At 43.3% G+C, this 144,179-nt stretch overlaps 2 protein-coding genes across 3 annotated transcripts; both read right to left on the bottom strand.

The window, feature by feature from the left end:
- Window positions 1–22,160: 22,160 nt before the first annotated feature.
- On the bottom strand, window positions 22,161–23,273 carry PRLHR (prolactin releasing hormone receptor). Its single transcript, XM_060098604.1, has one exon. It carries the CDS (start codon window positions 23,271–23,273, stop codon window positions 22,161–22,163), a length of 1,113 nt encoding a protein of 370 aa, XP_059954587.1.
- Window positions 23,274–77,468: 54,195 nt separating this feature from the next.
- On the bottom strand, window positions 77,469–143,912 carry CACUL1 (CDK2 associated cullin domain 1). Of its 2 annotated transcripts, XM_060099043.1 has the most exons (9): window positions 143,274–143,911; window positions 121,943–122,069; window positions 120,953–121,055; window positions 98,171–98,266; window positions 95,610–95,712; window positions 93,372–93,461; window positions 89,395–89,533; window positions 82,373–82,416; window positions 81,826–81,953 (listed from the first exon to the last, which is right to left on the bottom strand). In XM_060099043.1, exons 1-9 carry the CDS (start codon window positions 143,632–143,634, stop codon window positions 81,913–81,915), a joined length of 1,104 nt encoding a protein of 367 aa, XP_059955026.1. In that variant the 5' UTR covers window positions 143,635–143,911; the 3' UTR covers window positions 81,826–81,912. The 2 variants fall into 2 exon arrangements, with proteins under 2 accessions (XP_059955018.1, XP_059955026.1); XM_060099035.1 differs by lacking the exon at window positions 89,395–89,533 and having other exon boundaries at window positions 77,469–81,953; window positions 143,274–143,912.
- Window positions 143,913–144,179: the final 267 nt, after the last annotated feature.

The following is a 144,179-nucleotide window of genomic DNA, read 5'->3' as shown; positions in this document are numbered from 1 at the left end:
CTTCTGTCATTCCTCCAGAGCAGCAGGTAGGACACAGAGGAGGAGGGTGCAACACCACTGATGTCTGACTTCAAAACCACCTTCTTGGCACTGCAAAACCACCAGTGGTGAAGACTCCTCACTTCCACTGCAGGGGGCGTGGGTTTGATACCTGGTCAGGGAATTAAGATCCCACACGCCAGGAGGTGCAGCCAAAAAATTAAAAAATTAAATAACAGGGCTTCCCTGGCGGCGCAGTGGTTGAGAGTCCGCCTGCCGATGCAGGGGACACGGGTTCGTGCCCCGGTCCGGGAAGATCCCGCATGCCGCGGAGCAGCTGGGCCCGTGAGCCATGGCCACTGAGCCTGCGCGTCCGGAGCCTGTGCTCCGCAACGGGAGAGGCCGCAACAGAGAGAGGCCCGCGTACCACAAAAAAAATAAAATAAAAAATTAAATAACACCACCACCACCTTCTTAATGACTCTGCCCTCTGGTCTCTCCGTGAAAGTAGACTGGGGTGCAGAGGGGAGGGAGTCTTCATGGGGGGCACTCCAGATCCAGATCACGTCAATCCACTCAGCTGACAGATATTTACTGAGCCTGGGACGTGGGTTCCGAATCAAAGGTTGAGCAGCCGATCCTAACAGACTTTCCCAAACTTGCACGATGACAGACATCAGGGGCCCAAGATACACAGACAGGTTCTGGGCCCAATCCCAGGCCCCCTGAGCCCTTCCCTAGGGGAGAGGCCTGGGAATCTGCACTTTTAACCGGCATTCCAGAGACGTTCTCTCCGGGTTAATTGGAGAAATGGGGGCGCAGCTGTTTCCTGTTTCCTGTGCAGGTGGGGTGGGGCTGGCCTCGTTAAGAGGGTGGTTTTGCTAATCCCTCATCACCAGATGCTGCTCTCCTAGCAGTGAAAAGTACAAGGAGTGGGCCTAGCAGGGACCCCCAGAGCCTCGGGCCTGAGACACGGCTGAGGCTGCTTCTCATCCCAGTCATTCCCAGAGTGCCACACGGTCCCCCTGAAAGCTCCTTTGGGTGGTTTCTCCAACTTAATGAGGCCAAACCAGAACCCTTGGTTTTCACACTGGACCAGCTGTTCCCCCGTCTTACCCGTCTCCCTCAATGGTGCCATTGTCTGCCAGGTGTCCAGACCCAAACTCTGGGAACCTCGTTGCATCCTCTCCTTCCCTCTTCATCCCCAACATCCAGCCCATCCACAAGTCCTGGCAGCGCTCCCACAAAGCACATCCCGAGTTTGCCGCCTCTCCATCAACTCTGCTCACACCCAGACCAAGCCTTCCTCAGCAGCGCCTGGGCCTGGGCCTGGGCAAGAGACCCCGTTCCTCCAGTTCCTCCTCCTCCCTCTGGGGCCTCTCATGTCACCGCCCACAGTGATCCTTTCTAAAAGGAAATCAGATCAAGCCCGTCCCTGCTTAAAACTCTTCATGGTGACCCACTGCAAATAAAAGAAAATCCTAATCCCTTCCTAGACTATTCTTTCCACGAGGGGAAGGAACATGTTCATGCAGTTCACTGCTCTGCCCTCCAGACCTGAACAGTGTCTCCACTGGCTCATCAATAGTCGTTTCCATAATTAATTGTCTTTTACAATGACCCAGGCTGTTTCCTGTTGAGCTTTACACAGGCGAAATAGCTGGCAAGTGTGACGGTCAGACAGTGCAACACCCAAGTGGGAGGGGCAGAGGGTGACTTGGAGGGAGAAGCCAGAGAAGGTCAGGGCCAGGGCTTCTTCGTTTGATTGGGTCTCTCCCAGCAGAGGGAAAATGAGGTGCTGGCAGGGTTTATATGGTTACTGTCAAGTGTGGACCCCTTGTACCTAGACCCCTGCCCCTTTAGTAGGGCAGCTTGTCAATAAGAGGCAAGGTCACAGCCTTGATGGCAAAGCAACCCCCCAGTGCTCTGGGTCCCTTTGTGGGCTTTCCAGGGCCCTTAGAGAGCCCAGCTGTTCTGGGTCTATCGGCTCTCCCCACCTATGTGTGTACAGAAGATGCTACACCAAAAATGACCTCATTTCTGAGAACACAGATGAGGGTGGATGGCATCCTATGTTAAGCTGTGAGTTCTCAGACTTCAGGCTTTGCAGAGACATAGATATAGAGTGACCTTTTTTCACTGATTGAGGGGTGGATGGCAAAGGGAAGTATTGATCCTAAAGTCCTGGATAGGAAGGCAAATTATAGGCCAGCAGTGCTGGAAGAAATGTCTGTATCGAGAAAATTGACAATATGCCAGAGACTGTTAGCCCTAGGAATGTCCGTAAGAAAAAATAGAGCAGATAATGGGGAATCTGGAAGGAACAGTTAAGTGCTCATTCATCAGCGTTTATGGTGTGTCTCCTCTGGGCTGGCTTTCCGGGTGCCTAGGAAGAAATGCCCCTGCTCTGGAGGCCCCATAGGACACTTCTCAGAGGCTAAAACAGAGTCCACCAAGTTGTGTTGTATTATCTGGGCTGGGGGCTCCTCATGGTGGGGACTGTCATTTCTGTGTGCTAGCACAGAATCCAGCAGTGGGCAGTGGAGGTGGGGTGCCTGAAGCTTTTCCCTGGAGAAAAGTTCATCCTAGGAAAATACAACACTTTGTCACAAGATGGCACTCAAGGCTCACACAGTTTTGGACACAGTTCTGTTTGTTTTGTTTTTTTGTTTTGCTTATGTTTTGTTTTTGAGCAGCGCAAGCACTCTTAAAGATCATCTACATCTCACCAGAGTTTTGGGGGTTTGTTCATTTTTCAGTATATTGAGGAGAATCTGGTTTTCCTTAACAGCTTTCCAGCTCTCCCCCATCAAATTCTAATTTTTCTTCAAACCCAGAATCTTGTAAACAAGCCGTAAGATGGTCTTCTGGGTTGTCTGGGCACCAGGCTGAGTTGACTTTGTAGATGGCTGTGAAATGTGTGGGAGGTTTGACTTGTTGATATCTGGAAAGCAAGCCTCTATGCTGAGCCAGCTTGGGCCGGGCTAGATACTGTTGCCTTGCTGGCCTTGAGCCAATAGGTCTGATCCAAGTACATTCCGTGACTTTCATAGGAATTATTGGGTCAAGAAATTCCTTTACAGGGGGACTCGCTGGTGATAAGGCTGCAAGCCTGAGCTTCTCGAGAGCTGCCAGTGTATGAAGATAACAGAGAGAAAGGGAGCACTGACAGCTGAAGAGAGAGGGACAGGAGCCTGGGGACCCATCTGAGCCCCTGGACCCCTCGTGCCTGAAGGCAGCTCTGGAGTTTCCAGCTGCAACAGCCAACGTCAACCAATAAATTCCTTTTCCACTTAAAGCCAGTTTGAGTTGGGTTTCTCCCTCTCGATACTGAAAGAATTCTTGCTAATACATTTGGAGAAAGGTCCTGGTCAACTGTTGTGGTTTAATCAACCAAAAGCAGGGGTAAGGTTAGGTCTCTGGGGTCAGCTGTTTGCCTTTGAACCAGGGGGTTCAGGCAGCAGCTTCAGGAAGCCCAGACACAGCCTCAGAGCTGCCCAGCACCTGGAATGCAGACGCAGTGCCGGGCACTGGACATCTCTGTGCCTGAGGAGGCTGGGGGAGTAAAATAGCCTCTGAGTGCTAGCTCTGTGCAATCATGATGATAGAACGAGCATTTCAGATGAAAACGGGATCTTGAAGAGACATCCGCACCCCAGTGTTCAGAGCAGCATTATTCATAATAGCCAAAACATGGAAAACAATCTAAGTGCTCATCAATGGATGACTGGATAAAGAAAATGAAGATATATATGAATATCATTCAGCCATGAGAAAGAGGAATATCCTGCCATTTGCCATGACACGGGTGGACCATGAGGGCATTACGCTAAGTGCACAGAGAAAGACAGATACTATATGATACCACTTATATGTGGAAGCTAAAGAACACCAAACTCACAGAAACAGAGGCTAGAATGTTGGTTACCAAAATGGAAAGGTATAGGTCAAACGGTATAAATTGCCAGTTGTGAGATGAATAAGTTCTGGGGATCTACTGGGCAGCATGGTGACTCTAGTTAATAATTCTGTATTATATGCTTGAAAGTTGGTAAGAGGTTAGATCTTAAATATTCTCACTACAAAAAAAGAAATGATAGTTATGTGACATCATGGAGGTATGCGCTAAGCTACTGTGGTAATCGTTTTGCAATATAAAAGTGTATCAAATCGGGCTTCCCTGGTGGGGTAGTGGTTGAGAGTCCGACTGCCGATGCACGGGACATGGGTTCGTGCCCTGGTCCGGGGGGATCCCACGTGCCACGGAGCGGTTGAGCCCGTGAACCATGGCCGCTGGGCCTGCGCGTCCGGATCCTGTGCTCCGCAACAGGAGAGGCCACGGCAGTGAGAGGCCCACGTACCAAAAAAAAAAAAAAAATTGTATCAAATCAACACATTATACACCTTAAACATATACAATGTTATATATCAATTATATCTCAATAAAGCGGGGGGGTACCATGTAACCTTTCATGAGTATTGCGTGTCAGACCCTATTCTGAGTGTGCCTTACATGTGTTATTTCATTTAGTCCTCTCAGCACTTCTATGCAGTGAGTTGTCATCCCACCAACAGTGAGGAAACTGGATATTAAAGAAACTCAGACTTGGCCAAGGTCACTTGCTGGTAAGAAGGGCTGGATTTGAATCTAGGCCATTGAGGTAAGGAGCCCAAGGGAAACTCCTTCTCAGAGCTGGGACCCAGGGCCCAAGCTGGAAATGTGACAGACTAGCTACTGAGTCATCTGACCCACCGCCTCAGGATCTCACGAACCCCCAGCCAGGACAGAGCTGGTCCTGAGCATGGGGGCGATGCTGAACCTGCAGGTGTGGACCAGCGGTTCTCCTGTGGGGACAGAAGTCATTGGCACAACTAGCTGAGCTTTGCAGTAAGACCCGTGCCCAAATCCTGGATCTGTCACTTGGCAGTGGGGCACTGAACCTCCCCGAGCATCAGTTTCCTTGTTCGTAAAATGGGACTAACAAAAATATCCACTTTACTAGATTATTGTGAGGATTCCAAGAGATCATGCAAGTAAAGACACACAGTGCTGTGCCCAGTGCCCAGTGGCCAGTCATTAAAAGCTCATCATCAGAGTTATTATATGTGAGATGGGGAGGAAGTGATTGGGAGACTTAAAAAAAAAATCTGAGAGGCTCTGGAACTTTGAAAATGAGATACAGCGGTGGAAAAGGTGACAATTCTATAAATCAGTGGTTCTTTGCCTGGGTAGCCCACTAAAATCAGTTAGGGGACGGACTTCCCTGGGGGCACAGTGGTTAAGAATCCACCTGCCAATTCAGGGGACACAGGTTCGGTCCCTGGTCCATGAAGATCCCACATGCCTCGGAGCAGCTAAGCCCGTGCGCCACAACTACTGAACCTGCGCTCTAGAGCCCGTGAGCCACAACTACTGAAGCCCGCGTGCCTAGAGCCCATGCTCCGCCACAAGAGAAGCCACCGCAATGAGAAGCCTGTGCACCGCCTCGAAGAGTAGCCCCTACTCACCACAACTAGAGGAAGCCTGCGTGCAGCAACAAAGACCCAACGCAGCCAAAAATAAATAAATTTATTTTTAAAAAATCACTTGGGGGAGATTTTTTTTAAATCCCATGCCTGGACCACACCCCTACACCAATTACATGAGAATCCTCGGGGATGCAGCCCAAATATTGGTCTTTTTTCAAAGCGCCCCAGGTGACTACTGTCCATCCAGAATAGAGAGCCGCTGCTGCAGGGCATGAGAGTTTCATCTGGCAGAGATTGGTGAGGCCCTCGCCAGCTTTCTTCACGCAATAGGAATGGGTGGCCTCTCCAACAGTAAAATCAAAGCTCAGGGTCCCACTCTGATAGATGAAATTTACACAAGCTTTGGACAAGTCTGTTCTCCACCCTGGGGTTGCAATTAGCAGTTCCTCCCAGCTTCAGTGACATGGTGACAGATGGATGAAATGAATACACTGGGAGATTAAACAACGAGGCAATGTTATGCCAAGAAAATTAACTTGTCCAGCCCCGTTCCTTAGCAACTGCACTCTTATTTCAGGTTTCCTCCCAAAGCCTCTGGTTGTTCACACCACTCCCTTTCATCAAAATGTGAGGCACAGTTATTTATAACTTTAATGAAAGAGCGAGAAAGGCGAGGAATGAGGCAAAAGAAGCTTCCAACCACCCCTCAAATTGCATCGGGCCTGCCCTAGACAAATAGGATCAAATTGGCAACTTGTAAACAGGGGTACTGATTTCATTTTCCTGCAGACGTAGCATTTGGTACCCTTTCAAGTCTTCACAAAGCAGTCCTGCCTTTTATGAAAACACAGGCATTTGCCAATCCAATCTGGGGTTGCCTGGATAGTCATCATGTGGGAGTCATGCCCTGGATGCCAGAGCACAGACCACAGTGTCCTCAGAAGAAAATCCCTTTTGTGCAGCAGGAACAGGTGCAGAGCGGGTAATTGGCTGGTTGTCAGGAGGGGGTGCAGGCCCTCTTCTTTCTAAACTGCCCAGTTGAATTGCCAAAGACCGATCCTCTTCTCAGACGAAGTCTCTCCTGGGTGACCAGCAAGACCGGGGTTTGCTGAGCTTTTCCACTTGACTGATGCAGAGTCCATGGGTCTGGGTAGAAGGAATCTCTGAGATCCAGTGCCTGGCCCAGAAACTTGGCTTCCTGTGATCTCCTAATAGGATCCAGCTGTGCTCTTGGCTGCCCTGGCTTCATCATCTTATTTATTGACCACTGTGGGCTTCTGGTCTTAAATGACTTTTTTTTTAAGTGTCTGCCAGAAATCTCTGCCTATAGGGTTTGCTGTTATTGCTCTGTTTTATCCTTAAAGCTGAGGTTGTTAACCAGGGTCAAGAATTCAGTGGATCTGTGAAGTGGGATCAGAAGATTTAACATTTGTACCATCAGAGTCATGGAAAGCAAAGACAGAGATTGAGGCCAAAAAGCAGTAGAAGATATGCTGGCTAAAAACTTCCAAAATTTGGAAAGACATAAACCTACAGATTCAAGCTGCTGATAAAAACAGGACAAACCTAAAGAAATCCATGCCAAGACACATCATAATTAAACTTCAGAAAACTAGAAACAACACAAAATCCTGAAAACAGCCACCAGAAGAAAATGACACCTAAGTACAGGGCAAAAACAATTAGAATGACAGTGGATTTCTCATCAGAAACTGTGGAGGCTGGATCAAAATGGAACCATATTTTTCAGGTGATGAAAAAATAACTTAAAACCCAAAATCCTCTACATAGAAAAAATAGTCTTCAGGAATGAAGGAGAAATTAATGAAGATATTCTCACATAAAAGAAAACTAAGGGAATTTTTTGCCAGCACACCTACCCTAAAACAATGGCTAAAGGAATTTCTCTAAGCAGAAAAGAAACAATAAAAGTATTCTTGGAACATTAGGAAGATCAAAACTGGTAAGAAAAAATAGAAAACTCTTGACTTTTCTGAATTATGTTTGACAGTTGAAGCAAAAATTATAACACTGACTGATATGGTTCTAAATGTATGAAAAGAAAATACTTAAGACAATTATATTATAAATGGGAGAGGGTAAAAGGACATAAAGGAAGTAAGTTTTCTTTTTTTTTTTTTTTTTTGCAGTACACGGGCCTCTCACTGCTGTGGCCTCTCCCGTTGCGGAGCACAGGCTCCGGATGCGCAGGCTCAGCGGCCATGGCTCACAGGCCCAGCCACTCCACAGCATGTGGGATCTTCCCAGACCGGGGCACGAACCCGTGTCCCCTGCATCGGCAGGCGGACTCTCAACCACTGTGCCACCAGGGAAGCCCAGGAAGTAAGTTTTCTATACTTTACTCAGACTGGTAAATTCCTGACATCAGTAGACTGTGAAAAGTTATATACATATAATGTATTGAATAATACCTAGAGCAATCACTAAAGAAGCTATACAGGGACTTCCCTGGTAGTCCAGTGGTTAGGACTCCACTCCCCTAATGCAAGGGGCCCAGGTTCAATCCCTGGTCAGGGAACTAGATACTGCCTGCTGCAACTAAGAGAGCCCGAATGCCACAACTAAAGGTTCCATGTGCCACAATGAAGACCCAGCACAGCCAAATAAATAAATAAATAAATAATTTTTTAAAATAAAGAAGCTATACAAAAAGCTACACTCAAAAAACACTATAGAGAAATCAAGTATAATCCTTAAAAAAAAATTCAAGTAACCCACAGGAAAGCAGAAAAAATTTTAAAATGAAAAATAGACCAAACAGAAAAAAATAAAATGACAGATGTAAGCCCTAACACATCACTAATTACATTATATGTAAATAATCTAATACTCAAATTAAAAGACGGAAATTGAGAGAATAGATTAAAGACATGACCCAACTATATGCTATGTAAACAAATCTTGCTTCAAATATAACAGTATAGGCAGATTGAAAGTAAAAGGATGGAAGAGATATATCATACAAACATCAATCAAAGGAGAGCTGGACGGCTATATTAATATCAGATAACATCATAAAGATGTCAATCCTCTGCTTCCTCTCATGCATATTAACTGTGTAGAGGCATGGGGGTCATAAGTTATTTAGAACAAATTTGAATATATCTTCTTTTGTCTTCCAGGGAGGTGGGGAGATGAGGCGAGAAAGTAAATCTCATTTCTGCTTCTTTCCTTTCACTTACAGTGAAGAAGTGTGGAGGGAGAAAAGAAATTCTAAAATTTCAGTGTTTCTCCTGATCCTCCTCTGATACTAGTGCAGGGACCTGAAGGTGAGCACAGTCCCTTCACTTAGAGCACACAAAGTAGGCTGAGCCCTGCGATGTGTCTCTCAGATCTGCCTTCAGAGAAAAGGGATGCATTCCCCAGCTGCTGGGAGTGCTGCCAGGAGACAGCCCTCAGCCAGCAGTCCCCTTCAAGCACTGCTTCTGCTGGAAAGAAAACTGCCTCCCCCAAGGTCCTGCACCCTCTAGGGACAGCTGCAGCCAATGACTTATTGGTGCCAAGGTATAATGGCCCAGCCTCTTGCCCCAACTCAAGACAACTCTGAAGAACCGTCCCAGCTTCAGAGTAACCTGTAGGATCAGCTGTGGCCTCTACTGACAGTGATCGCAAAGCAACTCCTCCCTTTGCCCATCATGCTTCCTCACTTTCCTTCCACAGGTATTGATCCCAAGAGCACTTTCTAATAAATACCCTGCGTCATAATCTCCAACCTGCTTCCTGGTAACCCAGTTTGGAACCACTGGTGCCAGGGATGATCCAAGAAAGCAGATACTGGCATGGAATCTCTCAGCTGTCATGAAGACCCCATCACAGGTGGTAGGTGAAGCTCAGATAGCTCTGGGCACAAGGTGGCAGGGCAACTGTTAAAACTTTCACTGGTAGTGAACTGGAATGGTAAACCAGCTGGAAGGATTACACTAGATGGTGCAATGTATAAGATATTCAAGAAGTACGGAGGAAATAGTGTCTATGAAGACAGTGGAAGGCAGTTGGCTGTCACCATTTAAAATTATAACAAAGGCCGAGAGTGATTAATTGGCAATTTAAAGCTATATGTAGAATCCAGAGGGTCTTCTTTGTAGCATGTGAAAAGGCTCTTGACCTTTACTAAAGAAGAGAGAAACCTGAGGACCAAACCCAGGACTTAATCGTAAGATTAACCAAGCTCTTAACCTAAGCATGTTTACTAGGTCAAGGTCAAGGCCCTGTTGGGAAAGAATGGGGTCCTGATACATGGTACAGATATATCTGAACTAATGCACCCAAAATCTTTTTTTTTTTTTTTTTTTTTTTTTTTTTGCGGTACACAGGCCTCTCACTGTTGTGGCCTCTCCCGCTGCGGAGCACAGGCTCCGGACGCGCAGGCTCAGCGGCCATGGCTCACGGGCCCAGCCGCTCTGTGGCATGTGGGATCTTCCCAGACCGGGGCACGAACCCGTGTCCCCTGCATCGGCAGGCGGACTCTCAACCACTGCGCCACCAGGGAAGCCCTGCACCCAAAATCTTGATCTCAAGGTTGAGAACAGTAATCTCAATCAAAAGTCTTGATTTCATGTTCAGTTTCTAGACCCAGAATCCATTGACTAAAGCAAAACCTGGTTCCTGGGAAGGATTCAACAACACCAGGGCAAGTGTACATGGTAGTGATTATCTCAGTCTTTCCCTAAAGGACCCTACAGCCATTTACTCAGACAACTGTACACTGAGGGAAAAGAAATACCCAAAAAATTCAAGATTCTTGGGCACAGGATCTAAGTTCACACTGATACCTGGTGACCCAAAGCTTCATCATGCTTTGCTGGGGTCATTTGGGAGCCAGGTAATCAATGAAGTCTTGGCTGGATTTGACTCACGATAGCCCACCAGGTCCATGGATTCACCTAGTGTTCATTTTTGTGGTCCCCAAATAATTAGAATAAACTCACTTGATAGTTAGTATAACCACTACATTGGTCCAATGGTCTGTGGGGTAAAGCTATCAGAATGGGGAAGGCCATTTGAAAAACTCTGAAACAGCCCCCATCAGCCAAAATAATAAATCAAAAGCAATATCTTATTCCAGAAGGAATGACACATATTCGTGCCACCCTTAAGGGCCTGAAGGACGCAGAGGTGGTGAGTATTCATTATCTCCATTTTATTCACCAATCTTGGCCCTATAAAATCTAGGTGGATCCTGGAATGACATTGGAATACTGTAAAATCAGCCAAGTAGTGGTTTAAATTACAGCTGCTGTACTGGATATGGTATCTTTGCTAGAAAAGATTAATATGGTTTATAGCCTTCGATCAGTCAAATACATTCTTTTCCTTTCCTTTCAGAACAAAAAATCAGAAACAGTTTGCATTTAATATACATTTTAAAGTCTTGTCTCAGGACTATGTTAACTTTCCTGCTTTCCAACATAATATAGTCCAAAAATGTTGACTAGATGAACATCCAACAAAACATCATACTGGCTCACTATCAACGACTTTATGCCAAATGGATCTAATGAGCTAATTGGACCAAATGAGCAAGATAAAACTGATACATTTTGATTAGTGCCAAGCAGGGCCAGAGGACCCAAGCTTTATGAGCAAGTAGCCAGGCCCCCCATGTCATCCACCACAGCTACATCAGCACTTTTCCTTCAGCTCACACCTATGGTCATTTGTTCATCAATGGGTCAGTTCAGTATGTTTGCAGAAGTCAAAAATAGATGGTGATTGCATTATAGCCCCTCTTAGTAATGGTCTTGAAAGACAATACTGAGGTATGAATAGAGCTTCAGGCAGTATACCTGACCATCCACTTTGGGTGGAAAGAGAAGTTGCCCCTGGTTAGAATATATGTGGACTCACAGGTGGTGTTAAATGGCCTGATTGGATGCAGGAACCACCAGCCCCTTCAGGGATTGCCTCAAAAGAGCCAATTCATTCAAGGTCATGCCTCCTTCCCATGGCAGCCCACATCCAATGACTGACTGACACAGGGTAGGGTTCCATGCTTCCTGTCTCCAAGACCAGACATCCCAGATATTCCCATATGGTTGGCTAAGGCCTCCACTGAGACTGCCTTGCAGCTCAACTTCTCCTTCTGACCAATTACCTCCTTCCCTTCCTTTCCCTTCCCTTTCCTCCCACAGGTTGTTGATCCTCAATGCACTCCTTAATAAACAGACTGCATGCTAATCTCTGTATCAGAGTGTGTTTCTCAGGGAACTTAACCTGTGACACTATCTTTGAATATGTTAAGATGAGCTCCAAGGTAAGTAGGAATTGGGGAGTGTTATGGACTGAATTGTGTCTCCCTCCCAAATTCATATGTTAAGCCCTAACCTCCAATGTGACTGTATTCAGAGATAGGGCCTTAAGAGATAATTAAATGTGGTCATAAGTGTGCAATCCTAATCCAATATGACTGGTGTCCTTAAAAGAACAGGAAGAGACACCAAGGATGTGCACACACAGAGAAAAGGTCATGTGAGGACAAGTAAGAAGGCAGCCATCTGCAAGCCAAGGAGATAGGCGTCAAGAGAAATCAAATCTGCTGATACCTTGATCTTGGACTTCCAACGTGTAGAACTGTGAGAAATAAATTACAGTTGTTTAAGCCACCCAGTCTATGGTATTTTGTTATGGCAGCCTGAGCTGACTAATACACAGCCCTAGCAAACTAATACAGACAGCTAAAGGACTAAGTGGAGGAGATTCCTCAGAAGAGAGAAATAATGAGATGTGAGGGTAATCTTGATGGAAAGGAGCTGACCAATAGTTTGGAGACTGGAGCCCAAGGGGGAAAAATGAGACCAATAGGAAACTTTCATTTGGGGGGTTGCTGAGGGATTTTGTGATGTTTTAAGTACTTTATAGTATTAGGGTATAAGTCCTCCTTAGGTGAGAGGCTTGAGGGTAAATCAATAAAAAGGTGCTGAGGTCCACATAGGGCTGACCCTAAACAGAGAGAAGAATACATCCACAGGAGATAAGGCTCAAGGAAAACTAGGAGTTCACTTGGGGTAGGAATTCAGAACCATATACACCAAGTGGTCATTAGAACACATGCCCTAGGAATTCTCAGAAATCTTGGAGAGCCCACTGGCCAGAATGTGGGATAGACGTCCATGTCAATTTTATTTAAATCCAAAGGAGGCTGACTTATGTTAGAATTGGGATATGTCGACTCTAGTTTGGGGGCCTGTACCCCTTCCTCTATGGTTTTATCATGGTTTTCATGATTGTCCTCTTATCCAAGGACAATTGTAAGTTCCCAAAGACAGAGACCATGTTTCATCTCACACCACCCAGAGAACCTAGCCAGTGTCAAAAAAAAAAATAATAAGCAGGTGAGTGTGTGAATGAATGAGTGAATAAAACATCTGATAGGGGCAAGACACTCTTCTCTTTGTAGTAAGATTATTCTAGGGACATTTGTGTTTGGGACTCCACTCCCCCTTTCTGAGGGCACTCTCACTTTCTTTAGCTCTTTCTCCATGGTTCCAGACTGATAGGACTACACTCAGGTTCCTTGCCCTCTCTGACCAGGGAACAAAACCAAGTCCATCAGATGTCCTCTCCTTATAATTTTAAGCTTGAGCTGAGGGACACAGAGATTGAAAGTAGCATTCAGACTACTGGTCCCCAACCAGACTATTGCTTCTAAGAACTTCTTGTTGTAGTTCTTGGGCAAGTTAAACTCCCTTTTGGTACCTAAGTTTCTTCATATTAAACACTGTCTTAGTCCATTCATTTTTCTATAACAAAATATCATAGGTGGCATATAAACTTGTTTCTCACAGTTCTGGAGGCTGGGAAGTCCAAGATCAAGGGGCTGGAATATTTGGTGAGCCAACATCATGATTCATAGATGGTCATCTTCTCACATGGCAGAAGGGGAAAGAGATCTCTCTGGGACCTCTTTTATAAGGGCACTAATCCCATTCATGAGGGCTCCACCATCATTACCTAATTATCCCCTAAAGGTCCCATCTCCAAATACCATCACAATGGGGATTACATTTCCACGTATGAATTGGGGAGAGGGACATAAATATTTAGTCTATGTTAAACACATGCACAAATACCCACCTTTCAAAGGTTATTGTAAAGATAATAATTAATAGTAAACACTTCACAGAACACTTGCATAGTGGGAACTCAACATATGTGAGTCCTTCTATGCCCTTACCTTTCTCTGCACCTACCAGAATCCTACAGTCAGTGCAGGGCTCCAAGATGCCCCAAATAGTGCCACGGGATATAAAACAACATCTTTGCCTTAAATAAGCTTTACCTGGAACTGATCCCAACTGATCTGCTGTTATTGTAAAGGCTGGGTGAGTGAGTGTGTGTTTTCAATAAATTCTTTAGAAAAAAACCCATCAATCAGTGGATATTAGGACTTCCCTGGTGGTGCAGTGGATAACACTCCGTGCTCCCAGTGCAGGGGACATGGTTTCAATCCCTGGTCAGGGAACTAGATCCCACATGCATGCTGCAACTAAGACCTGGTGCAATCAAATAAATAAATTTTTTTTTACGTCAGTGGATATTAGATATTCAGTTGCTCTATTCCCATTGCTACTTTATTCTTAATGTGTCTGAAATAAGCCTGATTCTGCATAAACTCAGTGACATGCTTATAGAGCTTAAGAAATCACTAATATTTTTCCATTTCTTCTTCATACTTCTTTGTATTGTTTGTTTTAACAATAAGATTTTTGTATTATTTATAAAATCAGAAAAAATCTTTTTTAACAGAATTGGAAAAAAATCACTGAAGTATATCCCTTCTGTGCCACCAACACAGGCTGTGTGGCCTGGGGAAAGCCCCACACCCTCTCTGGACTTCAGTTACCTTAACTGTTAAATGCAGGGATGAGCCCAGATGCTCCCTCGGGGTCCTTCTCATGGTTTTGGACTCTACATGTGTTTCAGAGTCTCTCGCCCACTGGAATAGGGTATTTACTTTTGCAGCACTACCAGCCAGTGGGTAACCCTCAATCTTTTCCAAGTCACAGCTGGCACAGCTGTAGCCAGAGTTCTGTAATGTGGGCAGTTCTTGGACTGTCCCAGAGAGGTTGCAATCAAATCCAGAGACAAGCCTTGTTCCCGTGATGTGTAAGGAACACATGTGCCCCCTTTAGGGTCTATTTCATCTGCTGTGGGTATCAGGCACTTGGCCTGTTCACTGAGTCTGGTTTGTTGTTGCCAAGAGAGCATAGCAAGTTACTGTTCTCTGAGCAGGTGTGCTGACTGGGGGAAAGAGTGATGAGTATGCTTTGTGAGTATTAAATGCACTCAAAACAAAATCACCCTTAATGAATGGATTCATTAAGACACAGGTTTGAACTGCCTTGACAATAAGCATGAGAAATGAACAAATACTTCCTTGCCACGACATTTCCTCTCTTAATCCAGGAAGGCTGTTTTCTATTCAGGCTTCAGCTAGAGTTCCAGAGTGTCATTACCTCTTGATTAGCCTAATGAGCACCTGAGTAGTAATGGCCTGACAAATTGCTCTTGTACTTTTGTATTTAGTAGGGCACTTATTCAAGAAGCCAAAGCATCCTCCAACCTTGCATCCAAGTGGTAAATCACCAGTATCAAAAGAACAAAAATATGGGCAATAAATGTTTGCAGGCAGGTGGGAAGGATGGAAGGGAGGGAGGGAGAGAAGAAGGGAGGGAGGGAGAGAAGAAGGGAGGGAGGGAGAGAAGAAGGGAGGGAGGGAAGGAGGGAGGAAGGAAGAAAGGAAGGGAGGGAGGGAGGGAGGAAGGAAGGAAGGAAAGAAGGGAATTCCATCCCATGATAAAATTTCAGACCTCACTTGGTCAGCATCCAAAGAGGGCATGAGCTTGCTTGGAAGACCCACTGTGGGTTTGGGCTTTGTCTCAAAGCCAGCCTCTGCACAACAAGAGAACAGTTATCTGAGTGCCAAAGAATACTGCAAACTTGGAGCAACATGGATGGACCTAGAGATTGTCATACTGAGTGAAGTAAGTCAGACAGAGAAAGACAAATATCATATGATATCGCTTATATGTGGAATCTTAAAAAATGGTGCAAATGAACTCATTTATAAAGCAGAAACAGAGTCACAGATGTAGAAAACAAATTTATGGTTACTGGGGGCAAGTGGGAGAGGGATAAACTGGGAGATTGGGATTGACATATACACACTATTATACATAAAATAGATAACTAAAAAGGACCTACTGTTTAGCACAGGAAACTCTACTCAATACTCTAATGGCCTATATGGGAAAAGAATCTAAAGAAAGAGTGGATATATGCATAACTGATTCACTTTGCTGTATACCTGAAACTAACACAACATTGTAAGCCAACTACTATACTCCAATAGAAATTGAAAAAAAGAGAATATGGCAAACACAGCGCTAATGGGGGCAGAGAGAAAGCATGTTCAGGACAACCTATCACCCTGTCGGGAAACACCTGCTTCTTGAGAGCGAGCACAGTTTAGTGAGGAAGGAATCTGGGCTTTGGAGCCGTCTGCCTGAGTTTGAGTCTCAGCTTTGTGACTGACTGACATGCCGTGTGATCTTGGACAAGCGACCTAGCGTCTCTGTGACTTACTTTCCTGCCCTATAAAATGCGGTGTAGGTAGATTGCAAATGGCCATGAACACTCTGTAGCTCCTTCCATCAGGAGGTGGGGATTTTCCTGGTTCCTGTCTCATGGTGTTACTATCCAGCTATAAAATTCTAGGCTACCTGGCACGAAGCAAACTTTCCATAAAATGTAGCAATCGTTATTATCATCATACTGTTATTTGTCATTATCATGTCACTTGTGTGGTGCAGGACAATGTGACAGGAAGGGGCTTTGGTACCAGACAGACATGGATTCAATCCCAGTGCCACACACCGACTTTGGGTAAATGACTTCTCTGAGCTTTAGTTTCTTCACCTGTAAAACTGGGACAAGCAATGCCAGCCTTGAAGGGCTGTGGTGAGCTTGGCACAGAGTGGGAATCTCATGGAAGGACACGACTGCCACCACGCCTGCTGCTTGGCATACCCAGGGCGGTAGGACCTGAGCGCCCGCCGTGGGCACCTCCCCAGGCCCACCTGGAGCTCCGTGGGACCTGGAGAGAACACGGGTGCACTGAGGCCCCTGCGGGGCTGCCTTCACCCTGATAGAGTCCTCATTTCTTGCTAGAAGTTGGACGGAGAAAATAATCAAAGGAGACAGTACCTTACACATTCAAGGCAACTGAGAAGCATCCTCCCTGACATCGGCCGATTGACTACGAATTTCAGTTCAACAACAGAGGGATGTGTTTCCTAGCAAGACTTTTTCTTTTTAACATGTCTACTAGAGCAACACTTTTCTTTAATTGATTCCCAAACACCATTTTTTAAATATATGGTTCCACACCAAGAGACCCTAATACAGTAGGTCTCAAGAAGGGACCGGGCCCCTGCGTTTTCTAAGAGCTGTGCAGTGATTGAGAAGTGCTGTGGCTGGTTGAAGGCAGAGGCAAAGGGAGGGGTGATCCTCCACCAGGCCTTCTAAACCGTAAGGGCAGCGTGGCGTGGCGGGTGAGGGCTTAACTTGGAACCAGGGGATCTGGATCTGAATCCCAGGTCCCCACTGCTCGCCTTGGGACCAGGTAAGTCACTTCCCTTGCCGCCTTCACAAATGAGGATAACACCTGCCCTACTCACCTCCAGGTGCTGTGGTGCAGGTCAGATAAAATCATTCTCGGGCTTCCCTGGTGGCACAGTGGTTAAGAATCTTCCTGCCAGTGCAGAGGACATGAGTTCGAGCCCTGGTCCAGGAAGATCCCACATGCCACGGAGCAACTAAACCCATGTGCCACAACTACTGAGCCCGCGAGCCACAACTACTGAAGCCCGCACGCCTAGAGCCCATGCTCCACAACAAGAGAAGCAACTGCAATGAGAAGCCCGTGCACCACAACAAAGAGTAGCCCCCGCTCGCCGCAACTAGAGAAAGCCTGCGCACAGCAAAGAAGACCCGACAGCCAAAAATGAAAAATAAATAAAAATTAAAAAATATATATATATATATATAAAGAGGAGACTGTCCTTTGCTTTTTCTGGCTCAGGTTTCCTCGCTATAGCCCCAAACATAAAAATGAAACACATTTGACCTTTCGTTGTTAGGGCCCTCTTGAAAGCTCGGCATGAGATTTATCATGTCAGGGGCCCTGCAGAGATTCTGTGCAAACTCCTGTTATCCACCTCTGCCTGGCGCTTGTCTGTGAAACATTAATTGTATGAGCTCCAAGACCCCACAGTGGGCAGGAAATTCAACAAGCAGCTGCCCTTGCCACATTTGTTGCAGCCTGCCCTCCGCAAGGGGATTAGCCAGGGTGTCTCCCCAACATGATTCACCAGAAAATAGATGCTTGAATTCCACCACCTCCCCTTCACTGGGGTGGAGGGAGCTTCAGATCAGAGGTATTTATAGATGATAAGGAAAAATAGAACTAAAAAAAGGCAGAATAGAAACACAGTGGGAAATGAAGAGGAACTGACTTGGAAAACAGAGAAGAACATTCAAAACCTGTTAGAAGTGTACACGTTCAATTTTCAAAATAAGGCTTTCTACTTCCAAAGACTGACTGGGAATGTAGTCTTTTAACAAATCAAGATTGCAACTTTCATCTATCCAAATAAATATTTTACATTTTCAACATCTGTATACTGTCTTCTCTCACTTTGCAAAAAAAAATCCCTGGAAAGGTATGCATAAATCCATTTTTAAGTCTTAGTTTAGATGTACCAGAATATTCTGTTTATGATGCTATCATGAGGGTTTTGGAATGTAGATGATTAAATTTTGTTTATAGACCCACGTGTTGAATGCTTTTAAATTTCTCAAGTCATAGGTGGAAGTGGGTGATTAAATGCTAACATTTAAATAATGATTCAGATTTATGATGATATAGAAATTAAGCATGAAATTCTCTACTCTCCCTCTGATGGACCATCAGATTTAGACACCTGCAGTCTTGGAGAACATAGAGCTTGGTGCCATGTACAGAACTGCTATCACTACTTAGGTTGGGGCCAGGGGGTCACAGGCCCCAAATGAACAGTTCATTCTTGGAATTAGCTGGAATTTACAAATTTAGATTGAGTAGCATATTTTCCTTGGCATGATTTATCCTTGCTTTGATCCTGGCCATCCTGAGGTTGTGTGGTTACACTGTGTGTGTAGCTGGCTTAGTTTATTAATCCCACGGCTGGAGACTGTTCTACTGATTTAATGTTTATTGAGAACCCACAATGTGTGAAACACAGTACAAGCCCCAGCCTGAAGAGCTTCACACAGTGAAGTCAGCCACAGATACATCTTATGCACATAACAAAGACATCAGTGCCTGAAGGGAAATCAATCAGGGACTTACCTTGGGGAATAAAGGTGCTCCTAACCTCTCATCTGGGGGGGATGGACCCTGGTTCACTCCCAGATCCGGCCACACTCTTGCCTGGGTCCCCTTGATGTCAGCTCCGTGCCTTACTTATATTTGCCAGACTACTAGGTGTTCAGGAAGGCAAGCCACAGGACAGAGGTGGTGAACTAGCCTACCTGAGAAAATAAACCTGGAACTTAGCACCCCCAGTAGAAGAGCAGACTGAAAATCCACAAGAACAAAAATTCAGAAAGGTTACATCAATTGGAATAGTTACCTTAGCATCTCTCACAGTTGCTATTTCCAGGTAACTGTAGCCAACACATATTGAAACAGCCCCCTGCCGATTTAGTGAAATCAATCTACTGGTTGACTGCCAAAAGTAAGACTTGGTGATAACACTCGCAAAGAGGAGTACAGAACCTCTCATCAACCTCAGAACGGGCGAGTGCCAAGTACCAGGCTGGCTCCATTCCCAGCTTTACAACTCCTTGCAGGAAAAGGGCTGGATACTTGGTATTAACTAAAATGAACTATATTAAATTAAAAGTTCTACCTCAACCCTCCTTGGATTTCTCTAGGACTCACTTCTGAGAGATTTGTTTGATCAGTTTGCTTTGTAGTCAGACAAGTCCCAAATAGATTTCAGATAGGGTAAGAATTAATTAATTGCTGTTCAGTTGCCAATTTGCATAATTTGTAAAGATGTTTATAAACACAATTCTCCAGCCTCTTTAGGCTCTCCATAAAGTCCACATAAATGTTTAAAAAAAATTTTTTTAACTTAAGTTGTAGGCATGATAGAAACTGGTGGGAGCTTTTCTAGTAATTAATGGGAACGCTTTCCTCTCACAGTTGACTTAACTCAAACTATCAGGGGACATTTCAATTTTTTTAACATGCCAGCAACCAGGATTTAGAATAATTCATGGTGTATAACTTTATAACGCAATTGACCTAAAACTGAATGACAATATTTTTTTAAAAAAACTGATTGGACTCATACAGAGCCTTACACATAGATCTGTAAGGAAACTGTTGAATGGATATCTATATATTCTGATTATAGGATTTACCTCTATGTGCTCCACCAGGTATTGTCTAAAGGCTAATAGAGTATTCCTAAAGCTTCATTCAGATGTTTCTGAGGTTCATTAGAAAGAGAATAACTCTTAAGGCATTTAACCTTGGATGCATGTTAAAATCACCTGAAGTGCTTTGAAAAATGCTGATGCCCAGTCCCCATCTCAAATCAATTGGACTCTCTGGGGATAGGACCTAGGCACTGATGTTTTTTGAAAGCTCCCCAGGTAATTCTAGGAGCAGCCAGGGCTGAGAACCAGTGACTTAAACCCTCCAGTGAAGAGACCACAATTAATCAGATTCCTCCCCCAACTATTTCCACCCTTTCCCCCAATCCCTCCCGTCTCCACACATACCCATCCATGAGAATGATCTGAGGAAACAGGAAATGTCTAGCCTTGAGTCTCCCAAACAGTAGAGCTGCTGGAAGCACAGGAACCAGTCCCTGGGATGCTGGGAGATGAGCTCATTTGGGGTGGGGGAGTGACATCATGCTGTGCGTGGATCACATTATTAGAGCACAGGCTCTTTGTTCTCTAAATCCACAGATGAAGCTGAAAGTTAGTTTTAGCACCATTGCCAGAGGTAATGGCCTCTCCCAAGTTCACCTGCCTTTTCCTTTCTCCAGCCTTTTCCTGCCCTTCCCCATGCTGTGAAAAATCTAGTCATATAAGTACTAAAGACTCACATTGCTAACTAGCCCAACGATGAATGGAGCCACTCTTCCATTGTGGTTACTGACATCAGAGTAATAGGGTATAATCCTTGTCATCCCCAAATCACCCTCTCTTTCCCTTCCTTTCAGGGCACACTTTAATGCGTGAATGAGCTCATTGAGAGTAAGAGAAGGGGAGAGGTGGGAAAACACTGGTTCTGCTGTTTAGTGCTGCAGTAGTACTGGAATCTTCCAGTTGGTAACTGAATGGCTGCAGACACCAGTCCGTGGCCTATATGCCACAAGGGCTAATCTGACAGCTGCACATCATGTATCATTTGCCAAGACTCCTGCCTTCACTGCCACTGTCATTATTCCAACATCAATGTGGAAACCCTTGTCCCAGGGCTCTTCTCATTTAAAGAGCTCTTGGGATGTTAAGGTAAGGATGAGCAGCCTGGTGTCATGGCCCAAAGGTCTTCACCTCTTCCCTTCACCCTGAAAGGAATTACGTGTTTGACCTGTGCATCCTGTAGGTGGCAGTTTATTTTTCTGTTCTGGATTTAAATAAGCTTCTCCCAGTCCTTATACTGTGAGTTGATCGTGTTCCAAGTGTGTCACCACAGAGCAGGTGCTGAGCAGTCAGGTGACAGCTGTTGATCTGTTGCGAGACCATGAAAGAGCTTGCTGTGGCAACAGCTTACACTGAGTATCCAGAAAACCAAATATTTGAGTGCCTACCTTGTGGCCAACACTGGGTGTGTATATACAAACATACACGCAGATAGGATGTCTGTCCTATGCAGTTATATATCCCCTTAAACGATTTGAACCTTTTCCTCTTTATCCCTATATCTTCATCGACTAATTCAGCTCATCATTTTCAAACAGAAATTGGGGGATAAGGAGGAGGGAAAACAGGAGCAAAACCTCTTGAAAGGTGGTTTGTAAGTGTTTTTGTACTATAAATTCAAGTGGATTTAAAATGAAAACCCCTTTGGCATATAAAGGTCTTATTCAGGAAATGCTGAAATCCTAGGTGTAGATTTGTAGTACATATTTCCCTGGAATCCCAGAAATCAATGGGTTCAAATTGACTAAGCAATTGTATCTCGGCTGAGCCCCTTTTAAAAGGCAACCTGAAAAGCTTTACCAACCCCAACAAAGCCATTTTAAACCCCTGCTCATTGTTCCTTCATCTCCCCATTGAGCAAGAGAAGAGGAAGCAAAGGAAGACAGCTACGGTTCTGAAGTACTGTTCTGAACCAGGAGAAAGTGCTTTGTTTGGCCTTCAGGGGCAAACGGAGGAAATAAATCCTCTTTTCCTCTCCCCGGCCTCCTCCAAGCAAAGCACACGACTCTCAACAAAGCCCACTTAGCATTTTACAAAGACACAGGACAAGGAAAGACAGCTGGACAAGAAGGCTGGGCTGGAAGCTTTGCCCCTTATTGGCTTAGTATTAGCTTAGCTCTGGAATAAGCTCTCCAGTCCGGCCTCGGGTGGGCATCCTCGGAGACAAGCGGACATGGAGTTCCCCAAGGCCTGGCGCAGCGGCATCAGATGACCACGCTGACTGTCACGCTCTGGCCGTGCGGCGCGATCTTGCGGGGCCACGTGAGCAACAGCTTGCGGAGCTCGTCACGGAAGCTGTCGTGCAGCCAGGCGTAGATGAAGGGGTTGTAGCAGGCCGAGCTCATGGCGAGCCAGTGGCAGAGCAGCTGCACTAACCCGAAGGCATAGGGGTCTATGGCGCGCGGGTCGAGATCCCGCAGCAGATTGAAGACGTGCAGGGGCAGCCAGCAGACGGCGAACACCACCACCACCACCACCAGCAGGCAGAAGGTGCGGCGGCGGCGCGCGCGATCCCAGTCCGCTTGGCTCGGGGTCACGCAGCCCGGCACCACGCGGTTGCGGAGCTTCACCGACACCCGGACATAAGACAAGAGGATGACCAGCAGGGGGAGCAGGTAGGTGACCAGCAGCAGCCCCCAAGCGTAGAGCTGGCGTTGGCGCTCCTGGGACCCCCAGAACTCCTCGCAGAGGCGCACGCCGTGTGGCTTGAGCTCGACGTGGTAGGTGTGCACGGCGGCCGGCAGCGCCAGCACCGCGGACAGCGCCCAGATGGCCAGCACCGCGTAGGCGCTGAGGCGCAGCGAGATGCGCCGGCGCAGCGGGTGCACCAGCACGACGTAGCGGTCCACCGCGATGGTGGCGAGCGTGAACACAGACACATAGACGGTGACGGGCTGCAGGAAGAAGACCAGGTGGCACAGGCCGCCGCCGAACACCCAGCCGCGTGGCTCGAAAGCGTAGGCCAGCGTGAGCGGCACGCAGGCGGTGCACATGAGCACGTCCGACAAGGCCAGGTTACCGATGAGGAAGTTGGTCACGTTGTGCAGCCGACGCACCCGTGCGATCACCAGCACCAGCAGGCAGTTGCCTACCAGCCCCACGACCACCACGATGCTGTAGAGCAGCACAATCAGCCCCTTCAGCTGATGCACCAGCTGCAGGCTTTGGAATGGCGTGATGGCCTGAGCACCCGGACCAGCCGCCGACCCATTGCCCACCAAGGCTTCTGAGCTCTGGTTGGTCGCAGTTGAAGCCGCCGGCAGCAGCCCAGAAAAGAAGTCAGGGGCCCCGGGACCCTGAGTCGGCAGTGAGGCCATGGCCACCTGTCCAAAGAGAATCAAAGCCCGTCACTTCCCATTCTCTCTCCGCCCCCTCCTACACCAACTGCGCCCCTCAACATACACACACACACTTCAGGGACCCAAATATTCCTCGGGAATGACTGGCCACAATAAATAACAACAAAATTTAAAGTGCCGTCACCCCTACCTCTGTAAAATTAAATCTATGAGTTAGATGTGCACAGGTTATTTAAATGCCTTCTACTCTATCTAGAGCCCTCACCGTCCCCACAGGCCAGATCCAGGAGCACAGTCCTACCTGGTGACTGGGGCTTGGCGGATGGAAAAGCGCTCCGGGGAACGAGGGGGAGAATTCTGGCGGTGCCTAGAGGTCCTCCACCCAAGACGGCCGTGCACCCTTCTCCGCTTCTCCGCTTCTCCGCGGAGCTGAAGAGATTCAAGCGTTCCCAGTGGGCTCGCGGCAACTCCCCTCCGCCCCGCCCCCAACTCCATCGCGCCCTTGTACGGAAAAAAGGGGCGGAGCACGCACCTCCCGACTCGGTGCTTAGAGAACTAGAGAGGTGGATAGTGGGGGGAGAATAGAAACAGAAGAGGAAGGAGCGGCCGGAAACCTGGGCCGGAGGGGCGAGGGAGAACCTCTGCTGCGGGAGCTTGCTGCGCCCTGGGAGAGTCCCGCTCTGGAGGAGAGCGCAGTGGACTAGGCAGAGGAGGGGCGTGAAGCCCCGGGCTCTCGGCAGGACCTGGTGCTCTTTGAACAAGGAAGGCGCAGGGGAGGAGGCGGGTGGGAGTTGAGATCCACGACGGGATGTAGGGGAAAGATGAGGGACTCGCCCTCAAGCGCTGGATCCTGCGTGGAGTCCTGGCTTGCGCTAACGGAGTCGCATAGGGGGTTCTGTCAGGGATCTAAATCTTCGAGCTTGGAGCTCGCCTCAGGCCTTCGGGCGCTCGCGCTCCGCGGGACCCACTGAGCCCTCCCTCCGCCGAGGCTGGCGACGCGATTCGAGAGTCGCGGGGCCGACCAAGCCCAAGAAAGCGTTCAGCACCACGGACAGCTCCCACGGCCCGGGCTGCGCCGCGCGCGAGTGCCTGCCAGCGGACGATGAGGGAGTGCAGCCCCTCTCTGTGTCCCGTACATTTGGAGAAGGAACCTGGTCCCTGGCCGGGTTCAAAGAGCTGCCTCGCCGCCTGCATCCTGGGCCGGAGCTGCAGACTTCAAGAGCTGGAGGGCGGAGTGGAGGAAGATGGGCCGGGGTCTCTGGGGGTCGGAGGGTGGTGACTTGTGCTCCTGCTACGGGTCACCGCACAATAGTGCCAAGGACGGCGCTGTCTTTTACCTCCCTGGGTCAGAAACTGCAGCCTTCGTGCCATTGACCTTAGACAGGCTCACTGCAGTACCTGCTCGCCACTCCTCCGCTACTCCCTTTTTCTCTCCCTCTTTCTCGGCTACCAAACTCTAATCCGTATCTGCCTGACAATACCAGTAAGGAATGTCAGTTCTGAGACCCTACCCTCTTTTTCCTTAAATAAGCACTCTTAGGCCGCCTCACCACACATACACACACACACATACACACACACACATATACACACACGCGCGTGCATGCACGCACGCACATACACACATATATATGCAGGATTTCTACCAGGATAACAAACATTTGAGAAACTTAAAAGTTACATACAATCTTTAGTAGTATTAAGTCATCATTGAAATGTAAATTTAACCCGAACCAAGTTGGGGAAGGTAGGAAGGAGACTTTGTAGCCTCCCTCCTTTGAAGCTCTCTCCTCCCTTCACATTTTCTTTCCTTTTCCCAGAGGATGGAGCTTCACTGTCCCCTCTCTCATAAGCCCTTGTACTTTGTCTTCTGGCTGCGGATATTCCAGTTAGGCTGGAAAGAAGTAAAATGATTCTACTCTCCAAATTTAAGTGATTCACTCATACAGGGAGAAAAGTCAACATTGGAACAAAAGCAATCCAATTTTATGCAACTGTATTTATTCTAAACCCACGTGTTCTGGGTTATAATCACTTTAGCTAAAGCAAGTATGATTTTTTTTTAAAAACCTCAAAATAAAATACAATCTGTGCCTGCCTAATCCCTTACCCAGTGATTTTTCTCATCATGTTCACCAACAGGGTTATATATACCCAAGAGGAGAGGCACTCTTTTGCTTCAAAATATCTTTAACAGTGGCGCAGTGGTTAAGAATCCGCCTGCCAATGCAGGGGACACGGGTTCTTGCCCTGGGCCAGGAAGATCCCACATGCCGCGGAGCAACTAAGCCGATACGCCACAACTACTGAGCCTGTGCTCTCGAGCCCCTGAGCCACAACTACTGAGACAACTACCGAGCCAGCGAGCTGCAACTACTGAAGCCCACGCGCCTAGAGCCCGTGCTCTGCAACAAGAGAAGCCACTGCAATGAGAAGCCCACGCACAATGAAGAGTAGCCCCCACTTGCCGCAACTAGAGAAAGACCACATGCAGCAACGAAGACCCAATGTAGCCAAAAATAAAATAAATTTTTTTTTAAAAAAAGGATTCTTTTAAAAAAAATACCTTTAACAGAGGAAATTGTGGTAACATAGTTGAAAAGGATTCAGGATGCAGTTAGGCCTATAACTAGACCCATCACTCTAGTCAATATCATTGATTATATAATACTAAAAATAGTAACATGACAAACTTATCAACAACTAGAGGCCATGTAAATGTCAGTACTTGAAAGTTCAATATTGGGGTACCCTCCAGAGAAGAAAGTTGATCCTTTGCCAAGCTCCTGATAAAATCCGGTAAGGGTTTCAATGTTGTGAGCTTTTGCAAGATGGAAAGAAAGTGAACATCTCAGAATGGAATAGCCCATTTTAGATCTCTATTCTCTCTGGTCCTCACTGGAGTTAAGGCTAATGTCCCTCTCAGCTAGGACATCACAATTAAACCATACTAATGTTCAGACTTTCCTTTACTAACAGTGCTCCAGAAACCTGAGAGATCATGAATAAACAAAAAACTTTTAGGACAAATGAAGGAAAGATAGTACCTCACATGGTAAATAGCAAACTACGGGATTGTCTTACCTCCTCTACCCCCAAAGTCTTCAATAGCCCATCAAAGACCAGAGCCTTTAGCAGGGCATTTCCAATCACATGCCCCCCTATTCTGATCCTCCCTCTTTTTTTTGGTCTGTCTTCCCACCTCTGTCTCAATCCCTATGTTCAGGCCACACTAGACTGTTGGACACAGACATGTCTTCACCATCCAACATCTCTCTTGGGGCTTATCCCCTTTCTCTAGAGTACTGGTTGCTTCATCCCCACGCAACTTACATTCTTCACATTCTACGGGGCCCAACTCAAAGATTACCCTGTCTTAAAAGCCTTTTCCTTTTCATGATATTTCTGTCCTTTATTACATTCTACCTTTGAAATTCTGAAAGTGTTTCCTCCAGAGCCTCCACCAACCATGATGTAAACTCTTTACAGGCAAGGGCCAACGTCTTGAAGCATTTTTGTACCTACAACATGCCTGAACCCAGCAGATACCAAATAAATGTCCGTTTTGATTGAATGGATAAAAATAGCCCCCATTTACTGAGGGCATTTTACAGGCCAGGCACTGTGCTAAGTATTTCACACACATCATCCCATTTGATCCCCTCAAAACTATTGTGTTGTTTTTGGCTGTGCCACGGGGCTTGTGGGATCTTAGCTCCCCAACCAGGGATCGAACCCATGCCCTTGGCAGTGAAAGCGTGGAATCCTAACCACTGGACTGCCAGGAAATTCCCCTCTAAACTATTATTATGTTTATTTTACAAATGAGGAAAGTGGTACTTCAAGGCTAAGTAACTAACCATAATGGCACAACTAATAAGAAGTGGGGCTGGAATCTCAACTTAGATTTGCCTGATTCTGGAAGCAAACACTCCACTACTGTACTTTACTGCCTCTGAATCCATGACAGATGCAGTGAAAAATACAAGTAGGTTCTGATGGGGTTGAATAAATAAAGGGAACCCCTCCCCCACTGTGGTTTATTACAGGAAGCTCTAACAAATTTGGTTACAACTCTACCTTTATTATGTTTAAGCTAAACAGATCTTTAGGAACTTCCCTGGTGGTGCAGTGATTAAGAATCCGCCTGCCAATCCAAGAGACATGGGTTCGAGCCCTGGTCTGGGAAGAGCCCACATGCAGGGGACATGGGTTTGAGCCCTGGTCCAGGAAGATCCCACATGCCGGCAGAGCAACTAAGCCCGTGCACACAACTACTGAGCCTGCACTCTAGAGCCCGTGAGCCACAACTACTGAGCCCACGAGCCACAACTACTGAAGCCTACATGCCTAGAGCCCCTGCTCCGCAACAAGAGAAGCCACTGCAAAGAGAAGTCCGTGCACTGCAACATAGAGCAGCCCCCGCTTGCCGTAACTAGAGAAAGCCCGCATGCAGCAACAAAGACCCAACGCAGCCAAAAATATAAATAAATAAATAAATAATTAAAAATAAATAAATAAACAGATCTTTATGCCTCACCCAAATGTCCCTTGCTTATATCCCATGTAGGAGACAAAACCTTGGGCTGTATGAACTTCAGGAGATGGTATTATGCTTTATGATGACAATAGGCCACAGGACGTAGAGAACAGAAGACGGAGACAACAGAGGTGAAGACTGCAGTTAGGAGTCGGAGAAAACTGCTTAAGCGCTCTGAAGATTTTATGACAGCTAAGTGCGTGCTGACACATGGCAATTAGCCCAAACTCATGAGAAACCACTAGAGGTCATATTTTTAATACTAGGGAGGAGAGAGCAGTTTCTGAAACTTAAGTCCAGACACTAACAGAATAGATGCTCCCCGAGACATGAGTTTTGTCTTCTAAGCCTGCCCTGTGTGTGTTGCAAGAGCCAGGCACCCCCTGGCTTCTCAGACTGAGCCAACTCAGTGTGGCAGGCTGGCCACCTACGGGAGAGGAGAGCCCGTGACAGGCAGTGTGAGAACAGACACGGCATCACATACGAACACAAAGAAAACCAGATATGCTTCCATTAGACGACTTTGGGAAAATGCTTTTTTTCATCTCATACTCCAGACATACTAATTATTGCTTCCAGCTCTGTCGCACACACACTACTCGTTTTTTAACTCTTCAGTTCAGCTTTGCCCAAACACAGAGTGGAGGCTTCAGTGCTGTTATTCTGACCTGAAATCATCTTTCTTTGGTTGGACTTTTCCTCTCACCCCATCAAAAATCAAAAGGGAGGGAATTCCCTGGTGGTCCAGTGTTTAAGACTCCACCCTTCCACTGCAGTGGGGGGGCAGGTTCAATCCCTGGTTGGGGAACTAAGATCCCACATGCCACGCTCTGCTGCCAAAAAAAAAAAAACAACAACTCAGAAGGGAGCCCCAAATGGCCTTGTGTTCTCTAACCCAGAGTCATCTCTGAAGTAGCATGCAGGGCATACATCTTGCATCTGTCTCATTTTAATCTGGGCCCCATTGTGGGTCCCCACTCTTGGGCCTGGATACCTAGGCAACCTCTGGGCTTTCTCTACTCAACCTTGTGTGAAAACTCTTGACCATGCTCTTAGCTCTGGAAGGGTGAGAAGGCACAGAAACTTGCTAGACAGAAAACATACTGTTAGATGAGCTCACACACACACGTGCAGTTCAGAGGATGGGGTAAGGCAGCCCTTTATTTTTCTCACTTGTCACCTATCAGGCCATACTTATTTCGCGCAGACTTTGGACAGGCCCCAGGGAATCACTAGAGGCCAGTGGTGATCCTTCCTGGCAAGCTCTCAGAGTAGAACATCTACAGGTGAAATACACTCTCCTTTTACAATGTAGATTCCTGCTAATTACATAATTTTGTAACCAGACTAACAAAGTCTTGTCTTTTCTCTACCTTCACCAATCCAGAAGTTAGGCTATCTCCCCAGGAAAGGAGTGGGTAACCCCCCAGAGTAACATGAGGAGTTGGGGCATGGTAGGAAACTTCCCTGCCACATGAGAAAAGGGAATGATAAAACCTGCTAATTCAACAGCTATTTGTGATTCATCTATATGTGACAAGTCCTGGACAAGATGCATTGAGTGAAAGATGAGTATGACACACTCCCTGCCCTCAAAGAGCTCACAGTCTGGGGCAGAATTTTCTAGAAACAGAGTCAGCTAGCAGAAGGAACTATGAAAATAATCTCAGGATGCTGCTACCCTAAAAAACCCAATGTTAAAACTGAAAAGCCCTGTGGCTTTAGTAAATTAGCAATCTCTGGGAGTCTTGATTTCCAATTCTTTTCAGACTTACATATTTCATTAGAGCTGTTTCTCTCATTTCTTTTTCCTTTTTTTTTCCATAATGGTTTATACATGAATTACCCACTCAGCTAGAAATAAAGAAATAATACACTGAGTTAGCAGGGTATTAAGAATAAAGAGGTGGGGCTTCCCTGGTGGTGCAGTGGTTGAGAGTCTGCCTGCCGGTGCAGGGGACACGGGTTCGTGCCCCGGTCCGGGAAGATCCCACATGCCGTGGAGCGGCTGGGCCCGTGAGCCATGGCTGCTGAGCCTGCGCATCCGGAGCCTGTGCTCCGCAACGGGAAAGGCCACAGCAGTGAGAGGCCCACGTACCGAAAAAAAAAAAAAAAAAAAAAAAAGAATAAAGAGGTGCACACAAGCACTCCATATTGATGGGCGCATTTGCATCAATCCTGGCTGGTCTATTCCTACACCCATCTCTGGACAAGTTTCTTCAGTATCCAAACACTTAATGAAATAAACACAAAAGATGTTTTCAAACACAAAGCTCCCCACCTCCAACACACATTGAAAAGGTGATCAATATGTTAAAATAAAATAATGTTAAAATAAAACATAAAAGTATTCTCTAAGCCAATCTTCTGTCATAGCAAACCAAATGTTAACCTGCTTGCTCTTGGCTGGAGTGCGGCAGGTGCCCTCAACCCTTCCTGTTCTCTTTTAACCTCTTCTAGGCCCAGAATGTGAAGCCTTCCAGTTCCCTCAAGGAAGATCTGCCTGATGTGGTCTCCCTCTGCCTGGTCTTTTACCTGCTCCCAGAAGTTCTACTAAAGCCCCGCACCTAGAGCCTGGAAAGAAAGGAGGACCTTCAGTCTTTGGTTCTAAACTGAATATGCACAACATGACTAGAGAAAAGGAGACTTTTCAAAGGACTCTAGGTTTTGTTGGGTTTTTTTTGCGGTACGCAGGCCTCTCACTGTTGTGGCCTCTCGCGTTGCGGAACACAGGCTCCAGACGCGCAGGCTCCGCGGCCATGGCTCACGGGCCCAGCCGCTCCGCGGTTTGTGGAATCTTCCCGGACCGGGGCACGAACCCGCGTCCCCTGCATCGGCAGGCGGACTCTCTACCACTGCGCCACCAGGGAAGCCCAGGACTCTAGGTCTTAAAGAACGTCACCACTGATAAACCCGGTGCATCAGTCAGAGCTCTTCCTTGCCAACAACAGAACCCACTCTGGCTGGTTTAAGTAGAAGAGAATGGCAGCTCAGCCCTGTAACTGCCGAGAGGACTGGGGCATCAGCCTCAAGACCCAGCTTCCAGAACCTTCCTTGATGAAGAACTCTCCACCCCACGTGCAAAGTTGCCACCACTGCTGTCACCTCCACCAATGCCATTTTGCATCAGGAACTCCATCTTGCAGCCATCACTGCTCCCCAAAGCCAGGCACCTCTGCAGCCACTGTGTCCAACAAAATGGGGCCCCCATTTCCTTCGGTGTCCTCAGGTCCCGCATTGCTTTTTTCTTTTTTTAATATTTATTTATTTATTTGGCTGCTCCGGGTCTTCGTTGCAGCACGTGGGATCCTCGTTTCAGGATGCGGGATCTTTTAGTTGAGGCATGCGGGCTCCAGTTCCCCGACCAGGTATTGCTTCCCCTGCATTGCGAGCGCAGAGTCTTAGCCACTGGCCCATGAGGGAGGTCCAGGTCCCTCATTTCTAAATGAAAGTTTCACTCCGGTGTATCTGAGGGGCAGAGCCTGGATCCCATATCTGAGTTCTAATTGCAAAATATGCTGGGAATTTGGGTTCTGACTTCCACTTTGATGGAAGACGATGAGGAATTTCCCCAAACAAGAGCAGATGACAACCAGCCATGAGTTATAACAAATGTTCACTCTACCCTATTATCAGTCTTCAACATCAATTTTAAAGACCAAAACCTGGGGCTTCCCTGGTGGCACAGTGGTTGAGAGTCCGCCCACCGATGCAGGGGACGCCGGTTCGTGCCCCGGTCCGGGAAGATCCCACATGCCGCGGAGCGGCTGGGCCCGTGAGCCATGGCCGCTGAGCCTGCGCGTCCGGAGCCTGTGCCCCGCAACGGGAGAGGCCACAACAGTGAGAGGCCCGTGTACCGCAAAAAAAAAAAAAAAAAGACCAAAAGCTATGAGGAGACCCATACGCTCTCTTAATTTGCTACCCTGCTTCTCCATCATTTTGAATGAAAATGTCAGATAAGGACATGAGAGAATTAAGGATGTAAAAGTATTATGTATATTTTAGAGCATATTAATTTAGTTTACCCTAATATATGTAATAACTGTGCCCCACTTTATGAGAAAAACTCCCCCCAAAAAACAGCTTCCAAAGATATAAGAAATAGAACAACACCTTATACCAGGGTTTCTCACCCTCGGCACTAGTGACATTTTGGACAGGATAAATCCTGTGTCGTGGGAGGTTGTCCTTTACATTATGAGATGCTTAGCAGCATCCCAGGCCTCTTCCCTCTAGATGCCAGTTGTACACACACCTAGTTGCAACAGCCAAAACTGCTTCTAGCATTACCAAATATCCCCCGTGGTGGGGATAGGAGACAAAATCACCCCTGGTTGCGAAGCAGTGCCCTACCCCAATACAGCACTTTTAAAATTCCCAAAGTACTCTGCTTGGGAGTGCTACCAGCCTTCACAGTTGGCTCTCTTCAGACAGCAAGACCCCCGAGTTGTGTTTCAAAAACACTGAATTTTCTCAGATTGTCCTCTCACTGCTTCTTAAAACAGCAACAGGGCAAATGGAGAAAGATGATGTTTAAGACAAAAAGAAATCCGTACGATAAGCACACGTTGATTGCCAACAGGAGGACAGAAATGGTCACAAAGTCCAAATAAGGAAGAGCATACAGCTCGTGGGCTTGTGTAACGGCGCTGCCACTACAAAGCATGAGTTGTCCTATTCCCAGAAGAATCCCAGTTTTGGAAAATATAAGAAATTCATAATAATGCCCATCTCTGAAGAACGTTGAGAAGATCCAATACGTGTGAACAAACTGGCACACAGCTGGCTCACAGTAATGGGGGCTCCTTTGGGGGAACCCTCTGTCCTGCCTTATGTCACCACCTCTTGTCAAGAGGTTTCTGGCGTGCAATTCCAACTCTTTCACTTGCATGTTACTCTGGAAGATAGTCTTTGTAATGAGAAGAATTAGCTAGTTTTTAGGCTAAAGGCTTTCCTTCATTTCATCCTTGTTTACCAGGCATACAAAGCCCAGGCTGAGATATTGCAAGAAGAATCAGAGACCCCAAGAAAAGGACAACATTGTCTAGAATTGTGCAGTCTAGTAAGAGAGAAGTCTACAAAAATCACTATGCTGTATGATCATGATAAATGCTACTACCACGACCTGCTGTGAAAGGGGGACATGAATGCTCACTGGGAAATTTACTAATTGCTTCAGTAAATTAGAACTGTGTTTACCCTTATAGATCATATTTATTTTAACGCACAAGAGTCTTCAAAGTGTTCACAATATTTGTTACTCAACCATATCAACATTGTACAGCTTAAACCTGTCCCCTTTCTTACATTTATGTCAAACATACACAACAACTTAGGGCCCATGATGAATGTTAAGTGTTCAGGTGGCAGGAAATGAACAAGAAGTGAGTGTTCACTGTGTCTTTCTAATTATCAAGATGTTCTTCAGGCTGAAGCTTTGTGTCAGGAATCCATCCCCCTCCTTTCCCCAGCCACCGCTCAGCATCACTTCTTCCCAGGGGAGGTGCTCCCAGTAACCCCTGCATCCCTAGCAGGCCCTGGTGTGGAGCACCTGGGTGAGGGTGCTGCATGGCACAGCTCCTTCCTCCTCCCTTTGGTCGTGTACGTCTTTGGAATGTATGCCTTTAACAATATCCCAAGAGGTCCAGGACTGATGCTGCCATGACTGCCTATTTTTGATGTGATTATCCGGGGCTGGGGGGAGGTCCAGGCTGGCTGAGTTGCTGGACCTGAACTCTCTGAGACATTCTAGGGCAGCTGTAGTACCTGCCCTTGACTTTAGGGTCTCTTGCCACAGGCAGTCTCACTGCAACCATCCCTGGACTTCACTGAATTCCTGAAGATCCAGGACACAGTCAGGCCACCTTCTTTGGTGACACTCTGTACAAAAACCCCCTTAAAAGACATAAGGCTTGGCCAACCTGCTCAAGTCAGGATCTCAGCCCATTTTATTTTTCAACATGTTTTTTGTTTTTTGTTTGTTTGTTTTTTTGGTACTCGGGCCTCTCACTGTTGTGGCCTCTCCCGTTGCAGAGCACAGGCTCCGGACGCACAGGCTCAGCGGCCATGGCTCACGGGCCCAGCCGCTCCGCGGCATGTGGGATCTTCCCGGACCGGGGCACGAACCCGTGTCCCCTGCATCGGCAGGTGGACCCTCAATCACTGCGCCACCAGGGAAGCCCCTATTTTTCAACTTTTGATTGGACTCTTACCAATAGCCAGATATTAGCAGCATGGATGGCATACCTAACCTTAGTCTATTAGAAGTAGAAAATATATACAAGTGCATAGATAGATAGGTAGATAAATGATAGATAGATAGATGATAGATAGATAGATAAACATGGAGACCGAAACAAAACACTTGAAAGCCATTTCTATTACATTCTTTTCCTAAGGCAGGGACAAGACAATTTGCTTTCCCATCTTGATTCCTATCCCGCTTCATTATTGACTAGAAATGGCTTTTATGGATGGTGAAAATCACCTTGCATCTGCATTGTGCCATTTAGCGGTGAAGGGCTCTTTGTGGTCACATTTACATGGAAACAATGACCTTATAGAAGTCCCTCATTTGGGTTTCCATTAATACATGTCTCTGACAAAACACAGTGATGAGCCAAACTGCACCTCATTATGTCCACCTCCGAATTATTATGTACACATATCTAACTAAGTTCATTCTGGTGTTGCTCTCTAACGTGACGGCCCCTTCCTGTTTTTTTTTTAGACAAAGCGCAGAGCTGCTATGGTCCTCGCAGTGTTTTTCAAGTACATTGTTCATGTGTGGGCACACACACACACACACACAGCTTTTAGGGATGGCAGTCTGGCAGTTAGAATGTCTAGGATGGGTGTGTCTACCCTGTGTTTTATCTTAGCAAGTGGGTCCCTGTCACCAGGGAAACAGCCCTGGCTTTCATCTGTGAGGACATCATGAGCAGTGTCTCAGCAAAGGGGGAAGAACAGAAATGTATTATTCTCCTCCCAAAGACTACCATCATCAGAAACAACTCTGGCCCTTATTAAAAATGCAGATTGAGGGAATTCCCTGGTTGTCCAGTGGTTAGGACTCAGCACTTTCACTGCCGTGGGCCAGGGTTTGATCCCTGGTCGGGGAACTAAGATCCCACAAGCCCGGAGGCAGGGCCGAAAAACAAAAACAAACAAAAAATGCAGATTGATGGACCAAAAGACAGACCCATTAAATCAGAATTGTTGATGGTGAGACCTGGGAAAAAGAAGCTATCACAAGTACTGCGGGTTCTTCTGATGCACACTCAGGTGTGAGAACCCCTGTCCTACAATCTGCCATTAGTAATCCTGGCTCCCTACTTCCCCAAACTTGACTGGGATGCCAGCCAGGGGGCATGAAGCAGCTGCCAAATGCAGCCTGGTTTTCTGCCACAGAAGCCCAACAGTGGATTTCAGCCCTCACAGTCTCCTTATATGATAGACACTGGAAGACAACTGTATTGCACTAGCTCGGTGGTCTCTCTGTGTCACATCTTTTTCAAGTTACTTTTAATGACATAAGTAGCATCTGAACACATTCTCCTGTTTAATAGACATAAAACAGAGAAGCCTAAAATCCCACTCTCTCCCTCAGAGGTTATATGTGTCCTTTCTCTGTGCATGTACATGCATATATCTGAACCTGGAGAAAAGTACTGATGGACATTTAGGTTGTTTGCCACTTTTTGTTATTACAAACCTCACTTTAATAAAGATAATAAAGATGTTCCAGACGTTGGTCAAAGAGTACAAACTTCCAGCTCTAAGATGAATAACTTCTGGGTGTCTGATGTACAGCATGGTGATTATAGTTAATAATACTGTATTATAGGGCTTCCCTGGTGGCGCAGTGGTTGAAAGTCCGCCTGCCAATGCAGGGGACATGGGTTCGTGCCCCGGTCCGGGAGGATCCCACCTGCCACAGAGCGGCTGGGCTCGTGAGCCATGGCCGCTGAGCCTGCTCATCCGGAGCCTGTGCTCCGCAATGGTAGAGGCCACAACAGTGAGAGGCCCGTGTACCACAAAATAATAATAATAATAATAATAATAATAATAATAATAATACTGTATTATATACTTGACAGTTGATAAGAGGCTAGATCTTAAATTTGTTCTCACCACAAAAAAGAAAGGGTAATTATGTGACGTGATGGAGGTGTTAGCTAACACTATAGTGGTAATTATTTTGCGATATATAAATATATCAAATCAACTAGTTGTGCACCTTAAACTTACACAAGGCTATATGTCAATTATATCTCAATGATGCTGGAAAAAAGATTCCATATACTTATATTTGGGTTGAGAATAAAGCATATTGTGAGTGATGATGTTTTCTAGCTGACCAACATATTCTTATATTGCTCTATATTCATTAGGTATTTTGCAAAAACTCAAGATTCAAATTCAGAGAAATTAAAATAAAATAAAATAAACATGATCCCATATGCCTTCTTAGAGAGATTTCTCCAAGGGGCCATTCAGCAAAGGAAAATTTATAAGTCACAAGATATGACCCAATTCAAACTTATCAGCACTGCAGGGGACTCTCTTTTGCTTCATGAATTATAACAGCTTATTAACTACAGCATGAGTTCTTATAATGGCCAGGTGAGGGTGGAAAGGAAATGCAGCATTTTGCATGGATGTTGGGAAAACCCCCAAACACCCCAACCTGGTTTTTCCTGCATGTTTCCCTTCCTACAGCCCATTGCCAACCAGGGCCTCAAGATGGCTGCTGGGAAGGACAAATTCTCCGGGGGCGGGGGCGTGGTTGGGGGAACACTGGCTCAGCCGGCAGGAGCTGCGTAAAGTGCACGCACTGGCCTAAGTAAGGTACTGCTTTCTACTTGGTTCTGGGCTCAGCAGAGGGACCTCTATTTTAATATGTTGTTGAAATGAGGCACCCGTGGGGTACATCACTGAAGCTCATAACCCCATGACGAATAATGTCTGAGGCCAAAATCTAAGCCAGTGGAGCCCTGGACCAGGTGGAGTCCACAGGACAGGCTGGGACCATCTCCAGCCAGGATTTTGTAGGAGCGAGCTGGGATGAGGAGAAGCAGACAGCTTGAAGAGATATAAGAGGAAGGCAAGCCTTATGCTCCTAGACCCATGACTCAGGACACTGGGTGCAAATTCCTGCACGGAAAATAACTACCGGAGTCACCCAGAGCAAGCCCTACCCAACTCGGGATCTCCGTGTCCTCATCGGTAAAGCAGGTTGGGGAAGGAGAACTAGACAATCCCAAAGGTCTCCACGAGCTCTGATAGTCCAGGAGCCCAAGTCTGTGGTCCCGAGAGAGTCGGGTCAACCATCTACACACCTGGATGCCATTATCTGTCCACACATCTGGATGACACCACTTGTCCCTGGTTCCTCCTTAATGAAAGATGGTCTACCTTCTAGCCGATGCACCTGGACATCCTTTTACAGCTTCACTTTTGTCTTCCTCTCCACACACTGGCCTTCTTACAAATCTAGGAAATGACCTTAGGCCCTTGGAGTTGAACTTCCCTGAGGGAAGATTCTCTGAAGGAAATAATTTAGTCCACGTGTACCCCTCACAACATTTCAGCTCTCATGACATGAGCAGCTTGAGGAAAGTCAGCCTGTGTAATTGCTGCAGGCTTCAGAGTTTAGTTAAGTTGTGTTTTGTTTGATTCTCATGATTCACCAGATCCAATCAAAAGAATTATGTATTCAGGGCCTTCCCTGGTGGCTCAGAGGTTAAGAATCCACCTGCCAATGCAGGGGACACAGGTTCGAGCCCTGGTCCAGGAGGATCCCACATGCCACGGAGCAGCTAAGCCCATGCAACACAGCTGCTGAGCCTGCACTCTGGAGCCCGTGAGCCACAACTACTGAGCCCATGAGTCGCAACTACTGAAGCCCACGAGCTGCAACTACTGAAGCCCATGGGCCTGGAGCCCGTGCTCCACAACAGGAGAGGCCACCGCAGTGAGAGGCCTGCACACCAAAACGAAGACTAGCCCCTGCTCGCCACGACTAGAGAAAGCCCGAGCACAGCAACAAGAACCCAATGCAGCCAAAAATAAATAAATAAATAAATAAAATTATTGGGGGAAAAAAAGAAAAAGAATTACGTATTCATTCTCTCTTCAAACGTTTTCCGGCCGTGTGAAGTCTCTGCTGGTTACGATGATGTTTTTGCATGCAAGATTTTTTAACAGTCGTAATAGTCTCTACTGTTCTCCCAGCTACTTCCCTTTCATATCACAAGTTTCAAAAACACACTTAAGGGATATCTTGGGCTTTTTTCCCTTAAATCAAACCCACAAAATTAAACATAGTTGGAGAGGTTCCTGAGATATTTCTTATGCAAGTCTACTCATTACCAAAAAACAGAAAACACACAGGACACAAGGCAATAGGTGTTTTCCTAGAAATTGCCCTGTCATAAATCAAATGCTCAAGCAGTTGACAATCCTGGGAAAATATTAGGACTTGAGAACTTCTTGCTTTCATTTCTTTGTTTTATTTTTTTCAGTTCTATTTACGGATCTGTCAGACATGGGTTTAAGTATTTTAGAGGCTCGCTACTCAAAGTATGGTCCATGGACCAGCAGTAGCAGCATCACTTGGGATTTGTCAGAATTAGAATCTCAGGCCTCACCCCAGACCTTCCGAATCAGAATTGCATTTTAACAAGATCCCAGGTGATCGGTGGGCACGTTTCAGTTTGAGAAGCACTGTGCTAGAAGCTTCTCCATCTTGCCTTCATTTGGGTTCTCAGAATCATATCCCTCATTCTGCATCTGTGCAGATACACCAGTACCATTTAGGAAAACCCCTCTATGTAGCTCAGGCCAATCATCAGGCCCTGAAAAGACCTGAACTGTTTAGAGTTTCCCCTGACTTTGTCCTGGTCTTTTGAATGGAAATGTCTCACCCCGCTGCAGATCCCACACAGCATTTTCTGTCTCACTGCTGAGAGCACCATGTCCCTGGGTCACCGGTTCCACTCAGCCAAGCTCTGGTACTGCAAAATCCATCCAGGGCACCCAGGTGCTTCCCAAGGAGCCCAGGAAAAAAGACAAACATGGAACTCAGGGTAAAAGGGGTTTTTACAGGTGAGGAGACTGAGGCCAGGCTGAAGGACAGGCCAAGGTCGCCCAGCCACTCAGTAGCACAGCAAGGCCATGCCCCAGCTCTCTGGAACTCACACTCAGTGCTTTTTCCTCTGGGTGCAGGGTGTTCTCGTGACACTAATGACCACATGAAAGAGGAACCAATTCATCTGGTTTTCCAGAACTTTCTGACCTGTCTCTTCTATTCATTCAAAATTGAAAACCACGCTGGCTGTGCAGACACAATAATAAAAGTAGAGAAAATGAGCTGTGCTCAGAGGCCAAGTTTGTTCACTCCCAACTCATCGCCTTTGCCTGGGCTGTGCCCTGCTCTCCCCCTACCCACCCCCATAAGTAAGGCCATCCTCAACCATGTTTATCTTTTAAAATCCTGTTTATTTTATAAAACCAAGAAAAAATGAACCACTTCTCCCCATTTCAAGCCCACACTGACCTCTTCCTCTTCCCAACTCCTCCAGCTCTGGCTGCCCCTCCAGTTCTGGGTCCTGCTCTCACTTGAACGCACTGCTTTCTCCTTCCCCTGGGTTTCATTTGTTGGGCTGATTGCCCCCGTGAGACCAGCCAGGGATGATGATTCATCCTTCTGCTCCCCACGGCATTTGGTAGGTTCTGGTTAAGTTACATCCAGATGAAGTAGACTGACAACTTCCCAAATCAGTCGAAGCAGGAGCAGACCTAACATTAAGACACGATGTTGGTTCCAGCCAGTGAGGATGAGACAAGAAAAAAAGTTTTCCCCGGAGATAGAGTGAGACAGGATCTTGTCTGCTTTATAAATTCAACCTTTGCCTTTTTCCTTCGATTCCTCGAAGGCAGAGCATTGATTCTGCAGGAGAAAGAATTGATTTGTACAATGTCTGTTCACCTTCCTTTTTTATTTTCACTGAAAATGGCCTTTGAGCTGAAACAGACTCTACTGGGTAGGAGTCCAACCTGGAGCAGAGAGCAGGTGGGCTTTGCTTTCCCTGAGACATTTAAAAAGAAACTAGAGAAAGCCTGCGTGCAGCAATGAAGACCTAACACAGCCAAAAATAAATACATTAAATTAATTAATTAATTCTTTTAAAAAAAATCCCTCATTTAATTCCTTCATAAATTGAAAGGATAACTGCTCTCATGCTGTACAGTTTGGGGTTAAGAGTGTAGATTATGGAGCCAGACTGCTGAGGTCAAATAGAAGCTCCACTACAGACCAGATACGTGACTATGGGCTGTTACTTAATCTCTAGGTGGCCTCAGTTTTCCTGTCTCTAAAATGGACATAGTAATTTTTGTACCCATCTCAGAAGATTGAACGACTAAAGTGCTTATAATAGCACCTGGCACAGAGTAAGCACTCAGTAAATATTAGCTCTGACTATCCACAGTTTACAGATGAAGAGTGTGAGAGGGGCAGAAACTCAAAGCTTCGTTCCTAGAATTCTCCCCATCTTCCCTTAAGAGCCCAGCCCATCTGTTCAAGGCCAGATCCACCCAGCTGGAGCATCTCAGTGCCAGTGTCAGCCACCTGCCCAGTCAGCCACCTCCGTCTAACTCAATCCACGTATAACTCCTTCTACTATCATGGGATTCTTTTAAAAATATTAACTAGATGTATTTTTATTTCCTGAAGCCTTGTTGATTTTTAGCACACAATCAAGAAATAAAGCCTCAGGGGTGAAGAGCAATGTAATTATGACAAAGATTAAACCAGTATTTTTTTTTTTGCGGTACGCGGGCCTCTCACTGTTGGGGCCTCTCCTGTTGCGGAGCACATGTTCCGGATGCGCAGGCTCAGCGGCCATGGCTCACAGGCCCAGCCGCTCCACGGCATAGGATCTTCCCGGACCGGGACACGAACCCGTGTCCCCTGCATCGGCAGGGGACTCTCAACCACTGTGCCACCAGGGAAGCCCCTACACCAGTATTTAAAGGCTAATTTTGACGTGTACCTTGAGCAACCAAAATCAGAATAATATAAGCAGGTTGAGAGTGTGGATGAAAGCACACTCTGATTCTAGACCACAATGGGAAATACTCTCAAGTTCAGGTGAAAACACTGCCTGGAAACATAATATGCTTTTCTTTTCTGTGGTTAAATAAAAATCTAATTAAGTCATAGAACGTGCCCTGGAGAGCTCCAACGATGCCATGATGTGATTTAATAAAGAGGAAAATGTGTAAGTACGGTGGGCACACACAGATTCAAGCCATCAAGACATGGCGTTGCTGGGATTAACATAAAACTGGTATCGAGCACACTCTACACATTTTAAGACTATTGCCAAACTGTGTAAAAAGACCAATGCTTCTGGGACTTCTCTGGTGGCGCAGTGGTTAGGAATCTGCCTGCCAGTGCAGGGGACACACGTTCGTGCCCCAGTCCGGGAAGATCCCACATGCCGCGGAGCGGCTGGGCCCATGAGCCATGGCCGCTGAGCCCGCGCGTCCGGAGCCTGTGCTCCGCAATGGGAGAGGCCACAACAGTGAGAGGCCCGCGTACCACCAAAAAAAAAAAAAAAAAAATAGGGTGTGAGTTTAAGGAGATGGTTGTCCCATGATCTCACTTATTTACTTAACAGGCAGTCTGACCTGGAGCCAGGAAGAAACACAGTGGGAAAAGTAGTGTTTATATGATAAAAAGAAGGCACATCTAGGAGGAAAAGTTCATGGCACTGAGGTCCTTTAGGTTAAAGAAACAAAGTAGCAATCAACAAGGCTTGGGGCAGAGAAGGGGGGAGACTGAGGGTGTTCCGGAGTCCAAGCTCACTCTGCTTGCCACACAGCAGGCCAATGTGCCAATAAATCGGAGACGAGGTGTTGAGACAAGGAATATGACTTTATCTGGAAAACCCGCAGACCCAGAAGATGGCGGACTAATGTCCCAGAATAACCATCTTCTGGGGTTTGGATGCCAGTTTCTTTTACAGCACAGAGAGGGGGAGGAGATGAGGAAGTAAAGTAAAAAGGCCATATGTTTTGCAAATATCCCCTGGAATGGCCAGCCTTGGAGAGGGGATGTGTTCATTTCTTTTTTCTTATAGCCATCCCCAGGTGGAACAGGGTCCGGATGTTTCCCTGAACAAAGGCACTTTGGTTTCACTTTCAGGCAGAGGGGCAGGGTTCCCCGAGGCAGGCCATTGTGTACAGACAGTATCCTTTTAGTGAACAAAAGCAGCGGAAGGCAAAGGTTAAAGTAAAAGAAACAGATCCAACGCGTCCGATTTGGCTCTTCCCTGTTACAAGGGGTCCAAGAAAATACATTAATAAGATTATCTTGGATATGAAGTTTCCTACAAATACACTTGTCATTGACATATATTTATTCATAAGAATATAGCAAGCAGAATTCTTTTATTCAAGACTATTCCTTTTGCATGTATTTTCCTTGAATATATTTTTGAATGAGTTAATTTTATTCAATGAATAGATCATCTTAAGGCTATAGTCTTAGGAATATGTTCTTATAAATATATTCATGATTCCTCATGTTTTCGTCTTTTCCTCTGGGGTCCCCAGCTTTCTTCCATCATCATTAGTCTCTGTTCTTCAGGCTCTGGCTTTGCTAACAGGGAGTGAAAGCAAAAACAAACTGAATATTCCTTAAAATACTTCCGTGAAGCCAGAAAGAAAATCAGTAAATTAAAACTACCATGTTTTATCTTTTAATTTTAATTTTTCAGTCAATGTGGTGGATTGACAGTGGCCATTCAGCAAATCGGTTGTCTGTGAATTAACCTGATGGCAGGTCATGCGGAAAAGATACAAAGATGCGAGAAGTTTCAGTCAAGTCACAATGAACACACTGTGTTAGTTGGTATCAAGGTCATTAGAAATAAGTTAGTAGTCGACTAATTAAAAAGCTACATATATTTAGATGACATTATGAAGAATAATAATAACCCTTCCCACTGACCATGGTTGACTGAGTCGGAGGTGGCCAGCTGACCCAAGCAAGGCCAATCGGAATTCTTTCCTAAGACTTTTCAAATTGAAATTAAGAAAGGGAATGAGCCCTCTTAAGATTGAGCCCTTAAGAAAACAGACAGGTGTAGGGGAAGAAAAAATTTTCCTCAACCCTCTTAGGGTCCCTGGCTGGGTCTAAAAATTAAACTGACACAGATCAACAGGACAAAAACGTACACATTTTACTGAATTTTTACATGTACATGGGAGCCTTCACAAGAGAATGAAGACCCAAAGAAGTGTCCAGAGCAAGAAGCTTTTATACCTTTCAGACAAAGAAACAATAAATTTGTGAACAACTGACAAGAAAAAAGGCTTGGGTTAGGGCTGATAAACCATGACAAAGTAGCTAGGAAGGTAAGGGTTGGTTTAACAAGGTTTGTTTGTACAGATTTCTCAGCCCCAAATTCCTGTGTCTGGTGATAAGAATGTCCCCTTACTCCTGGTGCAGGGAGGGTACCTTCCACTTGGGAGATTTATTTGTTTCAGGGAAGAAGAATGAAGGTGGAAGGGGTCAGGGTGACCTTCCTGCTTCTGTCACTGTTTTTTTTTTTTTTTTTAATTCCTTCAGCTTAAGATATTCAATATGCCAAGGAGGCGTATCTTGGGGTAGTGTGTCCTGAATGAACTCCATCCCAGGGAATCCTGGGCAAGCCTGTTTCCCACTAAGTGAAATAAGACCCCAACTGAATGGAGCTGAGTGGCAGAGAGTAGCTAAGAACTTGGAGCAAGAGAGAGTCTTGACAGTGTCGAAGCACCTGGATCCCACCCTTCCTGAAGCCCAGATGCACCCTGGCCCTGCCCACAGGAGGAAGTGGCTAGTTCCAACCTGAGGGGATGGCTCAGGACATGCTTGGAATGAGACTTGGAAGATGAGAAAGACTGAGAGAGAAAGAAACACAAAGACCTGGAAGATCAGAGTCACCCAACCCAGAAGTGCCAGTGGTGCAGGTGGCTGAGCAGAGTTTGGGCGAAGAGGGTCAGATGTACAGAAAAGGCAGGCTGGGGAGGCAGGGCCAGATCTGGAAGGAGCCTGTAAGCCAGGCTAAGGAGTTGGAGCTTTATTCTCTAGCCACTGGGACCCAATGACAGGTCTTAAGCAGGGGCATGAAGCTCGTTCCAGTGGGAGTACGGAGGGAAAACTGAAGGGGGATAGGTAGGACCGGGGGTGCCCATTGGGAGGCTGCTGCAGAGGTACAGGTGAGAGGGGAGGAGAACCCAAGCAGGGCGGGAGGGCCACTAACTCCCAGTACCAGCCCTTCAGCCCTTCCCACAACCGAGTGTGGCTGGGGCTGAGGGGAGAGGGGAATCAAAGGGACGGGGACTATGTAGCAGCCTTCTGGATCATTCCACATGTTACCCTGGGGCACCTAGAGCACACATGCCCACCCTTTGCCCATCTTGGGTTCCTTAAATGCTAGGTTTCCTCCAAATACACACAAGGTAGCAGGTGGGGCTCCATGACCTGATATTTATTCCATGGCCTCTATCGGGGTCCACAAGGGAAACAGCAGCTCCCAGGAGGGTGTTCCCTCTCTCTCCTGGACACACGGGCTCCTAGCCTATTAATCGCCTTCATGATTCCCTCTTTTGTCTACTCCACAAACCATTCCAAATTCCTGTGCCCAGGCAGTCCTCCCAAAGTGGAGACACCCACCCACGTGGGGCCCTGCCCCTAAATCCATCTCACTTCCCTGACTTTGTTTATCCTCACTTGATGCCAGGTGATAACATGGGGACCTGTTGCCGGGACGATGGAGCATGGCGTCGGGATCCATTAACTCTGGGACTTGCTCTGATTTGTGCCATGTCCTTGGCCACTGGCAGGATGCAAACCACTGCCGCCATCCCACCAGGACCGTCTCCTCTCATTTCACGTCCTCTTCCTCCCGGTTCCCTCTCTGCTTCCCCTCAAGATCTGAGGGACCAGTGCATTCCTCCTGAGTTTGCTAATTCATCTCCTGTATCTACCGGCAAGCTTGACTTCTCACAAACCAGAGCTGCCCACTGTCACCCATACGCTGTACACAGCACGCCCTCCCTTTTGACGCAAGGCATTCTAAACTTACCTGTCAAAAAAGGGAGCTCAGAGGTAATTATTTCTCCCATCTGCCCTTCCTGTCTCACTTTTCCCTCATGTTGCTCTGCATGAAAACGTAACACCGATAAAATAATGCCATCTCCGTTACCGTAATCCCCTTATTATGCTACATAACCAATTCCTAGGCCCCTCCTTCTGCAAAGGGACAGTCCCCTATCCAGCCCGATCCGCATCCAGGAGCCCCTTCTCCCCCACTGCAGATGGAGGGCTTTGACTTGCTTCTTTGTCCCTTAGTTCTCTGTAGCTGGTAACCCCTGCCACTTCTTGCAATGTTTGTTGTTTTTTTTTTTTTTTGCGGTACGCGGGCCTCTCACTGCTGTGGCCTCTCCCGCTGCGGAGCACAGGCTCCGGACGTGCAGGCTCAGCGGCCATGGCTCACGGGCCCAGCCTCTCCGCGGCACGTGGGATCTTCCCGGACCGGGGCACGAACCCGTGTCCCTTGCATCGGCAGGCGGACTCTCAACCACCGCGCCACCAGGGAAGCCCTTCGATGGTTTTTTAAGTGCTGTGTTGCTCATTGTAAAGGTAAGCTTCTTTCGGGACAAAAACGCAAATTCCCTTTTTGACACAGCAATTCAGGGCCTTCTGTGATGTCAAGAGGTATAGCCTTAAAAGCACCTGTCGCTCAGGACAGGAAGAGACACAGCCGATCGTAGGGTCACTGGCTCGGTGTCAGCTCCTCTGCAAAGAACTCTTCTCCATCCCTGAAGTCCTTCCACTGGGGCCCCTTCAGGATCCCCGCAGGCGGAGTGTCGGTGGGTGTGGTGCAAAAGAACCATGCAAACTGACCTTCCGAACAAAGGGCTTCCGTGCAGCATCGAGGAGACGTGACTGTCTGCCCTCCCGAAGGGAGGGTCTGAGCTGTCTCCAGAGGACGCTGTTTCAGCTCCCCGTCGAAAAGCAAGATGGGCTTCCAGTTCTCCAACAGGGATTTGGGACACAGCTTTCCTTACAGCACGCTCAGAGCTGGGCAGGACTCGGCCCCACAGATGCTTCTGGCCCATCTCCCTAAGAACAGTCCCAGACGATTAGTGGGGACCCTGCAGCACCGTCAGCCTCAGGGCTGGCCACCAACTAGGCGCTTGGGCTCCAGTAGTTGTGGCTCATGAGCTCTAGAGCGCAGGCTCAGCAGTTGTGGCGCATGGGCTTAGTTGCTCTGTGGCATGTGGGATCTCCGCGGACCAGGGCTCGAACCCGTGTCCCCTGCACTGGCAGGAGGATTCTTAACCACTGCACCACCAGGGAAGCCCCCCATAAATACTGTTAATCTAGCGAAACAAACAGAATTTGTGCTTAAATAACTGTGTTTCCTTCAGGGTTTGCAAATTTCTGTTTTTGACTCTTGGCTCAGCTTCCTGGAATTGACTGCAAAGTGTGTAGGTGTGGGCCTGCCCTGCCCTAGGGCATCACTTGAGATCCAACTGAGGATCTGAATAGAGAAACTCAAGCCTCTCCCCAGGGAAATACCAAACAGCCCTAAGGTACAGAGCATCCAGTGTCATTTTTTTAAATGTTTTTATACACTTTAAAAAATGATAAAAATGAAAGGGAGAGAACAATAGAAAATATTAGCTCCTGAGGGTTGTTTTTAAATCTTCCTCTAATTTTCTCCCCTGGAGTTTCATATATGAATTTGTTTTTGAATAGGAAAAAAAATTGTTTCTCCTTTACTCTCACATGCTGCTTCTGCCATGCTCACACTTCCGTGACCAGACGCATGGGTATTTTCCCACCCCAAGCAATTCTGTGAAGCCAGCTACTCGTCCTACAATTTAACTCCATTCTGACTCTGTCTACCTGAAGTTAGCCTCAGATCCCCCAGGTTAAAGGCTCAGTCCCACAAGACCGTCCCCACGCTTCAGACGCCAATCATAAGTCCGTGTTATCACCTGTGCTTCGGACTGACTGGCTGTTAAGTCCGAGGTTCCCACCATCCCCACCTTGGGTCTGATAATTTGCTAGAGCAGCTCACAGAACTCAGGGAAACAGTTTACTTACTAGATTACAGGTCTGTTATGAAAGGAACATTATACAGGTCTATTATAACTCAGGAACAGCCAGACGGGAGACATGAATATGGCAAGGCATGGGGGGAAAGGCTTCGAGCTTCCATGCCCTCTCCAGGCACACCGCCAGCCCACCCCCAGCACCTCCACATATCCACCAACCCGGGATTTTTACGGAGACTTCATTATGAACACGTGGTGGTTGATTAAATCATTGACTACTGGTGATTAAGTTGATCTCCAGCCCCTTTCCCCTCCCAGGAGGTGGGGCTGAAAGTTTCAGCCCTCTAATCACATAGTTGATTCCCCTGGCAACCAGCCCTCATCTTTAGGGCTTTTCCGAAAGTCATCTCATTAATATGAACTCAAGTGTGATTGAAAGAGAATTGTTACGAATAATAAAAGACACCCATTTTACCTTCATTGCTCTGGAACTATTTCAGGAACTGGGAACAAAAGTGAAACATTGTAACAAAAGATGCCCCTATAGCTCTTATCAGTTAGGAAATTATGAGGGTTTTAGGGGTTATGTACCAGGAACCCTGGAGGAAGACCAAAATAAATATACAACGTGCTGGCCAATGGAATGTGGGAAGAATTGTTGAACACCACTTCCAGGTCTGAGCTCTAAAATTCCTCCTTCATGAGGTTTCATTTCCTTTCTGCCAGCTGAATGTAAAGAAGACAAGACCTTAGAAGATTTAAGACCCACATCATGGAAGAAACCTGGGTCCCTAAATAACAGAACAGAACAGACTAAGCCCAGTTGCCCACTTCCCAATAACCAGTACGAGACCTCATTGGACTGTGACGTGAGCAAGAAGTGAAATTTTACTGTATTAAGCCATTGAGATTGAGGGAGGGGGTTTGGTATCACTCTACCCCATTTGCCTAGTAAAATAATTTTAAAACTTCCACCCAGAAAGTTTACAAAACAACCTCCATATCTGATATGCCTTCCGCCATACTGACTTATACTGTGCAAATCAAGAATCAACCCGTCGGGGCTTCCCTGGTGGTGCAGTGGTTGAGAGTCCGCCTGCCGATGCAGGGGACACCGGTTCGTGCCCGGGTCCGGGAAGATCCCACGTGCCGTGGAGCGGCTGGGCCCGTGAGCCATGGACGCTGAGCCTGCGCGCTCGGAGCCTGTGCTCCGCAACGGGAGGGGCCCCAACAGTGAGAGGCCCGCATACTGCAAAAGAATCAACCCGTAAAAAGCAAAGAAACAATTTGATTATTATGTTTCAGTTTCAAGGTCATAGTGACCTTACATTTAGATATTTCCCAGTATCTTTACAAATAATTACCATATTTTTTCTCCCATCCCCAGGAGTCTGGGGAGCCATACTAAAAAATAAAATAAAACAAAATTCAACAAGTCACAACCACAGGAACTTTTGGTGCAAATACCTAAATTTTAGCATGAATTAGTACACGTTATGCGCATACGCATAATGTACCTCCATTCAGAGGCCTCCTTATTGGGAGGGGAGGGTTTTCAGCTGGCGCATTCTCTCCATCCAGCGCCCCTGGTCCTTTTGTTCAAGGCTGCTCAGTGGTAAGACGTCTCCCTCGCCCCCCAGTCTGCACTCACCCAGCACCTTTCTGGCTTGTGCTGTCATCACAGTTAGTGAATGAACGTTGATTGGTACTGTCAATTTGGTTCATTTTCCTAATTGACCATGTTGACACCTGGCAGCTGAACAGTTTGTTCTTAACTGCCTTTGTCTCAGCTCCCACCCAAACAGCCCCAGAAACTCAAATGCGTTGGATTCGAATGCATGTTGGGGCTTTTTTCCTGCTTTTTTCTTGCCGACTCCCCCTCCCCACCCCACCACCCAACACACACACCCTTTCTCTTTTCTTTCTCCTCCGAATCCTACTCTCCTCAAGATCTGGCTGGACCACGGAGTTTCTCCTGAATTTATCAGTTGAGCTCCTATTTCTACTAGGTAATGTTGATGCCTTTCGATCATGCTATGTAATGGATATCTTCCTGATCAACAGTTATGTCACAATATCACAATCGTGTACTAGATATGTACCCAATACACATCACATACATGACATGTACTCAATCCTATTGCAAAAATAGATGATGGCCGAGGGGAGGGGAAGGATAGCAGGCAGATTCCAGGGGATCTGGCTTGCGTGATGGGAAGAGAAGCCACTTAGGGGAAGATGACTGTTTGACTTTGGGACGTGCTGTGTTCAAGGTGGTGTCACCCAACCAGGTGAAGATTCGCATGGGTTTATGAACAGGTTTGCTGGGCACTCTCCTGTGCAGATGGAAGATAAAGGCATGGGTGTGGACCCTCTGCCAGCCATGCTGTTATAGGGGCTTCTGTACCCTGGGAGCAATTGGAGCATCTGAGTCGTGGGTATCAGCCAATTCTGGGCAAAAAAGGAAATGAAGAAGCGTTTTGCCATCCAGCAAAGCATGAGGGCAGTCAGCATGTTTTTACCAGGGAAGCAAGCTCTGCATCTCACCCTGCTACTCTTTCAGGGAGGAAATACAAGCAGAAAATCGCAGGCCCCAGCTCCCCGTTGCCGAGTCAGAGTGGCCTCACTCAGGCTCTTTTTTCCCCTCCACGGTAAGGATGGAAACGTAACTGCCTTCACACGGCCAGCATGGAAACTCTGTGACAAGCCTCCGATGGGAGGAAACAGGGAGGTCACAACAGAGCCAGCTGCAGGTCAGTGGGGTCTGTGCCTTCTGCCCTCCCTATAGCGAGAAGGAAGCTCTGAGCGATAGGGCCATTGCTCAGAGCGGAGCAGGGGGCTCAGAGCTGGCTTACAAATCAGCTGCACCGAATCGGGGAGCAGAAAAGAATCTCCTGTGGTGACGGCAACTCCCAGGACCAAGGCACTCCCTCTCACTCCTGAGCATCCCCAGGCTTTGGCTGGGTGTGGTAGAAATGGCGGCCCAAAGAGACAGTCATTTCTGAACATGCAGCGGGAGAAGATCAGAAAGGGATGGGGCCCACACAGGGGCTTCAGGAACCTGCACGGCCCCCTCAGCCCTCTGCTTTCTGATGCTCCCCAAAGCTAGGAGACCCTCCAAGGTAGTGTAGAAAGATTCCCTGCACTAAAGAAACTGGGGAGCTTACACCACATCTACTTCTGACTTGCTGTGTGACCGTGGGAAATCACTGCCCTTCTCTGGGACTTACTTTCCCCACAAGACACATACAAGGCAATTAGCACAGTGAGAGGCTCGTAGCGAATGCTCCATGAATATTAGCTATTCTGATGATGATGATGGTAATGATAATGTCAAATGGGGCATTTGGACGAATGACCCACCTCTAAGGCCCCTTCCTGCCTTACAGCCGAACAAGCAAAACATCTGTATTTAGGAAGCTGATATAATAGTAATCATAGACACTGTTTACTAAACTCCTGTGTGCTGGGCACTGGAGTCACATTATTTCATTTACTTCTCAAAAACACCTTGCAAAGTAGGTAATATTAGCCACTATTTGGAAGATGACAAAATTGAGGGCCAGTGAGGTGAAGTAATTTGCCCAATGTTACACAGTTAATAAATGGGAGAGCTTGGATTGGAAACCAAATCTTTTCATTATACCAGTGAAGCCACCTCTGTAAAAAGAGAGAAGACTTATCAAAACGGTGTGGTATTGGCAAAAGACACATAGACTAATGGAACAGAATAGAAAGCTCAGAAATAAATCCAGGCATCAGTAGTCAACAGATCTTCAACAAGGGTGCCAAGAATTCACAATGGGGAAAAGATTATCTCTTCAATAAATGGTGTTGGGAAAACTGGATGCCCACATGCAAAAGAATGAAATTGGACCCTTATCTCACACTGTATACAAAAATCAACTCAAAATGGATTAAAGCCTTAAACATAAGACCTGAAATTATAAAATTACTAAAAGAAAGCATAGAGGAAAAGCTTCTTGATACTGGTCTGGGCAATGATTTTTTTGGATATGACACCAAAAGAAGAGGTAACAAAAGCAAAAATAGACCAATGGGATTGTGTCAAGCCAAAAAGTTTCTGCACAGCAAAGAAAATATTCAGTAGAGTAACAGGCATCCTGTGGAATGGGAGGAGATACTTGCAAAGCATATATCTAATAAGAGGTTAATATCCAAAATACATACGGCATCCATACAATTCCACAGCAAAACATTTTAAAAAATAATCCAAATAAAAAATAGGCAAAAGGTTTGAATAGACATTTCTCAAAAGAAGTCATACAAACGGCCAACAGGTATATGAAAAGGTGCTCAGCATAACTAATCATCAAGGAAATGCAAATCAAAATCACAGTGAGATAGGGGCTTCCCTGGTGGTCCAGTGGTAAAGAATCCGCCTTACAATGCAGGGCAGGCTGGTTCGATCCCGGGTCTGGGAACTAAGATCCCACATGCCACAGGTCAGCTAAGCCCACACACCACGACGACTGAGCTCTCGCGCCTCAACTAGAGAGCCTGCACGCGGCAAACGACAGAGCCCATGCACTCTGGAGCCTGCATGCCACAACTAGAGAGAAGCCCGTGCTGCAAGGAAGAGCCTGCACGCTGCAACGAAAGGTCCCGCACGCTTCAATGAAGATCCTGCGTGCCACAACTAAGACCCGATGCAGCCAAAAATAAAATTTAAAAATAAATAAATAATAAATAAATCTTAAAAAAATATCACAGTGAGATATCACTCTATACCTGTCAGAATGCCTGTTCTCAAAAAGGCAAAAGATAAGTGTTGGTGAGGATGAGGAGGAAAGGGAACCCTTGTGCACTGTTGGCAGGTTGGCAGGAATTAAATTGGTGCAGCCATTATGAAAAACAGTACGGAGGTTCCTCGAAAAATTGAAAATAAAACTACCTTATGATCTAGCAATCCCACTTCTGGGTAAATAGCCAAAGGAAATGAAATCAGGATCTCAAAGAGATTCTGCATTCCCATATTCATTGCAGCATTATTCATGATAGCCAAGATATGGAAATAACCTCAATGTTCACCAGCAGATGAATGGATGAAGAAAATGGGAGAGAGATATAGAGATAAGAGATAGAGGAGTATGGAATATTATATATTATATGGACTATTATTTAGCCTAAAAAAATAAGGAAATCTTGCCATTTGTGACAACATGGATAAACCTGGAAGACATTGTGCTGATTGAAATAAGCCAGATGCAGAAATGCAAACGCTGCGTGCTTTCACTTATATGCAGAATATAAAAGAGTCAGAGCTGTAGAAGCTGAGAGTAGAATGATGGTTGCCAAGGGTTGGGGGTGGGAGTAGAAGAAACGGGGGGATGTTGGTCAAAGAATACCAGCTTTCAGTTATAAGATGAATAAGTCTGGCTATCTAATGTACAGCAATGTGACTATAGGTAACAATGCTGTATTGTATACCTAAAATTTGCTGAGAGAGAAATCTTGAGTTCTCACCACCCCACCAAAAGAGGTAACTATGTAAGGCGATAGGTGTGTTAATTAGCTTGATCGTGGTAATTAGTTCACACTGTATACATTATCAAAGCATCAATTCATACACCTTAAATATATAGAATTTTTGTCAATTATACCTCAATAATGCTGAGAAAAAAAGACAGAGAGAAAAAAGCCCTATATCTAAGGTGACACATAACCTATAGTCTGAACCCAAACATTTCAGTGGATGACCAACTGTCTTGGTTTGCCTGGGACTAGGAGTTTCTCAGGACACAGGAAAATTGGTCATTCTACTTTTGAAAATGAAAAGGAACGTGACCATTCATTCAATTTGTGATACTTTCTGGTTTTCCTTAGGATTTCTTCTTTGATTAATGGATTTTTAAAAGATGTGTTGCTTCATCTCCCAATATTTGGAGATTTTCTAGATACCTTGTTTTTTTATTTCAAGTGTCATTTCATTTTGGTTAGGTAGCATCCTTTATATAGTTTTAACCTTTTAAAATTTATTGAGACATGTTTTGTAGTCCAGTATATGGTCTAACTTGGTGAATGTTCCATTTGCAGGAGAAAAGAATGTATGTTCTGCTCGTTGGGTAGGGAGTTCTACAAATATCGATGAGGTCACATTGGTTGATAGGTTTGTTCAGATCTTCTATATCCTTTGTCTATTTGCTCTATCAGTTACTGAGAAGGGGGTAATAAAATTTCCAACTAGAATAGTAGATTCATTTATTTCTCCTTTTAGTTCTGTCAGATTTGCTTCTTATATTTTGAAGCTTTATTATTGGGTACATTTAGGACTATGTCTTCTCAGAATTGATCTTTGCATCATTATGAAGGGCCGCTCTTTATCTCTGGCAATATTCTTTATCTTGAAGTCTAGGTTAAATAATTCATAAGCTCCCTTCCCACTCAGAAAAGGAAAAAGACAAGAAAGCGTGTATGACTCTGCAGCAGCCCTGACTTATTTGAAGTCAAAGATAGTCTGTGTTTTTTCCACTCCCTCTCTTGGAGCCTGACAGATCTCAACATTTAGAGCACCCATTTATACAAAAAGAAATGGTCTGTTTGATTTAAACCTTCCCAGATGTAATTCTAATTCAGTTGCAGGGGAAGCAGCTGTTTATGTCAGATGGGCTGATAAGGCCCTTTGTCTTGTGGAAAAAGCAGCAATTTATCATCTCTCTTGGACTTAAATCCCTGGGCTTTGGTTGGGGGGGGGGGGGCGGATGCTAATTCTGCTCCTTGAAAACCTCAAGAACATAGGTGACCTTCTCAGCTAACAACCTCCTTCTCGGTGGCTTGTCTATCATTTCATCTGCACAGGGATATGCCTGGATGGGGTAGGGCCTCGGGTCATGTGGAATAAAATCAACAGTTTAAGGAAGGGCACCACAAAGCCAGATCTTACAGAGGGACTACAGGGATATGAGGGGAGTAAAAAAGAGAAGCCACAGCTATATGCATAGTTTCTAGTTTAAAAGACAGGGGAATGGTGTTCCCAAGGACTGGAACAGGTGCTGGTTGGTCCTGTACTATTTCAGTTTTGTGTCTTCCATGTTCAGCACAGTGATAAGTACCTAGTAGACGCTTAATACATCTTTTTGGGTGATTCCATAAATAAATGAATGAAACTGAAGTCAGAATGTGCTCTCAAGTAAAGGATAAGTCAGGGGTCAAACCCCTGCTTCTTTAGGGTTCTATTAGTCAGGGTTCAGTTGCAGATAACAGTAAGCATGATAGCTAGTTGAAGCAGCAATGAATTTAATGCCAGGAATCGAGTGCTTACAGAGTCATCGGAACGGATGAAAGAATAAATGATCTCTAGTCTGAGAAGAGATTCCCTAGAATGCACAGAACTGGTCCACCAAGGGAAGGGAACTGCTACTTCTACTACAGTCAGGAAGCTGCAGCTGCCAAGAAGCAGTTGCTGACTGGAGGTCTACACCACCAGGGGGCAGGGGCCAGAGGCGGCCCCCCGCAACTGCTGGCTGCAGAGCTACACCGTGCCTGCTGGAATCCACTGCAGCAAACAGATGCTTAATGCACTTCTGAATCCAAGTGGCAGCAAGTGCATCTGATAGTCAGTCGGAATCACTTCTGGAGCCACACCCGCAGGGAGTTTGGGAAATTCAGATCTTAGCTCCCAAGTCTCTGCCATGGAGGAAGTTATCCTAGATGGAGGTTGGAACAGAAGTCTGGGAGTTCCGATTCTAAACTTTTCAAGAAAATCATGCTGGCCAGACAAGACACGTCTCAGCCACACCTGCCTCTCTCTGCAAGCATGAGCGTCCTGGCAGAAACCAAGATTGGAGAGGCTGGGCAGAGCCTGGGACAGGGAGAAGGGGCAAGAGAAGCCAGCAAAGGAAGCAGGAAGAGCAAGAGTGGGCGTGAGGGGGAGAGAAGCCAGGAAGGTGAGTGTGGTCTGTGATCATCAGAAAAGGGGAGGCTGGTCAGTGGCCCTTGGATTTGACCCCAAGAAGCTCCTGTGAGACTGGAGGAGGGAGCAGCAGGGGAGAGCTGGGAGGGAGGGAATAAGACAACGGTGGCCATTTGGCAGGATCTCATAAAGCTGGAGAAGCACAGCCTGAACCCTTCTGGGGGAAACTCACACACAGGCTCAGAGAGACAAGTACAGGCACGGGGACACAGAATCAGGGGAAATTACAGCGTGAGGGCTGAACAAAGCACTCTATCTATACAGTGAATACTTTACAGAAATGAAAAGGAAGCATGTGTGTTACCTGTCACACACACCAGTACAGATTTCAAAAACAAAATGTTGGGTGAGAGAAGCAGGAAGACAAACGACGTGTACAGAACAATATCACTTATTTCATTTTTTAAAACGCACACACAAAAAGCACTGACCCTGCTTATGGACACACAAGTGTATGCTCACTATAGTGCAGAAGGGTCCACAGCAATCTCGCTCGACATAACCGGGCCGTGGAAGAGTGAAACATGAGAGAGATGGGACCCGACAAGATGGCATCATTGCTAACGTTCACTATTTTTTAAAAAAGCATGGAAGAAAATAGGATAAGCTGTTGACAGCTATTAAAGTGGTGACAATATGGTCGTTGGTATATTCTTTTTGTACTTACTTTCCTGTGCAATTTAAATTTCTCACAAAATAGTTTTTTTTTTTTTTTAAGAAAAGGAGGTGGGTGATGCTGAAGTGGTTTTGCACATTTAATGCAACTCAGTGAACATTTGTTTCTCGCTGACATGTCTGGATCCGGTGATTGCTGTCCAGTGGGGCCCAGCAAATCCTGCTTCTCCGAGGTTTAGGCAAATTGATGGGGCTTCAGGCAACTCATTTCCTCATATGAAGATGCTACTTAAAATCATCATAGCTTCTGTTCCTGGCGGTGCCTCTTTCCCCACCCCACGAAGGCTCAGCTCCCCAAGCCCTGCTCAGATGAGCAGGCTTAGCAGCCTGCGGGGAGGCGGACGGGAACCTCAGCCCCTGGAGGCCACTGCCCCCTCCAGAGCAGGAGGGAGGGACACCTCAGAATCCGTGGTCCCTCTTCAAACCCTCCCCTGAGCTTTCCCCTCACCCTAAGGAGTCAGAGGGAGTCAGAAAAGGATCTAAGGAAAGCAGGAGAATCAAGGCAGGGAAGCAGCCTCGCAGCAGATGGAGCCTCACCCGTGGGGTGCTCCCCACCTCACGTCTCAGGCTGTCTCCTCCACTTCCAGAAACTCTGCTCTCCTGGGCAGAGACTGAGGGTCCCCTGGCTGAGTACCCACCAACGCCAGGCTCTGAGGCCGGCTCTCTCATCTCCCAGAAAGCCTGTGGGTGACAAGGTTCTCTGGTTACAAGCAAGAGAAATTAACCCTGAAGAATGAAAGCACAAAGGAGTCTATCGGAAGATTGGTTAGCTCATGGAAGTGACAAGAAGGCTGGAGACATGGGATCAAAAGAGGACCTGGAACCCAGGCAGATCCAGGGGTCTAGGAAGCAGCCCTCGCAGTGGTCTTGTCAGGGCTTGGCTGCCAGGATGAGGAGCACCAGTCATCCTGAGGGTGTCCCCACCTGGAGTCACTTCGGCCCGGTTTGGTCATGTGATCACCATGGCCAGGGTAGTGCAGGACACCTTGACTTATGTCCCTCGGAGATTTCACACGGTGGGGAGGTAATTCCCCAAAAGTAAATCAAGGAGCTGTTACCAAAGAAGGGAAAAGAGATGTTGAGCTGCCAAGAAACAGCTCATTTTTAGGACTGTTATAACAACACGCATTTTACAGATGAGTAGACTGAGACCCAGAGAGTTTAAATCATTTTCCCAGGGGCACGCACTTAGTGCGGAACTATGATTCCAGCTCCATTCTGTGGGCTCCAAAGGCCATGGCTCCCCACACTGTTCCCATGACTCCAGAGACCACACCAAGTCGAAGGGAACAAGCATCGCCCCCAAAGTCAAGGCCCTGCCTGAATTTCACCGCCATACACCGGTCGTCCGAAAGCTACAGCTTCTCAGAATGTCCGTGCATTCTCACCCCAGAAGGGAATTAAGGCCATGACCAAGCTCAGGACGTATTGCTGTGATGCAGCACGCTGCTGGAATAATTGCCTTATTATAGCAGGCCCAGGGATGTCATTTCTCAAACCATCTGGCTGGAGTACGTGACGGGGAAGGACAAATTAAGATGCCCTTGGAGAGACTAATCAAATAATAAATGGCAGACACGCTCCAGAAGCTCAGGTTCATGGAGAAGTAGCCCTGGGAGCTGTGAGGGGCTCAGTGCCCAGGACAGCTGAGCCAGCCGGGCGGGTGCGCCTGCGCTTCTGCAGGCCCCTCTCTCAATGAGGAGGCACCGCCCTCCCGGTGGGGAGCGGGGAGGGGGAAGGAAACTGGGTTCCGAGTGGGAAGCTTTAGGCATAAATGAAATGAGCTTGTTTCTCTCTCGAAGAGCCCAGTTGATCACACCCGGGGTAAAACATCTCAGATACAATCTTGTCAACATGATAATAACCAGTATTTAGGCTGCGCTCTTCTCCCAGACACACTGGGAAAAAGCAGGGATGGCTACACTTATACAAACATCTTCCGTCAGAGAACTGCCTTCTGAACACGGAGCGGGCAGCTTGGAACTGGCCTGAATGTGTTTCAGATGAAGAGATGGCATCAGGCTAATTGTTAAGGGACAGTCCTCTTCTGCCTGGCTCCCTAACTCGTGCGTGCATGCCGGCGTGCATGTGTGCGTGTGTGTGTGTCTCTGTGTGTGTGTATGTCCTACAACGCACAGGACAGTCCCGAACAAGAATCATCTAGCCCAATACACAACAGGGTTTCTCCACCTTGGCACTAGGACATCTGGGACTGGTTAATTCTTTGCTGTGCGTGGCCAGGGGCTGTTCTGTGCGTTGGAGGATGTCTGGCTACATCTTGGGCCTCTACCCACTGGATAAAAGTAGCTCCCCACCCCTGTCTCCCTCCAGCTCCCTTCTCCTTCCCAAGCCCAGTCCCACCAGCAACTCGGATAACCTAGGTCAGAAATTGCTGAATTGTGGGCCAAACTGGGCCTGTTTTGTTCAGTTTGCTAGTGTTTAATGCTTTTAATCAGCTACCTACTGGCGGAACAAGTCAAATTTCCATCTCATCCTGAGAATTCAAAAAGCGAGAAAAAAGCCGACTTTCTGGGCTGGAGCAGGGTGGGGAGTAGGGGCTCCAGGTGCCTTGTCACCATGGCAACCCTCCCTCCTGCCCACACTCACTTCCACTCCCCTGAGTGAAGGCACCAGGTCAGCCTACACGCATTTGTGGACGTGCTCCTGGTCGGTGCAGGTGCTGCAGCTGAGACCTGGAGCTCTGGGCATCTCTGGAAAACACCTCCTCCGGACCTGAGGTGGTCCTGAGCATTAGGGGCTCCCTAATACCACTCCCAGCTCTCGTTCCAAGGCACCTCACCATTCCCAAGGCTCTCTCACAGTCTCGAGGTCATCTTTTTCATCTTTGTAACAGCCCCAGAAAGTGAGAGGTAAAGGTACAATCTCCCTCAGAGTACGGGAGGGGAAACTGAGGATCTCAAAGAGTTCACATCGGGCTTCCCTGGTGCCGCAGTGGTTGAGAGTCCGCCTGCCGATGCAGGGGACACGGGTTCGTGCCCCGGTCCGGGAAGATCCCACATGCCGCGGAGCGGCTGGGCCCGTGAGCCATGGCCGCTGAGCCTGCGCGTCCGGAGCCTGTGCCCCGCAACGGGAGAGGCCACAACAGTGAGAGCCGCGTGTACCGCAAAAAAAAAAAAAAAGAGCTCACGTCACTACACCCAAGTGACCCCACATGCAAACAGAGGAGCTGGTTGGAGCCCAGGGTTTGCTCCTTGTTATGAGCTGGATGTTTGGGTCCCCCCACCCGCCAACTTCACCTGCTGCAACCCTAGCGCCCAGTGTGGCTGTGTTTGGAGGTGAAGCCTCTAAAGCCCTACTTAAGGTTAAATGAGGTCATGGAGGGGAGTCTGCTCTGATAGGATTAGTGTCCTTACAGGAAGAGACACCAGAGAGGACCGTCCCTCTCTCTCTCCCTCTCCCCCCAGCACCAAACGTGCATGACCGTGTGAGGATCATGTGACAAGACAGCCATCCGCAAGCCAGGAAGAGAGTCCTCAAAGCAACCAAATCTGCCAGCACCTTGATCTTGGACTTCCAGCCTCCAGAACTGTGAAAACATAACTATCTGTTGTATAAGCCACCCAGCCTGTGGTTCCTGAGCAGACTAAGATATACCACACACTATTTTATAAACTGCTTTTTTCACTGAATAGTGTAGAGTGGACATCTGGTGGGGTTCTTCCCCGTAAGGGCTACCTTGTCACTTTTAATGCCTACGTTCAGCTTCTACTAAGCGTTTCTGAAATCGAGGCTATGGATGTGTCAAAGCACCGCCTTCTTCCTGTCTTGGGGCAGGGGCTCCCTGAGGTCAGGATCCTGAGCCTGGCTGAAGGGAGACCCAGGAAGGGCCAGGACCAGCCTCGGGCAGAGAAGTGAAGGCACCACCTGGATGAGACCCCCGTCACAGCGCCTCCTTCCGGCGGCCAGGGAGGGGCTCCCTGTCCAGTTGCTCTGGGGGCTCCCTTCTCCCCTCCCTCAGCACGCCCATCACTCTCAAGCTGCTGCCTTGGGAACTTGCCAGGCAGAGGTTGGTGCCGTCTCAGCGTCATGGGGATAATGGTGCTGAGTCACACAAGAAGTCTGACCCTTTTTCAGCTCAAATTTTCAAATTAGGGCTGGGAGAGCGTTCTCACCACCACCCCGGCTGGCTGCTTGCAGTACCCACCCCTCCCCTCCTCCTCCAGGCACAAGTCCCCCTTCCAGTTAGAGGGCAGGAGAGGCCCAGCTCCAACCACTAGTGCTCTTGACAAGAATCTGCCCGATGCTGAGGCAGGTCTGCTGAGCTCCCAGGCCACCTGCTCTCAAAGCCCTGGTGCCTATGCCTGGCCCAGCTGGGAACAGGGACCCTGAGGCCTCCGGAGGATATGCCCGGTGGGGGGAAGGTGGAAGAGCAGGCCAGGAAACAAGGGATGCAGGCCTCCCTCCTCTAGCTGAGTCCCTCAGTCCTTGCGATGCAGCTGAGCCGGCAGCCCTCCTCCCTTCCCTCTCCCGGGGCTGCCTCTAAGATTTCTGCTGCCCAAAGACAGCGTGAGGACAAAGAGCCACTCCCAGCTGCTGTGCCCGGGCATCATCCTGAGCCTTCCTCACTTAATGCTCAGCTTATCTCTGTGTGTCAGGTCCTAATGCTGTCCTCCTCCACAATGAGGGAAAGGAGACGCAGAGAGCCTGGGGAGATGGCCCAGTGAGGAAGTGGTGGCAGTGGGCTTTGAGCCCAGCGCGCCCACTCTAAAGCATGGTGCAGTAGAGCCTGGCCGGCTGGGTGCAGTGGAGGAGGTCTGGGGGTGGCGAGGGCATCTCCCCGGGGTGGGAATGAGCAGCAACTGTCGCCACACCCCGACGCTGCCCTGCTCTGCGTAACCCACATCTGACCCTTTGATCAGGCTGCGGTGGCCTGAGGGGGGTCCCCACGCTCCTTGTCATCGGGCAGACTTGCCTGGTGTGGGTCTTTATACACCCCTTTGAGTTCTCGTGCCCAGATGGAGCATCCGCTGGAGAGGCCCCCAGCCTCCCACAGCTGGGCTGGGAACATGCCTGGCCTTGCCGCCTCCCCAGGAGGCCGGGGGCCCTCAGCTGAAGCCCATCCCGGGAGCCTCCCCACCCCATTGGTCTGAGCTCAGCCTCGGGAGGTACAGGCCCAGCCCCACACGCCAGAGGCTGCTCCATCCCCAAAAGCCCGGCAGAAGGTTCCTGCTCATTTCCGCTCCAATTTCCTGGCTTCCTTTCGTGTCCTTGACACCTGCTCGTCCAGCCTGTTCCTCACTCTGCTATCCACTGGCAACCAGGGAGGGGGAAGGGATGACAAGATGTGAAAGACACCAGGAGACACTAGCCCAGCCCCAGGCCTCCATCCCCGAATCAGAGGGCAGGAGACCCGGTCTGGGTCTGTCTCCCTCCAATCCTGATCAGCTCTGGGCTTCAGCTGCCTCATCTATGCGATGGACATGAAAGTTATTGACCCACCCGGAGGCAGAGGCCTGGACCACAGGAACTCCCGAGGGTATGTCCTGCTCCCCAGCTGTCTGATGGGCTGATCCTGGGGCCTGGTACCCTCCCTCGCAGGTCACAAGTAGCACTGGGGATCTTCAGGTGCACAGAGAAGGCTGCAGGATCTAATCCTTCTCCTGATTTCCAGGGCGGGGCTTGTCTGGCCAGTCTGTGACGCTGGCCCTAGGGTGGAGCTTCAGCAGCCCCTCCCCAGCTAAGGAGGCTCCCCTATGATGAGGTGGGGCAGCCCAGCCCCACTGGAGGGAGTGCTTCTCCTCCAGGTAAGAGGCTCACCCTTGGGCTCCTGGGCGCTGCCTTCACCGCTGCTTTGACGTGTCCTTGCCGCCCTCAGTCCAGCACATGGTCCTTCATCACTGCAGGAGGACCTTCTCCTTTAGGGAACAGGCAGCAGAGGAGCAGCAGACGCAGGCCTCTGTTCTCTGACCTCCAAAGGCCACGATGGGTTCAAGTTTAAGAAAAAGCCTTTGATCCCCCTTTCTTGCCACTGCCGTGGAGAGGGCTGGAGAAGGAAACCCTCAGAGGCAGACAGTCAATGCCACTAGGGGAGTAGGGGGAGTGAGGGTGCTGCATCCAAACTCCTCCCAGGCCCCACCCTCCGTCTGGGCAGTCTGCCTGCTTAGCCAGGGGCCAGGCTTTGCCCGAGTTGATAAGGTAGGGCCTGCAGCACCTCTCTGGTCTGATGGCCTGGCTGTGCAACCTTGGGCAAGTTGCTTAACTTCTCTGAGCCTCATGCCTCTCAACTGTCAAATGCAGCACTTAGATTAAAAAGATTCTGTTTTCAAACACTTTTAGCAGCAGAGCCCTCCAACGTATAAGAAGTGAAGGCAGAGGCTGATAAATCTGGGGGGTTTTAGAACAATCGGGGGCTCAGCCAAAGACCTATTTTTATGGCTCCTCTCCCCAAGGCTGGCTGAGAGACTCCTCCATGGACATTAAAAGCAGCCCATTCATCAAGAATCATTTTGCCAAATACCAAATCATCCGAAGGAATTGAAAATATCTTACATGAAAAATTAGCATGAATGCTAAAAATCTCAAATGCAATGCTGGTGATAGTCTTTCTGCTGATGAAATATCTTAAGCAAAAGCAAACTCTCCTGTAATAAGCTACTAAATACTGCCTTTACCAAATCAAACAGGAAGTCTGATGATGTAGACAAATCGGTCATTTGGTAAATTGATTGGTGAGTTTTCTTAGAATTCAGATTCTTGGGCCCCACTCCAGACTCACTGAATCAGGGTCTGCATTTTTAAACAAGGTCTCCGGGATAGTCCGACTTGTCTTCAAGTTTGAGAAATGCTAATTTAGAGCAATGATTTTCAGCCTTGGTTACACATTAGAATCATGAAATCATGATCTTGAAGAGATATCTGCACCCCCATGTTCACTGCAGCATTAATCACAATAGTTAAGACATGGAAACAACCTAAGTATCCATCACTGACAGATGAATGGATAAAGAAAATGTGAGATATATCTATATACTATACTATACTATGCTATAATATATAATATATATAATATATTCAGCCATAAAAAATGCAGGACATTCTGTCATTTGCGACAACACTGATGGGCCTTGAGGGCATTATGCTAAGTGAAGCAAGTCAGATAAGTCAGACAGAGAATGAAAAATACTGTATGATACTTATATGTGGAATCTAAAAAAGCTGAACTCGTAGAAACAGAGTACAGATTGGTGGATGCCAGGGGCCGAGAGATGGGGAAAAGGAGATGTCCGTCAAAGGGTACAAACTTCCAGTTATGAGGTGGATACGTTCTGGGAATCTAGTGTACAGCATGGTGACTATAGTTAACAATACTGTATTGTACACTTGAAAGTTGCTGAGAGAGTAGGTCTTAAATGTTCTCGCCACCTCAACAGAAACTAGTATGTGAAGTGATGGACTTGTGAACTACCCTTATTGTGGTACTCACTTTGTAATATGTACATGCATCAGACCATCACACTGTACACCTTAAACTTACACAATGTTGTATGTCAATTATATCTAGATAAAGCTAAGGGGAAAAAAAAAATCATCTGAGGAGCTTTTGAAAACTGTCAGTGCCCAGGTGCCAGCCCCAGAGGGTGTGGTTTCATTGGCTGGGGAGTGAAGTCTGGGTTCCCTGTTTTCCAGCTCCACAGCTGTCTGGGGCCTCTATTTCTCCATCTTCTCCCTCCCCTCTTGTCCTCCTGGGGACCTGGGAGCTCCAAGCCGTGGTAGATGCTCTCACGGGGACCTGATTTCTATCATCTGAAGCTGACAGTCAGTCACAATAAGCCATCAGCCAGGGAGATGCGCCCCTTTCAAAACAACCCACGAGTTGCTTCCCTGTCCACACCACTTTCCATGAGACTAAGTACTGACAGGATAACAGTCCCAGAAGCAACCCCTGCAGATTGCAGATCAATGGGACCCGACCAGGAGCTGCTCCAGCAGCGGTGGGGACAGAGGCAGGGCCAGCACTCACTGACCACTTACTTCCTGGTCTGCTCCCAGGCCCATGAGTAGGTCTGGAAAAGACATAGATGAGGGAGCAGCCAGGGCCAGAGGGAGGCTGCTGGGCTGGGAGATAGAGTCGTGTGGGGTCAGGGGAGAGAGCCAGAGCTGTGAGCTCCGGCCGAGTTCAAAGCCAGGATTTTAAAGGCCCCTCAAGAGCATCTACTTTTTTCAAGCTCTAGTACCCCAGCCTCACCTGGAGGGCTTCTTAAAATGCCAATTGCTGGCCACACCCCCAGAGTTTCTGATTCTGTTGTTCTAGGGTAAAGCCCAAGAGTCTGCATTTGAAACACTCTGAACGGATGCTGATGCGCTAGTCCAGGGAGCATGCTTTGAGAACCACCGCCCCTGAGAATATACTTTGAAGCAGCCACTCAATCACAGACTGCTTGGCATAACGGTGGTTAGTGGAGCAGTCTCAGGGGTCAACCAAACCTGGGCTGGAAGCCCAGCTCCACCACTTCCCAGCTGTGTGACCCAGGACAGGTTACTTAAACTCTCTGTGCCTATTTTTCTTTGTGCCTATCTGCCAAGTGGAGCCAAAGACAGTAGCTATGCCTTAGGGCTGTGGGGAGGAGTAAGAGAAGGAATGACTGCAAGGTACCTGGAGCACTCTTGGCACTCCTCTTGGCACTCCTTGCCCGAGCTGTGGCCAGGACGACTCTGGAGAAGAACGTCTATACCTCCTGTGAGCCTGGCCCCTTCCAGTGTTCAAGTGTACTTTTCCAAATTATTTCTTTTAATCTTCAAAACAACACTTAGGAACAGATGCTAGTAATACCCGCCCCACCCCCATCCTCAATTTACAGATGAGGAAATCTGCTCAGAGAGGCCAAGTAATAAGTCCAAGTTCATACAGCTAAGAAGTAGTGGGGCCTGTGCTTGAACCCTGGCTACCGACTCCCTTGCCCTCCTACCATCTGTTCAAAGGCACTGAACTGATGTGACCTCAGCCTGTGAAGCCTTACTGGGTACAAACAAGTTGTGTCCAACAGGGTCTTAAAATACTGAGAATGGCTCAGAATCTCCTAGAACATGGGACCCTTCAGTTATCAGTACTTTCCTTGCTTCTAGAGCCGTGCTGCACAATACAGTAGCCACCAGCCACATTTGGCGACTGACATTTTACTTTCAATTCACTAAAATTAAATAAAATTAAAAATTCAGTTCTTCATTTGCACTAACCGCATTTCAAAGGCTCAATAGCTACACATGACCAGTGGCTACCATATTGGATGGTGCAAACCTAGAATCTTCCCAGCTTCACATAAAGTTCTATTGGGCAGCAGTGCTCTAGAACCTTGATCTAATTATTCTCTGTTCTTTCCTGTACTTTTTTTTTCTAAATAAAAAGGAAAAAAGGAGGGGTGGGGGCGGTGAGGAAGGGAAAGAGGAAGGGAGGGGCACGAGTTGTGCAGTCTGCTCTGGGGGTCGTCTGTCTCCTGACACAGATCAGGCATTGCTGTGTGTCTTCCTGAGCTAGGCGAGTGGGAGGCTGTTCCGGGGAGGGTTAAGCAAGAGGCAGGCTAAGACAAGAGAGTCCTTAACAGCCCCACAAGCAAGAGCCCAAACACTGCCTGGGGGAGACCTAGAATCTCCACCAGTACAGATGAGAAGCCCATCCACCGGCCTCGGCAGGGACCAGACCTGCCTCTGCTGGTTTTCCGCCTGTCTGGCAGCCTGGCTCAGAGGGCAGCTGGGGGTGGCAATGAGGTCTTCCCTAGCAATTTCCCCGTCTGAGCCTGACAGGAGACCTTTGAAGACCATTCATCTGCTGTGTTTCCTCGGTAGGGCCATTTACCTCTCTGTGTGGCGCATGAGTGATGCCAGCAGAGGGACACTGCCAACCTCTCCAGGGAATGTGATGAAAAGGGTGGGATGGGACTGATGCTAGAGTCCCAGACATATGCTCAGAGGCTCTGGGACTCCCATGGGTTTCGAGGACAGTACCTGGCAAAAAATAAGACACTCAACAAAGAATTGCTGAATGAACAACTACCTTGATGGGTGCAGATTCTGCAGCCAGACCACCTGAGATCGTACCATGCTTGCTGGCTGTGCCACCTTGGACCAGGGCCTAACCTCTCTGAGCCTCGTAGAGCTACAGCAAGGATGAGCCAAGAACATGCAGGCAAAGAGAGAGCGTATGTAACACGGTGCTCGAGAAATGGCAGCAGGGCTTCCCTGGTGGCGCAGTGGTTGAGAGTCCGCCTGCCGATGCAGAGGACACGGGTTCGAGCCCCGGTCCGGGAAGATCCCACATGCCGTGGACTGGCTGGGCCGTGAGCCATGGCCGCTGAGCCTGCGCATCCGGAGCCTGCAATGGAAGAGGCCACAACAGTGAGAGGCCCGCGTACCGCAAAAAAAAAAAAAAAAATGGTGGCAGCTGTGATAAGGGTGAAAGTCCACCTGCCCCTGAAAGATTGGTTTCCACCTGACGGGCCTTTGACTTCGGCCTGGTCTTATCATCCATGCTGGGTCAGCAGTGTGTCTACAGAGAGAATTCTAGCAGCTGGTACGGTGGCTTGACACCTACATGGGCTCTGCTTGCCAAAGGTCCCCTTCCCAGGGCTCCCAGGGTCCTGCCTGGCTTGTCCGTAGATGCCGTCTACACTCCCCAGCTCCTGCTCTACGCGCCTCTCAAGAGCCTCACCACAAGGGGCCCCAAGGGTGGGGCAGCACAGAGGGAGACTCTGCTCAGGCATCCTGAGTCCCAGCCAGGGCCCTCCCCTCTGCCAGGTGGCCTCAAATCCTCTCAGGGTCAGTGCTCCAGAGACAATCCCCCTGTTGTCTTCAAATGTCAGAACAACTGCTGCTGGTATTCAAGGGCCCTAGCCCACTAGCCCAGAACTCGGAGGTCATAGAATCCACACCAGACCAGCCTTATTTCCCCTCATACCAAGAGGCCAATGGACCCCCTTGAATAACAACCCTCCTCTCGCCATCCCAGAATTTATTCACCAAGGCCGCGTGAGTAACATCCAGGGATGAGAGTTTACACACCTCTTGGTTAATGGCTTTGGGTCTGCCATATCCAAGAGGTAAGTTCTTTGCCTCTGGCGGGGAAGGAAGCAGTCTCCTCGCTGTTGCAGGCACTGCGTAGAGAACGCATTGACCTTAACAAGTTTAGTGGTTGCAAGATTCTGTGTTACCTCATCCAGGCTGGACTGAATGCTCTGCCCAGCCCAGACTCACAGATTGCAAAATACAAGGGCAAGAACAGAGATCCTACCAAGCTCACTCCTTCCCCTAGATAATGAATGCAGCCAGGCCTGGTTGCCAGAGCAACCGTTCAAAATCCATTTATTTGAGGAAATCAGGAATCCTGTTTATGCCCATTAATCTATATTAATAAAGCCTTTGACGGCAGAGGGCTCTGGAGGAGGGAGTCCAAACCAAAGCTTCCTCCCGTCCTGTCCCATCCATCCCCAGCTAGCTGGGGGAATCACTCCACCCTAACTGGGCCAGCTGACAACAGGCCCCCCGGGGCTAAGCAGCAGCAGAGCTCACAGGGCTTGCTGGAGAGGGGGACCCGAATCCGGGGAGGCTGAGAATGCTCAGGGAGAAAACCATCACGAATTCCAGAAAAGGTACCCTGCATGCTGGGCCCTCACTGAATGCTCAGCTCCTCCCAGCTGCCCCCAAGGGCTCTGTGTGTAAACCTACAACACAAGGTGCCCCATCAGCCCCCCACCCCAGGTCCTGGCACCAGCGTGGGTGCCCAGGGTACAGTGACAGAACTGAATAAAAAGATCAACTAAATCTGGGATTCTAACTTTAGCCCTAGATGAGAAAACTTGAAAGATGACTTAAGAATTAGTCTTCAATTAGAAGACTTCATAGAAGTCAGAACCTTAGACTTGGTCTAGCCTGTGTCCCCGCGTGGGCTGGGCCCCACGTGCATCCGAGTCACCTGGAGCGTGAGGCTGAAATGCAGGTTTCTGGGCCCTGCTCCAGACCTACAGAATCAGAATCTCCGGGGTGGCGGGTAGCGGGTAACCATCCCCCTGGGCGATGGCTCTGCTCGCCGAAGTTCAGGAGCGCCCTCTTCTCACCAGCGAGAAGAAGAGGGCCCCCCAGTAAAGTAATGTCAGGAGGAGGCCTGGGGAACAGCTCTGAGAAACGCTGCCATTGCTGAGCGGGGACAGGGGTGGTGGCCAGGCCTTGATTCTTCGGGAGGCAGGTAGATGGAAGGTTCTGGACCTAAGGGGTCTCGGGCTCTGGCAGCTCTTTCAGCCTGGCAGGTGGAGTCTCAGCCCAGGGGGTCTTCGGGAAGGAGCACACCCACTGGGCTGGGCTCCGCTGCCATGGGGCGGCCACCGAGCTGCAGAGTTGACAGTGCAGGGAATGGCTCAGGTGGGGCTCTGCTTTGGGTCTGGCCACCTTGGCTCTGCCACTCAACAGCTGTGTGACCCTGGGTACTTCTCTGCGTATCAGCTCCTCATCCAAAAATTGGGACTAGCTGGGGTTCCTGCTCCCTGGGGAAGGTGAGGGCGGGGGGCGGGGAGGGGCGAGAGTTGATGCAGCTGTTTGGTTGCGTTTGCTCTCAGGTCCTTGCTGGTTCCCCGATGCCCACCCTCATCTCTCCCTGTGTCTGAGCAGACAAAGGGGAGGAGGGGCGGACGGGAGCTCCAACTCTGCTCCCAGCCCTAAGCCTCCCAAACCTCCCGCCTGCGGGCCGAGCCCCATCACTTCCTTCCCGGTTCCTGGCCCCCACCAGACTCCTTGCTTGGGAAGAGGCTGCCCACCCTGCAGTTAAGTGCTCACTCATGCGCTGTTTTATTAATCACATCTTTAACTGCCCATCAGGATCAGTTAGACCACAGCGAGGCTGCCAAGATGGCCACTGCAGTTAATAGCGTCCCAGCTGACAAATGAGCCAATCTGGGCAGCATTTTGGGGGTAAATGATTGGTTTCTAGTGAGGGTCCTAAAATGCTGAGGCGGCTCAGAGCCTCCTTCCCAAACTGGGGTCTGCAGTGTGGCCCAGGACTGAGAGTTCAGCCTTTGGGGACGGACCCAGGTTGGACCATAGCTCTGTCCCCTAGTAGCTGAGGGACTTTGAATAAGTTACTGAATTTCTCTGAACCCCATTTACCCCATCTGTAGAATGGGGCTGAAAATGTTCATAGCTCCCTCCTGGACTGCCTTGGGGATTAAATGCCACAGTGTATGTAACGTGCTTCACCCGCGGCCTGACAACAATCAAGTCCAATAATTGAAAGCTACTGTTTCTACCCAAGGCTTTCCTTCCCGCTCCCGAAGCCTTGGATGCCTAGGTATGGAGGTACTAAGATGGAGCCGCTTCAGATTACCATGGAGATCGTCTAATCTAATCTGCAGAGGCTGCTCAGCGGCTGTTTATTGAGTTAAAAGAAAACAGGAATCTAATTTTAGCCCAAAGAAGAGAAAGTTAAATGGCAACTTGAGTAATGGGCTCTGGCCAGACAGCATGCTAGTAACTGCGGCCGTTTCCAGCACTTACTATGCAATAACTGCTTTCCCTTAAAGAAAAAAAGTCGCTTACATTCACTATCATTGTAGCTACTTTCATTTTCCCCAGGACAATTACTAGCCCCACTTGTAGTACAAGCCCAGTGTATCTACAGGTGGGGAAACGCGGAGCGGAGTCACAGCTCTAGTGGCAGAGCTGAAGTGTATCTGCCTTCCTGGAACCATGCTCCTTCCTAACAAGCACTGTGCACTGAATGTCAGGAGGAAACCCCAACGGCAGCTGGCACAGCACCAGTTCTCACACCTCTGTGTCCCCTGGGGAAGGGGACGGAGGGATGCAGCCCAAAGCAGCCCTCCGACATCCCTTGCTAAGTGAGTGGACACAAGGATACCGCCACAGCAGGCGCCGGCAGTGTCCAGGTGCGTGGATGCGGCAGCGTCCGAAGGTGATGGCCCTGTGGGAAAGTGGGGGCACTTGGATTTATCGCCAGCTGGCTCCCCAGGGCCACCACATGATGGAAGCCACTGCGGAGCCAGACAGCCCTGGTCGGGACCCAGGTCTGAGCCTCATGTGGACAACAGGGGTAGTAATGGTAGCAGAGTGAGGACACAAAGTGCGCAAAGTGCCTGGCACAGTGCTTGGCACGAAGCAAGGGCTCGCTAAAGGGGGCTTTATCCCTCAATTGGCCTCATTTCGAGAACAGACACCGAGGCCTTCAATTCAGCGTCCTGCTCAGGACACACAGCAGAAGGGGAATGGAGGCCGAGCAACCCCAAACAACGGTCCCCCACCCCACCCACCGTGAGCCAATTTCTTTGTTTTACAGAGGAGCCTGGAGGTCAGAGTGGTTCAGTGACTTGCCTGGTGTGAATGAATGGTGGAGCCAAAATTCCCAGCTGGATCCAGATTCTGGGAAGAGGTTTCCCTACAACAGGGTTCAGCCTCCCCAAGTAACTTTGACCTTGGCCTACATCTCTCTCCCTCCAAACAGCAATGGTTCGTCACTCAATCGTGTTTTCTGGTTGTGCTGGCAGGACAGTCGTTTTAGCTTGGGGAGTGTCTCTAGCCCTGCTGAGAGCGCCCACTCTTGACAGACCTGTCGGGCATCTTTCTCTCTGTGTGCCCCATATGTACCCTCTTCCCGAATGCTGGGGCACTAGGCCGGGGCTCTGTCTGCAGGCCCAGAGGCCACTCGGAGTTTAGGGGCAGAGAAAGGTGCTGACACAGAGATGGCCTGCAGGCTGAGGGCTCAGCACCCATGACGACGATGCTGTCTGGTCTCGAGGTGGCTGAGTTCACACCCCTTGGACACCGCTGCCATCTAGGCAGCTCCCACAGGAGGAAAGGAGCACCTGCTGGGTGCCCACTCTGTACCGGGCCCTGTGTCAGGGTTACGTCTTGAAGCCCTTACATCAACTCCTGCCAGTGTGATCATTAAGGACCAGCTGCTTTGTGACAGCTGGCTGGCCTTGGACAGGTCACTTCACGCCTGTGAGGTCCAGCTTTCTCACTGGAAAACGGAGCTGTCACGGATGTCAATTGAGACAGAGGAATAGAGTGCTTCCCATAGTGCCAGGCATGCAGTGAAGACTGGGTCACTGTAACAGTGGAAGCAGTAACAGTAGTGGAAGTTGTTATTCTGAGACCTGAGGATGAGAAACATCGAAGCCATGGAAAAAGCGAAGGTGCACTTTGGTTTTACAGTAGAGGAAACTGAGGCTCAGAGAGCTGAAGTGACCTGCATGGGGACACACAACATGAAGGACGGGGAGCTACTGACCCCAAACGCACCTGAGTCCAGAGCTTACGTCGCCTCTACTGCACCACACGGCCTCTCAGAAGTCCTGGTCCATGTCTGCACTTGCCCTCTAGGCAGTCTGTGTCTCCGGGTCCCCCATCTCTTGCCCATGAGAGCTCACCCTGGTCCCGGGCCCAAGATGGCCTAATGCAACTGGCAGTCTTGGGCCCTAAAAATGCTTTTACGTCAACCCTCCCCAGAGCACCTGCCTTGCACCTGAATTTTCCCATTTCTCTTTCCAAGGCCCCCTCGCACCCCCCAATAAGATGGCACCCCAGAGTGGAAAGCCCTTTCAACGCCTGCTTTCTTCTCTTTGATCTCCTTTCCTATATTAGCAGATGGGTCTGGTGCCTTTAATCTTCTTGCTGTACTTGTAGTTCTGAAGTAACTCCCCACTTCACACTTGATTTAGCATGATTTTCGGTAGACCCGAGAACTCCAGGTCTGTGGGAACTTGGGAGGGTCTGACTCTACCCAGGTTATCCTTGGAAAGCCTGAGAGCAGACAGTGTGAGGAGCCCAGAAGAGAGGGGGCCCCTTCAGTGCCCGGGGACGACCTCCAGCTCGGAGACCGGGCACCCAGGATGTCAACTGCCCCTCCATCAAAACTTTCTCTGATGGGTTGCAATGACATTTTCTCCAAAGTCGAGCCAGTGATACCAATGTCAACCCAATTCTCTAACCCTGATTGGAAGCCAACATGTACCATCAACGACAGCAAGAGGATGCTATGAACAAAACACAAGTGATTCACACGACAGCTTGTGAAGCTCAGACCTTTCAATTTGAAGATGAACACTTTAACTCATCTCGTAACAGACTTTTGATGACAGAGTTTAGAAATGAGTCACCAGCCCCAATAGTCACGTGCCCATTGGAATTACTGTGGCTCCCTGTACGGCTTCTAAAAGAGGAATTAGAAGCTCAGATTCCTGCAAGAACTACTATGTCATGCCCCCTTATAATTCTCTGAGAAACCCATGGGATTAAAAAAAAAAAACCCAAAACAACAACAACTCTCTTGGGGAAACAGTTTTAGATTTACATATGCAAGAGTTGCAAAGACAGTACACCGTTTCTATAAATCCTTCCCCCAGCTTCCCCTAGGGTTAAAACCTCACATAACCAAGGTACACTTATTAAAACTGAGAAATCATCATTGGTGCAACGCCATTAACCAAGCCACAGATTTTATCTGAATTTCTCCAGTTTCTCCACTCACATCCTTTTTTGATCCCCGGATCCCACATGGTGTTTAGTTACTATGACTCTGTAGTTACCTTCACCTGTGACAGCTTTTTGGTCTTCCCTGGTTTTTCATGACCTTGACACCTTTGAAGAGGAGCAGTCAGGTGTCCTGGAGAAAGTCCCCCATTTGGATTTGTCTGACTTTTCTCATGTGTAGACTGAGGTTACGAATTTGGGAGAAAATACCACAGAGGTGAAGTGTCCTCAGGGCATCATATCAGGGGGTAGGATGCCAACATGGCTCATTGCTGGGATGTGAACCGTGACCACTTTGTTAAGGGGCTGCCCCCAGGTGTCTCTGTGATGAAGTTAGTATTTTCTCTTTTCCATACTCAGAAGCCAGTCACTGAGTCCAGCCCACACCATGGGGAAGGGTAATTAAGCTCCATCTCCTGAAGGCAGGAATATCAAAGAATTTGTATACATGTGTTAAAATGTAACTAATAAATATTTGGGGGGTGGGATAACTTTGAACTTATGCAACTATCCTATTTCTCCTTAAATAACGTCCATCCACTAATTTAGCATTCATCAGCAGATCTTGTCTATAGCAATTATTACTGCGGTTTTCTAAAGGATTTTCTATTTCCTCCATTCTATTCTATTCCCCCATTTCCCCATGGTTGGTTTAAAAAAAAAAAAAAAAGGCAAGCTATCCTGAAAGGAGCCGTGGGACTCCACAATGCGGAGGACTGACAATGACATCAATCTCTTCCAGAAAATTGTAGTCTGTGTGCTCCCACAAGGCAACTGGACTTAGATTTTATTATCTCACATAAGAGTGGCTTTACAACATTTTATGATGGAGAAATTTAAATCCCAAAAGAGGTTTGTTGGTTATAGCAACATTTTAAAAAGTATTGTCAATATTGTTATATTTTTTTTGTTGATAAAAACACAAATGTCTGCAATTTGCCAACCTTTCTTGAGGTGACAAGTCCCTGTCAGTAATATGCAATCAAGAAGGCATTTAAAAAACAAACAAAAGGGCTTCCCTGGTGGCACAGTGGTTAAGAATCTGCCTGCCAACGCAGGGGACACGGGTTCCATCCCTGGTCTGGGAAGATCCCACATGCCGTGGAGCAACTAAGCCCATGTGCACCACAACTACTGAGCCTGCGCTCTAGAGCCTGCGAGCCACAACTACTGAGCCCACGCGCCTAGAGCCCGTGCTCTGCAACAAGAGAAGCCACTGCTCCGCAACTAGAGAAAGCCTGTGCGCAACAACGAAGACCCAACACGGCCAAAAATAAATAAATAAAATAAATTTATGAAAAAAAAACCCAGACTTTAAAAAACAAACAAAAAAACAGACTTTATCCGACCCTTCAAGGTAAAGATGATATACTAACTATGAGTAAGAAAGCAGCTATTTTTCCTAAAGAAATTCATGTTAAGAGCATGTTGAAAATGGCTAGACATGTCTCCAGCTTTATGAAAATGTTACCAAAAACTGTCACCTATAAAAACTCTCATAAGTGCACACATGAACTTGGGAACTAAAATTCAAAAGTGAGTTTCAGCAGGTTTTGAACCCTTTTGTTAACAATAAAAATACCACTCTTGCAATTATTGAGCCAGAACAAGTTAATGACAGTGAGAAAGATGGAAATTTATTATAAAGATTTCAACAAACACTTTTTTTAAGACTAGTAGATGGAACTGAAAACTGAGTACTGCTTTCCAGAAAGCAGAGTCATCTGGATCCACAGATCTGAATGAGGTGGCTTTTTCAGCTACAATAGCCATTAAAAACTAGCATTAAAATAAACTTACCTTAGAATCAGACATTAAGTTGTTTTTATCATTAAGGGCTAAAACTAGGAGTTTCAAAAATAATTAAGCATTTTTAATCATATGGCTCTCACTAAACTTTTCAAAAAAAGTAAAAGGTTTTTTTTACCACAATACACACAAAAAATATTTTAAAACATTTTCACCTCATCTTTTTTCTTTTCTATTTTTTGTCTTACATGTATTAGTATAGTGCACAGACATTAATTTAAAAATATATATGTATATACAGATACTGGGGGTGGCGCTCTACATAGTGCAGTCAGGTGACTGGTTTACACAGGGTTCTGTTTTCAGACCATTGCTTACATTCTTAGAACAAACTTCTCCCACCTCAAGAAAATATAAACTGCATCATCTTCTAGTTTTTATAATTTATTTTTTCCATTTTTAGTCCACCTGGAATTTCTTTTTGGCAAATGGTGTGACTGAATTTTCTCCAGTTGTATCAGCACCTTTTACGGAATAATCCATCATGATCAGAATCATTTCAAAGAGCCATCTTTAACTACTAAAAATTCTTAAAAGCATTTGAGTCTTTTTATTTTAAACCATCTTCTATTGTCTATTTTTATACCAGTGTAAAAATTTAATTGTAATTAAAAAAATGTTTTCTTGGTACAGCCAAGTTCCTCTTCTTCCCCACCCCCCTTCGATGAAGACTTTATTTTCTCATCAGCTTATACTTCCATATGAATTTTTAATTTATATTTAAAATACTTTTGGCATCTGGATTGGTTTCGTGCTGAATTTAGATATTAACTCAAGAACTGACATGTTTACAATGGTCAAAATGTTCCTATTCTCAAATGCTTATAAGCCCATGTTCCTCTCCATTCTCACTCCCCTCTATCCCACCCCCAAGGAAACCATGATCTTGAATGTTAATAATTCTCTCTTTTCTCTACAGTTTTACTACTTATGAATCCCTAAACAATATAGGCTGACTGGACTCTTCCGACTTCTTTTTAACTCAACATGATTTCTGAGACTCACCCACTGTTGATGCACAAAGCTCTACGCTGCACTTAGGGTTCCACAGAATCCCACTGCACACATATACTTCATCTATTCATTTTACCGTAGATGGACAGCTGGCTCTCTCTTTCCCTCCTTTTTGGTTATTGCAAATAATGCGGTTGTGACCATTCCTGGGCATGTTTCCTGGGTATATACACCTGACATGAGTTTCTCTAAGAGCAGAAATCCTGAGCTATAAGATACACCTGTTCAACTTCATTAGATAATGCTGTTTTCCAAAGTGGTAGTACTGACTCACACCAAGAGTAGCAGAAGAAGGTTCCTGTTGTCATAATCTCTCTAATTTTTGGTATTTTCTGACTTTTCCCCCATTTATTTTTTATTGTACTTGATTTTCAATGTTGCATTACTTCTGATGTACAGCAAAGTGATTCAGATATATATATATATATATATATATATATATATATATATATATATATATATACTTGTTCATGTTCTTTTCCATTATGGTTTATTATAGGATAATGAATATAGTTTCCTGTGCCACACAGTAGGACCTTGTTTATCTATTTTATATATAGTAGTTTGTATCTGCTAATCCCAAACTCCTAGTTTATCCCTCCCCACTTTTCTGACTTTTTAACTGTTGCCAATTTGGTGACTAGGAAATGGTATTATATTTATGGTTTCAATGTGCGTTTCCTGTTTACTAATAAGGTTGGACATCTTTTCATGTTTATGGGCCATTTCTGTTTCTTCTTCTGTGATACGCCTACTTGTGTTTTTTTTGCCTATTTCTCTCCCGAGTTCTTGCTTTGTTACTGATTTGCATGCTGGTGCTTTTTAACAGTTATGTATACATCGTGATTATCTGTATCTTATTCCAGTTTGGGCTTCTTTTTTCACTCTGTGGCATGTTTGGTAAACAAAAGTACCTACTATCAATGCAGCTAAATTATTTACCTTTTAACTCATGGTTTGCACTTTCTATCCTCCCTTCCCCAAAGTCATAAAAATATTCTTCTGTATCATCCTCTAAGTTTTATAGTTTTAATTTTAATCCAGTAAATCTTTAATCCACTTGGGGACTGACTTTTGTGCCTGGTGCAAGTCCAATTCATTTTTTTCCTTGGCGAAGAACTACTGAAGCCCCATTTATTAAATAATCCATCCTCCTCCCCACTGCTCTGCAATGACTACCTTTAAACAAATTAGGTTCTTGCACGTGAGTGGGTCGGTTCCCGAGCTCTTTATTCCTGTCCATTCATCTACTTATAACCTCTCTGCCAACTGCACAGGGTTTCAATCACTCACAGTATTTTACAGTCAGTTTTATACTCTGGTACTGCTAGCTCCCCTCACACTTCACCTTCTTTAGGAATATCTTGGATATCCTTGGTCCTTTGCTCTTCCATTTATATGTTAGGATCAGCCTGTCAAGTACCATTGGGATTTTTTTGCTGGAATTACTTTAATCTATTAAAAAATTTGGAGAAAGAGTTGAGACCTAGATGATCTTCTTACCCATCACAGTCTCTCCATTTATTTAGGTCAACAAAGGTGCTTTTTAAAAATTATCATTTTCGCATTAAAAGGCTTATATACATTTTATTAAGATTTTTAGGTACTTTATGACTTTTTCATTCCTACTGTAAATTCTATTTAATAACATTAAAAAAGTTTAAAGCCATTACTGCTTGTGGCTGCTGCATGAAAATGTAATGAACATTTGGATATTGATTTTGTTCCAGCAACCTTGATAAACTCATAAGTCTTCTCATTTGCCTTGTAGATATTTTGGATTTTCATAGATAATCTGATCATACAACATTAATCTGTTAATAGATGAGTCATATTAATTGATTTCCTAACATTAACAAATCTGCATTCCTGAGATAAATCCAATTTGGTCATCACTGATCATCATCATCGCACACACACACACACAAACACACACAGAGTTTTTTTTAATCACTGGTACAGAAGTGAAGATGGACACTCATCCTGAGGGCTAACTGACTGTGGTAGAATACTGAGTGTCATTATCATTTATGAGGCATCATGCATGTACTGTAAGCAAAACCATATATTCTATATTAAAACAAAGTTCTAATAAACCAGGTATCAACATAACAAGGCCAAGGACGTCTGTACAAGATTTATTTCATTAACCATGATGTTTTAGAGTGATGGTACGCACCCTAATACAGAAGGAGTGATTCAAAATCCATCAAGAGTTAAAGGTCAGAGCCAAAGTCAGTGGCTTTGAATCCCCGGTCAATAAGAGTTTCATCCACCATTTTGTTTTTCTTGGATTAATAAAAGTGTTGACGTACAGAACACCCTGTTCTAAGCTCCACTATGCTTTCCGACAAACGAGGACCACCAGGGACTAGACTTCATTGCTTCATCCTTGCTCTGGCTATGCTGGTGGGTGGCAAAAGCCTCTTGTCTGCATTTGGCCTCCCGTTTATTCTTAAGCATTCCTGTCTCCAGCCACAGCTCCCCACATCACGTCTGAATTGCACGGCTGTAATATTGACAAACAGGACTCATGAGAGCAATTCGATTGCCATCTGTTTAACAAAACATACCTTCTAAGAGAATATCCAGTCTTACTGCATTTAGTACATAGTCACAACATTGAAATGACATGTGAGAATCAATACAAAATATTTATTTATTTTTCAAACCACAGAATTCACCCCAGAGCCACACCATAAATTCCCCAGAATTGTAAGCCATTAACATTGCATTTCTAAACAATGCACTCCAACCAGAAATGAAGATAATTTCCAATCAGCAGGGGTACAATATATACTAGGGTCCTAGAAGAATGTACCTCTGACTAGCATGTTCTTTAATTCTCCCACAGCCACTCCACCAACGTAAGTAGTAACAGTATATGTACTTGTGCCACTTGGCTCTGGAAAGAGGTTCAAAATAGGGTCTTGGCCAGTGGAGGTGGCAAAGTGTCAATGACTTAGTTAATAAACAGTGGGGACAGAAGAGGAATCATTTCCTTTGGAAAGAACAAGGGTCCTTTCATATATCCTGGTGGCCAGAAACGGGCAAATTTCAACAAGGTAATGAAAATAACAGGAAAGCCATTTCTCCACAAACTCCTATGACCTCTATTTTAACTTCTGATAAACATGAACTTCAACTTATGCAATCTTATTGAAAACAGTAACCAAAAAGGTCCTTATAAACCTCTTCTAGGTGTCAGTCAAGGGATTCATACTCCAATCTTAAATTTTCAAGTCTCCTTAAGAGGCCTAAACCTGGGTTAAAGTAAACATAATACTCCGAAGCTCAAAGAGACACCATAAAAAAAGAAAAAAAGAAAAAAAAAAAGAAAAAGAAACCCAAAACATCAAAACAATGATTAGATAGCTCATGTAGAGGTTCTGTTTTGCTTTTTAACTGTAAAGTTTTTTTTAATATCTCAGATTAGTGTATATTCATAAAGCAATGTTATCTAATAATAGCTGCTTTATTAGACAATTGAATTTTAGCTCAAGGGCAATGCCTCTTGCATAATAATCATGGAAATAATAAACTGCAATAAAACAGAAGAAACATAGAAGAAAACAGAGCTAGTCTCAATGAGAAGATGACAAAATCTGGAAGGGTTACCCTGGGAGATTAAACAGGCTTATTTAAATACTATGATACAAGTGCTCCTGTTCACTTTTTAACTCCAGAAACCAATCGTGTTTGTCAGATCACCATTACCTTTGCTAGTACATGTGCACAGACCACCACTCTGAAATTCTCCTTTTGTGCTGAAAAACTTTCAAATCCCTTGTTCGGGCAGTACAGAACATTGCGAGGTGATGCATGTGCAAACTCTTCCTGAGGAATTCTTTATGTGTGCAAATTTGCAACCTGACAGAAAGCATGGCATGTAGCACAGGGAGTGACAGCTTTATGGGGCTGTAGTGCTGGAGATGCACGTGCGGTGTTAACAACCACAGGGCATCCAGTCTTCCGCAATCTCACTTACTCACAAATTGGCTTTCATCCCATGCCCCAAAGAAAGGGAGGGGAACCTCCTCAAACTTGCAAAAGGGACAGGAAAAAAAAGTAACTTTCCCACAAAACTTAATAATGTACAACTCATGCACCCAGGTTTTTGTTTCTTCTCACTAACTCTACCTAAGAACTAGTAGATTAAGAATCACAACACCAGGTTTTGCTCTCTGCCCCACAGAAAACAAAGCAGTTGGGTTAGGGTGCAGCTGAGACAACAGAGGATATGAGATGACACTGTTACTGAAGCTTAACGCCAACCTGTAAAATAAGCATCGTCTCTCAAAACGACGATCATCGACTGATGTTACGTGTCATCATTCCAAGGTGACTGAATTGGCTTTCTTTGGAGGATCTGGTTTCAGGCTGCACACACACACTCGTCAGTATGGCCAAACCAACTGCATGTGTTGACTCATGAGACAATCAACCTGCTTTACAATTTCCTGCCTTTGATGATTTGGACCCCACAAAAAGCCAGTGTTTAACTGGAGTGCAGAAACTATATACTGTACTGGCAAGAAGAATACAAGTAAACACAAGAAAGAAATACTTTTAGGCAAACAGTGCTTAGTCAATACAAAATGAAGGCAAATCTTATTCCCCTCATGTTGCAAACTAAGACTTTTGTTAAGAATCCCAATTAAATAAGCAAGGTCAACAATGACTTAAAGGAATAGTTTCTTCATACTGCAATGTACCTCAAGGGGCCAAAATGAGTAAGAAGCAGATCGAATGCACCGGGAGAATGTGTATATTCTTTCTACAGTGCCTTCCAATCACAGCTTTGTGCCACTAAGCCCTCACCCACAGCGAGCTGCAGCCACTGTGCAAAAATGTACAGAGAAACTTCTGCAAACTTTACTCTGCCCACTTTGTTAACACATACGTAATAATAAAAAGAAGACAATATAAAATATTTCTCCATTAACTTACTAATGCAAAAAGCATCCAAAGATTTTAATGCCTATCCACATCCTAATACAATGCTTTTAGAGGGAAAGTTCCGTTGTTGGCCAAAGGATACTCCCTTCCCAGAAAAAGCATTTGGGTATATTACTAGGATACTGAAGAATTCACCCACATTTAAAGAAACATTCCAATTTCACTCCTTTCAGAAATATTATTAAAACCGCTCAAGAGTTCAGTTGCAGGTGTTATTTATAAGCCTGCAGCAAGCATTCCATTGAGTAAAGTAAAATTTGAACTTCTTGATAAAACTGAATTCTTCCTTGATATGTTACTGGTGTTACTGGTGTAGCAAGTCAAACTGTACAGGGCACAGTGAGAGCCTGTATATATTCTTACAGTAATTCAGTGTTTCTCAATATAACCCAAGATGCTCACAGAGTGAAATGAGCCCAATTCAAAGTCCTCCTCAAAATCCACCAACCCTGGTTGATAAGTACTTAAAAAAATAAATCTGATGACCTTACTTTTACTTCTCTGAATACTCATGTTACAAACAGAGGACTTTTTCTATTAGATGACTGAATTGCTCCTAACACTTCAAACTCGCCCCCGAGCCTGCTCCCCGAAAAAGGACCAAGTGAATTGGCAGAGACAACTCTACGAACAACCTGCAAATCAGAAGCGTGATGGTCGGTACCCCTGATGTGTCTTCTTTTTTTGCCCCTAGTCCTCTGAAGAGGTAAATATTAGTCTAACATAGCTGACACAGCCAAAGAGAGTCAAGCACATGCTCAATTTAGATTTAAGCAAAACAGAGAAGAAAAATGTTTTTCCCTTGTCACATCTTTCTATTTTACTTTGCCTTTCAAAAACAACTTAGAGTAAGTTTCAGAGTCTTTTACAAGGAACTAAGTAGCACTGTCGGTGTATGGGAACAGAAAATATAGTGTGGCCACAGCCAGAAGGGGGCCTTAAAACAGCAGTGCTACTTTTTCTCTATTATACTCGAATATGATGTTTTAAAAGATGCAGACTGCAAACTTTTTTTTAAGTACTTATCTCACCCATAAAAATGAAATCGATCAGGAATCCCACACCATTGACTATGTTTGAATTTAATTACTGTATCTGCTTTCTAGAGCATCACAGGAATCAGCTTTTACCGCTGGGTAATTCTCAACAATACTAAAAAGGGAGCTTTAGTGCTAAAGTACCGGCCAGCCCTAAACTAGCGTAATACCAACACTCCAGCAGTCGGTGAGAGCACGTTAAGTGACGGAGGGAATGGAAATGGCTGACGAGAGTTGGTCCCCAACATTAACACGAACAAGCCACGGTGAGGCAGGAGGAAATCTGACCAACGTGCAACATGTTTCTATTTTCCCACTTAATTTAGCATCCTGCTATGAAGTCACACCTGACATCTTGGCAAGTTAGTCTGTGATACCATCAACTTTTTCAGGAAGCATTTGTGAGTTTGACAACATGGTCACAGAGCTGCAAAGTGCACAAAGCTCAAGGCACAGAGTAGAAAAGAGTTATGAACTGATGGTGCGGGCGGGGGTGGGGGGGAGAAGTTATATTGGAAGCAGAGTTAGCATCTTCCTGTAAGAAGACTTACTAATGCTAAACAAAGACCAACTCTTTTAAAGGGGTTTGTTTTGGTTAGGGGTGAAAAATACTGTATTGTAATGATCTGCTTGATTTTAAAGCAAAAGATATCTTGCTGTATGAAACCAATATGCCAAAGTGCCAAGTCCGCAAATGAACAAAACAAGTGCTTTAAAAAAAAATTTAAAAAGATTCTTCTGCTCTTATATTTTTGGAGGAAGCTGCTGACTTTGGCTGCTGGATCTCACTTAGCAATGGTCACTCTTCATGACGCTTGTTCCTCACGGAATCTGTAGATAAAGTCATTAGAAGATTGTCCCATTTCAAAATCATCCCCAAGTCTAGCAGCAACTGTTTTGTTTTTGTTAGTTTTTTGTTTTTTTAAAATTACAAACCAAAGTAAGAACTCCAACATCCTTTTCCAAGAACAGCTTGGTGACAGAGCTCCTGAGTGTCTGCAGGACCCCGCTGCGCTCTGGATACAGTCTCTGCAGCTCCAGTGTGTCCTCTTTTCAGGAAGGAAAGTACATTCAATACATTCACTATCTGTACCCTCTGGAACTTGCACATGCTGATGAGCTGTCTGAAAAAAACATCGGAAGAGTTAAAGTATCAACAGCAGACAGCATTTGATAATGGTAGGAATCTGTTTATTTGACACATTATTTCTCACCCCTCTCCCAATCCCCCAAAAGGAGATCAGAGAAAACCTCAGACCCATGTGGTTTTGAATGAAGTGAAAGGGGACCAAATCATCAGGAGCTGAGTCTGGGCCCTTATCTCATTCTAGTGGAGACTAAAGAACTGGCAGCCTCTTGACAACTGTCTGAAAACTGCCACCAGCAACTGGGCTTCAGAGCTGTCACAGCTTACAGAACAGTCTGACCCTGACTGCACACAGTGCCCTTGGAGACCACCATCAAGAACACTGGATATCTTTATAGCCAGTGGCTGCCTTACATCACAAAACCATCAAGGATGGTAAGGAACATCATTACTTACTATAAGCCAACTCATCCCCAGCTCTCTTCCGGGACTGGTCACCTCTGGGGATTAAAAAAAAGAAGAGGGAGTCAACAGAACTGACTGACAGCTTCACACAACAAAGTAGGAGAAATGAATTGGCAAAATTGACGATGGACGTAGAGCAGCTATTTCAATTCTAACAAACCTATTTTAAAACAGACATGAAACTTAAACAGTAGCTGCGTCATTCATAACCTGAATATTCTTAGCTAAAAGGTGCTATCTTTTAAATATAGAAAGCGATTGAATAAAGGAAGGACTATCTATAAAGATGGTTTACCCTGGGTCCTAGAAATCGATTGACTAAAACATCTCTGAAGACAAATCTGGGCTCTACGATCGACATCCCTGGTGACCCGCATATAACAGGGCAAATTTCAAATATGGAATAGAAAAATTCAAAATCTTCTGCTAAAAGCCGTATTATGGGACCAGAAACTGCTTAAAGCTTTTGAAAAATCTCAGAATCTTAATGGACATGAATACCCTTCTCACAGATGGAAGAACGTGAACCTTTACATAGAATAACCAGCTCATCTTAAACACCCACAGAATTTCTAGTTCCACTTTAGAGATAATAAAATAGAGGTCTGATTAAGTCCTATGCTATCTGTAAATCCTATTTTTGTTTCTCAGACAAATGACTAAAATGCTTAAGTAACGAGTCATAATAACCAATCCACTATCTTTTTCTTTCCCGGTCTCTTAGCAACATCTACACAGTTGACCTCTTCCTTCCTGAAACACTCCGAGCTCTGCCCAACACTCTGTCCTTGGCCACTTTTTCTTCACCACGTAAAATTCTCCTTCATCTAGGACAGCAGTCACACCAGTCCTGTGACTTGAAATACAATCCATATGCCAATGGCTCCCAGATTCCTATCTCCAGCTCTGATTTCCTCCTGACACTTTGGACTTGTAGGTCCAACTGCCTCACAGCCACTGTCACTTGGATGACTTCCATCTACTGCAAATTTACCATGGCCAGAATGCACTCCATCCCCACTCTGTCCTCAGACTTCTTCAATAAATCACACCACCACCCGTCCAATGACTCAGGCCAAAATCCTTGCTCACCCTTGATTCCTCTCTGTCCCTCACTCTGGAGCATTCTGTCCCAGCACATAATCCAAAATCAACCACTCCTCAGCCCCATGGCTACAATCCCAATCCAAACCACTATCATCTCTCCCCTACACCACTGCAAGAGTCTTAGTATTAGTCCAGACAAGAGCCAGAGCAATCTTATGTAAAAGCATACATAAGATTATTTCATGCCTCTGATTAAAGCCCTTCAGTGGCTTTCCATCACAGTTAAAAAAAATCAATTCAAATTCATTTTCCCAGGGCTTCCCTGGTGGCGCAGTGGTTAAGAATCCACCTGCCAATGCAGGGGACACGGGTTTGAGCCCTGGTTCGGGAAGATCTCCCATGCCGCGGAGCAGCTAAGCCTGTGAGCCACAACTACTGAAGCCCGCGTACCTAGAGCCCGTGTTCCGCAACAAGAGAAGCCACTGCAATGAGAAGCCCGCGCACCTCAATGAAGAGTAGCCCCCGCTCGCCGCAACTAGAGAAAGCCCATGAGCAGCAACGAAGACCCAATGCAGCCAAAAATAAATAAATAAATAAATTTATATATAAAAAAAATCATTTCCCCAGTCCTGTGAGATATGGCTCCTGCCTACCTCTCCAAGCTCATTTTCTACCCCTGTTCATTATACTTCAGCCACTCTGGCTCTCTTTCTGTCCCTTGGACATGTGAGCACTTCTGCACTTACTACTTTCTCTGCCTGCAACACTCCTCCCCTCAGTTAGCCACATGGCTATCTCCTTACCGTTTAGCTGGAATTCTCCTCCTCAGGGGCATTACATCACCAAGCTAGCTGGAACAGCCCCTCATGCATGCCTTGGTCACTCACTCTCTATCCCATAATCTGTTTCATTTTCTGCCTAGCACTTATTATTACTTGAAATAATCTGTTTACATGTTTGTTACTTATCTCCCAACAGCAGAGCATAAGCTCCATAAAAACAGGAACTCTGCCTGTCTTGTTCACCCAATACCTAGAGCAGCGTCTAGCACATGGTAGAAAATACAAAATATTTGCTGAATTAATAAGTGAATAATTCATAAATAGCCTCTATAGATGGATTAAAATGCAGCCCAAGTAATTATTTCATGCTTTTGTGTAATCCTCCAGATTACCAAAGTTTCCCACTTTCTTTCTCTGGTTACACTCAAGACCAGGACAGAAACCTCTTGCTGAGCTGGGTGAGGAGTCTTAAGGACCGGCAGGAAGAGAACACACCAAAGGGTCTCTGCAGGGTTCTTCTCTAGGCTGAGCATCTGGAGAAAAACTTAGCACAAACTAGCTTCAGACAGCCTGAAGAGCCCTAAACAGATCCACCTTAATACCGCTTTTAAACACCTCTATTGTTAACACAGTATCTGGCCAAAGCCCGCTGAGAGTCTTACACTAGTATCATCACAGTAGCATTCACCAAGTATTCTGAAACAAGTAAGTTAATGCTGAGCAAAAAGGAAGATACAGGATGGATCTTGTATCTGGAACCTCAACTTCTACAGACAGCCTTCATTCCCACCCCCCAAAATTTTTTTAAAAAATGGAACATGCAAAAATAACAGGAGAAAGATGCAGATGTGAAAACAACAGGAGGCACAAAGCATGTAAATGTGGTGTATGCATGCGAGAGGCTGCCAGAGATATTACCTAATAATGCCACAAGTCTAGAAAGCTATAAGCTGCCCTCAAAACCAGACCCCTGCCACTAAATGAAAAAGCCCCAATCCTGGAGTGACCCTCTCAGCTAAGAGACCAATAATACTCCTAACAAGGTTCTATTTTGTTCCAGAAATCCAGGTAACAATCACTCAGCAAGAACATTTTACTTGCCTTTAAAAGCTATTTGGTATGCCCTCTGAAGAGGCCCATAGGCTGGTTGGAATGAGGATGCTCCATCTGAGGGCCTGCATGCTAGAAGTTCCCAAATGAGCTTATATTCCATAATGTAATCGTTGACAACCACCAACAACCTGCCCTTCCCCCAATAAGCAATTCAATTATGCAGGTAATACATAAAAAGAAAATATTGCTCTTAGCTTGTATGTTACTTCTAGCTTTGAAATAACTCCACGCTATATTTCCATGAACCTAAAGATGTTTCACCTAAACTCCAGCCCAAACGAAAATCTGTCCATTAACTGCAAAAGAGGATATATTTGACAACATTCACATATTATTTCAAAACATTTCAAAGACTTTCTCTGTGCCATCCACAGTAAAGCTGTGTGCTGCCTACTCCCTACCTCACAGAAATGGAACACAGCCTTAAATAAAAAAAGAGTTTGCAAAGCTGAACAGGAATCATGTGATTGGCTAGACACAAACCATAAAATGACTGCTCGTATCAGGACAGCCAGTAACAGGATTTTTGTTAGATAGCTTAGACTATATTTTTGCATCAGTGGACATCATTTCTTCCAAAACAATCCTAGCCAAATAATGGTCAAAGGCAGCATCAAGTTTGGCAGGGCAGAATACGGAAGGTCCATACGCAAGCGCTGGAAGCACAGGCAAACTGTCTTCAGCTGCTAAGTATATGGTGCGGGCACACCCTTTCTGACCAGTCTGAGCCAGTCCAGCATGAGTCCAGAATGTCAGGTAAAGCGGGGCCTACTCTGTGCAAAGCACCCATCAGAATAAGTCACGAGGCAGCCTTTAATCCTCATAGTAAGTGTATAATAATTTGTTAGCTTAATTCTAGAAATGGCTCAATTCAGTTTGTAAAATAAAACATTTTAATTTTATCAAGTTTTGGAATACTAGCATTTAAATTTCATATGAAAGAATTCCATTAAGAGAAACAAAAATTCATATTTACACCAGAAATCCAAGGTATTTCCCTGAATATGACCAACTTGGCCTTGTCAGAACAGTGCTAGGCTAATCCTTCAAAGGCAATGTTAAATGAGACTATTTATGGAGTCAGTCATCCCAAGCAACTACACACCAAACAGTCCTGTACCCTGTTCTCTTATTCCAGTTCCAAAATTAGGATTACAAAAATATCTCTGGATATGTTTAAATAGTTCCACACACTCTTCTGGAAGGTGAATTCAAGGTGTTCAGAGAAATCTACAAGAGCTATCTTCCTACACTGCTTCACAGAAATAAAAGTTTTCAGAAGGCTGTTTATTTGTTAAAGGTATCAGTAAGCTCATCTCTAAAATTAAAAGCAAACATTCAAATAAAACATGAAAAAAAGCATAAAAGACTTCAAAATTATGGTGAGCCTAGGAAAAAACATAGGAGGTATACTCAGTTTATTCTGCATTTATTTAAAAACATTTAAGGAAAAACTTTTAATCATAATTCAAAATACATAAGCCATACAGAAAAAAAAAACGGATAAAGTTAGCTACATAAAGTAAAAAAACTTCTGCATGATTTCAAATAAAACAAAAAACCACCATAAGCAAAGTCAAAAGAAACTGAGAAAAATAACTCTTATCTTGGGCAAACCATCAATCTCCTCACTATAGAAAGAGCTCCTAGAAACCAGGAAAAGAAGACTGAAGACTAACAATCAAATAGAAAAATGAGAAAACCAGAAACAGTTTACAGGAAAATACAAACATTATGAAAATATGCTCAGTCTCACTCATATAATAAGAGAAATGCAAACGAAAGCAACTCTAACTAATTATTTTTCACCTGCCAGATTGGCAAAAATTCAAAGTGTAACAACATACTCTATAGGCAAGGCCATGAAGAACAGGCACTTTTAAGCTTTGCTAGGGGATATGAAAAATAGCACAATCCCCTATGGGGGGGCAATTTGGAAATTTAATCAAAATTACCGCTGCATTTACTCTTGACCCTGCAATCTAACTCAAGGGAGTTATTCTCCAAACATACTGACAACAGGTACACAGTTATACACGCAGCGCTCTCTGTAACAGAAGAAGACTGGAAATAATTCAGGTTGCCATCTACGGGGGACAGGTTAAATAAGGTATAGTACATCTACACAATGGAATGTGTAAGAAAGGAATAAAAATAAGAATATATACTGTGTTCGATTATATCTGTATATAAAATAAGCACTGGAGGGAATCATAAGACACTGATAAAAACAGTTGCCTAAAGGCTGGGAGCAGACAAGGAGACAGGTAGGAATAAAACTTCTCAGTATGTACTTTTTATACCTTTTTAAAAAAACCCTATAAATAAATATATCAGCTCTTCAAAAATGAACGAGTAAAATTACTACAGCATTAAATGGCCTCATTCGGTGTATGAAAGTAATTGTTAGAAATATTACAATTGATGTCAGGAGACCCCTGACCACCGGACATCGGGGAGAGAAGTCAGCTGTTTACATGCAGAATCTCCCACTGGCCTTTCCTTGCCATAGGAAAGGCAGGGTTAGCAGGCCTGTCTACACAGCTTCCCTGTGACGGCTGACTGAGCCTTTCCAGTGTGAGCTGCCAGTGACGGGGGTAATGACCCATGGATTGCTCAGTGCCCCCTCTACCACATGAATAAAGATGCCACCAGGACAAAAAGGGAATAAGTGCCAATCCATGGGCCAACAGAGAACAAATTATCTGCTTTCTTTCCTAACCTGTGCTGAAATTAGAAACTCAGGAACAGTGATCTTGATCAAGGCTGGTATTCTGAGAATGAGCATGGCCTCAGAGTCTATGAAAGACAGTGTCCATCCTCTGCCCCAGCCAGATAAGCGAGTCAATACCCAACCTACTCCTTGTGGTCACAACTATGCCTCAGTGAGGAACCCGGGTGTTTTCCTTTCTACAACTTTCTTCCTTTAATGCGAGGGATTCAAATAAGAGAAGATAAAAGTGCTAAGTAGCGGGCCAGGATTATGAAAATATAAAGTACTACTTATTCCAATAAAGATATTAAAAAAACAAAAATAAACAAAAAAAAAGTACTACTGTACCCTTTAATGATTTGGTGACAGAACAGGGTGCTTTCCCATAGGGAATCACAAAATTTTTACATAATTTTGGTTGAAAATACGCACTTTGAAAGATTTTCTGGGATAAAGCCATGATACTGAATTGCAAATTTTAGAAAAATTAGCCAAGTGTTTATAGCAAAATCAAGGTAGGCTGGACTTCCCTGGTGGCACAGTGGTTAAGAATCCGCCTGCCAATGAAGGGGACATGGGTTCGATCCTTGGTCTGGGAAGATCCCATATACCGTGGAGCAACTAAGCCCATGCGCCACAACTACTGAGCCCATGTGCTGCAACTACTGAAGCCTGCGAGCCTAGAGCCCGTGCTCTGCAACAAGAGAAGCCACTGCAATGAGAAGCCTGCACTCTGCAACAAAGAGTAGCCCCTGCTTGCTACAACTAGAGAAAGCCTGCACGCGGCAACGAAGACCCAACGCAGCCAAAAATAAAAAGTAAACAGGAGAAAATTAAAAAAAAAAAAATCGAGGGAGGCAAATATTGTGGACACATATAAGTGATAACCTACTTTTTAAGAAGAAACAACTAGAATTTAGGGGAACAATGGAAATATGAAAAACAGAATCTGAAGGCTCTTTACCAGTTTAGTTACAATATCATTTGTTAGTTTAGTCATAAAATCATTTGCTAGTTTAATCATAAATGCACATTATAACTGATCATAAAATTTCTACAAGGTTTTTCCAAATATTCAAAACTAGTATAAGCGGATCAAAGTTGGAAGAGGCTGTCCAGCCTAACTGCCCACCCAATGAGAAATCCCTTCTTCAAACTCCACTTAAGTGAAGAGCAGCTCCCGGAATAAGATCAAAACCCAGCTTCAGCACTTCCACAGAAGGGAGCTTACCACCTCTCCCAGCAACACCACCTTGACTCTCCCACAGCCGTCTCCCATTCTAAGAATGCTGGCATCCCTCCCCCGCCAAGCCAAAGGAAATGGACATACTTTGTCACAAAAGGAAAAGAAAACTTGCCTTGTAAAACCATTCTGTATAAGTTCTCTTTGAAGTTTCTGATCTTGAGCAGCATATTCAGAAAGTTCAGACTCCACTGCACGAGGGAGAATGTTTGGAATAAATTTAGAAAATAGAGTCGGAGCCATCTGAACCCACTCTGTGAGGGAAGGAAAAGATTCATTAAGGAGATCGTATAGACAAATTAAATTAAGTAGAAAAGGGAAAGTTTTCTTCCCAAAGAACAAAATTATGTATTAAACCAAACTTAAAATGGGGAAAAAAATTAGTGCAACCCCTTCTGATAAAGAGGTTAAGTTTCCTTTCTAAATAGAATTTACAGAAAGTGGATATTTTTATATTTTTCATGATTTAACAACATTAACAAAAATCCCTAGAGAATTTTTGAAGGAACCTTATCAAAAATTCTAAATATGGAAGAAAACATGAATGAAATAACCAAAGAATTCTGAGAAGGAGGGGACTTGGAGGGAAGGGATTTGGTGGAAATACTTAGCCCTATAAAGCATTAATTAAAACAATACACTGGCCTAAGAATAGAATAGTACCATGTGGTAATAAGCAGACATATAAAAAAAGTACCACAAAAATGTGGAGGGAGATGGGAGAGATAACTGGTAAGTACTTTTAAAATATAAACCTACTTTGACTCACATTAAATTACAGCAAATTAAACATATATAACAGTGAAAGAAAACAGAATTAAATGGTTATCAAATTATTAAGGAAAAGATAAAAGATCAACAGAATAATCTACAGAAAAATAAACATTTATTCATCAAAATAAAAAGACAAAGAGAAGTCTAAGGAAAATATCTGCATCAGACATGACAAAGATAAATTAGTATCTTTATTATAAAGCGTTTTAACAGATCAGATACTCTTCCCCTACTCAGTGAACACTAAATATAAATACTGCCCATCTCTATGCCCTTTTGGATTCTTTTAATCGAGGCCTTTCAAATTTTATCTTTTGGAAAACATCTTGGCTGTATGTGTGTGTGTGTGTGTGTGTGTGTGTGTATATATATATATATAAACCCATAAAATGTCAATGCTCTATTTAATCCAGCATGCTCATTTTAAAAACTGTAATCTAAGTAAATAATTCTAAATCTGAAAAAAACACATTTAATGCTATGTAATGCTGGGTCATTAGCAAGTTAAAAAAAAATGCCCAAAAGAATAGCTAAATTAGAGATGGGGAAAAAACAAAAAACAAACCAACAGCACAAACACCACCAAGGCCAATCCACTCACCCTTTGTACAAACTCATGTCAAAATGTTCTCAATAGTGTCCCTCCTTCAAGCTCAGTTCAAATATGGCTTTAGAAAGAGTCTCAACTCAGTGCCCTGGGGAACCACTAACCCATCAGTCAGAGCTGGCAAGGAGTCAAACCAGTCTGACATTTTATGGAACACCAGGCAATCATTAAAATAAAGATAAAGAAACAATGAAAAGTGTATGTATTAAATGAAGACGTGCAGAATGGGATGATGGGAACTATTCCTAGACTGAGCTTCTAAAGACTAGGTAGAAACACATCTAAATAACAGATGTTATCAGAATCTCCAAGGATTACGGCCCAGGAATCTACAGTTTAACAAACGTTTTTGGGTGATTCAGATGAATTCATTATATAAAAATCAGCACTTAAGAACTACTGCAATGAAAGAAATTTTACATTTAAAATTCAACTTTTAAAATATTTTAACCTTAATCTGTCAGATGAATAAATCTGCTTTAACAAACTAGGAACACAATGGGTACGGACAAGACAAGTAAGTGTCAAAATATGTTTAATAGTATCTCAGAAAATAGCTAGGACAGCAAAAGGTTAGCCTGTGATAAAATTCATCTTTTCAAAAGGACAGTTCTCAAATACAGAATTCTCCTCACAAGTAGTATGAAACCTATTACAAGAGCTCAAACCTGGATAAAAATAGCATTTAGATAAAGAAGTATCTATAAGTTTTTCTACCCTTAATGACTAGTTTTATTCTGCAATTTTGTTACTTATGATAAAAGCCAGAGCTGATAAAGCTGCCCACTCGGGAGGGAGAATTTAGAAATCTGTCACACTGTATTTGGATGTCTTCCAAAAGAAAAAGAAAAAAATCATTCATAACCCAGCACTAAAAGAAAAACTCGAGCTATTTTCATCACATTTAGTAAAATGAAATTCAAAATTCTAAGAAACTGGAAAAAGAAATATATCAGTTTATTGGACACATGCAGTATTTTTGCTACTTTATATAAATAATTACTTTATAGGAATAAATTGTCTAAAAATTATGAAGAATAGAGCAAGAACTGATCCAAATTTAAGTAACATTACATTTGACTACTCTAGAAGTCACTAACTGCTGAAAGTAGCCTGAGAAAGACGGTACTTGCGGTATCACAGTCTACCTCTAGTATCAGTTTTAAATTGGTTTCCATTTTAGCAAGCTAAATTCTGATATATCTTTTAAATTAAGTAAGTAAACTATTCAGACATCAATTAATTAAAATGAAATAACCACTGGACCCAACTGAATAGTAGTAACAACAGTTAATATTAGCATGCTCATTACATTATCAGGTACTATGTTAAGCTCTTTAGATCCGTTTTATTTCATTCAATCCTCAAATGACAAAAGAATTTCATAAAAAGATAACTGCTGTCAAAGAAGCAAACCTTAAGTTTCTACACTGAAAAACGATTTTCTACCCTGAACTTCTGCAATCTCTCGCCTATGGACTTTTTTTTTTTTTTTTTTTTTGCGGTACGCGGGCCTCTCACTGTTGTGGCCTCTCCCGTTGCGGAGCACAGGCTCCGGACGCGCAGGCTCAGCGGCCATGGCTCACGGGCCCAGCCGCTCCACGGCATGTGGGATCCTCCCGGACCGGGGCACGACCCCGTGTCCCCTGCATCGGCAGGCGGACTCTCAACCACTGCGCCACCAGGGAAGCCCCTCCTATGGACATTTTTTAATTGGCTAGACAACTATGATAAGTTTGAGGCTCTGGGTTAAAAACAGAAAGATACATACAAAAGCATCTTGAGAGTCCTTTAAATTCACAATGTGTTTTTTTTTTTTTTTAATTAATTTATTTATTTTTGGCTGCGTTGGGCCTTCACTGCTGTGTGCAGGCTTTTCTCTAGTTGTGTCGAGCGGAGCTACTCTTCATTGCAGTGCGCGGGCTTCTCATTGCAGTGGCTTCTCTTGTTGCGGAGCACAGGCTCTAGGTGCGTGGGCTTCAGTAGTTGTGGCATGAGGGCTCAGTAGTTGTGGCTCGCAGGCTCTAGAACGCAGGCTCAGTAGTTGTGGCACAAGGGCCCAGTTGCTCTGTGGCATGTGGAATCTTCCCGGACCAGGGCTCGAACCCCGTGTCCCCTGCATTGGCAGGCAGATTCCCAACCATTGCGCCACCAGGGAAGTCCCACAATGTTTTTATTATAAGACAGATACATTAAGATAATTTACAAACCATGCCTTTGAATACAGTGATCTTTGATTTTTGGTTCTGCTATTCTATCTTTCTCCTCAAACTATCCTTATGAAATGACTGTAACTTTACCAACACTTCTAGATTCCTTGTAAGTTATATAATAGGCTTAACAAGATGGAGCTGTGAATGTGTATGCCCGTGCATATTTGTAATATGGGGTAGAAGTGAAGAAGATCCTCACAACAAAAAAAGAGATTAATGCCAGACATAAGATTCGACTTTTATCTAAAGTGTCTCCTACAAACTATTTCTTGTATTCCCCAAACTAGTTGGTTTTCACTAGAACAGAAAGATTTCCAAGTGAGGTCCTGAGTTTACATTTCACAATGATGAGTATCTACTCAATTTTTTTGCTATAACACATCCAAATACCATTAGACCTCAGAAAACACAAAGAAACCCTATCCTCTCGCAGATAGGGCTGGAAGTGCCATAAACAAACAAACAAGTCCAACCCCTAAAGAAATGATGAATGTTTACCTGGTCTGAGGGTGTACAGGCCTTTCACAATATTTGCCATAGTTGAAGGTGTGACCTGAAATGGTGTTGACTGGGCTTCTAAAAGTAAAGCTGAAATAGAGAGAAAATGGGTTATAAAAATGATACAACACTTTATTGATTGTCAAGGTTTCACTTTCTATCACTATTTCTCCCAAAGACTGAAGGGTAAACAAGGGCAAGAAAAGAACAGCCCAAGAGGGCAAACCAAATATTTGTACACTAAAGATTTTTTTTTAAATCCAGTGCAGTAGAGCTCAATCTAACAAGTAGATGTGTGTGTATCTGTTGAAACACGAACGGAAATGATTCAATTGATGGAGGTTCTGAAAATAAGTAAAGCTTTCTAAAAGCAACAGTATTCATGGTACTTAGTGAGTGAGCTATAAATACTTCCCATTAAGTTCACGATTCAAAAGATTTACATTTGGGGAATGAAATATTCTCTAACTCCCTCAATCATTTCCCTTTCTCCCAAATCACCCATATATGAGGCTCTTGGAATTTTTCTGAAAGACATGTTATTAGTAATTCTAGTAACTGAGATCACAGTCAGAAACTCACTTTCCCAAATGCTACAACTGCAGGTACTTTTTCTTACTAAAGGTAAAGGCAAGAGATCACACTGTCCAACCATGTGACCCTGACTAAACATGACAACACAGAGTCAGTTTTCTTTTAGGTTATCTATGGTCACACAAAAATCTTATTAAAATATGTTAAATGGATACAAATACTTCCTCTAGACAAAACATATACAAACCAACTCCATCATTTAATGAGTATGACAGATACTACTGACTCAAAACGGCTCATTTTTAATTCATCTCTAAAAGACCTGTAATTTACTAACCAAATACCCATGAAACTTGGCATACTTTTCATCTAAGCCAGCTTGTAAAATTATGTAACTTGTTTTCTTCTATCCCCACCTTTTTAAAAATGGAAACACCAGGCTTCCCTGGTGGTGCAGTGGTTGAGAGTCCGCCTGCCGACCCATGAGCCATGGCCACTGAGCCTGCGCGTCCGGAGCCTGTACTCCGCAATGGGAGAGGCCACAACAGTGAGAGGCCCGTGTACCGCCAAAAAAAAAAAAAAAAGGAAACACCATCTCACTTGGCCAACAATGATTTCTGTAGTTTCAAACATGCAATATGAGTTACATTTGCAATGCCAGGCATTGCAGAAAAATCGTATTTTAAAATGTCATGTTTAAAAATTGAAATTCTAAATTTTAGGTTCTTAGAGGCTCTTCTACTCAAGGTTCTCTTTAATTTCAACATGTACCCCAAACCCAGGGTCTATCTCTATTAATTCATCTTGCTCTTACTTTTTGACCGATCGTTTGGTTTTCAGTAAGTGTTGTTTCCACTAACTCTTCATGTTCAATCACACATTCATTATGTGGTCAAATATATACATTTGCAAACAACTTCTACATAACTATAACCACCTGTCGAATTTGATAGCTATAAGGAAATGATAAATTCACAGGTTGTTATATGTAAAATGTACATAAATTTGGGATGAATTAACTGAAAAATAATCACATTCAGTAACAAAAGGTAAGGTTAAGAAGGTATAACATTTCACTAAAATCCTCTCCACTTAAAATTCGTTGTAGGAAAAGTCTTTAAACGTAAAATTTTCTAGTTGAACTCCCCTTTTAAGGAAAAGAAAATGGGAATTTGAGGGAGAAGTAGCTTGAGAGAGGGAAGAAAATACTTATTGAGCATTTAACAGGTGCTAGGTACTTTACATATGTTTAATTCTCATACGCTTTATTTAATTTAGGATTTACTTTCTCACAAGCTTAATTGTCATCTACCTTTTTTTTAGTACAAATAAGGAAACTGAGAGGATACTATGCTACCATTTCAAAGATATTAACATTACACTCCTTCTAGAATTACCAGTAACCAAGTTACAGGTGAACTCCTTAATATTTCCCCCAATGTCAGAGAAAAAAAAAAAGGCAGCAAGTATCATGCCAGATATGAAGGCACTGTCCAATGACCTGGCTGCTCCCAGCTCACTGGGTCATCTTCAAGTCACATTTTCAATTCCTCAGTGTCTCTCTGTATAGAATTGGTCTTTATGATCTCTACAAGATTCAGAAGACATCAACATTGGGGTTTAGATGCCAATGCTCTTTGATTAAAAAAAAAAAACCCCAAACACTGCTAGTGTTATGTCATCCCCGTAAGTTTAATTACTTACGCATTAGGCTGTAAATGTGCTTTTCTGCAACATGTTCCGTAAACAGCTTTATAAGGTCATCTTTTAAGTCTCTGTTAAGCTTGGTTTCGATGTAAAACTTATTCTGAAAAAGAAAATAAGTTATTTTTCAGTGCATCAATTACAGAGAAATGATTAGTCTAATGAACTGAAGCACTAAAAAATAAATTATTTTAGGAAACAATTCATAAAGGCATCAATTAAAACATAAAACCCAACATCAGAAAACAAAAGCCCTGCCACTATTAGTTATAGTCTTCCTAGCATGGGGTTAAAAGCACATAAAGATAAAATGCCATAAATCATACAAAGGAACATGGGAAGATACTCAACGTTAACTAGACAGGGATTCAATGGACCATATTGTATGACAGGCACTTAATATGCCCTTTTAAATGACTACATCATCATCTAAAGGCAACACCAGGAAACACTAGTGAAAGGTACCCTATTTATCAATGATCTAGGCTGAAAGCATGCAGCGGGCATGCACTGGTTGACTCCCCTACATTTCACTTTAATGATTAGTCTAAGTCATTCAGCTTATGGCATTCCTTAGGGATGGATGGTCTTTGGTTCAAAGGTAGACAAGTGATCCAAGGTAACCCAATCAGACTAAGGGAAACCTAGGCTTGAGTAAAAATCATCTTACAACCATGAGGAGAACAAGATGAAACAGATGTGTAAAGCAAAGAGACAAAAAACAACCTGAGACTTTGGTAACATTGTTGAACCACGGATTCAACCAACCCAGAAACTGCCATATTTCTGGAGTTTTATTACAAGAGCTAATACCTTTCTCATTTACAAATCACTTTGAATCAGGTTTTCTGTTTCTTGCAGCCAAAAGCATCCTAATTAGAATGGTTGGCAAACAAAAAAGATTGAATTTGTTCATGTTTAAATGTTAACTCAATGCACAGGAGTGGAAAATACAAAGAGGAATGAATGTCAGTAAGTTGGCTCACTGATTCTCTCAATTCTTAACATGTTTTTTTCTCTCTAAAAAAAAATCATAAGGGACTTCCCTGGTGGTGCAGTGGTTAAGAATCCGCCTGCCAATGCAGGGGACACAGGTTCATTTCCTGGTCTGGGAAGATCCCACATGCCGTAGAGCAACTAAGCCTGTGAATCACAACTACTGAGCCCGCGCCCTAGAGCCCTAGAGCCCTAGAGCCCATATGCTGCAACTATTGAGCCCATGTGCTGCAAATACTGAAGCCCGCGCGCCTAGAGCACGTGTTCCACAAGAGAAGACACTGCAATGAGAAGCCCGCGCACCATAATGAAGAGTAGCCCCCTCTCGCTGCAACTAGAGAAAGCCCATGTGCAGCAATGAAGACCCAATGCAGCCAAAAATAAATAAATAAATAAATCGAACATGCACATAATTACAAAATAAAACCATGCAAAAGGGTTTGCAATAAAAAGGAGTCTCCCAGCGCAGACCATCTGTCCCATTCCCAAAGGTCCCATTCTGCACTGCGAAAACTTTTGTATATTCTTTCTAAAATGTTCTTACATTTTTTTGGATATGCTTTTTTTTTTCTCTAAAATGAAGAAGAAAACACTTGCTAATGAAATATAACACACACTGCTTTACATCTTGCTTTTTCACCTAACATTGTATGTTGAAAAGATTCTCTCCAAAATAACACAGAGACATGCCATTATTTTTAACTGCGTATTTTCTACAGTAAATAGCCTCCATAGATTATTTAAATAGTAGTCTCCCACTGATAACACAGATTCCTCCCAATGTTCTGTTTTTTTCAGTAAAGCATATCTTATGGAGAATAAATCATTTTGAAGATTGGTCTTACACACATAGTTTATCTCTAGGCTACAACCCATTCTCTAGGGAATGGGTTGTTTAGGTTGTAGGATCATCCTAAGCAACCCATTCCCTAATCTAATCAACAAAGAGAAAGTGGGACAATGGTTTCTAAGGGCTGTTCTGTTCAACAGGAACACTAAAATTAAGATCCTATAGCTTTCTATGTTTAAAAGGCGGGGGTGGGGGGTGGGGTGGGGGACAGGGCAGGGACACTTCAACAAAGTCAACAGACTACAAGACGTACTCATGGCGTAATTCTCCAAGTGAAAGAGATTATCAGAATGAAAGCAAACTTTACTGTTCTACTTTTTATGGAGTTACCTCCTTGGCATTTATTATACATCATGTTTTTAGATACATGTCTTAACTCTCTATTTTCTGAAGGTAAGAAATCTTTCTGATATATCTTTATTTTCCAAGCACAGTATCTTCCATATGGCAGAAACAAAATAAATGTTAATTGGGTGACTGCTGATTATTAATGCCTGTCTGTTTCAGCAATGGTATTTATGAAATTTTAAAACAGAGAAAGGCTAATAAGTAAGTCTTCTATGCCAACACTATCAACATTGCTGAAATAGATTAATTTCCATTTCTAACATAATACATAGTAAAAGAAAAATAGAATATGCTTAACTTTCTGCATCTATCTGCACTTAGACCAATAAACAGAGGTATTCGGAAAGGGGAAACAGCTCTCACTTACCATATATATGAAAAGAGGCACAATGCTCTGCAATGCTCCCATATACTGTCCAAGAGCTATATTAAATCTTTCAATATAGAGATCTGGAGGGCTGGCCTGTGAAAAAGAACATAAATGTGATCATTCCAGGAAACCAGGTATAAAGATCTTCCGGCACAATCTAAAATGCAAACGGACTTAGAACTCAATCAAAGTTCACACTGAAATTCACAATAAAGAAAAAGAGGAGGCTTATACCCTGAAGTTAAGATTTCTATCTCTATTCCAATATCTGCTATGCAAAACTGAGGTTTGATTTAGCTGCCTTTAAAATGTGTGTAACCTTCCCATGTCAGTTAAAAGGCTTGCTCTGTTAACAAGTAAAAAGGTGAATTTACACTTAAGATAAACGATATGATTTTTAAAATCACCACTAAACTATAGACATTTACTATGGGAATCAAACTATATTTGGGCTTGCAATAGGGGGGAAAATTCAAGGAAGTGATATAGGCTTAATATACTATGAGAATGGCTGTTGATATGTCAGAATTACCTTAGGCACAGTAATATTCTAAGTTGATACTAACTTGGTTGTACCACTCCTGTAGCTAACCAATTATAAACCTACTGGCTAGAAAGCAGGACTCAAATTTTGGTCCATATACATCTGCAGCTCTGGAGAGCAGTTAAAATAAATATAATAATACATGACTGGCATTTAACTCATTGTTACCAAATACCATGTCATAAAGCCATCAAAAGAGAACACTTCCAATTTAACTGCACGTTGTGGAATGAATGTGAATGTGTGTGTCCCCACACAAAAACCCCTATGTTAAAACCCTAACCAGTGCAGCTCTATTTAGAGTAAGGAAGTAATTAAGGCTAAATGAGGTCATAAGAGTAGAGCCCTTATCCTACAGGATTAGTGTCCTTATGAGAAAAGACACCAAGGGGCTCATTCTTTTCCCCTTCCTCTCCCTCCCCTCCCCCAAAGCACACTCAGAAGAAAGGCCATGTGAGCACACTGCAAGAGGATGGCTGTCTACAAGCCAGGAAGAGAGCTCTCATCAGGAACCAAATCAGCTGGCACCTTAATCTTGGACTTCCCAGCCTCCGGAATGGTGAGAAATAAATTTCCGTTGTTTAAACCACTCAGTCTGTAGTATTTTGTTATGGCAGCCCAAGCAGACCAAGATACTGTGTTTTACAAAAACGTATCCATGTACTATTTCATTTTATTCCCTAAAGCTAAATTAATTAAGTACCATTTTAATGTTGAAGAAACACACAAATGGGCAAGGATTTGCCTAAAATTAGAATGACAGATCCAGGTTTTCCAGCTATGAATTCATTCGTGGGCCAGGGAGTTGGGGGGAATGGGCATGGCACAAAACATCACACAAAGAAAACTGATTCCACACAAGGGCTAACTCATGACAGTCTCATCATCTGACAACCACATCATATACACAAAGTCTGGCTTTCAAACAAGTATATAAAGAAACACCACGTTGAAAGACTCCTAAATATTAAATTTAAACATTGAAATTATAAAACCATTTCAGCTAAGCTGTTTTAGAAATGTCCAAATAGTCCAATAATATTTTAAAATAAAATTTAATTCATTTTTTCAGTTCTACTTAGAAGCTTAGATATGTGCAGTGAGCTGTCCTTTTAATTCATCTTTCATTACTGAGTTCTTACATACAGGTTTGGTGCACACTTGGTGCTTTTTTTTTTTAACATTTATTTTTCTTAGTCCTCCTACTTCAATAAATTGAATGTTATTTCCATTTAACATCTGAGGCAACTGGGGCTCAGAAATATTTGGTCAACTGATTACAGTCCTACAGCTAATAAGCCCAAGAATTAAGACTCTAACCTTGTTCAAACTCAGTCCTTCCAACTATTTATAATCAATTTTTAGCACCCTGAAACTCTTAGAAAAAAGTTCAGACTTCCAATTCAGGCCACTATCTACCTCTCTGCTTTCACAACCTGCTCATTCTCCTATGTAGCCCAGCACAGTCATCACACGGAACTACTAACAGTTCCCAAACAATGCCCGTGTGCTGCTTAGGCCTCCTTCACTGTATCTTCCACCTGACGCCTTTTATCACCACCCTCAACCAGACTCACCCTGGCTAACTTCTCCTACTCATCCTTCAAGATCTGTGTCACTTCCTCAAAACTGAGATATACGGCCCTTCAACAGGGCACCACCACACTTACTCACTTCTCCACTGGGTAGTCTCTGTCACTAAACTTTCAGCCCCTAGAGGGCAAGATCTGTGTCTTATCTTTGTATCTCTAGTGCAGATCACAGAACCCGAGCATAGTAGGTATAGATAAGTGCTTTTTTTTTTTTTTGTACTTAGGACAGTCTTGCTTAAATCTAAAGTTGTTTAAATCTAAATCTAACCTAGCCTTGCTTAAATCTAAATTGCTATTTTATCACTTAACAGGGTTATATGACAATTCATTTAGCCCTCTGAATTTCAATTTCCATACATATAAAAAAATAAGAAAAACACTAATTGTGCTATTTCCAAGATGTGCTGAGAATCAAAGAAAATAACGTGTGCTTAGAAAAATGTAAACTATTACACATGCACATGCAAGTAGCGAGAGTAAACTCCTTTATGGATTAACTACCTATTTGTTTAATACTTCAGAAAGACCTATTAACATTATTAAAGGCATTCTTTGTTAACTAAAAAAATTGGGGAAAATAGTTCCACATTATGGGCAAACTTTTCACTGTAACTAATGAACAGAATCACATGTAATACCTTTCTCTAAACTGCTTCGAAGAACTCTGGAAATGATATTTCAATATTCAAAGAAATAAATTTTAGAAGTATGATATGAAAAAAGAAAATCTGAAGAGTTTTTGCATTAAAATAATTTTCCTTTTTCATAAAAGGATACTTTACCTATCCAAAAGTTAAAAGTATGAACATTGATCAAAAGCCACACTTAATAGCAGACAGAATAAATAAAATTGAATTCCTTAGTTATTCTTTTCAAGACTTCCCAAAGCCGCAAAGGTTATGAGTATTAAAAAGTACTTTTCGTACTGAATCAAATGTCAGAACATTTACTTAGCTTTTTTACTTCCACATTACATGCAGCACTTATTCAAAACCTCTTAAATGACAGACTACAAATTATAATAGTCTTCTAAAATAAATCCATGCTCTTTACTAGAAACCTAGAAACACCTGTTAGTATAAACACTAATCGAATTGTTCCTCCTTAAAACTTAAGTTCAGTATACTTTGGGTCCCATTGGGGAAATTGCTACCTATTTGATTTACATAATTTCACCATGAATGTATTTGGATTGGACATTAAATGAAATTTTTTACCCCTAAAATAAGCAAGCTTCATTTTCTTCTCAAATAAAATAAGAAAAAGCAATTGGCCAGAAAAATAACCATTACTCCAAACATGCTCCAACTTCTCATAACAGACTTAGATTCCCTGAAATTTGTAATATAGCTGGTAGGAATGTTTTAATTTCTTCTTCTTCTTCTTCTTTTTTAAATCAGTAATTCATTCATCTGGTTTAAAATTCAAATTAGTTTAAAAGGGTTTAGAGTAAAGAATTTACCTTTTATTCCTTCTGCATTGAACAAACCAACACTTAATTCCTTTATAACCTTCCAGAAGAATTTTACATATATACAATAAAATAAGAATCCCATTCATATCCTTTTTCACACAAATGCTAACTTACAATCATACTGATGTGCATTTTTCCTAACAATGTATCTTGGAGACTGTTTTATTCTAGTGTTTCTCAAACATTTTGATATCAGGAACCCTTTATACTCTTAAAAATAACTGGAAATTCCAAAAAGCTTTTATTTATAATGTAGGTTGTATCTATTAGTATTTACCATATTAGAAACTAAAACTGGATTTTAAAACTATGTATTAAGATATTCTAAAATGACAATAAGCTCATCACATTTTAACAATTTTAATGTTAAAATACAGTTAAATATTTTATATTATAAACTAAGTTATATGTAAATAACTATATTTTCCCCACAAAAAATTAGTAAGAAGAGTGGTATTGTTTTTACAGTTTTGTAAGTCTCTTGAGAGTGGCTTAATAGAAGACAGCTGCATTCTCATATCTGCTTCTGTACTGAGTCAGTTGTGATGTGATGTTTTGGTTAAAGTAAATGAAGAAAATCTACCTTCACTCAGATATGTAGTCAGAAAAGGAAGGCATATTTTAATAGCCTTTTCAAATAATTGTAGATATTTTTCTCTGAAACTTGACAAGTGGTAGTTTCTTAAAGGTTAGTTGGGATATGAAATCTGAAACTATCAATGAATTCTTGACACTCTATTACATTTAAATTCATTGTTCTATCTTCTACTTTGAATGGGTCTTTTACAGATATATTTTATAGCATTACAAACCTGTCATTTGAAAAATACTGACTCACTGAGTTATGCAGATCTAAATGTTGACACATTTCACTATACAACATCAGAAAAAAATTATCACCATCTATCTCGTCAGAAAAGTCTTTTTAAGTATTGGGATGTTATCAAGATCATCGTTGTAGATACAGGTTTTCCAAAATTCTGATTTTCACTTCAAAGCTCAAATTTTATCATTGGCAACAAATACCATCAGTTGTTTTCCTTGAAGTAACACACTTCTTTCATTTTTCAGAAAATGTCTATTAAACACCAGTCTAAATAACCATAGTTTGTCAGTCATTCTTTCAAATAAAAGGAGTGTTTTATAGGGGAAAACACTAGCTTAATAGCTAGTTTAGCTCAAAACTCATATAACCACAGAAGTGCTATTTCTCAAAACAATCATTGTTACTTTAGTATACAGCTTCCCATTTCTTCACAAAGAATATTTTTCTAAGTATACGCAAAGTCACAATTCAATAAAATTAATATTTTTCACTGCTTCATCTAGGACATTCTTAAGTGAAATGCTTTTGTTTTCTGCTGTGAGTTTGTAGAAGTTAAGATGCTAAGGCACCAAGCAGTTTTACCCACCATTGCTTTTGTACCATCAGACCAAATATTCACATAGTGAAAAGGGAAAATAAGATCTCAGTAGTATTAGAAAAACAGTTTTGATTTTACAGACCCCCTGAAAAGATTTCAGGGACGCTTAGAGGTCCTCAAACCACTTTTTAAAGAAATCTATTCTTTTAAGTACAATGTTTGAATGTACTATTTATTTAACCAGTCCCCCATTTGATAGCTTATTGCTAATCTTTTATTACCACAAAATGTTGCAATGAATTACTTCATACAGATGCTATTTTGTAGAGAGTAATTTTAAAGAAAAATTAAGTTTAAAAAAAGTAGAAGTAGATAATAATCATGTATCATCATATAAAAACAAAATAATTTTGGTTACTTAAGAGTTTTATAGAACCAATCTGCTATATATCCCTTAAAAATATATACACATATTCACACATATATATATATATTTGCTTACTAAGTATATTCCTTAATTATCTTTAATTTTGCAAGCTAGATAAGGAAGCTTGGTCAGTTACTCTAATTAGACATATATTAATTTTTAGAACAGCATGACTTGTTTAAATAATTTTACCAGCCAACAGACAAATATACTATGGTCTAGGTCAGTACTGCCCAACAGAACTTCCTGTGGTGATGGAAATGCCCTATATCTGCACTGTCCAATATGGCAGCCGCTAGTCATGTGTGACTACTGAGCACTTGAAATGTATTTAATAAAACTAAGAAAGTGAATTTTTATGTCATTTTAATTTTAAAGTTACATGTGACTAGTGGTAACCAAACTGGACACTGCAGATGTAAAATAGAAATAAGTTCCACAGTTTCATAATTATATCCCTCCTCTTCTATCTACGCCCTATCCCCATCCCACCAAAATGAAACATGAAAAAAATTTAAGAATATTTGCTTTTATGTTCACAAAAACGTTGTAGTTGTCTTTAAATAAAGAAATGACTTTCATATGTTATAATGAAATAAGGAGGAAGAAAAGATGGGAAGGAGGGATCTAATAAACATAACAAGGCCACTAACATATATCTTTGTGGAAGTAATACATGTTCACTGAAATTTTTAAAATTAAAAATGCAATTAAGAAGATGTGGCACATATATACAATGGAATATTACTCAGCCATAAAAAGAAACGAAACTGAGCTATTTGTAATGAGGTGGATAGACCTAGAGTCTGTCATACAGAGTGAAGTAAGTCAGAAAGAGAAAGACAAATACCGTATGCTAACACATATATATGGAATTTAAGAAAAAAAAATGTCATGAAGAACCTAGGGGTAAGACAGGAATAAAGACACAGACCTACTAGAGAATGGACTTGAGGATATGGGGAGGGAGAAGGGTAAGCTGTGACAAAGCGAAAGAGAGGCATGGACATATATACACTACCAAACGTAAGGTAGATAGCTAGTGGGAAGCAGCCGCATAGCACAGGGAGATCAGCTCAGTGCTTTGTGACCGCCTGGAGGGGTGGGATAGGGAGGGTGGGAGGGAGGGAGACACAAGAGGGAAGGTGGAACAGATGTATATGTAAGACTGATTCACTTTGTTATAAAGCAGAAACTAAAAAAAAAAAAAAAAAAAAAAAAAAAGAAGTGAACTTGAGACTAAAAAAAAAAAAAAAAAAAAGAATGCAATTATAGGAAAACGACCACTACCAAGGATGGTAGATAACTACCATCAACATTTTCTTCTGTTCTTCTGTGTGTATGTTTTATAACAAATATGGAATTATTTTGTAATCTGCTATTATCACTCAGCTATATATATCATTGACACCTCACAGACCAAATGTATTTCAACAACGTGATTATAATGACTGTCTGGCCCCACCATTGTCTACTTCATCAGTCCCTCTTCATTAGATACTCAAAACCAAGCTCTGCTGTCTGCATCATCCAGGTTTGCATGGTACTTCAACTCCAGATTGGCACTTCAGTGGTGCAAATGTGTTGCGTGTCTTCAGCAACAATACAATCTTACATGTAAACAAAAAATGACATCACGAGTTGCTTGAGAGAGACCAGGTTCGGGAACTATGGTACACTTGCCTAATCCAGTGAATTTCAAAGAATGCTGCTCTCCAAGTCACCTGAAGGGCTTGTTAATGACGCAGATTCCTTTGCCACAAAGTCCAGACTCAGAAACTTTCCAGAAGTGTATATTTTTAAAGAGAACTTCAGGGGATTCTTTAAACAGCTGGCCCAGCAGCTGTTAAGCATTTAGAAGCCTATACCTTAGACCACTTCAAAGGAAAGAGAGGTGGCTCTCTGGGAAGGAAGCCTAGAGGATCCAAGAGCGGGCAGAGCAGTAATTACCCACCCTACACAAGGCAGTTGTTGCATGACAGGAGTGACACTGCAGCTGCAAACTATACTGAGATCAATAAAAATATGATACACTGACATTTTAGTATCAGCGTTAAGACTACAGGTGAATTGTTCTTTTTAACTTAACAGCTTCTTGATTATTATCAACTTCAGTGATTATCAAGTTATTAAAGTGCAACGGTGAAGTTCTAACTCCACTTAGAATGCAGAAAGCCACCAGAGAACATCAGTCCTGCCCTGAGGATAAGAAAAAGCTAGTTAACCTACATAATCAATTTTCTGAGCTCATCGGAGACCTGAGGTCACTACATTTTACAACTGCCATGTCCAACCAGGTGAACTGAATTCCAAAGAGTTACAAGCTCTTCTAAGGAAAGAAAGGACACGTGAACTGTTTCTCTCTAGTGATGGCAGCCATAAGAGCTGGTACAAGAACAACAGAAGCTGAAATAAACCATTAAAGGCCAAGTGTGAACGAGCAGTATAGAATCCCTGAGAGCCTCAACACAAGGGCAGTCCATACCTACTCCCCAGCTCTTTTCCATGGGTTTCCACTGGGCCTTTGAGACAAATAATTGAGGGCAGTGAAAGAGATCAGAGAGCCACCTTCTAGGGCACAGATGTGCTAGGCCTGTCAAGGTTTGAGGGTGGGGCAGGAGTCCCTAAGGAAACCCACGCACACTGCGGGCCCGTCACGAGTAAACAGCTGCTGATTAGCTGCCAATGGAAGACATGAATGAAAACTGCCTATGCGCCAGACCCTACTCACCTACAAAGCAAAAGCCATTTGTTGAAGGGAAGGGGTAAGAGATCCACCTGAACCCTGGTGACCCTTCTTTTACCTGAGGCAAAAACTGTCTACTGTGGGGGGATGGACAGGGAATCCTCTAGCCCTCCTGTCACAGGCAAAGGTCACCAATCACCGGGGAGGGGGCAGAAAATCCATTCATGCCCAGGTTTCTGCACTACTACAAAACAGAAGCATCCTGCTGCTGAGGGAAGTGCAGGAAACTTGCTCATTCCTAAAGCCCCCCATGGATGCAAGGAGAAATTTGGTTGCCACAGGGTGTAGGGGACAAGAGGTGCAGGGGTAGGGAGAAAGCAAGAAACCCTCCGGAGCTCTAGACCAGGGGTCAACAAACCAGAGCCTGCAGGCCAAATGTGGCCCACCACCTGTTTTTATAAATAAAGTTTGACTGGAACAGAGTCATGTCCATTCACGTATGAATTGTCCACAGCTGCTTTCATGCTGCAACAGCAGAGTTAAAGATGCTGCGATAGAGACCACAAGGCCCGTGAGGATAACTACTATCTGGCCCTTGGCAGCAAAAGTTCACCAACCCCAGTTCTAGACCTTGAACTGAGAAGGAAAAGGCTATCTGCAAATGGGGTGAGGAAGAGGGAGATGAGAACACTGAGAAAGCCCCACTTCCGAGGGTTCAGGTGCACGGGGACTACCTATGACTGAGGCAGGAGCAAGAGAACCAGGGAAAAAACCCAAACCAAAAACCCTGCTCCCCACCCCCGAAGACTTGCACCAAGTAACAAGCAACAGCCATCCACTCACTGCTGGGAAAGGGCAATAGTGCAAAGAAAGGCCCCCGCCACAAAGCAGGGCCTGCTAAGGGCTGAGGATAGAGCAGGAGCACTGAAAAAAAACCCTCCTGATTCACACTAAGAACAGAGCAGTCACTGTCCACCGCTAGAGAATCTGAGGCCTTACTGTTTATTGACATGATAAAACGCAAACCCAAGTCAACTACTAATACAACTGATTCAACTCCTCGCACCAACAGCCTGAAAGAAGAGTGGCAGGCCCATTACTAAGCATAAATATTATTTATGTCAGTCTCTACGGATGTTTTTATACAATGTCCAGCATTCAATTAGAAACACCAAAAATGTAAGAAAACCCACCCACTGTCAAGAGTTAAACAGTCAACAAGCCCAGACACAGAAATGCCCACAAGTTGGAACTATCATACTACAAAACAGAAGCATCCTGCTGCTGAGGGAAGTGCTTTAAAATAACTATGATTAATGTATGTTATGACTCAGTAGAAGAGGTGGGCAACGTGCATAAAAAGATGGGCAATTACAGCAAACAAATGAAAAGGTTTTTTTTTAAGTCAAACAGAAATGCTAAAAGTTTTCAAATAGTTCCTTCATAATCTTTTAACATTTTAACATTTATTCCTATATTACCAAGTATGACCTCAGCATTTTGGATACGATACAAATGGACCTGAATGCTCTCTTAATATTATTTTCTGAATCAAACTGGAAATTACTTTTTTAAAAAAATTTGCCTCTACATGACTAACTTTAGCAAAAATGAATAGCGTGTAATATACTTTTAGTCTAACCAACTTATTCCATGACTTTCCAGAGCAATACCACTCTGCCAACAGACAGATTTATCAAGGCTCCAGAAGCAACACTAATTACACCTAAGGCTGACAGAGACGCTACATAAAACTGGAATTTCTTTCCAAATAGACAAATACATACATCTGGCATTATATTCTCATCCATTCCCATTCCTGCTGTGTAGATATTGTTTCCATAGTAGAGTATCCAAAAAACGGTAGGTTACGTAGAAGGTAAATGAATCTCGGGAGCTAGTAAGAACTATAATGCACATATTTGATGCTCCTAATATAAGTTGTAAGGATGACTTTCTAATTAAAAGCAACAATAAAAAAGTCAAAGTAAGTCTAAAAGACAGTAGAAGACATTTCTCTCTTAGGTCTCTTAACTTTCAAAGTTACTGCTACTATCATTACTATCACAATTATATGGAAATTTCCTCCCTGCTTATTTCTAAGATAAGACTTTCCTCCTTTTCCAAATACTATTTGGACTTGAACACTAAACATAATTAAAGCCAAGCCTCTGTGATCCTGGATTCCTTTAGCTTATCCACATAACAATGAGATAAACCTAGGTTCTAATCTCAGCTTTTTAACTGACTAGCTAGGTAACAAAGAACAGTTACAAAAGGTTCAAGATTACTTCATAAGAGAAAATATCCAAAGTCAGATGAAATAGGATGACTTCTCAATTTCCTATATGCCTCATCTCTTTTACCACTGAGCAAAACTTCCAATTTAAGTACGTAACTCTGTCTCAAAACAAAAAGTTTGTTTTGAAAAGAGTACAACTCCTAAATGGACTCTTTACACTCTGATAATAAACAACTACAAATAATTATTCATTATTTAAGTGATTTGACGCTCCTGCTCATCATAAATTCCATTTCCTGAGTTAAGGATGCTGTTTTAACTGGAATAAGTAGACGGTTTTAATAATCTCAGCTGTAAGGCAAGCATATGGTTTTTATTTTTGTCAACTAGTAAGTACTTTTACTGGATCTCTTTGGGGCCTGGCATTATGTTAAGTTCTATAAGGACACATGAAAAGAAAATACAGACCCTGCCTTCAAAGGATGGTAGTAAACTTATTAGAATTATGGTCTGAATGGAAGCCTGTAGACTGATAGAGGGTTAAGGCGTCTCACTGGCAAATTCTCTAAGAACAACTTCGCTATAACAACTATTTTAAGTTCTAGTTTGGACTTAAAAATAGATCTCCAAATAACTTATTCAGAAGGACTTTCTGGGGACTTCCCTGGTGGCACAGTGGTTAAGAATCCGCCTGCCAATGCAGGGAACACTGGTTTGAGCCCTGGTCCGGGAAGATCCCACATGCCACGGAGCGACTAAGCCCATGCGCCACAACTACTGAGCCTGCGCTCTAGAGCCCGCGAGCCACAACTACTGAAGCCCGCGCATCTAGAGCCCGTGCTCTGCAACAAGCGAAGCCACTGCAATGAGAAGCCCGAGCACCATAATGAAGAGTAGCCCCCGCTCGCCACAACTAGAGAAAGCCCGCACACAGCAACAAAGACCCAACGCAGCCAAAAATAAATAAATAAATTTATTAAAAAAAAAAAAAAAAGACTTTCTGTGAAGAAATAGTTACCAGTTGGCAGTAATATTTACCTTACTTGAAATCTATGTAGAAAGGATAACAATGTTCTCACTATCTAAAAATCTTCCTCACTATAGCAAGGAGCAAACAGCATTATTTTGGGAGAATGAAAGATTTTTTTAAACACACTTTGTAGCTCAACAGATATAGAAATTATAGCCTTGAAAAGGTATACAAGCTTTCAAATGACTGCATACAACTAGTTGAATTATGCTGCCACCCACTGGACAAAACACAAATAGCAAGGCAATCTTTGGCTCATTTTAAACATGAAGATAACCTGGTTTCATTTGTTGGCAGTTTGGCAATAAAGCTTTTACAGGTAATCTGGGGTCTATGAAGACTGAATCAAAGTTAAGTCATGTTGACTGATTATGATTTAGTTTCTACTAATTTCCATTATTAATTGGTTTGAGAGTCAAATTATATTTAACTCAACCAAGATATATTTGATATATTTAGCTTAAAAAACATTAAAATTACTCTAAATTCATTTAAATGAATGGTTTAAATGCAATTAGTTAACTTCCTTTAAAATAGTTGACAAATACTCATTTAAACTATTCTAAATTCTGCCTTATTTGAGAATAAAAATTGTACCATTTTCCTTTTCTGCTTCTGTCTTTGTGGTCTCTCCTCCTCAGGACCCTGCACTCAGGTTAGTATTATCAGTGCTGTTCCTAACAATAAAATGTTATTGTCCTGGCCTGGGAGCCAAAATCTCTGTTTAAACACGGTTTCTTGGTGGTAATGTACAGTGTAAGTTCCAAACCACTGACAAAGAAACTGTTGGAAGAAACACACTTGCTAGTGGGTTCCTGACTATAAAGCTACTAGATCAAAATATCAGAATATTTTTATTTGGCCAAAGTGAAAATATACTCTCAATTTGATAAAGTATATTAACATATACAATAAATTTATCAACATTACGTGGGGAGAAAATGCCTCCCAACTGCTCTAGTGGATTCCAGATTCAGATGTACACAAAAATAATCAAATTGTCTAAGTGTCATTTAAAACAGTTTTAAGAGTAAAGGATGTTATATCCATGAAGTTCAATTATCCAAATGGTAATGGGATAAAACAGAATCTTCTAAGTATTATCAATTCAAATACTGATTTTACCAGTCAACGCCCCCCGAAAATCTCAGTGACTTAACAAAACAGAGCTTAGATAAACAAAATGTGGTATAACCAAACAATGGAATGTTTTTCAGCCAAAAAGATGAAGTATCATGCTATAAACATGAATGAACCTTGAAAACATGCTAATAAGTTAATTAAGCCAGATACAAAAGGTCACATATTGACTAATTCCATTTCTATGAAGTGTCCAGAATAGGCAAATCCACAAAGTAGATTAGTTACTGCCAGTGGCTGAGAGGAGGGGAGATAAGTGAGTGGCTGCTAATAAGTGCTGGCTTCTTTCTGGGGTGACTAAAATGTTCTGAAATTAGTGATGATGGCTGCACAACTTCATGACTATACTAAAAACCACTGAGTTGTACACTTTAAAAAGGTGAATGTTAGGATATGTGAATTGTATCTCAATAAAAAAATTAAGTTTTTTAATGTGTTTAAAAAGAAAAAAAATATAGCAAAGTTTTCTTTCTCCCGTGTTACATGCCCATCTTGAGGGTCTGCTTCATGTTATAATCACCCAGGGACACAGGTTAAGGGAGCCTCTACCACCTAGAACACTTGGCAGAGAAAAGGAAACATGGAAAATTGCACTGCCGATCTTAAAGCCTTCAGATCTTTGGGTATACACCTCACCAAACACACTTCTCTTTCTCTTACAATTCACAGGCCAAAGCACTTGACCAGGTCTAACTTCAATGGGATAGAGAAGTACACTCCTGACTGGAAACATTTGATTAATAGCATTAAGACCAGCATATTTACTGAATGAGCACTTAGTTCAATACCACACAGGCCAAGAGAAACAAGTAAGTCAGGATTCACGCACTTAAGAGGCTCCCATGGGCTTCCCTGGTGGCGCAGAGGTGAAGAATCCGCCTGCCAATGCACGGGACACGGGTTCGAGCCCTGGTCAAGGAAGATCCCACAGGCCGCGGAGCAACTAAGTCTGTGAGCCACAACTATTGAGCCTGCGCTAGAGCCCACAAGCCACAACTACCGAGCCTGCATGCTACAACTACTGAAGCCCGCTTGCCTAGAGCCCCTGCTCCTCAACAAGAGAAGCCACCGCAGCGATACCCGCACACCGCAACGATGAGTAGCCCCCACTCACTGCAACTAGAGAAAGCCCATGCGCAGCAACAAAGACCCAACGCAGCCAAAAATAAATAAGTAAATAAATAAAATACATAATTAAAAAAAAAGAAGAAGAAGAAGAAGCTCCCAGTGTTGCAAAGGTGACATCCTGCTGGTAACTAAATATAGCCAAGTGCTAAACTAAGTACTCTAGCAGCAACACAAATAAAGTGCTACAGCAGCAAAGAAGAGAAAGTGATTAGTTAAGCCTACCAGGAATAGAGAAGTTAAAAACTGGGAAAACCCTAACAGACAGCTAGAACACCCCCTTCTGCAGAAAGGGAAGGGAGGAAAGAAATAGTGGCAAAAGAAACTAAGAAAATACACAAAGATAAAAAGACATCCTCTCCCACATTTAAATTTTAAAAGCAAAATACTGTTACACTGTCTTGCTGAGTTCAGGTGTAAAGAGCCTTGAAATTCTTGTTAAGGAGTATGGTCTTTGCTCTTTAGGTAAAAGGAGAAGCAGAAGGTTGGGAAAATGAATGACATGACACGTCTAAAAAATAAACAAAATGGATTGGGGGAAGGTGCAGGGTCAAGATACAAACTAGAAATCTTTTTCTATTGTTCCAGAAAGTACGAATAAGGACCTAAACTAGGGAAGTAGCAGGGGATAAATCTTGAGACATTTTACAAGGGAGAAAATCAGCAAGACTTGTGACTCATTTCATATCTCTATCCTACTACTCATCACATTTCAGTATATTAAAATGACCATTGCACATTTCCCCTAAACAGTACAAAGAAAAATCCATCTAATTTATCACTGTACCCTTTGCATCTAGCACAATGCCTGGCACGTGGACACTAAATGTTAGCTGAACTAAACATTCTAAAACCACTATCATTCTCCTTCCCTCTCTCAAGTCCCCACTACCAACTTCTAACGATTCCACTGAAACCAAAATGATCTTTAAATCTTCTCATCCCACCTCTCTTCCAACTTAATTATCGTCTTATCTATTCTGTTTCTTTGGTCTCTGCAATGTGCCCCAGACATCTCCATCTCCCTTTCCATTGCCAACAGGTTCACAATTTCTTATCCAAGATTCCTAGGGCCAGATGTGCCATAATTCAGAGGATTTCAGATTTAGAAGGTATTATGGCACATATACCATATACTATGTAAAATACCCAGTAGAGATTGGGAATATCAACCCATTGATATTTCTGGGAGAAAATACATGGATGTTCCCAACTAAGTTCCTTCCTCACATGAGTTCAAATCAAAGTTTACTCCAAATGAGTTTTGGCACCAAACTTAGAGGGAAACAAATCCATTTTCAAAGCTTTTTTTCTATTTTGGAATTACAGAGAAGGGGCCATGGACCTGTAATTCACCTGGTCTACTGTCATCACACCTCATTCTTTCCTACGCCAATCCATCTTGTATCGACCTTCCTAAAATGTAACTCCTGGCCTTTAAAGGCTTCTACAATTTGGCCCCAATCTGCCTTTTTCATCCTTATCACCTCCCAATCTCCCTCAAATACCTCACATTCTATCCGCATAGGACCACTCCTTGTTACCCAAACCTCTCTTACCCATAAGCCTTTACTTATGGAAGTTCTCTCAGCTCAAAACACCCCCTCCCCAAATATCAGTTTTCATGACATATTTTTAACGCCACCTTCCTCTTCACCCCTCCATCTGTCTGTGATCATATCACCTTTAGTCTGATACAGCACTTTCTTTATTCTGCTTTGTACCACAGTTCCCTGAATATTTTTTATTGTTCCAAAGGTACACTAGCAGAGATTGTGACTTAATTCTTTTTTTTGGGTTTCATTTGTTGTTCTTTTTCTAATTTCTTGAGATAAACGCTAAAGCCACTGATGTGTTAACTTCTCACTATGATTGTGGAGTTGTCTGTTTCTCCTTTTGGATCTGTTGATTTTTCTGGGTATTTTGGGTCGATACAAATTTAGAATTATTACCTTCCTAGTAACTGAACGTTCTGTCATAATAAAAGGTTCTCTTTATATCCAATAATACTTCTTGCTCTGAGTCTACTTTTTATGATATCAATGTAGTTATATTGTTTTTCTTTTTGGTTAATGTTTGTATGGTGTATCTTTTTTCATCACTTGCTTGCAATCTTTCTGTCTCCTTATATTTTAGATGTGTCTCATGTTAGCAGCATTTAGTAAGGCTGCAGAATGTCATTCAGTCCAGTAATTATTTACTTTTTTAATGCAGCATTTTATCTTTAACATTTCACGTAATTGATACACTGAAGTTTATTATCTTACTATTTTTCTATTTGTCCCATCTGTTCTCTGTACCTTTCTCTATCCTTCTTGACTCCTTTATTTTCAAATTATTCCATTTTCTCTATTATCTTGTTAATTACACTTTTTACTATTTTTTTTTAGTGATCACCCTAAGGTTACAGACTGCATCCTTGTCTTACCATAGTCTGAAATAAATGAGTAGTTTTACCTCTTCCTCAACAATGCAAGGGCCTTAGAACATTTTAAATCCTTTTACCTTCTTACATCTTCCATGCAACTGTCATGTGTTTGGGTTATTTATATTATACCCTATAAGACATTACCACTATTATTATTCTATGCTTGCATATTTATCTTTGTTTTCCTTCATTCCTACTGATTCTCCAAATTTTCATCTAGGGACATTTTCTATCTGAAGAACATTCCAGTATTTCTTTAAAGTCAGAGACTACTGGTGATGAATTCTCCCAATTCTTTTTTTTTTTTTTTTTTGCGGTACACGGGCCTCTCACTATTGTGGCCTCTCCCGTTGCGGAGCACAGGCCCTGGACGCGCAGGCTCAGCGGCCATGGCTCACGGGCCCAGCCGCTCCGCGGCATCTGGGATCCTCCCGGACCGGGGCACGAACCCGTGTCCCCTGCATCGGCAGGTGGACTCTCAACCACTGCGCCACCAGGGAAGCCCTCTCCCAATTCTTGTCTAAAAAATGTATTTCTCCATTTCTCTTGGTTTTATGATCACCTCACCTCCTAATATAACTACATATTTCTGAGTGAACGTCAGACACTGTTTATGAAAAATTATGGAAACAATTTGATGTCTAGGATAATGTTCTTTCTCCGAGAAGAATTTACTTTCGCTTCTGGTAAGCAACTAGAGGAGCTAGCAAATCCAGACCAACTTAATCCAATCAGGAATCAAGTGCCAGCTACAACAAGCTAGTCTGTAACTTATTATTCTTACTACACCTGGGATGTGATCCTTTAGGTTTGGTGGGACCTGACCTCCAATTTTTATTACTCTATCCCCATAAACCCATCAAAGCTCTATTGAATTTCTCAGCCTAGTAGCCTCCTCTTCCAGAATAAATAGGTGCCCCTCTAGTAGAGAAATGGCTCAAGTGCTAGTCTCCCGTCTCTGGATTTCCTTCTCTTCCCAGGTCTTGGTCCTACAATTCTTCATTTTTTTATTAGCTCCCTGACCCATTTTAAAAATTGTTCTCAGCAGGAGGTTTGGTCTAAAATTATCTAGCCTTATCAATCATATGTCTACGGCTGTACCTAACAGAGTACCTTGCATAGTTATATAGGAAAGAGCTAGGCTAGCTATACTAGGTTCCCCACTAGGAAGCCCTGTAACCAGTCAACCAGCTCAGTTGTTTTTATACTGTCCAAGAAATCAACTGTGATTGAGAAAAGCAACAGGGAGTGTTTAAGGTTTGGGAACAAGAAAGTATGCCCATCAAAAATTAGCATTTTTAGAGGATTAGTCAGTCAAAAGAACAGACTGCAGAAAGGCAGACCAGTTAGGAGAGTGCTGCTCTAGTGCAGGCATGAACCAATAATAAGGAAAAAGATGACAGCAATGGGAATGAAAGGCGACAGAAGCAAATGAAATTACCATATTCTATCAACCTTGACTATCACCTGGAAATAACAGGTAAGGGAGAAAAAAGGAGTCAAAGGTGAATATAAAATCTCAAGTCTGAGAGTAAAACTGACTTGAGATAAGAGGAATTTAGATTCAGACATGAAGTATCTGTAAGAAGAAATCCAAGTTGAAATGTCAAATAGGCATTTGGAAAAGCTGGTTTGAGCGCTCACCAAAAGTACAGTGATTGCTAAAAGTTTCAACAGAATTTGCCAAAACTAACCAGAATATTGTTTACTGAACTAATAAACCAATTTTGGTACATCAAAAAATCAGAACTGGAAATTCACATTTTGAGGTTCTGGAGGCATGGAAAAAGGAAAATAAAATAGAGATGTTCATTACCACATTTAAAGAACAGAGGAGTGAAGCACAAGCAGAGAGAACGGTTTAAAAAAAAAAACTAACGCAAAATGTATGTCACAGTTCAAACAAGTTAGTAGTAAGTAAAAAGTATAGATATACACGTAATAAAATACAAGAGTAAGCAGAATACTAAGTAGGTTTAGCTATATAAGTAGTTTAATAAATTTAACAAAAAAAAAATTTTAAGTTACCAAAGTGGTCAAAAAGTCACTGTTTCCAAAATGAAAACAATATATATATTTTTAAAAGAGGAAGCAAGTTAGATTATGTTGTTATGTTAAAGCATTTAGGTTCAACAAATTAAAATAATCTTTTACAATCTCTAAAAACCAGTATTCTCTAGCTTTTAAATCAGTAACTGGGGAATAGGAAACATTATTTCATACACTCTTCAGTCCCTCCAACACTGATATGGCTTTTGATAGAGATAAGTAAGTCACTCTGGGCCATGTAAACTATACACACCAGTAGCTATTTTAAGATGCCCTTGAGAGATAAGAGGCTGATGCCCTAAAGGTTCAACTCATTGATTTGATCAACCCCAACACTAAATTTCTGATTATCTGTCAAATTCAACTCATCCCACACTCCTGTTTTAGCTCATAATAACAATATATCATTACTAAAATCAGAGCTGCAACTGCAAACAAAACACTCCACCCAAATAAAACTCTTCTGGCTCATGGGGCCTGGCATACACTCTTGTTCCGTCCCCAGTGAAAACTGCCCTTAAGGTCTCTATAAAGTAGAGATTACACCAAGATTACGCCACATACTTGCAACACTGAATAAATTAATGTACTGGATTAACTGAACAATGAATGAATTCACTGCCTAAGCATCTAGAGACACAAAGATTAGTGGTCATACAAGGCTAATTATGCTACTCTTCCCACTGGTCAAATTTGATGCTGAGCATTCACTCAGCATTTGCTGAGCTGTAACTGTGCCAGGCACTAAGGATAAAAACGCAAGCCCTCAAAGGAGGACACGGCTGTGAGGTGGCCAGACATGGACGCAGAAACAGTGCAGAGCTGTTACTGCCAAGACGTTACACATGCATAGAAGAAGAAGTTCCAATGGCCTTTTTGTTTGTTGGTTTGAGGGGAGTGTGAGGGTTCTAGGAAGATTTTACACAGGTGGACACAAATGAGTTTGAGCCTGAGAAAAGAATGAAGAAGCATCTGCCAAGCAGGAAGCAAAGAAAAACTATCTTAGAACTGAGCTTAAAGCAACCAGATGTTTCAGTAAAGCCACTTCATTTTAACGTTGAGAAAATTCACAAGATGATATTAGCATGTTTAATCAAGAGGCACACAGTTGCTGAGTGGCAGAGCTGAGACCAGAGCCCAGGTCCCCATGTTTTTATCCACTTTACCCTGCTATTTAATAATGGTTCGAGTTAACACTCTTACAAAAAAGATCATTTCAAAGTAAGATTTTTTTATAGTCTCCTATTGCTGAACTCAAAGTAGGACACGTATGGATTCTAAAAACAAGCTAAATTCCCTGGTTTTACATTGTATATTACCTTCACATTTATCAATATGGTTTTTTAAATACTAGCATCAAAAGAGCTATCACTCTTGTCTATGTTATTTTTATAAGAATTATTCCTATTATTAGTATAAAGCAAAAATTCTTTAGTTACCTAATATGCCATATTAGTAATGGTAGAGAAAACAGGCACTCCGAAACATACAGAACCAGTGGGAGCATATAACTTGGTACAACTTTTGTGAACCACAAAATACGGACATGGTAAATGACATGACAGGCAGACCTCGGAGATACTGCAGGTTCAACTGCAGACCGCCACAATAAAGCAAATATCAATAAATCGAGTCACATGAATTTTTTGTTTCCCAGTGCATATAGACGTTATATTTACACTATATCGTAGTCTATTAAGGGTGCAATAGCATTATGTCTAAAAAAAACCAACGTACATACCTTAATTTTAAAATACTTTATTGCTAAAAAATGCTAACCGTCATCTGAACCTTCAGCAAGTCACAGCAGTAATATCAAAGATCACTGATCACAAATCACAATAACAAATATAGAAATAATGAAAAAGTTTGAAATATTGCGAGAATTACCGAAATGTGACACAGAGACAAGAAGCAAGCAAATGCCATTGGAAAAATGATGCCGAAAGACTTGCTCAGCACATGGTTGCCACAAACCTTCAATTTGTAAAAAATGCAATATCTGTGAAGTACAATAAAGCGAAGCACAATAAAACTTACAAGACTGATTATTCCCTGTAGCACTGTTAGTAACAGCAAAAGGCTGGAAGCAACCTAAATATTCATGGATTAAAAAGTGGTTAAACAAATTGAGGTACCTCAATAAAGCAAGGTACAATGAACTATTATGCATTCCTGATAAAGAATAAAGGAGCTCTACGCACACTGACAGGGATCACTCTCCAAAACCTCAGAAACTTACTCTCTGAACCTCAGTGACTCTCAAGTATTAGTACCCTGTGCAGCCCATCCTGGGCAAGTAACAGGTTACCTTTGTATTACTGATAATTGATCAAGCAAATTTATGCCAGGGAATGTAGCCAAGTGGCCTTTCAAAACTGCCAATTAGACTGAGCTTGATAACGCAGTACTATAGTGCCCTCTAACTTTAAAAAATATTTTTCAGTAATATTCTAACTGTAAGAATGAAATGTAGTCGTACAGTGCTTACAAAATTAAGTACAAGAAAAAATTCTACTCAAGCAGAAACTGCAATATGACAAATAACTAGCAAGTCACAATTCTATCAGTCAAATTAATGACTCACGGGATGGCAAAGCATACGTGTAAAACATATTATAAAATTTCCAATTCACATTTCATAGATAACTTTTATAAGCAAGACAAGTAATTATTTTATCCTTATAATTTGAATTGAAATGGTTCGCTTTCTGTTTTAGAATATTTAATATTATTTCAAAAATAGCAAAACAGTATTCATAAAACAATCCTTTTTGAGATGAGTTCTTTGTTGATCTAATGAAATCTCTGGTACACCCTGCACCCCAAAGACCACCAAGACTTCATGTTAAAAAACGAGATCAAACTCGGATTTCTACTAGAAAAGCTTTCACTAACCAACAGAGAGTAAATATTTATAAACATTCATTTGCTATACATTTCATTCAGCAAGTGATGCTTAGTATGTATGAGATACTGGGCAAGGTACTAACAGCACAATAATGAAAACAGACATGCTCCTCCGCCCTCTCAGGACACAATACTGGGGTGGGGAACGTGGGGAAGGGGAACAGCTAAACCAGAAATTACACAATGAACTACCATGAAGTATTGGGTGTTACAGAAGCACAGATGAGGGGCTCCCAAACCTGACTTGGGGAACAAGGTATCAGAGAATGTTTCCCAAAACAAATGATGTCTAAGGGGCAGCCTAAATGTTAAGTTCACACTGACCGAAAAAATAAGAGGGCAGAAGAAAAGGAAGAATGTTTCAGGCAGTTAAGTTAACGTGGCAAAAGCCAAGATGTGAGATAGTACCTAAAATGTTCAAGGAACTGAAGTAAGTTCAGTATGCAGGAGCAGAAAGGTAAGACATCAGGCTGCAGAAATAAGCAGGAGTCAAAAAGTGAAAGCCTTCCTAAATCATATTAAGAAATTTAGACTTTATTCTAATAGGAATATGATAATCAGAGCTGTACCTTAGAAACAGTCGCTCTGAAACGCAAGATTCTAGTTAGATGTGTTAAGACTAGAGGCAGAGAGCACCAACTAAGATGAGCATTTTAGTAAAACACTTGAGATGATGTGGCCTGGACTGGGTGGTGGCCAAGTGGACAGGAGCCAAGAGAGAAACAGAACAGAAATAGGATTCAGCAGTAAATTGAACGTGGGGATTCAGAGAGAGGGCAGAGTCAAGAATTAGTAAGCAGATCATTCAAAGCTACAATGCGCAGACCTTAAGCTTCATCTATGGTTTACATACAATGCCTAACACTAAATATATGTTAGATGAATAAAGGTTTTGTATTTAATGGCAAAAAGATGACGAAAACAATTTACACTAGCAACAGGAAAAAGATATATTTGGCTATGATAAACACAGGTCTGGCTATACTTAAAAAAAAAAAAAACCACAAGGTAAGTGAGGAGAATATCCAAATAGCAACCCAGCACTTGCTAGAAACTGTGGATATTTCAGAATTGCTGGAGCACTTCCTAATTGTGGTGTGGACCCTGGTGATCTACTGCTGAGTGACTTTTCTGCACATCTTGTAACTTCTACACCACAACTAAAATGTGATCTGGTCCTGGAATAAAGATACTACCTGACCTTCAAGCAATGGAAACTTTACTGAGGCAGGGAGGGGCAGAGTAGGATCAAGAAGCCAAGTGCTTCCTTAAATAAAATATTTCCTGCAACTTGCCCCAGATTTTACAGCTGGGATGATGTTCATCTGTAGAGGGTTTATCAACAAAATGCTGACTTCAGTTGTTTATATTAGCAAATATTAGAAACTGGTAGGCAAATGACACTTCAAAGATAATAATTTTCAAAAAAGTTCCAGAAAAAAATTAGAATGTACACGTTTATAATATAAAAGTCACCAAATACTGAGGTTAACAGAACAAATAAGGTTTTACATAAAAGAAATATTGCATGGTAATAAACAGAATTAAAGTTGGAAATACATTTAATCCAAAAATGTCCAGAGTTTATGTCAAATTTTCAAATTAATCTATTCCAAAGATAAGACCATTTGATCAATATTCATCTATAAAATATTTATAAATTTATATCATAATCAAATGAACAAGCCTCCAAAGGTATACTATAAAGCTAATTCCAACCAGTCAGAAAATCCCAAAGAAGCTAAAATCAATACCATAAGTTCTTTACCTGCAGCTCCTTTGAGACTCTTTCTAAGTGATTAGTTATCTTTTTAATCAGATCACTATACATCTGTTCCGAGTGCTGCTGGCATACACATTTATACACACAACTGTGGGGAGGAGGGGAGACAAAAACCAAGTTAATGATTTTAAGGTTGAAGCACTTAATTCAACCTAAGGTTAAGGCATACCCTCAATATGTAACCACTGGTCAAATAATTAATTCAGGCCTCAAAAAGTGACCAATTGCAACTCTTAAAACAAAAATTTATCCTGCCCCAATCAGTGTTCATATGCAAGAGACATTATCACCAGCTACAAATAATCTTTTTGAGTATTCTATTTAATTTTTTATCCGTATTAGATAATCTAATATTGGGTGATTATCTGAGAGTCTGACTATGATAACTACTAATAAGCCAGTTTCTCTCTCGTTTTAATGAATGTCAAAATAAGGAAGAGAGAGTGACAATCAGCAGAAGGTTTCTAACTAACAAAAACGTTTGCTAAATAACCTCTTTGTGCATCACTTGTGCAGAACAGCACAGTTGTCACTTCCTCCTCTTGTGACTGGGCTGATCTCACAACGCACCCCGGTCCTCACTAATTTGCTACTTCCATTTACCAGGAGCTGGGAAACAAAATAACCAAAGATTGTTAAACTTGTGTGCCACAAACATCAACAGATTAAGCTAACATCTCCCTGTGATACTAAAACTACGTATTTTTTGCCTTTTTCACTGACCTCTATAATTTCTGCATTATGTATGGTGGGCGTGGCAGGCTGAGGTAGGATTAACACTATCTTCATTTGAAAAACAATTCTGAAGCAAAAAGTATAAATCAAACCCCCAATCCACAAGCATGGAACATATAAATAACTTACAGAGCCTTAACGTAGGTATCATATATTATATGCATACAAACTGTCGTAATTCAAGTTGCTGTGAACTTCACTATACCCTCTAAAACCCAAGCAAATTAAATCTTGACTTACCTGTATATCTGTTCATAGGATATGGGGATATAGTCACCAGGACTCTGAGTTAAAAGCTGATCTATGGCACCATCCAATTTTGGCCAGTATGTGCTCTTATAATCTTCAATCGTTATAACATTCATTACTAAAAGTAAAAAGTAAAATTAATATTACTATGTGCCACATATAAAATAAACAAATCAATTCTGTATTCTCCAATTCCTCCCACTTACTTTCTGATTTTACATTGACACTGTGTCACCTAAATTCAACTCAATTATTATCCCATTTCCAATTTCAAAAATCCCAACCTGGACAGGGATTTGAAGCAGCCATTAATTATGATTTTTAAAAAAATTACTATGAATCTGTTCATCTTTAAAAATAAAAACAAAACAGCAATTATCTCTGGTTCCCTCTCCCGGTTTCCGTTATCAGTGGAGTTCTTAACATGCACTGACCCTCAAATACATGTTGCCAATGATGTGACAAGATGGCCTATGCATGAACCATGATAAAGTTCTGGGAAACTATGACCTCCAATCAATCTTTACAGACAGCTCTGGGAAATCTACCTAGGGAAAGGACTATGGAAATTAATTTCCAAATGCTACGGTGCTAAAAACTCACAGAGATTTATCGCACCACCAGTACCTCCTGGACATGACTACAGCTCTGACTCAGGCTCTCCCTAGCCTACCCTTTAGAAAAGCCCAACAGAAAAAAAAAAACGTGGATGAACGGGAGCCTTACATTGAAGGCGTACCTCATTCTTAATGGCTGGCTCTTATTCCTCCATGATAGGTTTAACAAAGCATTTGTAACAGGTTGTCCTAACAACAGTGAAATCCAGGGGGGATGGGTGCTTCACAACAATGAAATGCTAATGTAAAAAAGAGCTACCCAAAGCACCTAAGATACCCTGTGTCTTTATGAACCATGGTAGGAGCTAACAACTACTAGATCAGCCATTTTACTGTTTATTTTTATCAGAAACTCAAGAGCAGAAGGTTGACTTCCCCAAGTGCACACAACTAATCACTGGCAGAGGTACCAGGTAAAGCAAAGCCTTGACTTAGCATCTTTCTATCACACTACAGAGTTCCAAATTTTAGTCATTCAGGTTCAAGACGTTTCTCATATCTATGTGCCACCTATATCATGTTTGTTCAATATTTTCTTTAAATCAGTTCACTTTTTTTTTTTGCTTAAATATACTCAAAGGACACTTGAGGAGTGAACTATTGATTTACACAACACAGAAAAATCTTAAATGTATTCTGCTAAATCAAAGAATCAGACCAAAAAGGCTACATATGGTAAGACTCTCACTTATTTATAAAGGCATAACTATAGGGAGGAAAACAGATCAGTGGTTGCCAGCGGAACTGGAAGGTGGAAAGAAGGACTGTCTGCAAAGGGGAAGCAGGAAGGAATTTTTAAGACAATGGATTCTTTTGTATGGAACCGCGGTAGTGGATACGCCATTCCATGCGTTTGTCAAAACCAACAGAACTATACACTATAAAAAGTACATTCACTGTATGAAAGAAAAAAAAAATTCACCCAGGATGTAGTGGTAAAGATGGAATGGCAAACTGTGGCAAATGAATCTAATTTACAAATGAATCACATAACCCACACTAAAAAAAAAAATAGGGAAGAAAATGGAGAGGAAAGGAATGTTTTGACTACATATAAGGCTAAAACCAAAAAGAACTGTACACGCGTGTGCACACACAGGCACACACACAAACGGGAGCAGGAGGCCAGATGCTGGAGGGCCTTATGGGCAATGCAAAGACTTTGCCTTTCACTCTAAGATGAGGACACGTGGAAGGTTTTGAGCAGTGATGTCATCTGACTTTGATTTTCTGTGGATCATTCCAGCTTCTGTACTAGCAATAAACTAAGTTAGAAGGCTGTGAGATGATGGGGGATTGGAGCAGGTGGTAGCAGTGAGGGCAAGAGGAGAGGTCAGATTTTCAATATATTTTAAAGTAGAGCCAACAAGATTTGCTGATGGTTTGGATGTGAGATGTGAGAGAAGGGTCAAGGATGACTCTGAAGTTTTTAGCCTTCAGCACCGAAGGATGGGGCTGCCGTTGACTAAGATGAGGAGGATGTAGGAGAAGCTTAGCATGTCTGGGAGTGAAGCTGAAACTGTTGGTACCCCACCCATTTACAGTGATCCACAAAGGTCACTGTCAGCACCTACCATTATTTGCCAGTGTTCTCTCTGGCTGCCGGGGTTGCTCTGCCTGAAGGAGAGGCCGGTTGGAAGTTCTAGAGAATTAACACCCCCAGAAGCCATGATCAAGTAATGACTAATGAGAACTCAGTGTAAATACCCAGCGTCTCCCTTTACCCTAGGTGAGTACGCACTGACTCCCAAGTCCCCGCTGGGATTCCACTCCAGTCACCGCAGTGCTGCCTTCTTTACGGCCTCCTTACCATCCCTGTCTCTGTCTCCACACTCCTGCAGGTGCTTCCTAGAATCACCCCCTTATGCATAAAACTGCTCGCACTTAAAACAAAGTAAGAATTGATCAAAAACAGAAAAGTAGTGTCATTTGCAATATAGAAATAAACACAGTGTTATTAAATTCTAGCTAGGTCCTACTGCCTTTAAAGGTTCTGAGTGAAGCTTGCTTTCCCTGTGAATAAAGGAGATCGGCAGATGCTGAGAAGTGTTACACGCTAGCTCCAAAATACCACCTTTCTGCTTTCAGAAGGATTAAAAAAAATTTTTTTAAGTAACTGAAAAACAAAGAACTTTCTCACTATGTGATTCTAGGTTACTGACCTCCTATCAAGTGTTTATCACCTAAACCACATCATACACCTGCTCTACGCCAAACGCTGGGAATTAAGGAAGGTAACTGACAAGCTCAGAAAGAAAACTTCAAGTACTGAAAGCCAAGAATGAACACACCAACCCCATGGGTTCCTGGACCACTCGGTTCAATTAACTCCACCCTGCGCTGCGGCTGGGGAGACACCTGCTTCCCAAGCACACGTTTCACACTTTGGCAAATCTCCAAGTCAAAGATATGACAGAGGAAAAAGAACCTAAGATGTGAAGTCCCGCAGCTGTCAGGACAGAATGAAGCTCCACAGAAGCAATGATCTCTGATGCCTCTCAGGTATCTTTCATGTGGCATTGAAAAAAAAAAACAAAAACTGCTCTGGTTTTAAATATCTTTGAAAACAGACTTTCAAACCAAAACGAAAAAGGCACAAGTCACAGTAGAAAATCTTAAATCCTATTTCCACATCTAAAAAGAAGCTATATTTCCACATATATTTTGCTTGAAAAACAACAGAAAACCAATTCACTCACATGCTAGCTATTACGGAGTGAATGTTTGCGTCCCCCCAAGACTCATGTGTTGAAGCCCTAACCCCCAATGTGATGGCATTAGGAGGTGGAGCCTTTGGGAGGTTTTTAGGCATGTGGGCGGAACCCTCACATGAATGGATTTAGAGTCTCTAGAGGACTCCCTCACCGCTTCTGCCATGTGAGGACCCAGTGAGAAGATGGCCTTCTGTGAACCAGGAAGCAGCCTCTCTCACCAGACTCTGAATCTGCCAGCGCCTTGATCTTAGACTTCTCATCCTCCAAAAGTGTAAGAGATAAATAAGCCACCCAGTCTATGACAGTCTGGTACAGCAGCATGAACAGACTAAGACACTGGCTAACATGACTTTCTTCTCAGGAGCCACCCAATCTTCACCACGGTAGCAAAGGAAAGCAGAACACAGGGAAGCATCTGCAGAGCTACAGGGAATTTGAAGAATGAGCACTAGTTGGTATTCATACGCTTAGCCAAAGATCAGGAAGGTTTTTCATAGCAATCTGTGGTCAACACTTAAAATGACAATCCAGAAAATGCTAAGACATTGAATTCCTTGCTAATCTCAACCCAATCTCTGACTTAAAACAAACAAAATATATTAGCTGTTTGGTTTATCTAACATTTGACACGCACAGCCTAAAAGTGTGTGTGTATGTGTGTGTGTGTGTGTGCATGCGTGCAGTCCTGAATTCTAAAACTAGAGCCTCTAGCTAGAGAAATGTAATCAATCACTTTCAACTTTGCCCACAAAAAAGTTCAGACTAACCAAAAAAAAAAAAAAAAAAAAATGAAACATGGAACCTAAACAAAAATGAAATTACCATTAAATAACTAAATTTTATCTAGGTTAGATTTTCCAGCTTTCTTGAAGAAAATGCACTATTTTTCAAACTGTTTAAAGAAGGTATTCTAAACTCAAATGCCTACAAGGCCCAGGCCATTAACATAAATGGGTAAAACAGGCCTGGTATAAGAATAAAAAAGAGCAGTGAGCATTTCAATGAGCTGGAGAATGCGTATGCCCTCTAGAGACATTCAAGTTCACAAAATGTAAAAACCCTCAGGTTGCCCTCATAACATCACGCCACAAGGCTTAAACCTTGAAACTCATAAGATAACAAGCTCACATAGCCTCAGTTCTATTGAGAAAGTACTACAACGGACCTTTACTAAAATAAAGTGAAATAAAACCTAAAACACATGGAATAGCTGGAATCTAAGGTTCAGGAAATACTATCAGATTGCTAATAAATGAGAAACTATTAGGGATATGTAATTCATACCAGGCAGGAATAAATATGTTCAACTCTCATACTTTGTTATCCAAGTAACTTATCGACACTTGACATGTTACGTGTTTACTATCCATCTTCCTCAAACTAGACATAAGCCCCTTGGAGAAGGAATTCAGCGCTAGAGCCCCAACTCCAAACTATCATATGATACGTATTCAATAATGTATGTGAAGTAAATTAATTTAATGGAAGTCAAAATAAATGTTTAATATAAAAACAGTCCAAGGCATACTACTTATTAGTAGCTCTGGAATTAAAAACTGAAGTGCATTTGGTTTCACACAGGCTAAAGCAAACCAGGTAAGCCCTACCAGATATTCCTTTTGAGTTTTTTTTCTTGTTATCTGTTTGTAAGGGGAGGATATATTCAGAAACTACAGCAGGTATTATTAATTCATTCTTGGTCTACTGCGAAGACTGGCCACTACCTACCATCAGTGGCTCTCAAAATCTGATACCAGAGCAGCATCAGCATCACCTGGAAACTTGTTAACTTAATGTAAATGCAACCTGCCAGGCCCCAACCCAGACTTAGGGAGTCAGAAAAGTGGGGAGCGTGTAACACGTGATACAGAAATCCGTTTGAGCCCTCCAGGTGATTCTTATGCCTGCTCCTTTGAGAACCACTGCCTAATGCTCCTATTCAAGCTCAGGACAGCCAAGGGTCACAGGTGCACCTCTGTTCTCAATTGCTAGCACATGGTTGTTGGCTCCAAACAACTCGAACTGGAGAGTCAAGTAAAGGTGTAAATGTAGCACAGAAAAAAATTTAAAGGGCAGCTAGGAACTGTTTTATGTCAAAAAAGCATTAAAGTTCTACTCTTCCATGTCCCTTCTCCCCATCAAAAAGGCCACTCTCATTAAGAACTGGCGCCTTAAGAAGAATACAGCATTGGCAATTATGAAATAAATGATTAAGCCCAATTAAACAGGCTAAATTGTGTCTCAAACATAGTGACCTTTTAGATTAATTGTAACTAATTACAATTAGATAATCTGACAAAGGGACTAGGAGAAAAAAGCTCTGGGCTTTCCTTTTAACTCTGGCTAGGGTATGTGATCTCAGAGAAAAATTACGACTTCTTGTTGTCACAGCAAGCCCATCTATCAATAACAATCCTGTAAATCTGTGTGGTCCAAAACATTACCACCTGGTAGAATATTATTCTTCCTCCAGCACAAGGGGATGTCTGAAATCTTTCAAGTAATGGACAGAGAGAAGCTGAAGGCCAAGAACAAAGCCTGCAGAATGGGGAGAAGCCTTTGGGAATAAAGAAAAAGATCAGTCAGAGTGGAAGAGAATCAGAATCAGAACAAGGTTGTGTAGTCTAACAAATAAATGGAGTTTTACTCTTTATTTTAAAAAAAACCAAAATCCCAGTTACTTATTTCTCTCAAAAGGAAAATAATTTAATCCTGGCAAAGGAAAGACTAATACTTAGCTGCTCCTAAGAGAACTGCCAAGTTGGGAAAAAAATAGTAATAGAAGTGACCAAATCCTTTAAAGATCCTTTTCCATATTAGGAGGAAAAAAACAAAAGCTGTGCCAGCTACTCGGGTATATTTTGATTCACCAGTAAAAGATGATAGCTAATGTTAAGTCCTTAATGAAGCAATTGTTTCTGAAGTAAGCTAAAAACTTTTAAAAGTTGTATGCTCTATGGGGAGTTTCTAAGTTTTAAGTTCTAAATTGCATGTGTTTGGGAAGTTTCTAAGTTATAGGGTTTGGGGTTTAGGGTAAGTTACATTTATATAAACAAATAACTAGATAACATTTTGGTCCAGATAAGGCTTACAACATACTAACTATATGAAACCATATAACCTGCTTTGCCTTGTTTCAAATGACATGTTTCTTTCCCCCAAACACTGTAAAACTTGTAGAGAAAACACACTCCATTGTTGTTTTCCTGCGTAGAAATAGACACATTTCTCAAATTGAGGAAAAAACAGAAGAGTAGGAACTTCCTTCATCACTACTATCTTAAAAACAGAAAGTAGCTGCAGTGGCCTACCAGCAAGATTGAAATCTATCAATACATTACTTTAGAATAGTTACTGCATAACATTATTCTACAATTACAACATCACATTTGAACCTGTGACACAGTTCTCACTATGAACATGTTATGAAAGTACATATATGAAAAGGTCAAGTGCTATCAAAACATCCATTATGGCTCCAACTCCAACTAATCCAAAATCTCACAATATTCAAATAGAAAGTATCTGCTCAATTGTGATTACATATGTGCAGACCATGCTAACTGCACATCTTGCCATAGTTTTAAAATTCTGTTTTACCTGCAAGATTTAAACAAGTCAAACTCTCCACGGCATTAAGACCAGGAAAGTAACTGTGAAGTGGTAGCATAAGGCAGTGTGTGCTGAGGTGGAAACACCAATAGGTGAGCTAATCTTGCCCTGCAGGACCCTGAGCAGTTCAGGACCTAAGGACAGGATACAATGAGCGAGGTTTAGAGGCAGAGAGTTGGTGGCTGGAGTGGGAAGGGTGAAGATTGGTTGCAAGTCTGTAGACTAAACAGTAAAAGAGAGAAGAGTTATTCTGCACAGAAACTGAAAGGTAAAAGCTTGGGACTCCAGGACAGATACATGGTTGGTGGGTTGGTGGGTGGGTGGGTGGGAAGCACAGGGCTGGCAGATTTAAGTTAAGTCAAAAGTCAAAATAAGAAACGTTCAAACATCTAACCCTGCTCCTTTTCTTTAATTCTAGAATGCCATCGGCCAGGAGAAATGTCTTTACTTCCTGCCCCACCTACCCAACCCTACCATTCTCCCAGAAAGGAAGAAGATCCTTCCCTAGAGAAACGGAACAGTCCCAGAGAAAAGACATTCACACACTATTTGGCAGTTCCCCAAGAAATAGCAGCTTTGCATCCAATTAACCCGAAGTGAAGCCCAACACTTACACTTGGCAAGGTCCCTTGTAAACACAGAACTACCAATTAGCCTTTTTCACTTTTAAATACGAATAGACAGCTAAGGATCACGAAAATTTGCAAAGTCTCAGACATCAGAGATCAAAACAAACAAAAACTGCAAAGATAAAAGCAAAGAACTAAAAGAACAAAAGAAAACTTTTTTTAAAATCCTATAATTACTATGCTGAGAAGATAAAAATTAGTAACAGTAATGAAAAAGGAGAATTCCAAATGCTCTTAAAATTAAAAATATAGCCATTGTTAAAAATCCAAAAGAAGGGCTTCCCTGGTGGCGCAGTGGTTGGGAATCCGTCGGCCAATGCAGGAGACACGGGTTCGAGCCCTGGTCCAGGAAGATCCCACATGCCACAGAGCAGCCAAACCCACGCGCTACAACTGAAGTCCACGCATCAGAGAGCCCACGCTCTGAAGCGGGAGAAGCCAGCGCAATGAGAAGCCTGCACACCACAACGACGAGTAGCCCCTGCTCGCTGCAACTAGAGAAAGCCTGTATGCAGCAATGAAACCCAACACAGCCATGAATGAATGAATGAATGAACAAATAAAAGCATTTATCTCATCATAAATGCCTTTATCATAAAAAAATCCAAAAGAAAAAAGTAAACACCTAGAAACTCTCCTAGAACATTAAGAGAAATAGAATATACTAAAAAATAGTTAACAGACTTAGAAGATCAAAACAGGAAATTCAACATTTGACTACCAATAATTCCAGAGAAAAGGGAGAAGAGAGAAAATGTAAAGGGAGAAAAACACTGACTCATTAACCTAAGGAAACATCCCAATAATTTTCCAAAGGGAAAAAAAGATCACATGCAAAATAACAAGAATAAAAATGGCACCTGAATTCTCCACTGTAACACTGCAAGCTTAAAATCAATGAAGCAACACTTTAAAATTTATTTAAGGGGCTTCCCTGGTGGCACAGCAATTGAGAATCCGCCTGCCAATGCAGGGGACACGGGTTCGAGCCCTGGTCCAGGAGGATTCCACATGCTGCAGAGCAACTAAGCCCGTGCACTGCACCTAGTGAGCCTGCGCTCTGGAGCCCGGGAGCCAAAACTACTGAGCCCATGTCCCACAACTACTGAAGCCTGGGTGCCTAGAGCCAGTGCTCCACAACAAGAGAAGCCAATGCAGTGAGAGGCCCGCACACCGCAGTGAAGAGTGGTCCCCACTCGCTGCAATGCACAGCAACGAAGACCCAACGCAGCCAAAAAAAAAAAAATTATTTAGGTAAGAATTCTGTACCCAAACAGTCAATCAAGTGAGCATTTTTATATATTCAAGACCTGATATTATTATCCATACACATTTTCCCAACAGCCAGCCAGCAGATATGTTCTGTACATACACACACATACATGGGAACACACCAGTAAAAAGAAAGACATGAAGTGAGGTGGCCAAGACGGCAGAGTAGGAAAACCCTGAACTCACTCCTCCTCCCATGGATACACCAAAATTACAGCTACTTACAGAGCAACTATCGATGACAACGGCCTAAAAACCAGCAGAAAAGATATTCCACAACTGCATACCTAAACAAGGAACCACAGTGAGCTGAGCAAGAGAGGCTGAGACGCGGTATTGTCAGGATTCACAATTCCAGGTCAGCGATCCACAAATGGGAGGAACATCACAATCAAAGAGGTTCTCCCCAAGGAGTGAGGATTCTTTCCGAGCCCCACATCAGGCTCCCCTGCCCAGGGTTCCTGCATCAGAAAGATGCGCCCCCAGAACATCTGACTTTGAAAACCAGCAGGGCTTATGTCCAGGAGAGCCAGAGAGCTGTAGGAAACAGACTCTGCTCTTAAAGGGCATACGTTAAATCTCACACACTTCAAATCTCAGCACAGAGGCAGTAAATTGAAAGGAGCCTGGGTGAGACCCATTTGCTGATCTTGGAGAGCCTCCTGGGGAGGCAGGAGGCAACTGGAACTCCCCCTGGGGATGGAGATGCTGGCAGTAGCCATTTTGGGGAGCTCGTTCTACCAAGATAACACAGCATTGGCAAGTGACATTTTGGAATCCTCCCCCTAGCTCATTAGCACTGGGGGCTTACCCGCCCACCAGCAGGCCAGCCCCAGCCCCAGGGCCAGGCAGACAGCTGGGAAGCCTACCCTGCCCTCCAGCAGCCCGGCAGCCACTGCATGAGGCAGGGCCTCACAGCCAGGCTGGGGGCCAGCCCCGCCTACCAGCACACCCACCATAGCAGTCCTGCCATAAAAGAAGGGCACAGGCAGCCCTACGGGGGCACCCCTTGAGCATATAGCTCTGGTGACCAGAAGGGAGTGTGCTACTGGGACCCACTGGATGTCTCCTACATAAGGCCACTTCTCTAAAATCGGGAAATGTAACCAACCTAACACAGAAAACTGGGCAAAATGAGCAGACAGAGGAACATGTCCCAAACAAAGAAACAAGACAAAACCTCAGAAAAAGAACTAAACAAGTGGAGACAGGCAATCTACTCAACAAAGAGTTCAAGGTAATGATCATAAAGATGCTCCCTAGCTCAGAAGAATGGATGAACATGGTGAGAATTTCGACAAATAGTTGGAAAATACTGAGAACCAAACAGAGCTGAATACAATTAACTAAAATTAAAGTTACACTAGAAGGAATCAACAGTAGATTAGATGACACAGAGTAACAGACTGTGATCTGGAAGACAGTAGTAGAAATCACCCAAGTTGAACAGAAAAAGAGAAAAAATAATTTTTAAAAATGAGGATAGTTTAAGAGACCTCTGGTACAACATCAAGCATACTAACTTGACAGGGGTCTCCGAAGGAGAAGAAAGGAGCAAAGAACTTATTTGAAGAAACAATAGCTAAAAACTTCCCTATCCTGGGGAAGGAAACAGACATCCAATTCCAAGAAGCACAGAGACTCCCAAACAAGTTGAACTGAAAGAAGTCCATGCTAAGACACATAATAATTAAAACTGCAAAATTAAAGATGAAGAGAGAATCTTAAAAGCAGAAGAGAAAAGCAACTAGTTACATATAAGGGAACTCCCATAAAGACTCACAGCTGACTTCTCAGCAGAAACTTTGCAGGCCAAAAGCGAATGGCATGATATTTGCAAAGTGATGAAAGAAAAAACTTACAACCAAAAATACTCTACCTGACAAGGTTATCATTCAGATTTGAAGGCGAGATAAAGAGTTTTACAGACAAGCAAAAGCTAAGAGTTCAGCACCACTAATCAGCTTTACAAGAAATGATAAAGGGGTTCTCTAAGCAGAAAAGGCCACAACTCAAAATATGAAAATTATGAAAGGAAAAATTTCACTAGTAAAGACGAACATATAGTAAAGGTAGTAGATCAGCCACTTATAAAGTCAGTAGGAAGGTTAAAAGACAAAAGTAGTAAAGTCATCTAAAACCACAATAAATAGTTAAGGGATATACAAAACAAAAAGATGGAAAATACAACATCAAAAACATTCAACATGATGGGGGGAATAAAAATGTATCGTTGTTAGAAGGCATTCAAACTTAAGAGATCATCAACTGAAAACAATCACATATGTATATATGTTGTACCATATATACAGCTTAAGATACGTGGTCAATAATATTGTAATAATTTTGTATGGGGAGAGACGGTTACTAGATTTATTGTGGTGAACATTTCATGATGTATGCAAATATCAAATCACTATGCAGTACACCTGAAGCTAACATAATATTGTACATCAACTATATTTCAACTTTTAACAAAACTTTTAATAAATAAATAAAAGGAAGATATCAAGTAACAATCATTCCACCTGTTGGGAAGTCCATGAGTGGCAACTGTGGGCCCTGAGAAAAAAACAGGAACAAGAAGATTAACAGCTCCACAAGCAGGCAAAAAGAAAATACTGATTAACTGAGCATTTCAAAAACACCAGTGACAGGTATATGGTGGATGTGATAAAGATGTTGAAAAACTTTAAGAATCAGTTTTTCAAAAACGATGCAAGTATAAACAAGGCAACTTACTAGCAGAGTTCTATGTGAAAGAAAATGTAATCTGAGTACACTCCTGGCTCTTTAGTGAATATTTAGTTGTAAATATGGTTTATTTTGAACCAAAAATTGTGGTATTTAAAGAATTAAAGAGGTAAGGTGTGTAGAGGTATAAGAGAACTAAAACGTCGTGGAAATAACAGGTCAACAGGTAATATAAAACTAACTAAGTAATCAATAACAATATTAACACATTGAAATGTGTGGATAAATACCAGAAGAGACAACTAAATGAATTAAAAATAATTGACTCTGGGTCACAGGTCCAGGAATGGGAAGGAACAAAGGAAGGAATCACTGATTTTCATTATATATCTTTTCACACAGTTTAAGTTTTTAAAGTATAAGCCTATATAAAAGCAAAGTTCTGTGTTGTTTTGTTCTAAGACCAAAGAGTTTGGTGAAACTCAAATCCTCTGAAAGGGAAAAACAAATCCGGTGAAACTAAATTTTTGTTTCAGCACTTCCAATATTCTAAGGTGCATGAAATGAGAAAGCTCAGCTTACCCACTGCCTACTGGATCTCTCCACCCAAAGGTTCCACAGACAACTTAAAAAAGACACACACACACCCCTACCTATACACCTACCATATCCTTATCCTCCCTTCTTCCCACCCAAGTTTTACAGACTGTAGTCCCCAAATGTTTCCAAAGTCGGACACCACCTCTCTTCCAACGCTTTATTTGTTCAGGCTGTCATCTCTTGCCTAGACTACAATAATTAAACCCCCTAACCAGTCTCTCTGCCTCCATTCTCTCTCCTCTCTAATCTATATTAACATGCTAAGACAAATTTTACCAAGGTGACTCCCTTACTATACTTCAGTGGCCCCTATTTCTGCAGAAGAAAATCCCACCTCTAACCTGGCATGCCCTTCGCATCTAGACCTTTCTATCGATCTAGGTTTAATTTGTGCCACTCCCTCCTCACACCCTATGTTCCTACAATAATTTCAACTCTGGGTCTTCCACGCAGGCTTCTCCCTGTGCAAAGGAAGTCTCTTCAAGGCCAACCCTGGCACCTCAGTCCTCCTAACAAACCTTTATTCATTTTCAAAGATTCTTTTCCCCTCTATGCTACCATGTCCATACATAACTTTACCACAGCATTTAATTATAATGTATCACAATCATCGGTCCATCACCCACCACACGAAACTCTGTCTCATTCATCACCAGGGGCTAAAATATTACCTTGGCATACAGAAGACGATAAATAAATATCTGTTTGGATAAAATGCCATTCTAGTCAGCACATCTGCAACTACCAATGACCTATCTATACTCTTAACTACAGAGGTTAATAGCCAAACAACTACAAAAGTAGGAAGAAAAATGGAAGGCCAGTTTTCCCTGCCAAGGCATATTATAAGAGAATATCCACAATCATTTTTTATATAGCATTTAACAGTTCACAGCGTGATTATATATGGTCTGCGGCTTACAGAGTTACAGTTTAAAGAGAAAGTAGGGCTTCCCTGGTGGCGCAGTGGTTGGGAGTCCGTCTGCTGATGCAGAGGACGCGGGTTTGTGCCCCGGTCCGGGAGGATCCCACGTGCCGCGGAGCGGCTGGGCCCGTGAGCCATGGCTGCTGAACCTGCATGTCCGGACCCTGTGCTCCGCTACGGGAGAGGCCACAGCAGTGAGAGGCCCGTGTACCGCAAAAAAAAAAAAAAAAAAAAAAAAAGAGAAAGTAAACAGCATTCATTTTCTTTAGGGATTTGGGACTGGGCCTTACATAAGCATTACAATGGCCTTCTCTTACAGTTTCATCACCGTCACTTTGTGCAATTCATGTCAAAAAACGGCAAGACAAGATCCCCAATGAGATCCTGAAATTTGGACAATCGATCAATACCATAGTGATGCTTGCTGCAGCACAACTCCACTAAGCTGGAAGGCAAGAAGATACCAAATAACCACCACGGATGCTGCAAACAGTGCATATTTTAAGGCCTGAATACATTAACTGATCCACTTGTAAAAGAATCAACCAATCTGGAAACTGGCAGATAGGACCTGATCAAGTAGAGCAACTTTATTTAGGATTTACTAAAATCAGTTAGCACTTTCACTAAATTCAAAAGTCAATTTTAACATACTTCTGAGTCATGAATTTAAAGAAAAGAATAATTTCATTGAGTTCAATTAAAAAATACTGTGAAGCTTTTATTCATCTGGAGAAGCTTTTGGTGCAGTGGATTCAGAATTACCCTGAGATCGTGGCACAGTATCATCAGTCAAGGCAAGACCCCACCCACCCCCTCCCTCCTTCCATCTAGCCATTCAGTGCCTTTTATCCTCACGCTCCAGTCCCACCTGCCCCAACACATTCCGACAGGGAACCATTCTAGCCTGTTTAATATATCTGGAATATAAACAGACGTGACATATGCTACATCTGAGCAGAGGCTTTTAAAGCCATTGTGTGTTGCTGTCCACTCTCTTCTCTTTGTCTCTGCCAAGAGTGACAGGACCCAGAAAAGAGCTGCGCTTCAGAATGAGATGACATGTGAAAAGCCACGACCAACTGTCAGCCACTAACATAACATGAGCAAGAAATAAGCCTTTGTTGGTCCATAAGCTCCTGAAATTTGGGGGTAATTATCAAGCTGACTAATGTGCAATGAAAAACTGAACTAAATAATTACACTTCCCAAATTACATTCCATCAGTGAGATACATCTGAATGAGATTTGGAAGGCCAAAGGGAGGCAATGGGCAGATTACTGCTGCTGGTGGTTCTGGCAAGTAAGGTTGGAGACGTCAGAATTTGTGGCCGCCGAACTCCAAGTTCCAGTGTCTGGTCACCAGCTTCAAGGATGAGGGAGGCAAGTGTGACGATGTAAGAATGGCGGTCGTGGCAGCAGAAGCAGCAGCCTGTCCTCTGGAAAGCAGCTTTAGGCGAGCAGCCTCACTGACTTCCTACCTCTGACCTTTCCAACAATTTACAGTGGACCCAATTTCTGCTATTAAATCTCCTGCTGCTTTAGATACCTAGAGTGTTTTCTTGCACTGAACTGACTGATAAAGTATTTGGTACCAGAGTAGTTACAGGACACAGACTCTTAAAAGCTAGGAACCTGGCTTTGGTTTTCCAATCTAGTTGGATTTAAAGGCAATGATGACATTGCCACCATTAGATAACATAATACCAATAGTACATGGCATGTAGCAGCAAAGAATTACTTATCACCCGTAGATACCTGGAATAAAGTTCTTCTTGAAGAAAACAGCACGGCAGACTGCTAAGTGCATTATGATGGAAATAAGAAAGACAAGGACTGTGGAGTGGGCTGATTCTGAGGACAGGTGAAAGCTTTAAGAAAATGATTAACTCAATAAACAGAGGACCAAAGAGCATCCATGAATGCATAAAAGAACCTCTTAATTCTTACAGGCACAGGGTTGATATAGCCAAAAATCAAACAGAGTGATTCTGCAAGTTACAGAATTACCAAATAAAAATAATTCAAAGCCTAGACAGATCTCTTAAGTAAAAGTTAGGGCACTGATTGTGAAATGATAAGACCCTGAGGCCTGAAATGGGGTCAGTTTGGTGGAGTTTGATCAATCTGAGAACCCTGACCTCACAAAACTCACTGAGCCTTCCCTACCTGAGAAGCATCCCTCCCACCCAATATGAGGCTAATCTTTACTTGACTGAAGCCCCTGCTCCCCTGCTGTAATACTACCTGGAGCCTTGCAAGGGAATGCAGATTCTCCTCATGCCTTACCTCCAAGCAGCTCTCACCGCCTCTAACCCTCCAACTATTATAAATCAAATTTCCCAGGGGAAGAAGCACCAGATCTAAACAAACAGGAGCTAGCCTTCATTCCAAAAGAACTACAGGCATACCTCATTTTGTTGTACTTTGCAGATACTGCGCTTTTTACAAATTGAAGTTTTGTGGCAACTCTGAGTCTAGCAAGTCTATCGGTGCCATTTTTCCAACAGCATTTGCTCACTTTGCATCTCTGTCACATTTTGGTAATTCTCGCAATATTTCAAACCCTCTACCAGCGAAAAGATTATGATTTGCTAAAGGCTCAGATGATATTTAGCATTTTTTAGCAATAAAGTATTTTTCAATTAAGATATGTTCAATTTTTTTAGGCATAATTCTATTGCACACTTAACAGACTACACTATACTGTAAACATAACTTTTATATGCACTGGGAAATGAAAAAATTTGTGTGATTCACTGTATTGTGATATTCACTTTACTGTGGTGGTCTAGAACAGAACCCATAATATCTCTGAGGTACACCACTGTGGACTTTTGGAAGACTTTAAGAATTCTAAAGACTGAAACATAACTTTAGGTAAGACTTAAGTTATCTAAAGGAATACACTTACTGAAGATTCTTTATTCACTGCAGTATCTCAAGAAACTAGATATGGTTATAACAATTTGCTCAGTTAACTTACTGAAACCTGGACTCAGTGACAGTCTATGTTAAAAACAGTTGGAACTCTTGTTGATTAAGAGTGAATTAACAACAGATTAGACACCAGAGACAACACAGCAATAGAAACTATCTGAACTGAAGCAGAGGGGGGTGAAAAAGCTGAAAAAGATAATGAACTGAGCCTCAGTGATTTAGTGTACAATAACAAGTGGCGTAACACATATGCAACTGAGGGGCATGGGGCAGTAATTCTGAAAAAATATAAAATGAATGATAATGTTCCAGATTTGACAAATTCTAGAACCCCACAAATCCAAGAAGCTCAAAGAACACTAACAAGAATACACCTAAAGAAAACTCTACCACAAGGAATATCACAATCAAGTTAAATTTGATTTAGTGAAAGATAAAGTGAAAATCTTAAAAGCAGCCAGAAAAAAAGGACACATTACTAGAGAGGAACAAAGATAAGAATATTCAGACATTCATTAAAAGAAATAATGCAGGCCAGAAGACAGTGGAAAGACATCTTTAAAGTATTGAAAGGAAAAACAAAAACAAAACAAGATTATCAATCTAGAATTCTATATCCAGCAAAAATATCCTTAGAAAATGAAGGTAAAATGCTTTTGGGGACAAACAAAAGCTGAATAAATTCAAGGCTAAATCCCTTGGCAATTTTGGGCACTGCAAATATCTTCTCTAATTCTTTCATCTGTCTGTCACTGAATGAAAACCTTTAATTTTTATATAATCAAAGTCATTACTTTTTTTTTTTTTTTTTTTTTTTTTTTTGCGGTACGTGGGCCTCTCACTGTTGTGGCCTCTTCCGTTGCGGAGCACAGGCTCCGGACACGCAGGCTCAGCGGCCATGGCTCACGGGCCCAGCCACTCCGCAGCACGTGGGATCCTCCCGGACCAGGGCACAAACCCGTGTCCCCTGCATCGGCAGGCGGACTCTCAACCACTGCGCCACCAGGGGAGCCCAAAGTCATTACTTTTTCACCTTTATAAGTTTTAGGAGATAAAGCTTTCCCTAGGGAAAGAGCTTCTTCAACACTGTCTTCCATTAATTTTATAACTTTTCCTTTCACATTTAGACCTTTAATTATCCATCCCTTTAATTAATTCATCCCATCTGTGGTGTTAGGTTTTTCACCATAAAGTGAGCCGCTCTTCTAGCAACATGACTCCTTTCTCTGATGATTTATGATACCACCTTTATCTTAAGTTCCTGAACATATAGGTAAGTCTCTGCTCTCCAATTTGTTCCCCCAGTGTACTTTTTAGGTTCTTGCACTTATACTAGTTTTTATCACTATAGTTTTGAAACAGTATCCTAACCTCTGGTAAGGCAAGCCCCCACGAAAGCAAATCTTTAAGACTGATTTAGCTATTCACAGACTTTATCCCACCTGCCATATAAATTTTAGATCAGGTTATTGAGTTTGTCAGACAAACCAACTGGAATTTTGATGGCAATTTAATCAAATTTATAGATTATAGATTAAATTTATAGATTTTTGATTAAATTTATAGATTATAGATTAAATTTATAAATAGATTATAGATTATAATAGATATATATAGAATATAATAGAATATAACAAATATAGATTATAAATAGATTATAGATTAAATTTATAAGTAGATTAAATCTATAAATTTATAGATTAAAATGAAGAAAACTGACTTCCTTACAACAATAAGTAATCTAATCCCAAGAGCACGGAAAGTTTTCCCATTTATTTAGGTCCTCTTCTAGCTCTTTATTAAAGTTCTCTCCTTAAAGATCTTATGTACTTAGGGTAATTCCTAGAGACTATAGTTTTCTTGCTATTATTGTATACAATATTTACTTTTAAAAAATTTTATTTATTTTTGGCTGTGTTGGGTCTTTGTTGTTGTGCGGGGGCTTTCTCTAGCTGTGGCGAGCGGGGGCTACTCTTCCTTGCAGTGCACGGGCTTCTCATTGCAGTGGGTTCTTTTGTTGTGGAGCACGGGCTCTAGGCGTGCGGGCTTCGTAGTTGCAGCACGTGGGCTCAGTAGTTGTGGCTTGTGGGCTCTAGAGCGCAGGCTCAGTAGTTGTGGTGCATGGGCTTAGTTGCTCCACAGCATGTGGGATCTTCCCAGACCAGGGCTCGGACCCGTGTCCCCTGCATTGGCAGGCGGATTCTTAACCACTGTGCCATCAGGGAAGCCCTACAATAAATATTTACTTTTGATTACCTTTACTAATTGGTTATTGCTAGTGTAGTAAATGCTACTAACTTTTGTAGGGTGATCTTAAGTCCAGTAACCCTGCTAAACTCTTACTAGTTCTAATAGCTTCTCTTGATTCTAATGGTTCTTCTAGATAAGTGATATTAACTGCAAATAATGAGTTTTATTGCTTCCCTTCTTATCCTTATACTTTTAATTTTTTCCCCCTGTAGTGTTCGTCAGGACCTTTCTTATCATGTTAAACAGTAACAATGACAGAGAGCATCCTTATCTTGTTACTGATCTTTTTATTTTATTTTTTGCCATGCCACATGCAGGATTAGTTCCCCAACCAGGGTTTGAACCCGTGCCCACTGCAGTGGAAGCGCTTAGTCTTAACCACTGGACCACCATGGAAGTCCCTTGTTACTGACCTTAAAGTAAATGTATCTGAAATTTCTCTGTTAAGTATTATTATTTGCTGTAGGTTTTTGGTAATGACCATCATTTAGTTATCCTGCGTTCCAAGCTTGCCAAGAGTTTTTATCATATATGGGTGCTGGATTTTATCAAATAATTTTATGGTATCGAAATAATGATGACTTCTCTCCTTTAGTCTATTTTTTTTTAAACTTTTTAATATGGGAATTTTCAAGTACATATACAAAAGTAGAGAGAATGGTGAACCCACATACTCTCCTTTAGTCTATTAATAAGATAAATTACATTAACAGATAAATAGATGTTGAACCACACTTACATTACTAAAACAAACTCTACGGATCAAGATTCTTTTAACACATTGTTGGGTTTGAAGAGCTAGTATTTTGTGTAGGATTTTTACATTTATGCTAATAACTGAAAACAGATGTATAACTTTCTCATATTAACTTTACCTAGTTTTAGAATCAAGATTTCACTAACTTCATAAAATGAGCTTGGCATCTCTCTCTCTCTCTCTCTTTTTCCTACTTCCCAGAACAACTTTGAAAAAGGAATTGTTATTTAAAAGCTCACTGCACCTCAATTATAAGATTATCTTCATCCAGAGTTTTTGAAAGGGGACGTTTTACTATTTCAGTTTTTAGATATTTATTAGTCAGCTCGGGCTTCCCTGGTGGCGCAGTGGCTAAGAATCCGCCTGCCAATGCAGGGGACACGGGTTCGAACCCTGGTCCGGGAAGATCCCACATGCCGTGGAGCAACTAAGCCCATGCGCCACAACAACTGAACCTGAGCTCTAGAGCCCGCAAGCCACAACTACTGAGCCCGTGTGCCACAAGTACTGAAGCCCGCGCGCCAAGAGCCTGTGCTCTTTAACAAGAGAACCCACCGCAACGAGAAGCCCGCACACCGCGACGAAGAGTAGCCCCCGCTCGCCGCAAACAGAGAAAAGCCCACACACAGCAACAAAGACCCAACGCAGCCAAAAATAAAAATAAATAAAATTAAATTTAAAAAATATTTATTAGCTCAAGCTATCTACTTCTTCTGTTACCAACTTTCATAGTTTGTAGTTTTCTAAGAATTTACACATTTCCTCTAGGCTTTCAAATTTATAAACCCATAGCAATTCATAAAACTCTTCTTCTAAACACCTCATGTTTGTACCTATTTCCCATTTATCACTTATTGTATTTGCGTTTAAAAAATCGGAGGTCCGTTTAGCTTATTAATTTCAAAAAACAATCTTTTCGTTTGGCAAATCTTTCTTTTGTTCCTAATTTCACTAATTTTTGCTCTTAGCTGTATGCTGTTTTTTGAACTCTTAAAATGAACTTGGTTGAAACACTAAAGCAAGCTTCCTTCAGCATTCAGATAAGTCACCCTGCCACTGTGTCCCAGCTCTGGTTTCACTGCATAGACTTCAACACACAAATTATACAATATAAACATTATTTTCATGTACACATAATACGGAAAAAATCGTAGACATATCTTACCAACCATACCTACATATGAACGTCTCTGACTAAAGCAGTATCTTGAAAGCAAATAAATAAGGTTATGTGCTTGTTCCAAAAAAAAAAAAAAATGTGTAAAGCTATGACTATACATCTGAACCAAGGCAGATATTTTCTCTGCACAGCTAATTGGACAATTATTGGTACAGCTTGATAAAATTAGCAACTAGAAATGAAATCTCCAGTTGCTTTACCAGATGCCATTCAAAACTTGCAGTTATTAATAGGAGAGAAAAATCTCGCTGTGATGGTCAATTTCCACCATCAACAGCCCCCAGAAACACCACTTAAAGCAAACGCACTTTTCTTCCTAGCTGTGGAAGCATACATCCCTGGTTGGAGATAGTTTCGGTTACAAAACAGATTTGGGTCTTAAATCTCTCTGCCTGCAGTTGAGCGTTAGGGCAGATCACTAACATAAAAGTTCAACATTGAACAGAATCTTAGATTTGGACACATACCGAATGGCTTATTCTTATGAGTGCAGACTTTGAAAAAGTAATTTTGTACATTATTAGCTTCAAAACGGATGTCGCAGCTCCCACTGCGCTGTTACTCAAGAAGAAACTCATACATTTCCCTATCGGGATGCAGAAGGCGTGCACTGGAGAAGGGAAAGAACGAAGCGTAGATATAGGTCAACTTTCTAATTCCTGACTTGTTTAACGCAGACAGGCTAAAAGCACAGAAACACAAGGGGCCAGATTTCTCTTTCCCCTGGTTGCAAAAAAAAAAAAAAAAAAAAAAAACTGAAGGCCTCTCCCTAACGAAACTCGGACAGCCTTATTTTCCCTTCACGTTTGAGGGTGAAACTTAAGGGGGAACGGAGAAGAAAAGAGCTTCCTGATGCTGAGAGATAGCCAGTCGTGATACGGCTCGCGTTTGTAGGAGAACTTAGGGATGTGTGCGTAACCAGGCTGCTCTTTTAGGCCAGGTAATACAAGAAGCCAGGGCCGCTCCGGCGCCGGCCGCGGACACCAAACGATGGCGGGGGCGGGGGGTGAGGCGGGGAGGGGAGGAGAGACCCAGGCCTGAAACAAAGGAAGCGGGATGGCCGAGAGGGAAGGATTCGGCGTCCGGGTGGGGAGGAGAAAAGCCAAGGCTGCAGACGAAAGGCTGGACTCACAGAACTTGGAGGTGGAGGTGTTAATGTTGATGCTGGAGCTGGGGGTGGCGGCGGGGGCCGCCTTGGCCACGGCGGCAGCCGCGTCGCAGCTCTTCAACATCATGATCACCCCATTCGGCTCCGGCGGTGGCCCCATCGGGAGCCCCTCCTTGGGGCCTTTCCTGTCCACGGAGACCGCAGGCATCGCCAGCAGCTGACCCCCCGGAGGCTCTCGGGCAGGGGCTGGGATCGAAGAGGGGGGCGGAGGGGGTGGGGGGGGCTGCCGGAAGCCGTCCACGGCGGCCTCCCAGTTGTTGTGGTTCTGGTCGTCCATCATCGCCTCGTAGCTGCCCCCCTCCTCCTCTTCCATGCTTTCCTCCATCCTGCAGGCCCCCAGCACCCGCCCGCCTCACAGGCACCTGCCGCCCGTCTCAACCCCGGGCCGGGGGGCACCGCAGCCTCCTCGAGCTCACATCGCCGAGGGCCGGAACGGGCGCGGCGGGGAGGGCAGCGGCGCACCGGGTCTCTCAATCTCCCCCGGCCGACTCGTAGAGACAGGGCTGACGGCGGTGGGCGCTCCCGGGCTCCAGTCAGGGAGAGGCAGCCGTAAAGCAGCAGCGCCCCTCACGACATTTTACAGCAGCTTCCAACAGGCAGTTGGAAAGGGCAGCTGGGGGAGCGGCCAGGAGGGCACGTGGTGCGAGGAACCAGCCGCGAGAAAGCTAAGCGAAAAGGGGCGGGAGCTGTGAGCCACCCCAACGCAGTACAGCAGAGGTTCGCCCCGCCTCGACTGGTCCCATGCGGAGAGGAACTGGGCAACCAGTCCGGAGGAGCATTCGTCGGCTCCGCCCCCGGCCCGGCCTCACATGATAAAGGAGTTTGGCTGCGCACGCGCGTTCAGAGTTTGGTTACCAGGACTACGGGGAG

This window comes from Mesoplodon densirostris, chromosome 1 (genome assembly GCF_025265405.1).
Source record: "Mesoplodon densirostris isolate mMesDen1 chromosome 1, mMesDen1 primary haplotype, whole genome shotgun sequence".
In the NCBI taxonomy this organism is placed as follows: domain Eukaryota; kingdom Metazoa; phylum Chordata; class Mammalia; order Artiodactyla; family Ziphiidae; genus Mesoplodon; species Mesoplodon densirostris.
This window is presented reverse-complemented; position numbering and strand designations above follow the sequence as displayed.

Coding starts and splice junctions, on each gene's coding strand:
- PRLHR (XM_060098604.1), bottom strand. CDS start 23,273: ATGGCCTCACTGCCGACTCAGGGTCCCGGGGCCCCTGACTTCTTTTCT.
- CACUL1 (XM_060099035.1), bottom strand. CDS start 143,634: ATGGAGGAAAGCATGGAAGAGGAGGAGGGGGGCAGCTACGAGGCGATG. Junction 98,267..120,952: donor GAGTCTCAAAGGAGCTGCAG/GTAAAGAACTTA, acceptor TCTTTTTCACAG/GCCAGCCCTCCAGATCTCTA. Junction 95,713..98,170: donor TGCCTCTTTTCATATATATG/GTAAGTGAGAGC, acceptor TTTCTTTTTCAG/AATAAGTTTTACATCGAAAC.